Source organism: Urocitellus parryii, chromosome 4, assembly GCF_045843805.1.
Source record: "Urocitellus parryii isolate mUroPar1 chromosome 4, mUroPar1.hap1, whole genome shotgun sequence".
NCBI classification, from domain to species: domain Eukaryota; kingdom Metazoa; phylum Chordata; class Mammalia; order Rodentia; family Sciuridae; genus Urocitellus; species Urocitellus parryii.
The window spans coordinates 68,194,117-68,329,880 of NC_135534.1; the positions used below are offsets into that span (position 1 = coordinate 68,194,117).

At 38.3% G+C, this 135,764-nt stretch overlaps 2 protein-coding genes across 3 annotated transcripts; both read right to left on the reverse strand.

The window, feature by feature from the left end:
• Nucleotides 1-571: 571 nt before the first annotated feature.
• Nucleotides 572-112,800, reverse strand: Ints4 (integrator complex subunit 4). Of its 2 annotated transcripts, XM_026387279.2 has the most exons (24): nucleotides 112,551-112,800; nucleotides 107,885-108,079; nucleotides 104,963-105,080; nucleotides 97,010-97,116; nucleotides 82,074-82,259; nucleotides 81,599-81,649; nucleotides 79,700-79,788; nucleotides 78,642-78,762; nucleotides 63,915-63,986; nucleotides 60,809-60,983; nucleotides 52,503-52,708; nucleotides 47,172-47,314; nucleotides 42,741-42,856; nucleotides 39,251-39,384; nucleotides 37,538-37,695; nucleotides 25,641-25,734; nucleotides 22,168-22,248; nucleotides 19,395-19,525; nucleotides 16,907-16,936; nucleotides 14,187-14,246; nucleotides 12,592-12,751; nucleotides 12,242-12,385; nucleotides 8,409-8,529; nucleotides 572-904 (listed from the first exon to the last, which is right to left on the reverse strand). In XM_026387279.2, exons 1-24 carry the CDS (start codon nucleotides 112,602-112,604, stop codon nucleotides 726-728), a joined length of 2,925 nt encoding a protein of 974 aa, XP_026243064.1. In that variant the 5' UTR covers nucleotides 112,605-112,800; the 3' UTR covers nucleotides 572-725. The 2 variants fall into 2 exon arrangements, with proteins under 2 accessions (XP_026243064.1, XP_026243065.1); XM_026387280.2 differs by lacking the exon at nucleotides 16,907-16,936.
• A 5,315-nt stretch (nucleotides 112,801-118,115) lies between these two features.
• On the reverse strand, nucleotides 118,116-125,737 carry Kctd14 (potassium channel tetramerization domain containing 14). Its single transcript, XM_026387305.2, has 2 exons — nucleotides 125,690-125,737; nucleotides 118,116-118,787 (listed from the first exon to the last, which is right to left on the reverse strand). The coding sequence occupies exons 1-2, from the start codon at nucleotides 125,735-125,737 to the stop codon at nucleotides 118,116-118,118; spliced, it is 720 nt and encodes a 239-aa protein (XP_026243090.1).
• Nucleotides 125,738-135,764: the final 10,027 nt, after the last annotated feature.

Below are 135,764 nucleotides of genomic sequence, written 5' to 3' on the forward strand. Positions count from 1 at the left end.
TGACTGTGTAATCCCATCTTAACTGCACCTATTAATCACAGACAGCTTCAACTTATCACAGTTGTGGCAGGAAATGACTTTATTTCTTATGCTGGGTCCCTCTTTCCCACAATACTGATTTCTTTTCTAAAATATGGTTCTTCTATATTATTTTATTAAAGGAAGAGGTTCTAAGGATAATGTCAAGCAAGATCAAGAATTTCCCTTAGGATGAAATGATTCATTCTCCAGCTATTCGGTTGTTGGCCCAGCTACTGAGTTAGGGAGGAGGCCTCTCAGTAAGATAATGGATGTCTAAGGTTCTTCAGGAACTTTCAGTGGTAAAAAAGTACAGCTGTTAAAGCAGCTTTGGAATTGGTCCTGGCAAACAGATTATCATTTTAAGAAATAAGATTATGGCTTAAATAAATAGTTCTTTGGAAGTGGCTGGAAAATTGGTTGTCTGTGTTTCACACCTCAGAATCAAGCTCATCAGCATGTGGTATAAATATTGAAGCTACGACCAAACTAGAAAGTTTGGTGTTTTCTCAATTTATTAAAGTGGAAAATAAAGGTAAACTGGAAGGTTTTCAGTTATTTTAATGAAAAAATAATAATTTATTCTGTGTGACACCAAGTAAGTCTGTAACGGTCACATGCCCACAAGCCAATTCCAGGTGGAGTTCTCCAGGCTTCTGGCTTTAAGAAGGACCTTCTGGACCATGGCTGTGAAGACCTCTTGTGAATCAGCGCCGTGCAGGTTTGGGCATGATGTAGACTTTCACAGGTTTGCTGAAAGGGATGGTGCCCTCGATGCTTGTCTCCACCTGTGGTGATACCTCACTACCCTCCATCCAGGGGGATTTTGGAATTCGAGCACTGGAGTTGTAGGCCAGCAGCAGTCTTACTTCCACCTGGCATGGTTCTGGAAAAAAGAAAAAAGAAATCCTCTATGACTGGGCAACTGCTAGGGATTGGAATGAAATAGCATGAAAAAGCAACATCAAAAATTGAAACAACAGGGTTTCAAAAACATTTCTTCATCAGTCTGCAACCTTCAACTGCCCCCTGGGCGGGGGTTGGGGGGGAGACCACTTTCTCAGCTGGGCATGGTGGCACATGTCTGTAATCCCAGCTACCTAGGAGGATGAGGCAGGAGGATCACAAGTCTGAGGTCATCCCAGCAATTTCGTGAGATCCTGTCTCAAAAAAATAAGAAGTGGCTCAGTGGTAGACCACCTGTGGGTTCAATCCCTAATACCAGAGGGAGTAAAAAATTAAGCTGGGGGGAAAAAAAAGTTCCCAGTCTGAATCCTGTGCAGCTAATCCCCAAGTCTACAGATGTGATGCTCCACTGCCATGTTCTCCTTGGGTCTTGTGGGCTCCCTGCAGCTCACAGCCATAGCGAAGGAGATGACCTGAGAGCAATCCAAGGGCAAGCTGAACAACTTCTATAGAGGCCAGCATCAGAACAGAAGCCACAAAGTATCTGGGGCCTATTCTTATACCTAGGTAAACAGTTCAATTTTAAGATTTTGGGCTGTATGCACCAAGGATTCTGTTTTCTTATTGGAGAAGGCTTTAAATGGGAAGCAGTTTTGCCAAAATTTTTTCACCAGTGAAAAAAACATGTTTTGTGGGGACTTAAAATAGTGTCAGAAAATCTTTTTTTCTCCATATTATAATTACAATGCTGACCTAGTGACTGTACATGGCGGGCCCCAGAGAGAATAAATAAGAGGTCCCTGCAAGTTGCTAGCTGTTTGGTTGAGGAGACAGAGATGGCTGCCATGGAGTGCAGTCTGCTCTCATCAAGGGTTTGCGTACTGAGAAGGGAGTGCAAGAAGGCTCTGTAATACAACACCTGATCTGTGCCAAGCACACACCCCAGGAATTCTTACCCTGCCACATCATGAAAGAAAGATTGTCACAATCTTGAAAAAAAATTCTGCAGCTCAGAGAGGTTCTAAGTGGCTGCCCAAATCCACACCTGTGACAGAATTTGAGCCCAGTATACAAAGTGAGGCAATTAATCTTTCTATTAACCACATGGCTTCCTTACTGAAAAAGGAGAAAAAGATTTCAGAAAAAGCTAAAGGCAAGTGGAAAGGCCAGGAACAGATTCAACTTGGGATATCCTCCTTTCTTTGGCACAAATTGTGAAAAAGGTATAAGAGTTAAAGACAAGCCTCAAGCTAAGAAGTTCAAAGAACAGGAGTGACTTGGGTTGATCTAAATGAACAAGGGAGAGGCTTCAGGACTTCTCAATGACTCCTCAGCCTATTTCTGTCATTTCCAGACTTCTCTCTAGAAGTCAGAACAGAGACTAGATTGCTATCCTCAGTAATGGAAAGATTTACAGGCAGCCAAGGCAGAGCAAACATGTCAACCTGAGAGTTCAGCATCAGACCTGAGAGCAGACTCTACCGCCATTTACCAATCCTATAGTATGCACATACCCACATCATATGGGGGCTTTATGCCATGGACCAGTGGGTACGTAATGACACCAGCATTACTCTCTAGTTCCAGACTCCAGCAGAATCTTCCACACAGGGTGGAGCCAGGGCAGGTACCAGCATCAGCTGTCCCACCACACTCTCCTACTCTATCTCACACAGCCAACCACAACCACAGATGTGGCCCTCACAGCATTTCCAAGGAGCCATATCATGGTAAAGTCAGAAGGAGTGTATATAGAACTTACCCCACAGGGGCATTTTTGCCTTCACTTATCAGAATTTCATAAGAATGGCGATTCAATGCCACAGGAAAAACGGAGAGAAAAGAGACAATAAAAGAGTGTGAGAGACAAATGATCTCTGGGATAAATCATATAATTCAACATGCCTGGAAGAATATCTTATACATTCTAATTTCCATTTTAAATATAAGAAAAATGAAAGATTTTTCTTCAGGCTCACATAGCAAGGGAGGCAGACTTTGAAAGTTGGCTGATGGGACTCAGTTTCCTGCATGGCAGCATCCTTTCTCCCAGAGAAGCAGCCCCAGTGGAGAGCTGCAGAGGGACTAAAGGAGTTCCCTACAAATTCCAGGCAAAAATCTCTCCTGGATAAGGACAAAGGAGATGTAAGCACATTTAGAATGAGAACACGTTTCTCTTTCCAGTCCCAGGGAAGAAGGGAGCATGGTAGAGTGAAGGAGCAAGGGATTGGGAGCTAGGACATCTGCGTGCCAGCTTTGGCACCATTGCTAAGCAGCCATATGGCTCTGTTTATATACCCATGAAATGAAGAAAACACTAATTCCCACCACAGAGTTGGTCTAAGAATTGAATGAATTTTAACTGCCAATTAAAATCATGCATTCCATGGGTGACTTTAACACACCTCTCTCACTACTGGACAGATCTTCTAAACAAAAACTAAATAAGGAAACTATAGAGGGGCTGGGGTTGTGGCTCAGACATAAGAGTGTTCGCCTAGCACATGTGAGGCCCCAGGTTCCATCCTCAGCACCACATAAAAATAAATAAAGGTATTGTGTCCAACTACAACTAAAAATTATTTAAAAAAAGAAACTATATTGGGGCTGGGGTTGTGGCTCAGCGGTAGTGCACTCACCTAGCATGTGCGAGGCCCTGGGTTCAATCCTCAGCACCACATAAAAATAAATAAACAAAATGAAGTATTGTATACAACTAAAAAATAAGTATTAAAAAAATAAACTATAGAACTAAATAATACAATCAAAAATTTAGACTTAACAGACATATATGGAAATATTTCATCCATCGACGAACAAATCTACTTTCTTCTCAACAGCACATGGCTCCTTCTCTGAAATAGACATATAGTATGCCACAAAGCAACTCTTAGTTAAAAAAAAAAAAAAGAGAGATAATACCCTGCATTCTATCAGACCACAATGGAATGAAATTAAAAACCAACAATAAAATAAAAGATAGAAGCTACTATAACAAATGGAGACTAAATAATACATAATTAAAGATGAATGGATTGTAGAAGAAATCAAGGATGAAATAAAAAAAATTCTTAGAGGTAAATGAAAACACTGATACAACATATCAAAATCACTGGGACACTATAAAGGCAGTACTAAGAGGAAAGTTTATTACATTGAGTGCATTCATTAAAAGAATAAAAAGTCAACAAATAAATGACCTAACACTAGGTCTCAAAGACCTACAAAAAGAAGAACAAATAAACAACAAAAGCAGAAGACAGGAAATAATTAAAATCTGAGCTGAAATTAATGAAACTGAAACAAAAGAAACAATTAAAAAAATGGACAACACAAAAAGTTGGTTCTTTGAAAAAATAAATAAAACAGATAAACCCCTGGCCAAGCTAACAAAGAGAAAAAGAGAGAAAACTCAAATTACTAAAATATAAGATGAAGAAGGAAATATCACAACAGACATGTTTAAAATACAGAAGATAATAAGAAACTATTTTGAAAATTAATACTGTAATAAAATAGAAAATATCAAAGACATTTTTCTAGACAAATTTCTAGAGACATGTGACCTACCAAAACTGAATAAGAAGGTCATACAAGATTTAAACAGATCAATTTCAAGTGATGAAATAGAAAACTCCATCAAAAGCCTATGAACCAAGAAAAGCCCAGATGGATTCTCAGCTGAGTTCTACAAGACTTTCAAAGAAAAATTAACACCAATACTCCTCAAAGTATTTCATGAATAGAAAAGGAGGGAACCCTTACAAACTCATTCTATGACCAAACAAAGACACATGAAGGAAAGAAAACTCCAGACCAATATCCCTGATGAACATAGATGCAAAAATTCTCAATAAAACTCTGGCAAATCACGTACATATTAATCTTTACCATGTTGGCCTACATATTAAAAAGATAGTGCACCACAATCAAGTGGGATTCATCCCAGGGATGCAGGGCTGTTGATTCAACATATGCAAATCAATAAAAGTAATTTATCATATTAATAGACTTAAAAATAAGAATTATATGATTATCTCAACAGATGCAGAAAAAGCATCTGACAAAATATAGCACGCCTTCATGTTCAAAACATTAGAAAAACTACGGATAGTAGGAACATGCCTCAACATTGTAAAATACTATATATGCTAAACCCAAGGCCAGCATCATTCTAAATGGAGAAACATTGAGAGCATTCCTGCTAAAAACTGGAACAAGACAATGATGACCTCTTTCACCACTTCTATTCAACATCATCCTTGAAACTCTAGCCAGAGCAAGTAGACAAAAGAAAGAAATTAAAGGGATACAAATAGGTAAAGAAGAATTCAAACTATCACCGTTTGCTGATGACATAATTCTATATCTAGAAGATCCAAAAAAATTCCACCAGAAAACTAATAAATGAATTCAGCAAAGTAGCAGGATATAAAATCAACACCCATAAATCAAATGCATTCCTATAAATCAGGGATGAATCTACTGAAACAGAAATTAGGAAAACTACTCTATTCACAATAGACTCAAAAATAAATAAATAAATAAATAAAATGGGAATCAGTCTAACAGAAGAGGTAAAAGACCTCTACAATGAAAACTATAGAATACTTAAGAAAGAAATTGAAGAAAACCTCAGAAGATGGAAAGATCTCTCATGTTCCTGGTTGGGCAGAATTAATATTGTCAAAATGGCCATACTACCAAAAGAGTGATACAGATTTAATGCAATTCCTATTAAAATCCCAAGGACATTCTTCACAGAAATAGAAAATGCAATCATGGAATTTATTTGGAAAAATAAGAGACCCAGAATAGCTAAAGCACTCCTTCCCAACAAAACTGAAACAGGAGGCATCACTATATCAGACCTTAAACTACACTACAGAGCTATAATAATAAAAACATCATGGTATTGGCACCAAAACAGACTTGTAGACCACTGGTACAGAATAGAGTACACAGAGACAAACCCATATAAATATGGTTATGTCATACTAGACAAAGGTGCCAAAAAAAAAAAAATTCACTGGAGCAAAAGATAGCCTATTCAACAAATGGTGCTGGCAAAACTGGAAATCCATATGTAGCAAAACGAAATTAAACCTCTCTCTCTCTCACCCTGTACAAAAATCAACTCAAAGTAGATCAAAGATTTAGGCACTAGACCAGAGACCCTGTGCCTAATAGAAGAAAAAATAAGTCCAAATCTTCACCACGTTGACCTAGGATCTGACTTCCTTAACAAAACTCCTAAAAGAGCAAGAAGTAAAATCAAGAATAACTAAATGGGATTGATTCAAATGAAAAAGTTTCTTCTCAGCAAAGGAAACAATTAATAAAGTGAAGAGAGAGCATACAGATTGGGAGAAAATCTTTCCTACATGCACCTCTGATAAAGCATTAATCTCTAGGATATGTAAAGAACTCAAAAAATTTAACACCAAAAAACAAATAACCGAATCAATAAATATGCTAAGGAACTCAACAGACACCTTACAGAAGAAGAAATACAATTGATAAATGAATGTATGAAAAAGTGTTCAACACCTCTAGCAATTAGAGAAATGCAAATCAAAACTACTCTAAGATTGCATCCCACTCCAGTCAGAATGGCAATTATCAAGAATACAGGCAACAGGTCTGGGGTGTGGCTCAGTGGTAAAGCACTTGCCTCACATGTGCAAGACCCTGGGTTTAATCCTCAGCACCATATAAAAATAAATAAGTGAAATAAAGGTACTGTGTCCAACTACAACTAAAAAATAATTAAAAAAAAAAAGAATACCGGCAACAATAAATGTTGGCAAGGATGTGGTGAAAAAGGTACACTCATACATTGCTGGTGGGACTGCAAACTGGTGCAACCACTACAGAAAGCAGTATGGAGATTCCTCTGAAAATTGGGAATGGAACCACTATTTGACCCAAGTATTCCACTCCTTGGTTTATACCCAAAGGACTTATATTCAGCATTCTATAGTGATGCAGCCACATGAATGTTTATAGCAGCTCAATTCACAATAGCTAGTCTATGGAACCAACCTAGGTGTCCCTCAATAGATGAATGGATAAAGAAAATGTGGTATATATACTCAATGAAATATTACTCAGCTTTCAAGAAGAGTAAAATTATGGCATTTGCCAGTAAATGGTTGGAGTTGGAGAATATCATGCTAAGCGAAATAAGCCAATCCCACAAAACCAAAGACCAAATGTTTTCTCTAATATGCAGATGCTAATTCACAATAAGGTGGGGGCACTAGGGAAGAATAGCGTTACCTTAGATTACGTAGAGGGAAGTGATGGGAGGGGAGGGGAGGGGATATGGGGATAGAAAAGATAGTCTACTGTAATGTATAACTAATTAAAATAAATTTAAAAAATTTTTTAAAATCATGCATTCTGTTTTCACTATTTGTTGAGGGCCTACTGCATGTCACGAACTAAGGACATAGGACGTATAGGCACCAGGGATACAGAATTACAGATGAGCAAGTTTCCTGCTGCATTGGAGGCTACATTCTAATGGGAGAGAATCTCAAACAAGTAATTTTAAATAAGAAAACATCTGATGTGGCTGGGCACAGTGGTGCACACCTGTAATCTCAGTGGCTCGGGAGGCTAAGACAGGAGGATCAAGGGTTCAAAGCCAGCCTCAGCAATGGCAAGGTATTAAGCAACTCAGTGAGACCCTGTCTCATCTTCAATGATTCAGGAAATATCACCAAGGTCAATTCAGCCCCATGTTTTAGGTTTTGCAGTCTGAGTCTCTTTTTAAGTTTTCCAAAGCAAACTTATAGGTTTGAATAAAATGTCTTTTGCATTTGATTTCTCCCAGATTAAAGGGGAAAAAAAGAATAAAAAAATAAACTTGTATGACATCTCTGTCCTTTCACCAACTGTGCATATTCCATTCAGTTACTGTATTAACAGATCCCCTTGCTCTGCATCACTCTATAGACCATCCATGTGTGGGAGGGATGGGAAGTTATGTGTCATTTTACTTGTTTCAGGGGAATTAATTGAACTGTTCATAGACAAAGAGACAGTGGTTTTAAATTTTTCATAAGGAAATGAAACTGTAATTTCCAGAGGGAGTAATCCTCACAATTAATTTATTGGTTGAGAATCACCACCTTTTTTTAAGCGGAGGAAAGAAACAGACTCAGACTTGCCCGAGGTCATGCAGCAAACTGGTGGCAAAGTCAGAACAACATGCATTCTCCTGGTGTCCAGCCAAGGCTCTTTCCATGAAACTCCATTCCACTATAACCTCTTCTACAAGAATCTCACTGCTTGTGCAATCAGTATAGCAAATTAGTTCAAATGTACCCAGTTTGATGTTATGAACTCCCTAAAGAATCACATTCAATCCTCAGTACATGATTCAAACATGTATTTTTTCCCTCAAACTAAAAAACAAATGCTAAAGGTTGAGTGTAATCTCTAGGAGCATAATCCCCAGGTCCCTGACTCCTTACCTGTCCAAGCGGTATGGGAGAGGTACACTTGAGTGATGAGACGGTGACGCCCTGGGCCAGGATTTCGGAAGTCTGCTGGTTTGGGGTGGATCATCTGAGCTTGACCATCTGGATATAAGACCTAAGAGATACCAAAAATGAAAAGAAAAACAAAAGGCAGAAGAAAGAACAATTAAGAAAACTTGATGGTGGCAGTGAACCATAAAACATGAGAAGAAAAATGACACCAGCCTTTATAAAGCAAAGCTCCTTGAGGCAAGAGCAACACTATAGACATCTCTGTAGCTGCTGCCCCAGCACAAAGCAATGTCCAGTAAACATCTCTTGAATTTCTGAAAACCCTCCCAAGTACCACAAGGCAGAATGATCTTCCCTCCTTGGCTGTGAATCCCATGAGGGACCAGCATCCACCACAATCAGCATGTATGCAGAAATTTTTGTCAACTGTATTTTCTGCACTAGATTTCAAGCAGCAAAGAAGGCATTTATCTGTCTCTTTCTAAAGAGAAAGGACTTCAAGAAGGGTCTGAACCAATCACTGGCCAGATCTTCACATCTCACATGGACAGAGTTCTTTCCTCTACATCCTGGGGCCTCCCAGAAACCCATGTAGAAGACCTATTCCATGGCATGGCATACAAATGAATATAGGAACATATAAAAATGATCCTAGTGCCACATAGGACCTGCTCCATATAAATATACTGATAAGGGCACAGTGGAGAACTGCACAGTTCTTTCAATTTTGGATTTTGGGAAGCCTATCTCTGACCATTTACCATAAACCTTTTATCTCCTCTCAGGCCTCCCTGATTCTACCCTTCTTTCTTTCTTTTTTTAACTTAAGGGATCGGGTCTCACCATGTCACACAGGCTGCAGTGCAGTGGCTGTTCATAAGCACAATCCCATTACTGATTCTTAGTACAAACAACTGATAGGCAGAGCACAATACAGCCCCAATTTCCTGGGCTCAAATGATTCTGTCTCAGCCTCCTGAGAATCTGGGACTGCAGACATGCACCATTGCATCCAGTTACCCTTCTTTCTTTAAGCTGCTTCTCCTCAATCTACTTCCAGGCTCTGTGCCTCAAACCTATGACAGCAGAAAAGTCCAATATCCCAGCTTCCTGATCCTTGTTATCTTTAGAGATAAGTAGGTGGGCTTTAATTTTTAAAAAGAGGGGTGGAGGAGGGCTGACACAGGGATGAGCAAGAGAAGGAAAATAACAAAGGTAGAAGAACCTCCCAGCATTCTCAACAAAACTGCTCTTGGTGAAAGGCTTCAATTCCTCTGTGAGAAAGCTGATGGAAGCTTTCCTTCACTTCTCTACTATGCCCAAGAGGGCAGCTGAGAAAGCTGTGGCTCATGGAGGTCAGGAGAAGAAAACAGACAGTATGATTTATATTCTGAATTTCGGAACAACTAAAAACTACATCTCCTATCAGCATTAGGTAAAATATAGTAACCTGCACTAGGCTACAAAATGTTATTAAATGGAGTTCCTAGAAAGCCTACTTTAAAAAACAAACATACTTTTAATAAAGAATGTAATTTCTTGGGGTTGGGGATGTGGCTCAAGTGGTAGTGCGCTCACCTGGCTTGTGTGGGGAAGGGTTCGATCCTCAGAACCACATAAAAATAAAATATATTGTGTCTATCTAAAAAAAACCTAAAAAGTAAATATTTTAAAAAAAGAATGTAATCTCCATATATTTTCTGAGGGATATTTACTGCTATATGTCTTATACTTAAAATAGTACCTAGATAGAACAAAGGAGATGGCAGGGTATGGTAGTTATACTCTACAGCACTTTCAAACCACTGAAGCTGTTGCATGACAGGGCAGTAAGAGTCCCAGCTCCCACCAGCAGAGGCATCAGTTTGCCCACGCCTGCAGGGGAGGTGCTACAAAGGGGAGTTTTCAGGAGATAGATTATTTAAGGGTCATCTGCTAGACTATCTACAACCTCATTTATGCTTAGTTGGTCTAGAAACTTTTTTTCAGGGAATTGTGAAACAGTGCTTCTCATTAGAATTGCTGACTGCCCAAAAGAATTACCTATAAACTCTTGAAAAATATCACTTATGAGCTCAGAGGATTCTGATTTAATTGTTGCAGATTATTCATCAGTATTCTCTAATGCTGAGATTCTAAAGAACAGCTGGGATGAACACTAAGGGGTGGCAGGGGCGGGGGGCAATGCAGAACAACTTCAGAGCTAGCACAGAATTAATTCTCTGTAGGTCTCATGATTTGTAAAATTCCTGCTGGGAAGTCAGAGTCATGTTCTCCTATTGTCACCATAGCCAAAAAATACCATCTTCAAGGCCTGATGCATCCTTACCTCCTTCAAGAAGGCTTCCCTGCATGCTCCAGACTATTTTTCTGCCCTCTGATTGTACTTACTGCCAGTGCCCATACCCGTTTGCACTCACACCTTCTGTCTAGAACACCTCCTTTGGCCCTTCTTTGTTGTTATCATCCTTTTAAATCCCACCATACGCCAGCATCTCCACAAAGCAGTTCCTTTTATTAGCCTCCATCACAGTAATCATATTAACTTCTCTGGTGTTAATTTATCTAATCACTGAACTTTTGTTTCATAATTGCCCATGCATTTGTCTGTCTCCTAATGCAACTGGGAGCATCCTAAGAGCAAGAACTGTGACTTCTTTGGGGGTCAGAGGATAGTATTGAGGATTGAACTCAGGGGCACTTTTTACTAAGCTATATTCTCATTCATTCATTCATTCATTCATCCATTTATTTATTTATTGGTACTAAGGAGTGAACTGAGCCACATCCCCAGTTCTTTTTAATATTTTATTTAGAGACAGGGTCTCACTGAATTATTTATGGCCCCGATAAGTTGCTGAGGCTGGCCTTGAACTTGTAATCTTCCTTCCTCAGCCTCCTGCTGGGATTGTAGGCAGAACTATGAGATATTTACTTGGCAACCACAGCGCTTAGCATGTGTGATAGAATAAGCACTAATGCACGAACGGATGGAAGGATGGATGGGTGCAAAATGTGAATTGATTAGCAGATCTACTATAACATTCATGTGTTTCTAATATATCTAACTTGGGAAAAAATATTTCCTAGTGATTGCTTTTTCCCACCCATACATTCTGTTTGCCAGTTGACCTACCTATATACCTAAAGCCTGAAAAAGACTTGTCATTTACAAATTGCTGTAATAAAATATCAAGTCTTTTTTTTTCCTTTTTACTTTTTGAGATGTTACGAAGGCTGGCCTTGAACTCCTGTACTCAAACAATGCTCCCTTCCTAGTCTCCTGAGTAAAGGTGAGTACCTCTGTGCCCAGGCTTTTTTGGGGGGAATAGGAAGAGTGGGGTTGGTATTAAAAAGGATCACGTCTTAACCTCATGTTATAGAATAGAAAGGGCCAGATCATTCATTAAACGTTTGCTGGGTACTGGGGACCTAATATACGTCATTCCATTTCAATGTCAACTATTTCTATTTGTCAGTTGTATAAGGCTTAAGAGTTTTTTGTAATTTTTAAATTATTTATTTATTTTTATGTTGTGCTAAGGATCAAACCCAGGACTTTGAATATGCTGGGCAAGTGCTCTACTGGTGAGCCACAACCCCAGCCCATAAGGCTTAGAGTTTAATCTAACTTGCTCTACCAAGTAAGAGTTGCTCAGCAGCACAGTTTCAAGCCCAGGCTCTTTTCCACAAGGGTTCATTTCCATCTCTTCTCCTTTCCCGGTTTCAACCTCTTGGATAAAGAGGGATACTAAAATTAAATGCTTCAATATAAGGTCACTCTAAAGTTCCATATGAACCAAAACCTAACAGACCTGGACCTTCACAGTGTTCTGAGGATCCTGCACGTGTTCCAGGGTTGCATCAACATCCAAGGCCACCACCAACCCAGATGTAAACCGCAAAGGATTATCTGATTCTCCTGCTGGCTCAATGATGGTAGCAGAGGCTTTATGGATCTATAAGCAACAAGAAAATATGATGACTCAAATGCCAGGTCAAGCTCGGGTAACAAAACAGTCTTAGTATCTAATAGGTGGGTATGCAGGAGCCAATTACAGGAAGGGGCTTAGCAGCTGCTCCACTAATAAAAGAAGCTCACCACAGTAGATAGTTTTCATATCTGGACAGATTTGGTCTGAAGGGGCAGGATGTAGACCCTGACCTGCTCTGGAAGCGGGAGGTGCAAGAAAGTACTCTGACGCAGCATGGTCTGTAGAATTTTGACCACTTCAGCAGGTTTGGATGTCATGAGTCGGGGCATAAGGTCAAGAAGTTTATCCACAAAGCTATCCTGCAAATGGGGCAAATCAGCGATGAAACACCTGGAGGAACAAAGAGAAGCAACTGACTATGCATTCATTCATCACAGGCTGAGCCTCAGACACCTGCCAACCCCTGAAGTAGGTCGAGTGTTAAAGTGGGAGGAGCTCAAAGTTCACAACTATAACAGACAGGTATTCAGATAATTATGCCCTAATGTTATGCTCATCATAAGAAACTGCCATTGAATAACACTGTATGTCAAATATACACTTAAATGTTTTATATGACCGTATTTAAACCTTCCAGCAAACCTGTGGACTGTTAAAATTATTTTTTCTTACAGATCCTTTAATTAATTTAACAAATATGTTTTTAGAACCTATCAAGTGCTAAGTACTATTCTAGGTACTGGAAATATAATAGCAAGTGAAGGAGAAGAAATGAACTGTTTTAATGGAGCTTATATTCAAGCAATAGGAACACTGAGATTCAGAGAGGATGATGTTACATTGAGACTCAGAAATATTAAGTAACTTATTCCCAGCTCATATTGATTCCATAGTACTCTACCTCTTGGAAGGGGATAGTTAAAAAAAATTCACTCAAGGGATGATACCTGCAGAGGACCTCTGAGGTTGAATTAAGAAATATGCAGCTCTAGTTAACAACAGGTGAAGAACTTAGGCAACTTAAAGCTTCCCCCAAACCTCTTTAACCCAAGTATGCAAAAATAAACTCTGAAGTATCTAAAACCAAAAGTAAGACATGAATTTAAATTTCATATTTGAATCCAGAGGTCTAACACAGAGCCAAGCTAATCTGTACCTTTTACTAACGAGCAACACCTGCTGGTGAATGGTGGTAATGCAACCCAGTCCTACAGGAAGCTATCATCAAATGAAAAAAGAATAAGTGTAGGGTCATAAAAACCTCAGTTCAAGAGGGCAGGAACAGCAGACAGAAGAAATAACTATTAGACTTAATCAATTCCTTTAAAAGCATATACTGCCAGCACCACAAGTTTGGTCGTTTCCTAAACTCTCACTTTCTTCACCAAGCCTTCCCACTCATCTATTGAATCTGTTAATTCACTTCAAACAGAACAGAAAAATATCTACCCTACAGAATAAAACTTACCTACAGAATTATAGAACAATTCTTTGTAGATTATAAATAAATATGAAAGTGTGATCTTTCAACCAGTTTATGAGTTTTCTTTATAATACTGGTATTTTTATGGCCCAGCTGAGAGCTGAATCCAAACAATTCCCAATGTTTTAATTATCTGGTTGTACATTTAATTTTGAAGCTTTATCTTCAAAGAAGTTTATACACAATTAAAGAAAATATCAAATAACGGCGCACTACCATAGATAATAGCTTGCCTGCAAGGGCTAAACCAAGTAACCTGGTTTGTGATCACTCTTGGTGCCTGTTAAATTATTCTCTGCATAACCAAAATTTAATAAGCCAGAGGAGTTATGAAATACTCACCTCTGAAAAAAGTCCACTTCCTGTAAAAATTTTTCACACATCCCATATAAAGGGTCAACTCTGCAGAAAAGAAATGCAAAGTAAATAAGCAACTTGCATGTGAGATCTGTAAACTAAAGAGTGTGATCCAGAAGTCCCAGAAACCTAAGCATTCATGAAAGGAGAAAGAGTATATTACATTATAAAATGATCTCTCAGAGTAACAGGACTCCTAATGGATCTCGGGGAAAAATAACTGTCAGGACTCTGGAGGCCCAATTAAATGACTTCAATGTTCATTAGGTTAAAGACAGACTCAAAATCAAAGACTATCATAGGCCACACTTGGCACTGGACTCTAAGGCTAACTGACAAGAGCATAACCCCTAACACTGTAGAATCAAGTCCCATTTGTGCAGGAGTCCTTGAGTCCACACAAGAGTCCTGGAGTTTTGATTCTGTAGCTGACAGCTTGGGTTCAAAGAGAAGAGATCTACATAAGGCAGATAAGGAGAAGATCCTAGCTTAAAAGTCTTATGCTCCATAGGTGCTAATGTAGGTGTAGCTTCCTTGTATCAGCTATGTCCAGATAAAAGAATCACTGCATTCTGTGAAGCCCAGAGTGATGATATCTATATCACGAAACTTAGTTCATTTATACTTCTAGTCAGATAATTTACTAAGAGATCAATTTTTCTACACCAGTATGGCCTACTAATATAGTTGGCACTATCAGAATTCCAGAGAACAGATGAAAAGTTAATCAAAGGTAAATTCTCACGCAGAAGGGGAACAAATTTTCTTACTTCTTTACCCCCAGACACAGACTATCTTTCTTCCTCTATCTTGGCTTCTTTTTATTATTATTATTATTATTATTATTATTATTATTATTATTATTATTTTAGTTGTAGTTGGGCACAATACCTTTATTCCACTCATTTATTTATTTATTTTTTAAAAAATGTTTTTATTGGATTTCTTTGATACAGAGAGAGAGAGAGAGAGAGAATTTTAATATTTATTTTTTTTAGTTTTCGGCAAATACAACATCTTTGTATGTGGTGCTGAGGATCCAACCCAGGCTGCACACATGCCAGGCGAGGGCGCTACCGCTTGAGCCACATCCCCAGCCCCCATTCACTTATTTTTATGTGGTGCTGAGGATCAAACCCAGGGCCCCATGCATGCTAGGCCAAGGCTCTACCGCTGAGCCACAATCCCAGCCCTATCTTGGCTTCTTTAGCCTCGTAGAGTATTTCATTTCAGTAAAAACCCATTGTATACCTAATGTAATCCAGGCAACATGCTAGACCAATAAAATTCATCATAACTTTGTGTATTTTCTTTATCTTTCTTGTATGTAATTAATACATGAACTTCCCATTTATATTCATTTACTGATTATTCACTGGAGAAGCAAGTTCCAATCAAGAAAAAACAAAAACTCTTTCTTTAATAAAATATATTAGAGAATGGTATCAAGGTTCTTAAACTGGTTTAGACTTTCTACTAAAATGTAAGCTCCATGACAATAGGGACTTTGTGTTCCTCATTGTATACTTCCTGGCAAAGCAGCAGTCACTAAATATTTGCTGAATGAATAAATGGGAAATGGCAAATGGAAACCTATTCTATAAGCAACATTTATGTAAATTCTTTCCCAAGAAAGGTAGTACTTAAATTTTTTTTGGGGGGGGGAGGGAGTGCTGGGAATTGAACCCAGGGACTTACACACATGCCACATACAAGTGTTCTATCTCTGAGCCATATTCCCAGGTGTACTACCTGAAACTTTCTTAAGTGATACAGCCTAAGAAACGGAACTGAAATTTAATAGTAAGATTAACTCACCAAAGTTGGCAAGGAGCGAGGAGGCTGAAGGGGAGAATTCCAGCCATGCTTGGGCACATAGGAAAGAAATTTGGCCAAGAAGTAACATTTTTTGACCTGCTTATAAAGCCTTAGCTTAGAATGATTCTGAGCAGCAAAATACAAACATATTTGGGAACTCTCCCCCAATCCCAAAACAGCAGGTTGCTTCACCTACATGCTATATGAAGTAGGTCTCTACCATTAAGAATGCCCACTTTTTCCTTGAGGTGAGGAAGGAAAGCAGTGAATAAAGCTCACTAGGGGAAATTAAACACTGACCTACAGCTGTTGGGGAGCTATGCCAATTACTTATTTAAATTAGTTTAGACTTTCATTTCTAAGTATGCAAATAATATGAAAAAAATACTGAGTTATAAAGAAAAATCAGGAGCTGTAAAGAAATCCAAGTAGATTTCAATAAGATAAAGTCAAAGCTGGCACAGAAAACTTTTTTTTTTTAAATAATTCTAATAAGTAACCTCAGTGAGAGCTAAAAGATTTGAAAGAATATTGCATTGCAAGAGGAAATAGCTATAAAACAGTGGAGAGAAGAAAGTACACTTAGAAATAAAAAATAATAAAATCAAACTGAACAGTGAATGAAAAATGAAAATGAACAATGATGAAAACTAAAGTGATAAAATATTAGAAAAAACAAAGAAATTGAAATTACAAAAGAAAAAACACAGAGCAAATGGCTCCAAAGGACACAAAATCCATTATGAGAAACTAGAGTGGACAGAAGAAGTAGCAAAAGAAGTAGTAATAATAATAATGAAATAATGGTAGGAAAAAAATGGTAGCTAAAAATAAAGTTGAAACTTCAAAGTCCCACAAGAATCAGCAACAATATTGAAAGAACATACCTAGACATATCCTGGTGAAATTTCTGAATTCTGAAGAGAAAAAGAAAAATTTACAGCTTTGAGCCAAGAAAAGTTAGCTATCTAAAAAGGAAAGAGAAGCAGATTGGCATCAGACATCTTAACTGTACTATTAAACACTAAAAGGCAACTCAATAATATTTTCAGTGTTCCAAAAGAATTCCACTTATGTATGAGATCTAAAGAAAGGCAGTTTCAGAAATGGAAAGTTGAATTGAGTATACTTACTAGAGTACATTTTTAGTCAAATTAAAAAAAAATTAGAATAAGAGATTTTTAAATGGCAATTATGATATGAAAAGAATAGTGGTGGGCAAATTGGAGCTAAGCTTATAAAGTTATATAGAACTCATATAGTCTTATAAATTTATGATGATTAATGAATATTTTAAGAAAGCATTCTTAAAATAAGATATACTATAAAACATAAGAAGCCAAAGTGAAATTCCAAGTTATTTAAACAATATAAGACAAATAAGTAAAACTTTCACCTTAAAGATAGAGAGGTGATCAGAACAATGCACTTATTAAAAATGTTAGAATACTCTAATCCAATGACTTGGAAGGTTTAGGCAGGAAGAACATAAATTCAAGTCCAGCCTCAGCAACTAAGTGAGACCCTGTCTCAAAAAAATAATAAAAAGGTCTGGGGATGTAGCTCAGTGGTAAAATGACTCAGGGTTCAATATCCAGTACTGGGGGAGCGGGGTGGGAAGAGTAATAATAGTATCACTAAAACTAATATCAGGTAACATAAAATTAATATTAGCCAAGTGTTTACAATGAATGTGATGGGCAGTATTTTAAGGGCTTTACATAAAATGACTCTAATCCTGCCAGGCATGGTGGCACACACCTGTAATCCCAGTGTTTTGGGAGGTTGAGGCAGGAGGACTGCAAATTCAAAACCAGCCTCAGGAAATTGGAAAAGCCCTAGGCAACACAGCAAGACCCTGTCTCAAAATAAAAAATAAAAAGGGCTGTGGATGTGGCTCAGTGATTTAAGCACCCCTCTGTTCAACCCCCAGTACCCCTAGCAAAAAAAAAGATTCAATAATTCTTACAATAACCATGAGAGGTAGGTACTAGTAATTAATTGGTTATCCCTATTTAATTTATGGGAACAAATGAATGAAGTGTTAAATAACTTGTCCAAGGTCACTAAGTTTGCAAAGTGTAAAGGTAAGATCTGAAGGCAAGCAACATGGCACCATAGTTTTAACAGTAATGCACTACTGCCTCTCACCTGACTAGGTGAGAATCAGGGTATAGATAAACCCCTGGTGGGTGAAAAAAAACAAAGGAATCAATCATTGGGGGGGGGACAAGAAGTGACAAAATAAGCAAGAACGTATAAAAATAGAAATTATAAAATAATATAGCATAAGTAAAGATCAAAGACATTATCTTTAGTGACATGGAAAGATAGGTACAACATATTGTAGTGTGAAACTAACAGGAGGTAGAACAGTAAAGTATACTATAAGTCAATTAACGTTAATACACACACATTTATAATCTACATCTGTTAATATGGCTTGGGAAAAGTCTGGAAATATACACATGAAATTACAGCTGTTTTATAGGGGTGTATAGCCAGGGAAACTTCACATATTCTGCAATGTTTTAATTTTTTACAACAATTATATTTAACTGCATACATCTGTTTTATCTAAAAAATAAAAAATACAGATACTATCACATGTACCTCTCTTTTCTCAGTTATAAGTGGAACACAGTGGGATTAAACTTTTTAGAAATGAGTATGTGGATATCTTAAAGATTAAATCAAATTACCAGATTTCAGAGAAATTATAATAAGAAAATGTATGCATCTTAGAATGGATAAATTATGGCAATTCCCATTATCAGAAAGTCTTATAGCTACTATCATATTGAGCTCTTATTATGCATCATGCTAAATGTTTTTACATGTATTTTTCCATTTATGCTTCACAGAATTCCCATGAAATAGATGCTGCCATTTTGCAGTCAGGGAAATAAGGCACAGAGATCTGTCCTTAATCAAATAACTAGTAAGTAAAGAAGTCTGGATTTGAAAAAGGTAATCTGACTTCACATTACATCCTTCTTACTCATCTTTACTGCTGGAGAGAAAGCTTACTAGTCCCTTCCAAAAAGAAAAAGTGGTTTCTGGCACTAAATTCTTAAAGACATCTAATTGTGCAGAAACATACAGAATGTCCTTTGTTGCCATATGAAGTCCTGTGTTATGCTGTAGGTAATGGACAGTCAGTGGAGGGTTTTTAGCAAGAGAGACATGACTGGATTTCCAAGGATCTATTCTAACTCATGAATAGCACTTGAAATATCTCGGGAAAGAAATGAATAGATTTTATGTCCCATAGCTAATCTTTCCTAAATCTCAGTTTACTGATTATTAACCATGATGAGATCTCTGAGTACATTTGGAAGTATCTCTGAAAGGAAAATGTCACCCCAGTCTTACCCTCGAGTTGTTCGTGCAGTTACTATAAGCTGCAAAGCTTTGGCCTGAAGTCTCATGTGATGTATAATCACTATTTGCTTATTCTCTACACCACTGTACATGAACTCCATTTTGTAGGTTTCTTCCATGATCTATGAGGAAAAGGAAATTAATAATCAGTAAAAATATCAGTCTGAGAGTAGTACAGACTTCTTCAGACAAACCATTTTCTTAGGTGAAATTCTGAAGTGAAATTTTTGAAAAATGTCTATGCTTTAATTCTGAACTAAGGTTTTAAAGTACAAAGTAAAATCAGTATAGTGTATCTTGTGAAAAGAAAATAAATTATTTTGTCAATTGAAGAAAAAGACTTTCATCTAGTAATAAAAGCATCTTAATTGATATGAAGATATGAAAGTTTACCTATTGATGAAATTGCAAACCACTTCATTACCCTACACCAAATTCTCTGTGCTATGAGAACAAATAAATACCAGATGTTCTTTGACTGATGATGGGGTTATGTCCCAATTAGCCCAGGGTAAATTGAAAATATCATAAGTTAAGGCCAGGTGCAGTGGAACATGCCTATAATCTGAATAGCCTGGGAGGCTGAGGCAGGAGGACTATGAGTTCAAAGCCAGCCTCAGCAATTTAGTAAGGCCCTAAGCAACTTAATGACCCTATCTCTAAATAAAATATAAAAAAGTGCTGGGAATGTAGCTCAGTGGTTAAACGCCCCTTTGTTGAATTCCTGGCAACCCTCCCACCAAAAATAGAAAATATCATAAGTCAAAAATGCATTTAACACACCTAATCTACCAAATATCCCAGTTTAGTAACACCTACACAGTATGGTAGGGTATTGTCTGTTTACCCTCCTGATCATGTCTGACTATAGACTGCTACTACCAGTATTACAAAAGAGTATCATCCTGCATGTTATTAGCTCAGGAAAATATAAAAATTCAAAATCCAAAGTAAGGTTTCTCCTGAACACATATTGTTGCAGTATCATAAAGTCAAAAATTATAGGTGCAACATTTGTAAATCAGGGACTAACTGTATGTACTATGTACAGAAACCCATTCCCCAAGATAAGCCTTCCAAGAATGAAACATTAGGAACCATTAACAGCATGTCAGTCATCCAGACAACCTGTGCTGTCGGCATTGTCTCTCTGAGGGAGATGGGACAGGGAATAACTGTAGAAAACAATGACTATTGCCGTGTGCAGTGGCACATGCATGTAATCCCAGGAGCTTGGAAGGCTGAGGCAGGAAGATACTAAATTCAAAGCCAGCCTCAGCAAAAGTGAGGCACTAAGCAATTCAGTGAGACCCTATCTCTAAATAAAATACAAAATAGGGCTGGGGATGTGGCTCAATGGTTGAGTTGCCCCTCAGTTCAATCCCCAGTATCCCCCCTCAAAAGAAACAAAACAAAAAGTGACTATGAGCACAGATCAAGCCCAGTGTATTTAAGTTCTTGCTCAATTCTATCCAAATCAGTTATTTCTCTCCAAATGATGCTTCTCTGTACCCTCTGTGCTTGCCTTCCTCAGAAGGCTTTGGGGTCAGAGAAATGATTCTAGGCCCTCCTACAACTGAGAGTAAAACCAGTTACTTAATTACATGTTGCCTAAGTTTCCCTATGTAAAAACAAGAAATAGATAACACCAACATGGGAAAACTTCCAGTATCAAATGGGACTTGGAAAGTATTTAGCACAGGATCTGGTATACAGCAATGGATCTCTTCCTTCCGAACTATTGCTCCCTGGTCTCTACCTTCCCAACATGGCCCAGTATTGCTTCTTGTCATTAAATTCCATTTCCCTTCAAAACACCAAATATCAGATTTGAGAGGGAGTCTGGATCAGACTTGAGATTTGAAAGATCAGGTAATAAGGGAGAAAGAAAACAGATTTGGGGTATCAGCAGATTTGGGATGAATATCAAGTCCTAACTCTACTAGCTAGAGTTCTACCTTGCTAAGCCCTAACTGCCTCATCTGTAAAATGGACTAGATCCTTATTCCAATCTAATGGCATTACTATAAGGGTTAATTAAGAGAACAGGATTGAACTCATTTAGTGAACTATAATGTGATAATTAGTCACATCATTAGCTTTCTAATGGATCAATAGTTACTGGATCATAAATAGACTCACAATCTGGAAAGAAAGACCCATAGGGGTTCTCTAAGTTCCAAAACTTATGAATGAGTGGAACTGCTCAAAGCTTGAAAGACATAAACTTGAGGTAAATAAAATTAAATGCCACTTAATGCTCTCAACTCCCCTCCCTCTTCTTTTTTTTTTAAACCAGGGATTGAACTCAGGGAATCTTAACCACTAAGCCACATCTCTGGTGCATTTTTTAAACATTATTATTATTATTTTTTATTTATTTATTTTTTTAGGTAGTGCTGAGGATCGAACCCAGTGCCTCATGCATGCTAGGCGAGATCTACCTCTGAGCCACAACCCCAGCTCTCCCCAGAGCTTTTTATATTTTATTTAGAGACAGGATTTCACTAAGTTGCTTAGGGCCTCGATAAGTTGCTATGGCTGGCTTTGAACTTGAAATACTTCTGCCTTAGCCTCCCGAGCTACTGAGATTACAGGTGTGTGCCACCATGCCCGACTGTGCGGCTTTTCTTATCGCTATCTTCTATCTATCACAGCCTGAAATTAGGGAGGCTACAGTAGAGACATGGAACCATAGGAAAGCTTCTGGCTCTTCCTTGGACTAGATAATTCTTATGAGAGAAGAAGGTCTCAATAAACTTACCTGTTTTGCTGCTGCTGAGGCCAAATCACTCTGCTTTAGATACAAAGGGGCAGCCACATTCCACAGCTTTTCCTGCAAGGCCTGTCCAGATAAATAAGAACAGAACACAGAGATCAAAAGAATGACAAGCCAGGTGGTGGTACATTCCTGTAATCCCAATGACTTCGGAGGCTGAGGCAAGAGGATCATAAGTTCAAAGCCAGCCTCACAACTGTGAGGAACTAAGCAACTCAGTGAGACTCTAAATAAAATACAAAATAGGGCTGGGGATGTGGCTCAGTGGTTGAGTACCCCCGAGTTCAATCCCCGGTACCAAAAACAAAAAAATGACAAATCATTTGATTTGTACTTTTGCTTTGAAAATCCACCATCAGAAAGGACTTTCCATTAATTTTATTATTTAAAGTCAATAAGTTCTATTTAAAATGGAGAAAAAGGAGACCAACAGTTTGTGCTAGAGGAACTGCTTATTCGATCCAATTCCTGGCCCAAAGGCCCTGTGTTTCAGATCCATGCTTGGAATCAGAGTATAGGAGCCATGAAAGCCTCACCAGAATGTACAAACAAGCCAGCTTCCTCAGCTTTGGGCCCTCCTGTTCCCACCAAGTTAGTCACTGGATTAAACTGAGCCACCTAGACCCTTCTCCCATGACTGTGGTTCTTTTTTCTTTGTTCCTTCCTCATTAGCCTTTGAAAAGCCTATACCTTATCAATATACCCAAACTAAAATCAAGCCACTTTCCTGAATTCTTCATTTTCTCAATCTTTCTACATTCAACATCACTAAGATCAACAAATTTTACCTTCCATCTTTCTACTCACCTATAATCTCCACATGACACCAACTCTCATTTGACCTTTACTGTAGACTCTTATTGCTAAGAATCATCTTAATTACAAATGTGCAATTAATTACAGATGTGCAACACTACAGAAAACTCAGACTAAGCTTGTCCAACAGAAATACAACGTGAGCCATATATGAATTTTAAATTTTTAGTAGCCATATTTTAAAAAGTGGAATATGTGAAATTAATTTTAAAAACAGTTTATTTAACTCAGCATATCAAAGATATTATTATTTCACCATGTAATTCTTTTAAAAATGAATTGTGATGGGATGGGTTGTGGCTCAGTGGTACAGCACTCGCCTAGCACATGTGAAGCTCTGGATTTGATCCTCAGCACCATGTAATAAATAAATAAAATAAAGGTATAAAAAAATGATTTGTGAGCCAGGCCTGGTGGTGCACACAAGAGCTTGGGAGGCTGAGGCAGGAGGATCACAAGTTTAAGACCAGCCTCAGCAACTTAGCAAGACCCTGTCTCAAAATAAAATATGAAAAGAGCTAGAAATGCAGCCCAGTGGTTAAGCACCCCTGGGTTCAATCCCTGGTACCAAAAAACTAATTTGTGAGATTTGTAAGAGAGTTTATGGGATTTGTTTTTTCACAGTAAGTCTAAGAAATGCAACAAGTATTTTGCACTTATATCACATCTCAATTTGAACTAACATTTCAAGTGTTCAATACTCACATATATCTGGTAGAATCATATTGGACAGTGGTAGATAGATCTAGATTACAGACTAAAGAAATTTCTTAAATATTTACTGTAATAATTTATCATATGCATATTTTGATACAGTCATAGCCAGAGTATAATTTTGTATACTTTTATAAGTATATATTATTATATAATAAGTATTATGTAAAGTCATAGTATAATTCTTCATAAAGATCCTCAATGGCTATAGAAATCATTTTTTAATTTTTAATATTTATTATTTTTAATTTTTAATATTTATTTTTCAGTTTTCAGTGGACACAACATCTTTGTATGTGGTGCTGAGGATAGAACCCGGGCCGCATGCATGCCAGGCGAGCGCGCTACCGCTTGAGCCACATCCCCAGCCAGAAATATTTTTTTTTAAAAAATATTTATTTTTTTGTTTTAGGTGGACACAATATCTTTATTTATTTTTATGTGGTGCTGAGGATTGAACCCAGTGCCTCACACATGTTAGGCCAGCGCACTACCACTTGAACCACATCCCCAGCCCTTTCCCTATTATTAAACACATTCTGATCTCAGGTTCTAGGTCTAGGCCCCTTCTCTATCCTGCCATCCCTATATACCAAGTAATCAACATAGGTTTGTGGTCCTTTTAGGGACAATATCTTCTCTTTTCCTCCCTACCTTTTGCTACTATAGAGATCTTTTTCTCCTTGTGGTTTCTGTGGGGAAGAGAACAAATTAAGGAAAACTACCACATTTCCAAGACCCTGACTAAACACCAAGGGCTTTCATACACACTGCTTCTTAACACTATCCTTAGGGTAGATCTGTTACTGGTCCTATTTTAGGGTGTCTTTTTTTCTTTTGCAGTACAGGGGATTGAACTGAGGTACTTTACCACCGAGCTACTTCCCTAGCCCTCCTTATTTTTGCAACAGAATCTTGCTAAATTGCAGGGACTGATCTTAAAACTTGTGATCTTCCTGTCTCAATCCCCTGAGTTGCAGGGATTACAGGTGTGTATTGCCCCACCAGGCTGACAGTGTTTTTGAAAAGTCAAATGACTATGCATAAGAGGATGAAGGAACTTTTTCAGATGATGGAAAAAGTTCTTGCCTATGGTAGTGTTTACGTAAGTACATATACTTGGAAGAATATGTCTAGCTTAATAAGGGCTGTTTAAATCCCAATCTTCCTCAGCATATGTGCCCAACTTCACATGATTAGACACACCTTTAACAACTCTAAGTACAACAGCACAAACTTACACATGTTACAGTAGAAAATATTTTCTGATTCCCCCATTTATTCTGACTTTGGTCCAATATAATTAATTATTTTGAAGACTAAGAACATTTACAACTAAAACCAAAACAAAATTTTATTAAGTGAGAAGGACTCCTATGAATAATAAGCCTAAATTTATAGAAAAATTCTGCTATAAAAGCTAAAAGCTACTGAACTAGTTTAACTGCTTTTTAATTCAGCAAACCTAAACAGCTTCTTGGGTATCAATTTTGTGTAATGTTATGTTTTCTGACTACTTAACATGAAATCCAGCAAGTTGGATCTTTAAAGGAAATGAAATTAACCTTTTAGTTCTGACAAAGTGGATCAACAGTCAAGAAAACAGTATTAAATTTTATGTAAATTCTGTACTGATCACACTATATAAAATATTTAAAATTATTTGGATTCTAATTAAAATGATTGTGCAATCTAATTATATAATGAAAGAATTTTCCTAAAATTTAAAAATTCAAATACCTCTATGAGTTAACATTTCTTTAATAAGAGACAAATAGAATTACACTGCAGAATACATAATTTCTCCAATGCTAAATGGTTGCATAGGACTGTAAGTTTTTCACCTATTGCCTCAAACTCTGCAAGATCACTTAAAGTGCATTCTTAGCATCACAATAAAAACAAATAAATAGTGAATCCAAACCAACCTTGATGAGAAGTAGTTGACACCGAAGATAGGCAGCAGAGAAGTCAGCTACTCCTGCCAACTCAGACTGAAGTTCTCCAAGTCTTTGCAGATCCCTATAGTACATAAAAATCCAAGCCAAACAAAAGGTAAGAATAATGCCATACATAAAGACCAAGTCAAAAACATTTTATCATTTTACATCTAGTTATTAGTTTATTGTCATTTTTCCTGGTTCTAGAGATTGAACCCAGGACCTTGCATAATGCTAGGCCAACACTCTACCACTAAGCTACTCCCCCGATCCCCTCCCCACCTTTTTTTGTTTTGTTTGAGTATCACTAAGTTGCCTAGGCTGGCTTCTAACTTAAGCTCCTCCTATTATCAGCTAAATAAGAAACAGAGATTATAGGCCTGGGCTGTCCACATGCAACTGACTGATCATAAATATTTTTGTTTTAATATCTATCTATTTATTTATTTATTTATAATTTTAAAAGAGAGGGGGGATTTTTTAATATTTATTTTTTAGTTTTCAGCAGATACAACATCTTTATTTGTATGTGGTGCTGTGGATCGAACCTAGCGCTGCGTGCATGCCAGGCAAGCGCACTACCGCTTGAGCCACATCCCCAGCCCTAATATTTATTTTTTAATTGTAGTTGGGCACAATACCTTTATTTCACTTATTTATTTTTATGTGATGCTGAGGATTGAACCCAGAGTCTTGCACGTAGGAGGTGAGCGCTCTACTGCTGAGCCACAATCCCAGCCCTGATCATAAGTTTTTAAATGACAACACCAAATACAGGAATGGTTATAATGAAATCAATTCACTCACACTTCTATAGCAGTTTAAGGTAATAACATGCCTACTGGAAACCAAAATTGTTTGTAAAGCCACATATATGGTAAAATATTTTTATTAGAAGCTTTGTGTTGAGAAAAGATCATAAGGGTAATATCAACAGAAATATTCTGCTTTATGCCCCATAATATTCATTTTGTATGGAGTATTAACAGTAAAAACTCAGTTAACTACTTAATGATACAATAGCGGCAGAACTGTTAAATAAATTAAGGTACATCTAGTCAATGAAATATTCTACAGGCATTAAAATACAAAATGATAATAAGGTGTATGATCTCAACTATGTAAAAACATACACAGAAGAAAAACACAGTAAAGCAGTTTCCTGGATAGTGGTATTAGGGTGCTTTTTAGTGCCTTCTCCCAACTATACTCTATTTCCAAGGTTTTATACCAAGAACAAACATTTTTCCCTATCAGAAAAAAAAATATTTTTAAAAAGGTATTTTAAAAGGTATTGTGGTGAAATGACTAACTGTTGGTTGTTACCCAGCTAGTCATTCTTCATTTCTTCATTACTAAATGAACCCCGATTTTATTCACAGGAACATGTCCCCAATCCTAATTCCAGGTAGAGTCTAATTCAACTAAACTAGTGAGTACAAGTCACCCCTCTGATTATGTGACCTAAGTTGCCCTCATTGGTCCAAATGAAAGGTCCAAATTCATGCTTGGAGCAAGGTGTCTCTCAGTGGACTAAGCAAGAATGCTTGTAGATCTGATTGCCATTGGCACTCATACAAAAACTCCACAGGGGAGGGGGGCAGGGGAAGCCTTAGGATAAAGCCAATGCTGGGGACAAGAAAAACACAGAGACAGAAACAGAATGGGTCCTTAATGGTATCAATAAGCTACTTGAACATACCATACCTGCAATTTCTGGTTATATGAGGCAAAGTCTTAGTCCATTGGGGCTGCTAAATCAAAACACCATAAGCTGGCTTATAAACAACAACAACAACAAAAATTATTTCTTACAGTTCTAGAGGATAAGGAGTCTAAGATCAAGGTGCCTGCAGACTTTCTGTCTGGTGAAGGCATCCTTCCTCATAGAAAACATCAATAAGCTTCCTTTGGCCTCTTTTACAAGAGCCCTAATCTCATGATCTAATTACCTCCCAAAGACCTTGCCTCCTCAAATCATCACCTTAGGAGGCAGGATTTTAACATGTGAATTTTAGAGGGACATAAATATTCAGATCATAGCAAAGCATAAATAAGCACTGCAAGCTTATCTGAGATGAAGTTTTTTCTGATATTTGGAATTTAGAACATCCTAACTGGTATGTAAGTATAGACATATAGACAGAAACCATTTAAAAACATATCTGTGCCAGGTGTGATGGCATGCACCTACAGTTCCAGATACTCAGAAGGCTAAGTCAGGAGGATCACTTGAGCCTAGGAGTTTGGAACAACCTGGGTTGTTTTTGAGACCCCCCCCCCATCTCAAAAATAAACAAGATGGGCTGGGGATGTGGCTCAAGCGGTAGCATGCTTGCCTGGCATGCGTGCGGCCCGGGTTCGATACTCAGCACCACATACAAAGATATTGTGTCCGCCAAAAACTAAAAATAAATAAATATTAAAATTCTCTCTCCCTCTCTCTAAAAATAAAATAAAATAAACACAGTTCACACATAAAATGTTTATGCGGGGAGCTGGAATTATTGAGGATTTAAAACATTGGGTTTTTTGAATAGGTAATAAGTTATAAAATTATACCTGTAAGGTACAGAATACAAAAGATCCTACAGGATATATAATTAATTTAGTCCCCCTTCCTATACCTGTGTCATGTTGCCCTACTATACTATACACATTCTTAGTGACAAACACCATAACCAGTTTCTTTTTAATTATTCTAGATACACTGTATATCTACAAAAAGTATGTTTCTGTTCTTCTTTTTTGGTGGGAGGGGAATAAACATGTGGGTACATGTATATGTACATGTGTTAACTAACAATCCATCTCAGCATTCATAGAAATCTGTCTTATTATTTCTTGTTTGTTTTTGGTATGAGGATTAAACCCAGGTGCACTTTACTACTGAGATACATCCCTGGCCTTTTTAGTTTTTGAGACGGGGTCTCACTAAGTTGCTGAAGGTCTCACTAAGTTGCCAAGGGTGGCCTTGAGCTTGCAATCCTCCTGCCTCAGCCTCCCAAGTTGCCTCATTATTTTTTAATGGCATCATCAAAATTCTGCATAAAAACAGTAACTGTGGGAAATCTGAAGATTCGAGTCACTATAATTCAGGCATAAGATATCAGATTTCTTAGCAGCCTGAACAAAACTGTCTATAGTGAACTAAGTACCTTTATCTAATTTCATGCTCACTGGGCAACATTAATGATAATTAATGTTGCCTCCCACAGACTTTGATACCAGGAAGGAGATGCACTACAAGAGGCATAGAATGAACTATCTCTACAGTGACTGGAGAAATTGCTGTCTATGGTATATATAACCTTTTGTGAGTTTAAGTGGTTTGAATTGGTCCTGAAGAACCTGCTCACAGATGGGAACCCAGCCCAATGAAGGGCAAGATGCTGGATGAGCTAACACCTGTGAACTGCAATTTTGGTGGCCAGCTCTTTTCTCCCTTTCATTTTTTTATGATGTCTCTCTTATAAGAGAAAGCCTGGAACAATTCCACTTCTGAAGAATTACCTCCCCAAGAAGAGTCTGCTTTCTGTTACAATTAAAGAGAACTCTGACCAGCTGATAATGTGTTAATTGACTGCCTCTAGGTGTTGGGTTACTCTTCTGTCCCTGGATTATAGCAATGGTTCTCCATCACATAGAACAAGATGCAACCTAACCCAATTAGCCTTGGGAAATCTGAACTACTGTACAAAATGAAAACTTGTTAGCCCTGGGTGAAATCCTCTGTCCCAGTGTTTCCTCTCTGCACCTCTTCATGTCCATCCTCAGAAAGCCACAGTCTAGATACCCATTAGAAGACTACGAACTCTTTTATGAGAAAGGAACAAAGAGCACCTTTTGTGTGCACTGTCCTGTGCTAGGTGTTTCCTTACTTGGGCTCATTTAATCCTCACAACATGAACTGTAATTAATCCCATTTTCAATAAGCATGAAACTAAAGACAATCATTTAAGCAGTTTGCATGAGGTCCCAGAATTAATAAGGGGCAAAAGCAGGACACAAACCCAGGTTGTCTATAAAGTCCAAAAGCTTTGTTGTTGTTGTTGTTGTTGTTAACTATATCACATTACACCTTATGTATTTATTTATGGGTGTAAGAATCCAAAGCTATTAAACTTTTGATTTTTTTTATGAACTATATCAAATACAGAGGAGACAAAACAGACTTAAAACCAGATACACTGAATCATTTTTCTATAGATATTATCTGGTAGAACAAAAGAGCCACTCCCAGGAATATTCACTTTAGCAATTCTTAGTCCATAATGCCAATAAACAGAATTTTTAAAATATTAAAATAAAAAAAGTTACATGAACTGTGATTTTTTAAAGTTTACACAATAGGCTGAACTAGTCAATTTTTATTTATTTTATTTTATTTTTAAAGAGAGAGTGATGGAAAGAGAGAGAGAGAGAGAGAATTTTTTTTAATATTTATTTTTTAGTTTTCGGCGGACACAACATCGTTGTTTGTATGTGGTGCTGAGGATCGAACCCGGGCCGCACACACGCCAGACAAGCGTGCTACCGCTTGAGCCACATCCCCAGCCCCTGAACTAGTCAATTTTTAAAACCACTCATAGTCAAAAAGACCCTAGATGTGCAAATCAAATGTTGTCTATGGTTATACATTTCCTTCAAACTCTGTTGATCTCTAACCATTAAATTTACAACGTTGTCCTTTGTTGCTTGGTATAACAGCAAAGAATGTTAGAAAATACAAAGTAAGTCCTTCCTTCATCCTTCCACCTAGATGGTTACATATTACAAACATTTATTTCCCACCTCTTTAATTAGAGGACTAGGTCCCAGACCACAAAACAGGTGCTATTCCTTACACATTAACAGTTGCACAATAATAGGAAGATTTTAAAGGATGAAACCATGAACTCCATATTCTTTAGGGTTATTTGTAAAAGAATTCCCATAATAAAATAAGTATATTTCTATTGATTACAGATATATGAAGACCCATCTGTTTCAAATTAAAATGAAATGTTTTATTCCAAAAATCCAACTCTATTATGGAACACTAAAATGATATGATTCCTGAAACAATAATTTTTTTTCCAGTAACAGCTATTTTGTGGACTTACACAAAAATCCAAACTGAGAAATCAGAGATCATTACACATCCTGAGAAACAACAGATAAATAACTGCAGAATTCCTTAAAAGACAATTCACCCTTACTCTCAGAGAACTTAAATATGATTATAGTTATAAAATTTAGATTGGATTTACTTGCAAAATAGCAAGAGCATGTCCAGTGTGTCAAATGAGCCACTGTTAATTTAAATTTTCAAGCAAAATGTCAGACTGTCCAAGAGCATCTATACGACTACTCTTCTCAAAACACTTTCACACATATCATGACAACAAACTTCAGAACATAGTAGCTATGTAGTACCCTTAAATTTACAGATGAGGGAGATGATGTCCCAAAACATTTTGAATTTCAAATTCCACACTACATGCTTTACTTCATACAAACTGTTAACTAGATGGAAGGCTAGAAAGACCTATGGTCTAGTCCAGGCCTTTGCTTACCTAGTCCTTGGTACATTCTGCTCTCTTCTTCACTTGGCTAAGTTCTATTCATTCTTCAGGTCATTACCTTAGACCATCCAAGGAGAATTAGGGGTCCCCTCCCATTCTTCTAGAGAACACTAGGTTTCCTCTACCATAGCATGTAAAGTGCAATTCTGCATTTCCTATTTACCTAACTATCTCCCTCATCAGGCTAAAGGACCCTCACAGCAGGGACTGTCTTATTTACTATTACAATCTTTCTGCCTAGCACAGTACCTGGCATATAGTAGATGCTCAAAAAACACAGAGAGGATAAATAAACCCCAGCTCCTTCACCAGAAGTGTTACCTCACTCATTGTAAAAACAGGGTAATTCTCATGAAATTAATTTCAAATACAATGAAATGTTAACTTAAAAGCACTTAGAAAAGAGAATATATAGTGGACACTTGAAAGACAGCAAATTTATATCTGGAGATGAAGTACAGCCAGAAGAAAATGCCATCTTGGGCTGGGGATGTGGCTCAAGCGGTTGCGCGCTCGCCTGGCACACGTGCGGCCCGGGTTCAATCCTCAGCACCACATACAAATGAAATAAAGATATTGTGTCCACCGAAAGCTAAAAAATAAGTAAATATTAAAAAAAAAAAAAAGAAAATGCCATCTATAAAATTCTTAGGAGTTCATTCCTGGTTAAGCCATCATAACTATAGTTTTCAACAAATATTTACTGATCCCCTATCAAAAGAAGAGTCTGCTTTCTGTTACAATTAAAGAGAACTCTGACCAGCTTTTTGTACAGTAGTTCAGATTTCCCAGGGCTAATTGGGTTAGGTTGCATCTTGTTCTATGTGATGGAGAACCATTGTTATAATCCAGGGACAGAAGAGTAACCCAACACCTGGAGGCAGTATTTGTGAAGGAAAAGTAGTTATGTCAAGTCCCAGAAAAAACAAAAAACAAAAAAAATTGTTTCTCAGAGCTGTCACTGAACAACAGCAGACTTTCTACAGGATATATCAGTTTGGTTAAACAGATAGTTGCTTGGATAACAGAGTCATAAGTATGATGGTGAAGTTTGCTTCACACTAAAATCAACAACTATATGGCCCCATTCCTCATCAGAGAACATTCTGTATGAAACTAACAGTTTACTTTTCAACAACTATAGAAATAGTAATTTGTGGCCAGACATGGTGGCATACACCAGTAATCCCAGTAACTTGGGAGACTGAGGCAGGAGGATGGTTTGTTTGAGGCCAGCCTCAGCAATTTAGCAAGGCCCTAGGCAATTTTTGCAAGAAAAATAAAATAATAATTTATTAACAACAATAAATTAATTTGTTAGTAATAAATATTAATAATTATTAATAAATTAATAATAATGGTTTTGTCACAAAAACAAAATAAAACCAAAACCAAACTAAACAAAAAAGGACTGGGAATGTAGCTTAGTGGTAAAGCATCTCTTGGTTCAATCACCAGTTACCCACCCCCCTCCCCCGCCAAAAAAAAAAAAGGAGGAAAATGAAGAAATAATAATTTGTGAAGTACTCCAGATATCTGATCTAATCTCATCCTCATGGAGGAATCCTCTTCTTTGCTGCACATCACCAAAAGTTAGACTCAAATCCTGCTTGTGCCACTTTCTAACAAATTACTTTGTGTTTGTAATAACATCTATAAAGCACAGTAGTTCCCCAGTGCTACAGCTCCACTGGTTTTCCATTCTAGTTCTACTACAATTCAGAGTAGCCTCCTGAGAATACACTCAAATTATAATGCCACAACACCAAAACATCAGTCTTGCCAGCCCCAAATCCCAGTATACCTATCACTTTGTAAAACTTAGATAATGAAAGTAACTCCAATCAATAGGTGCTTACTGAGCACCTACTAACAACCAATGATGCAGTTTTTGTGCATTTTGCACATGCTTTAGTGCCAATAGGATAAATCTGTCAAAGACAAACCTCAATGATTAATTAGGTAAGGGGAAATCAGTAAATACAGCCTATTTTCCTGGGCTCAGGGCCAACAACCTCCATTTAGTAGCCTCCAAAATTAAGCACTATGGTGAAGGGGAAGGGAGAAAAAAAAAAAACTATGATTGAGGCATTACTTCACAAAAGACATAGAGAAAATCTGTATCATGATTTCCAGAGCCATGGACTGCCCATATCTTTTTTTTTTTAGTTGTAGATGGACACAATACCTCCATTTTATTTGTTTATTTTTATGTGGTGCCAGGGAACAAACCCAGTGCCTCACACGTGCTAGGCAAGTGTTCTACCACTGAACCACAACCCTGACCTCGCCCACATCTTATAATAGAGTCAATAAACATAATCTGCAAAAGGTCAGGTAGCAAGTATTTTAGGATTCACAGGCTCTATGATCTCTGTGGCAACTATTCAGCTCTGCTATTGTAGCATGAAAGCAGTCAGAAACGAGAACTAAACAAATGAGTGTGGCTATGTTTTGGTGCCAAGGAGTGAACCCAGGCCTTGCACATGCTAGGCAAGCACTCTGTAACTGAATTATGTTCCCAGCCCTTAACTAAATCTTATCATTTCTGGTGGGACCACCACTATCAATTTGCAATACCAGGTTCACAGCAGGTTTTCTTGTTAACCTGTGAGACTGTGTTAAGTTGCCTTGTTTGGGGCCCAGAGCTACCGGATGTAGTAGCTAGGGAGACCATAGATATTAAAAAACCTTTGAGCCTCTACAAGGCTTCCCCAGAGCATGGTATACTATGTGCTCCCAGCATGCTACATGCTTTCTCATGCCCTTGTTCATGCCCACACTCTCACCCACACCCACAGCGGAAGGATTCTGCCCCCAAACCCGCCTATACCACTGCACTCCCAGAAGATGAGGGATGCCAGGTTTTTACAGGGTTACTAGCAGTTTGGTAGCTGGGGAACAGACTGTGGCTTTGGCTCACTCACACAGATTCCAATCATCTAATGCACTTTTCCTAGACTACACAGGCTACAAAGGTAAAACTGCATTTCCCAGAGTCTCTTGAGCAAGGTTCCAGATATGATTCTTATTGGTCAATCAAATATACTCTTATGAATATTACATAGGGAACAAAGCTGGGTGAGGAAAAGGGCAGAGTGCAGGACATGGTTCTGGAGCCAGTAGCTTTATCAGTGACATTCTTGACTGAACAGGCAGCTTTCTGATCCTGGAAAGAACACGCAGCTCCCTTGGTGGCCTCTGGAAATCATTGTAGCTCTGGAAATAATTCCTGGAAATTCAATCCAGTGTGTTTCTTTAGTCTTCCCAACAATTCTGTGAATCATGTAATATCCTGTAATAATAAGTTTCTTTCTTTTTAAATTAGTTAATAGCCTATTTTGTTTTTTATAAACAAACTCTAAACAACAAACTTTCTTAGATCAAACAAGTATCAGGTGATGGAGCTCAGACTTAAACCCAAATCAATCTACCATGGAAGCCTCATTTGCTCAGTCACTATTCTATACCACTGAAGTTCTGGGAAGATGCCATTTTCCTTTATGTCTCCTGGCTCTTCAGATGTTTGCTGTAGCTGAATTTTCTTCTATGCTGGACTATCAAACTGACAGGCTCAGTCATCATTCCACACTAGCTAAAGGGTCTTCTTTTCATTGTTTTGGCACCAGGGATTGAACTCAACCACTAAGCCACATCCCCAGCCCTATTTTGTATTTTATTTAGAGACATGGTCTCACTGAGTTGCTTGGCACCTTGCTTTTGCTGAGGCTGGCTTTGAACTTGTGATCCTCCTGCCTCATACTCCCTAGCTGCTGAGAATATAGGAATGCACCATGGTGTCTGGCTAAATGATCTTTTAAAAACATTCCTGATCAATACCACACTAATAAGCCAGGGAGTTTCATCCACTATTCTACAGCACCTATGCTTTTCTCCACTGTAGTATTCACTAGTCAATTATTTCTCATCTGGGTCCTGTAATAAATAGTAAGTACCTTGAGAACAAAGGCCATTTCATATTTCTCTCTATCCTCAGCCTCTAGAAGAAAGCCATAGTTAATGCTGCTAAGTGAATACAAGAGTGAATAATACAACATGACCTGAAACAAAAGGGTCAATAACTTGAAGAATGGTTCAGTTGGACTGTTTCAAAACATGTGAAGGTACAATGATGTACAGGAGAGCATTAGTAAAACATAAATCACTGTTTTCTACCATCATAATTCTTTGTCTATGTCCACCTTGCTTACATGAGCTCCCTGCCATAGGACAGGATCCTATCTAGCTGATCAGCATCTAGCATAGAGCTTACTTCTCTATGTATTAATAATTATAACTGAATATTCTACAGGAAAGATCAAAAGAGATCTCCACCAAGCTACAAATGATATCACATTTTTCCTTCTTTCTTTTTGGTATTGGAGATTGAACCCAGGGATGCTTGAACACTGAGCTTCTTTTTTTTTAGTTGTAGATGGACAGAATGCCTTTATTTTATTTGTTTATTTTTATGTGGTCCTGAGGATAGAACCCAATGCCTCATGCATGCTGGGCAAGCTCTCTACCACTGAGCTACAGCCCCAGCCCTCACCATTCCTTTTTAATTTCTTTCTAAAATAACTTTTATCTATCTATTTATTTATTTATTTTTATGTGGTACTAAGGATCGAACCCAGGGCCTTATACATGTGAGGCAAGCACTTTACCACTGAGCCATAACCCCAGCCCCTCCTTTTAAATGTCTTATTTTGAGAAAGAGCCTTACTAAGCTACAGAGGCTGGACTTGAATTTACAATCCTCCTGCCTCAAGATTGTGAGTAGCTGAGATTACAGGTGTACACCACTGTACCAGTTTGTTTTTCTATCTTTTAAAGAGAAAACAATACTACTTTATTAAAAGCAAATGGCTTCAATTATTTTCAAATTATTCAGGCCATTTTAATATGATCTGTCAGAGCCTGTTGGTTGTTCTCAAATATGTTCCCTTCCCTCCTTCCTCAGTAATAGAATCATCAAATGATAACCAGATACCAGTAATCCAGAATAAAGATTATCTTCTTGATCCTAGATATGGCCATGGGACTTATGATTTAGTCAACAGGAAGCGCAAGACTAGAATGTGCAAAGTTTTGGGACATGCCTTTAAAAGCAGGTGGAGGATTCACACACTTGTAATCTCAGAGACTCTGGAGGTTGAGGCAGAAGGATCACAAGTTGGAGGCAGTCTTAGCAACTTAACAAGCCCTAAGCAATTTAGCAAGATCCTGCTTCAATAAATAAATAAAAGGGGCTAGGGATGTGTCTCAGTGCTTAAGCACCCACAGGTTCAGTTCCTAGTGCCCCCCAAAAATAAAAAAAAAGGGTGGGGTGGAAATGATGTTGTTCTCTTGCCCTTTCCATTTCCCTATGAGCTAGAATATAGAGGGGATAGTTAAATTTTGAAGTGTTAGGCAGAGACTACTTGATGCAGAAGATGGGAACACAATGGGCCTGGACCCATGATGCTTATCTTAGCCTGTTCAGCCTAAAAGACAGAATTAAACTGTCATCGTATTAAACCACTATTATCTGGCATTTGTCACCCTCCCCAACTAATATATAAGAAATAAAAATTTAAAATAGATTCTTTGTAACTATTTCTATTTTATTCTAATCATCAATTGAGTCATTAATACAAATAGCATTATGTTAATTATGTCACTGTGACCAAAATACCTGACAAGAACAATTTGGAGAAGGGAAAGTTTATTTTGGCTCATGGTTTCAGAGACTTAGTTTATGCTCAGCTGACTCCATTGCTCTGGGCCAAAGGTGACGCAGAATTTCATGAAGGAAGAGTGTGGTGGAGGGACGTTGCTCTGCTCATGGTAGCCAAGAAGTAGAGAGAGGGAAAGGAACCTCAAGGAAGGTGAACCCTTCTAGGTATGGCAGGCCCCAAGTGACCTACCTCCTCTAGCTATGCCTCACCTGCCTCTACTTACCAACTAGTTAGTCCATTTAAACTAGGATGAACTGATTAGGCTGTGCTCTAATTACTTCACCTCTGAAAATTCCTGTATTAACAGAAAAGCTTTGGTACCTCCTGTTCTCCAAGCCATAATATATCCCCTCCACCCTGCAGTCTAGGGATTAAATCCAGTCCCTTGCACACCCCACTGGACTGCATCTCCAGTTCCACAAACAGCATTTTTAAAAAACAAGCTCAAACCACAGTCTGACACAAATCAAGAAAACCAAGTGAGAGAATGGGCCAACAGAATCAGAAAACGAAGCCTAATAACCAACAACAGAGTTCAGATCAGTCAAGCTGAGAACAACAATGTTGATGTAGTCCAAGGAAGCAGAAACTAACTTACCTGATGGTGAACTCTAGCAGCTCCTGGGCTCCCTGAGGGTCCAGATGCTGGAGACTATACACTCTTTCAAGGCTTTGCTGCAGGAACTGCTGGGAAGGATCCTCATGGGGTGTAATGTTGGGAGAGACCGCTGGTGACACTAGTTTTCTACCTGGCAACTAAGCAAACATAGTGGGACAACAACTCCAACAAGTTCTTTGACTCAGTTTGTGGTAACAAAAGAAACAACAACAAAATGTGAGCCAAACAAAGCAAAAAAAAAAAAAAAAAAAAAAACACCAGGAGGTTCTGTAAATAACGTTTTCCCCTTCTACATCTATAGTGAGGAGCAGGTTTCAGGGATAAAAGAGAAAGGCAGAGAGAATATGAGAATGCAAATATGGTCTATCCAATACAGTCATAACTGCCAGAAGAAAAGGCAGCTATGGTATAATACTATTTTTTGGTGTGAATGGGACTAAAAATTAATCATTGTTACATTTGTCTTTAAACTTCATTCTTCATTTCATGCAAGAGTGATGACTTATTCCCAAATGTTTATATCATATGCTATAAAAATATTTTATATGAGTATAATGGTAACTTTTGTTCATACTGTTAAGAGATTGCCTTTCAAGAAAGGGCTGGGAGGCCTGAAGTTGTGGCTCCATGGTAGACTACTTGCCTAACAAGTGTGAGGCACTGGGTTCAATTCTCAGCACCACATATAAATAAATGAAGAAATTAAAGGTCCATCAACAACTAAAAAAAAGAAAGAAAGAAAGGGGGGCTGGGATTGTGGCTCAATGGTAGAACGCTCCCCTAGCATGTGGGAGGCCCTGGGTTCAATCCTCAGCACCACATAAAAATAAATAAAATAAAGATATTGTGTCCAATTACAACCAAAAAATAAATAATAAAATTTTTTTTTAAAAAAAGAAAGGGATGGGGAGGGGAAATTAAAGAGGATTTCACTTTTGATTTTGTATCTTCTATAATTTAAATTTGCTAACCACAGACATATATTGTTCTAAATAAAATCATTTGGCATTACCCAAACTGCAATGAGTTAATACAAATAGACAGCTTTTAAGCTGTTCAGCACACAGCATTTACTAAATATGTGCTATTATTATCATTATAATCCATTTCAAAACATTTCATCTCTAGATTAAAAAAAATGTTTTATTATTAAAAAGAAAACACTTGTTCAAATATAACAAGTTTATCTTTAGTCTAAAATATTAACCTCTTGTCCCCGATTCTTTTTTTCTTGCCTAACATTATATAACTGGAAACCCAAGAATAGGGACTGGGGGTAAAGCTAGCATACCCTGGTTTGATCCCCAGCACTGCCCAAAAAAACAAACAACAACAGGGAAAAAACAAAAAAAAGGATATAGAAGCAAAAAAAAAAAAAAAAAAAAAAAAGGATCACTTTGGTTAGTAAAACTTTTAGGTGTTTAAATATGAAGTTCCTTCTTTTCATAACTTTGGCTTTTCTTTCTACAGATTTTATAATGGGAGAAAAATTAGAAATTAAAAGATAAATATGCCTTAAAGCCTCCATGTTTCCCTATGGCAGAGACTAAAATGTGCTTACCTAAAAAAAGGATATAAAAGCAAAAAAGAGAATAAATGAATGAGTTTCCAGAGAATATGAAGTCAATTCTCTGCTGTTTAATAACCACAAAGCACCAAAAACTCAAAAGCAAGGAGATGTTTTCAACATACCCTCAAGGCAGGAACAAGATGAGAAAGACTATCTCGGAGGTAGGCATAGTGTCTGAAGGTGTGATCTGAGAATAATGCTGGCATTGTTGGACAGGTTTTAGCAGCATTGAAAATAAGCACCAAAACTGCAATGTCTGATGGTTAAGTGGGTTAAGGAAGCTTACAAGTATAAAAAGTTGAGCTTGGCCAAAATCTGGCATCCCCACTTCCCAGTACCCAAATTCCCACTAGGAGACTATGATTTTCTGATAATTAAAGAAAAGCAAATTCAAACAAGGAGATACATTCCCAGACTCCACCCATACCCCAATTCCCAAAGTTTTTTTTTTTTTTTAAATGCCCAATGCTACTGAGTGTATAAAAAGATATAAAGTCTAGGTATACTGCCTATTAAAATATATCCTGGCACAACCCCTTTGGATAATAGTTTGGTACTAGGCATTGCAAGTATTATGAATGCTTCCAGATATGTTGGTGCAGGCCTATAATCCCAGCAGCTCAGGAGGCTGAGGCAGGCAGATCACAAGTTCAAAGCCAGCCTCAGCAACTTAGTGAGACCCTAACTAAGCAACAAGACCCTATTCTCAAAAAATAAACACACACACACACACACACACACACACACACACACAGTGTTTATAAAGAATTTACAATTTTGTATATTTTTCATTATACGTTTTTAAAAAAGCAGGCTGTTTTTAAAAAAGAGGACAAATATTTTTCATTATACATTTTTAAAAAAGAGGACATGGCAGTGGCTAACTATTTTCAAATATTTGTTGATGAAATAAACCGTGTTAAAATAACAAGAGCAAATTTACAACCCCAAACTTTACAAAAAGAAAAAAAAAAGAAAGAAATTCATCAAAATAATAATATATTATTTTGCCCTGGGTGCTGTAGCATGTGCATGCAGACCCAGCAACTCAGGAGGTAAAGTGGGAGGATCACTTGAACCAAGAGTTTAAGACCAGCCTAGACAACATGGCAAGGCACCATCTCAAAAAAAAAAAAAAAGAAAGAAAGAAAAAAGGATCACTTTGGTTAGTAGAACTTTAGGTGTTTAAATATGAAGTTCCTTCTTTTCATAACTTTGGCTTTTCTTTCTACAAATTTTATAATGGGAGAAAAATTAGAAATCAAAAGATAAATATGCCTTAAAGCCTCCATGTTTCCCTATGGCAGAGACTAAAATGTGCTTACCTAATATTTACCCTTCCTTTTTCCTAACTAATAGAATTTTATTCCAGTTAGCCTCTAACTTCTTGCCTAGAACCTGGACCTGATAAATAAGTGTTGTAAGCACAATCTTGGACAACTAAAAGTGGCAGAACAGAAGGTGTCTGGATCACCAAGAATAATATGGAAGCTGCTATAATATGGAACAGGACTGAACAGTTTTAGTTTTACCTCCAGATTTTTCTTGCATTGGAGAAAAATGAACATATTAATTTGTTTAAGCTACATTTGGGGGCAATCTCTTGTTATTTACAGTCAAATTTAATTCATAAGCAATATTATCTTCCAACCACAAAGAATCTTCCCAAAATAGGCTTCAAAAAATTTTTTTTAAATTAGGGCATTATAGTTATACATCACAGTAGGGTTCATTCTGACAAAGTCATACATGCGTGGAAGTTGATTTACTCCATTTCAGTCTCCATTCCCCACCTTTTCCCTTCCCTCCTCTCTCCCCTATTCTTCCTCTACTGTTTATTTAAAAAAAAATGTAGTTTATTTGGACAGAATGCCCTTATTTTATTTGTTTTATTTTTATGCAGTGCTAAGCATTGAACTCAGTGCCATACACATGCTAGTCAAATGCTCTGCCACTGAACTACAGCCAGCCCTCATTTACTTATTTATTTTTAAAATACCTTTATTTTGTTTATTTGGTTTTAAAAAATATTTATTTATGTATCTTTAGTTTTATGTGGATACATTATTTTGTTTTTATGTGGTGCTGAGGATGGAACCCAGGGCCTCACACACGCTAGGCGAGCGCTCTATCACTGAGCCACAACCCCAGCCCCGTTTATTTATTTTTGATTGGTGCTTTTTACATATACATAAAGGTGGAATTCCCCAAGGAGTGTGTAGGAGAGTGTGTGTGTGCGCATGTGTATTTTTTTTTTTTAATATGAAAGGGCCTTAGATTTCAGAGCACTTCAAAATGTCTTCTGAGATTAGTGATAAGATTTAGCCTACAAGTCCTCTCTGAAGAATTTTCAAATTAATACACCTTCGTAAGTTCTTTCTTAGATGAAACACACAGTTAGGCATTATTTAATATATCAATTATATAAAGCTTTAAAAAATATTCTCAAGGGCTGGGGATGTGGCTGGGCTGGGGATGTGGCTCAAGCAGTAGCGCGCTCGCCTGGCATGCGTGCGGCCCGGGTTCGATCCTCAGCACCACATACCAACAAAGATGTTGTGTCCGCCGAGAACTAAAAAATAAATAAATATTTTAAAAAAAAATATTCTCAAACTCACTGTGAAAGGAAACAAAAGGAATTAAGGGGAAAACAACAGATACCTTCATTTAACAGCCAGGAATCTGGCTGATCCATGTGTTTCAACAAATATCCCTAAACCTCATGGATCTGCTCATAGACCAAAAGGAACCCTAGGAGAGAATGGATATGCTAATGTGAATGTATTCCCATTACCAGAAACAATCCAGTCCCATGGTATTTTGCAGGAGGCTATCACAAACCAGTTGAGTCTAACTGATATCTTGGGTGGAGTTCTGAAAATTAATTCAGACCTGGTCTGAAACTGTGTAGCCTTGGACTGGTAGTTCTGTTGTCTAGAAGATGGGATTTAAAAAATTCCTCATAGGAGCTGGGGTTGTGGCTCAGTGGTAGAGCACTTGCTTAGCATGTGTGAGGCACTGTGTTTAATTATGTATTAGAAACAGAGTAATCATGCAGACTAGCTTAGGGCATTGTCTCCCTTATTGCAGATCAAATTAAACACAGTGTAAAACACAGAGGAAAGTGCACAGGCTTTAACATTAGATTTCTGGCTTTAAATCTCAGATCTGCTTCTTAAGAGTCATTTAAACTCTATACACCTGTTTCCTCATCTATAAACTATTTTCCTCCTTGCATCGTTGTTTAGAAGACCAGTGATAAAGTGTATAAAACATTTAATGAGTATGTAGACTGTAGTAGATGCTAAATTAATGGCAAAAAAATTACTGTGAAACTAAAAATGAAAGCTGAGACTAATAACCACCAGGCTTTCTCAGACATAACTCTTTTTATCTAAAGGAACTAGAAAAATCAAAACCCAGACCACTAGGGCTGGGGATATAGCTCAGTTGGTAGAGTGCGTGCCTCAAATGCACAAGGCCCTGGGTTCGATCCCCCCCCCACACACACACACACACAAAAAAAACACCAAGATCACTACAGCTACACTGTAAACAGATTCCAAAGTGGCCAGTCAAGTCAGTGGGACCCATCATAAGCACAGAGGATACAGGCTGGATCATCCATATCCGGTTCAGCTGTGTCAAAAAATGGGTGGGTGCTCAATAGCTCTGGCACCAAAGGAAGCACCAGGGTTGGATGCCGACTTCCCAGGAACTTCAAGCACCTGAAACAAACAAATAAAAACCCACTTCAATAAATTAATAAGTGACTTTAGAAAGTACCAGGAATTAGAATCAGAAAATGTGATTTGGAATTAGAAATTCTCAAGTCATCCAATTATTCTGGAACTCGGTTAATTCATTTATTTTTAAAAAAAGGTTATTATGAAGACAAAAGAGCTGGTATAGCAGATATTACTAGTTATTTAAACCATTTAACCAACAGCCATTTCCCTCACTTTCCTTGCCAAGAGATCCTGATTTTCTTCAGGTAACAGGAAGACTGCAAATTGGTCAGAGAAGGTAAACACAGCCCAAGGGTTTGGTCTAAAAACACAGTGGCAATCCCCCTTCTCATTTTCTAGTGATTGTCTGCTGAGAGGCAAGTAACCCATTTCTAGTCAAGGGAACAAGAGGGGAAGTCTGCTGGGGGACATCTCAAGAATGTTTTTCTAACCAAATAAAAAGGGAAATGCATGAAACGAAATGTTCCTTCCTTTCTGTACTTAGAATTGTCTTATGAAGCAGCCATCTTGCAACTATGAGGTAAAAGCAAGAACTATAGAGAAATCAACCAGGTGTTAATCCTGTTAAGCTGTCCAATGATCATTCCTAAAGTCAACCTTCTTGTTATGTAAAAAATGAGACTTTATTGTTCAAGATGTCTCATATCAGATTTTTTTTTTCACTTGCAGTCAAAAGATATGAGTCTAACTGATATCTTGGGTGGAGTTCTGAAAAATTAAAGACCTGGTTTGAAACTGTGTAGCCTTGGACTGGTAGTTCTGTTGTCTAGAAGAGGGGATTTAAAAAATTCCTCATAGGGGCTGGGGTTGTAGCTCAGTGGTAGAGTACTTGCTTAGCATGTGTGAGGCACTGGGTTTGATTCTCAGCACCACATATAAATAAATAAATAATAAAGTCCATCAACAACTAAAAAATATTTTTTAAAAAAATTCTTTATAGAGCTGTTATGAAGATTAAGAGAAAAAATATGTAAAGTATTTAACAAGGTATTTGTCATATGGTAAGAACTAAATGTTAGTCATTACCACATGAGAACCCTTTACAAGCTATACAGAATTATACAAGTGAGGTAACTGTGTATTTTATTATATTTATTTGTTAAATTATGGTTTAAAAGCTGTACTGAATTGACAAGAACTACAAATCTCAACAATGAAGACAGAAGTCCTCATTGAGTTTATAATCTGCAGTAAAGATGATCATTATTGTAACTGGGAAAAGTCCAAATAAACCTTCTAGCTTCACTTGCTCTTAATTAACTTAAAAATCACCAATTATGGAGGTCATGCAGGGAGGCATGCTTATTAGTTTCCCAGTAGCTTTGCTGTAGATAATGCCTTTGACATGAAAATGGCTACCTAGGTTATTCTTCAGGAGCCTGAAGGTCACCTTTTTCTAAAATATTTTTTTAGTTGTTGACAGACCTTTATTTTATTTATGTGCAGTAGAGCCCAGTGGTGCTTCACACGTGCTAGGCAAGTGCTCTGTCACTGAGCTACAACCCCAGCCCTGAAGGTCACTTTTGCTAAAAACACTAACTTCACTTGGGCTCAAAGATGTCCAGTGAGTAACTGGAACAAGAAGAAAAGTTGAGCATCTCTGTCTTCATATTGTGTCTGTCTCTTTTGTTGCCTTACCTTTGGGTGAGATTCTACTCAGCTCTGCATGTAAACATATTGATCGTTTGATAACTGTTTTGTCGAAAACCATAACATAGGGTTAACTTGACCCAGACGTGCTTAGTCTTATCCTTCAAGGCTAAGACAACCTACCGGCCACCATGTCTGGACATACTAAACTGTGAAAGGACTGAACAAAGGTGACACATGAACTCCTGGAAGATCTCCCCAGAAAAGAATGGAATATTTCTCCACTTTATTAGCCTACCCCCCTTCCTCATTATTCCTATCCTATATCTGTCCCATCTCAACCCTCTGGAGCTGAGAAGCTGACCTGTAAGAAAGCTCCCTCTTCTTCATTCTTTGGCCGCTGAATAGTCTTTCTTTTCAACACTGGTCTCTCAGACATTGATTTTTCCTGGGATGTGCTTCTGAACATAGATTCAGAAATAGCACTACAAAGGTAATGAACTATCAAATGAAAGACACTCTACTTTCTACCTGGAAAAGGTAGAAGAGATTATTAAAATCAGAGAAAACATCACATAGCAGATGATACTTCACCAGGGACTGGAGAGTAGGTAGATCAGCAAAAGAGATAAAATGAATACCATGAATAAATTTATGACTACCTGAGGTATGAAAGGCATCTTCAACCAAAGCACTGAATCTTGCTAGGAAGAATACTCTTCTTAACCTGATGTTTTACTTCTATGTAAAAAGAAATCAACTCTTTAATATTCTGGCTACTCTAAATCCTTTTACTCACTGTGCTTTAGGACACAATGTAAAGGTTGCAGTTTGGCTCCAGGTGTCATTCCTTTATTTTCTCCCCAGTTCTATTCAGAACTCAAGTGGGAAACACGAATGCTATTATTGGATCCCTGTAGCTACCCATATTTAATTCTGGCTTGTTAATAAGTTAATTTTTACTGTCTCATCCACCTTCCTATCTATATATTTCTTATTTCTCTCTCTTTCTGCTATTTGAGGACTGGGTCTCCAGTTTTAAAATCTCCATAGTACCTACCATAGTTATTGGGTTACAAGTCTTCAGTAAGCATTTGTGGATTAGAGAGACAAACAAAACAAACTACCTCCTTCAAAACTTTTCTTTATGCATCTATCTTTAGCACACCACTCTTGATTGTTCTTTTACTCCCTTATCATATTCTCTTTTAATATTTCTAAACAAAGCCATCATTCATGGGAAGAGATAAAAACTAAATGATAATTAGAACAGGTAACTAAAATATTTTGGAACACTACATCGTTAAACTATTTGACCTACAATCACCCAATAAAGACAATCTTATGTATATATTATAGGTGGCCAAATATCCACAAATCTTATTTTATTACTAGAAAAATGCCTTTCATCAAGCAGAACTAATCATTCCTTCTGTGTCTCTGCAGAACTACAATTACTGACAGAGATGTGTATCCCCACTACATCTGCCTCACCTCAAATGACTGAGTGCTACCTGAAGACAATTAATAAACGTATACTTAATTGAGCTGTAGGAGACTGTACAAACATGAACAAATGGCAAAAAAAGAAAACCAGATATCAAAAATGCTGCCTAGAGCAAGACTCAAACTCCCATGATATTTTTAGTTTTTAATATATTTTCTTTTAATATATCTTCTAGAGAAATGGGAATGTAGCTCTGTGGTGGAACTATTGTCAAATGTGCACAAGGCCCTAGGTTTTATCCCCAATATCTATCTAACACTCTCTCTCTCTCTCTCTCTCTCACACACACACACACAATCTCTTAAGATAGATACATACATATATACATACATATAGATATATATCTTCCAAATACCTGGTTTAAACCAAAATTTTTCTACTTTAAGTAACAATTTTTTTTGAAAATCAATAAACTGTACGCTGTTGGAGTTATTTCATCCAAAAAGCTCATTTAAATATGTGAAACACCCATAACACACATTTTATATTACATGTATGTAAGCAGTTCTTCAAATAGAAGTTTATGACTAGTACTAACAATCTGATAACAGTCAGCAAAACAATAATGAGGAAAATGATTGTCATTCCCTGTCTGTAGATCAAGTGTCAGCCTGCCTCTAATCTTGATAATGATGGTTATAATACTGTGCAAAATACAAAACAGACAAAGCATTTATTAACTATATAGGAGAAAAAGGAAATCTAATAAGACTCTTCTCTGTAACTATAAAATCTACCATGGAACCTGGCATAGTCAGCACGCAGCAAGCACATAATATTTGCTAGGCAGATGAAAGAACAAAATAATAAATAACTTAAAATTGATATTCATTTTAGGAATCAGACTCCTGAGAGTTTGGTTATGTAGAAAGAGGTTTCTAAACTTATTTTTTATTTTTGCTTTTTGCTGGATCTAGGGATTAAATCCAGGGACACACATTAAGCTACATCCCAGGCCTAATTTGGGACAGGGTCTCACTAAGTTGCCCAGACTAGTCTCAAATGTACTATCCTCCTGCCTCAAACCCCAAGTTGCTAGGATTTTAGGCATGTACCACTGTGTTCTGCTGAGATTTCTAAATTAAAGGCAAAATTGAGTGCTATATCCTCAATCAATAATGATCCTTCAAATAATGTCAACACTGTACGTTTATCACATTTTGGAATTCAGTAAGTAAATGAGGGAAAAGTCCTTACTTCCATATGGAGTCCCTATCCGTAGGGTACTTGGTTAAATTTTTCAGCAGCTCTACCAGCGCAAGATGAATGCCTTCTTTGGTTGAAACATTAGTACAGCATAAAAGTTCATGAAGAGCCTCTCTAATATCTCTGGATGAATCCTTTAAAAAAAAAAAAAAAAGGAAAAAAAAAGTAATTTTAAATGTAGTCACTTAATAAACCCCAGGCTCCATCTACCATACCCTACTGCCAAGCTATCTTCCAAGGGTGACCATGTGACAAAGTATTCAGAAATTTACTGGCTGAAATTCCTTAAAAAACAAACAAACAAAAAACCCTCTCATTTTATTATTTTAAAAAGGGTCAGCTATAGGCTGGGGTTGTGGCTCAGTGGCAGAGTGCTTGCCTACTATGTGTGAGACAATGAGTTCAATTCTCAGCACCACATATAAATAAATAAAATAAAGGTCCATCAACAACTAAAAAAATATTTTATAAAAGGAGGGGGGCCAGCTACAGTAACCCTGCCCCCTTTTACTCTTCGTCCTTTCTTTTTCTTCCTGTCTGGAACTCAATCATGATGCCAACAGTATAAGAGCCTCATTGCAACTATGAAAAACAACAAGCTAAGAAGGGAAAGAGAGCTAGGGTGTGTGGGATGTTCTATACAGAATAATCAAAAGAACAGCAAGCATGAAGGCCATTAAGTGGAAGCATGTGTGAAAATAGCATGGAAGCCACCATGGCCAAAGCAAACAATGAGTAAACAGTAGGAGGTGACTTTTAAGACTCTTCATAAAGTTGGCCTCACTTCCCCCTCCAGCCTATCCTCACCACATCTGTACTAGTTCTTTATTCTAGGGGAACAACCCTCTTTTGGTCTCCAACTGGGCCATTTTCCTACCACCACAGATCTTCTACATTTGCTGCTCCTCCCAGAATATTCTTCCACCTCACACTTTCAACTCTTCCTGCCAAGTTAGTGCCCAAGTCCTTCTTTTTTGAGCTCATCTTTAGAATCCTTTCCTGATTGCTGTACTCCTTTAAAGGACCAAGTTCCTCTGATATACTCCCATAGAACCTAATTTCTACCATAATCTTAGCTTATTACTGAAGCTTTTTTTGTGTGTCACTATCTTCCTAGTGTCTACATTATAAAGTCCATGAGAATAGAGCCCATCACTTATGCTCATAATTGTATCCTCTCCTAGAGTCCTGCCTGGAACATACCAAGTGGTCAAGAAATATCAAAGAAACAAAAGGAAAAAGGAAGGAGCAAAGATAGGGACTAATAAGTTGACTCAGATCTGCTCAGCTCTAAATGCTGTGAACATAACCACAGGACACAATGCTTCCCAAATGAACAAATCTCCACTGCCAAGAGTAGACAGCTAGCTATACTGATGTACTGGAAAAACAGTTTTAAAGTGATTAAAAAAAAAAAAACTGACTTGTGTTCTTTTTTTTATATATTCTTTTTTTAAAAGATGTTGATGAACCTTTATTTTATTCATTTATTTATATGTGGTGCTGAATTGAACCCAGTGCCTCGCACAAGCTAGGCAAGCGGTCTGCCACTGAGCCCCAGCCCCAGCCCCTGACTTGTGTTCCTCTTTATTTATTTTTTTACTTTTTACATACATGACAATAGTGGAATGCATTACACTCATTATTACTCATTTATAGTACATTTTTTGTAACTCTGTATATAAAGTATGTTCACGCCAAATTCTGCCATTATACATGTACTCTTTTTTTTTTGCATTACAATTCTTAATACACATATATACCATAATTTATCATAACTCTGTTTGTATATAAGGTATGTTGATACCAAATTCAAATCTTCATACATGTATTTTATATAATGATGACCATCACTTTCCATTATCCTTACTATTCCCTTTCTCCCTCCCTTTCCCTCCCACCGCTCTTCCCTATCTAGAAATAATCTTCCTCCCATGCTCTTCCTCCCTACCCCACTTTGAGTCATCCCCCTTAAATCAGAAAAAACATTCAGCATTTGTTTTTTTGGGATTGGCTAACTTGACTTAGCATAATCTTCTCTAATGCCATCCATTTACCTGCAAATGCCATCTTGTTCTTTTTTGGTGCTGAGTAATATTCCATTGTGTATAAATGCCACATTTTTTAATCCATTCATCCACTGAAGGACATCTAGGCTGGCTCCAAAGTTTAGCTATTCTGACTTGTGTTCTTAAGAACAGTCTAATTCCCAATTATATAATCAAGTTGTGTAGATTTATTTAAAAAATATTTACTAGCATTCACTACACATAAGTAACCACTTATGGGATAGAGTAAAAAAAATAGAGTAAAAGGTACCATATTGTCACTATTGGACCTTTATTTACAGAGCTAATAATTTTATCAGGGAGATAAAACAAATACACAAAACCTGCCATACATGACAAAATATGAGAAATAAAATAATACACATGGGCCTGGTACTCAATAAATATGTACTAAGTGACTGAATGAGGTAAAGAGTCAACCTATATGAATTTCAAGAATATTTCAAGAAAGAGAAATGTTGGGCCATGCATGGTGGTTGGCGCATGCCTGTAATCCCAGTTACTTAGGAAGCTTAGGTGAGAGGATGGCAAGTTCAAGGAGGGCCTGGGTAATTTAGTAAGAGCTTGTCTCAAAATTAAAAAATAAAATCAAAGGGACTGGGAACGTAGCTCAGTGGTAAAACTGGGTTCAATTCCCAGTATCCCCCCAAAAGGTGGGGAAGACAAATTGACTTGTCAAGTCAATCCTCTTCACAAACTTCTCCAAGGGTTCCCCATAACACTTAGAATAAAATCCAAACATCTTATAATGGCCTACAAAGCTTTAGACTTGTCTTCTCCTTATCTACTCCCAGACCTCATGTCATACTACATTTCCATCTTTTTCTGTATATGCAAACCATACTGGCTTTCTTACTCTCCATTATGGAAACATACCAGACCTCAGGTGTCCCCAGGAATCTTTCCATTAGCTATTGCCTTTTCCTGTAGTTTCTTCCCTCAGTCTTCAAGTTACTGGCTGCTCTTTGTCATTCAAGAATCAATTCAAACATCATATCCTCAGAAAATCTTTACCAACCACTTTATTTACAGTGAAATTTCCCCCTCTTCTATCATATTGTTTATCTTCTGCACAAGGTTTATCCTTATTTAAAACCATTTTGCTTTTTCACTGTACCTTTCTTTGGCATAGAAGTTCCAAAGCAGGACCCCTGTCTGTTCTTGACACCACTATAATTCCAGTACACAGTGTTTGTTGGATAATTCTTCAAGTCAGGATAGTATCTCAGCATAGTAAAAACAAAAATCAAACAACATCCCCCCAAAACCAAAAAACAAAACAAAACAAAAAACCACCAACAAAAAGACCCCAGCAAATTCCAGGTGGAAGGGTGAGCTAATAACTAAGGTTCAAAGCAATGATGTACTGGGGCTGGGGATATAGCTCAGTGGTAGAGTGCTTGACTACAAGGTGCAAGGTTTTGGGTTTGTTATTAACCACCACAAAAAGGAAAGGGGAAAAAAAAAGCAACGAAGTATAATAACACAGTAAATGTCGAGGAGCAAGCAGTCAGTAGCAGAGTAGAAAAATATTTTAGAAACAGCAAATTTAAGCCAGGTGTGGTGGTACACACCTGTAATACCAGTTACTCTGGAGGCTGAAGCAGGAGGATCACAAGTTCTAGGCCAGCCTGGACAACTCAGCAGGAGCCTCTCTCAAAATTAAAAGGGCTGAGGATGTAGTTCAGTGGTAAAGTGCTTACCTAGCATGTGTGAGGCCCTGGGTTCAATCCCAGAAGCACACACACACACAAAAGAAACAGTAAGTTTATATATGTTTAAATTCTTAAATAGAATTCCAACTCAAAGAGTTTATATCTATACATATTATTGCTAGTTAGCAATTATTTACTAAGCACTTCATTTATTCAGACGCTGTAAGGCACTGGGAATAAAAAAAAAAAAAAAAAAAGAAGATAGGACCCTGCCCCCTCCAGCAGCTCACAATCTTGTGTAATACAGAATTCCTAACAAATGCTAGAGGGGTCTAAACGAGATATCACAGAGGAGTAGCATTTAGCCCTCCCAAGAATGAGACTCATGGGTAGGGAAGGCTTCCTGGATCTGTTGCCTAATATAGACTGTGGGAAGAAGCAAAGTCAGCTAGTGGAAAGGGCAATTTTGCAAGTAGAAAAGGAGAATTACACTAAAGGCAAAAATGATGAGGGAAAGAATGTGTAGAGAAGTAACTACAGACTACAGTTGAGAAATGGTGGGAAAGAATGCTAAAAAGGAAAAGAGGAGTTACATTATACAAACCACCCATGAGAAACAATACATGGAATATAAACACCCTCTTAGGGAAAAATACATGAAAAGTACAAATAAGGATGTATAATTTTGGAAAAAAAAATCTCACAGAAGACCTAAGCAACTGGGAGAATTATAGGGACCTCAAAAATCAAAGCATTCAATCTATTTTCTGGGGTACACAGCAGAAATCTGAAACAAGTTTGCTAATAACTAAGTACTCAATTACTATTGCTTTTGTATGTGGGAAGACCTAAGTCAAATCTCACTTATTAATACTTAAAAACTAAAATCAGTACTTGCAAATAAAATCTACACTCTTTAATAAATAACCCAAGAACTACATACAATTGTATAGTCTGGAAAGTAATCCTATGTGCATAACCTGGCACAGCCTCTTAATGGCTATAAGACCTTAGATTACTTTATTCTCTATGAAACTATAGGGTTGAACTAATCCCTAAGACATCTTCCTGCTGCAACAGCCTATGATTCACTAGAAGAATAAAATAAAATAAAAAGCTCTTCTATTTCTTCAACTATGCAACCACTATAATGAACTCCTTTTAATTCCTAGAATACATCATACACTCCCTTAAAACTGGATATAGAGGCATTGCTCCCTTCCACTCCAATACCAATATCACTCCTTCCTTGTAAGAAATACCTCCTATTCTTTCTTCCTTCAAGTATCCACTGCAGCACTTTGTTTCTTTTCTTTATCTCCAACCTCAAGTCAGCTGATTCAGTTTAGATAACATTTATATTCTCAGGGCACCCTGTCCTTTCCTGATCATAGCAATATCAAGTTTATGTCAAATTCCTGTTTAATTGTCAGTTTCCTCCATCTTGGGAGTGGGACATGTTGAGAGGGCAGAACTGTGCTGCCAGATATATAGATATACTTACCAATACCTAGTAAAATACCTGGTTTTAAAAGGAGGGGAGTGGGGGTCAGTAGAAATTTGATGGAAGAAATGACTAACAAACTGGAAGTGCTCACCTCTAACACAGCCAGAACAGTGTCAAGTTGATCTTCTCGGAGGGTAATGTTATTAGAGATTTTTCTCATGGTATGTATGGACTGTAGACGCACCTCCTCAATTTCATCGTTAAACATGTCCACCAGGAAATCAAGGCACTTCTCAGCAAAAGAGGGTGAAGACTGGGCCAGCATGCAGAGAGCCTCTACAGCAGCAATGCGAACCTCTATAGAAAAAAGAAAAAATAAAAGATGACAAATGAAACTACACATCAACTTAAGAACATGGAGAAAATCCAAGATGGATCCCTTTGCATTTAAGCTGTCTTTCACTCTCTACAAACTCTCTCTACAAATGCTCCCTGTGGAATCTCCTCAATGCTACCTTCATGTTTAAAGGTATGGACTTTGGAGTCACAAGAACTATGGTTTAAATCTGACTCCATATGTATGTCATTAAGTCACACATTTGACAAAATTAACTGAATTTCTTTAAAACTAAGTTGTCCTATCACAGTATTCCAACCACAGGGAAGTATGTTTTGAAAAGTTGGGTATTAAGCAATCGGATCATCATTATTAAGATTAAAATAGGCTAGCCAGATGTAGTGACACATATTTGTAATCCTCACTACTCAGGAAATTGATGCAGAAGGACTGAAAATTCAAGGTCCACCTTGGCACTTAGCAAGACTCTGACTCAAAATAAAATTTTTAAAAAGGCCGGGGTGGGGCTGGGGTTGTGACTCAGTGCTTGCCTAGCATGTGTAAAGCACTGGGTTCAATCCTCAGCACCACATAAAAAAATAAATAAACAAAATAAAGGTATCGTGTCTATCTACAACTAAAAAAGAAATTCTTTTAAAAAGAGGGGGCGCAGGGGGTGTAACTCAGTAATAGAACACCCCTATGCTCAATCCCCAGAACTGGGGGGGGATTAAAAAAAAAAAGTAAAATAGACTAGATACAATTATTCTCTTTTTATAGATAAGATTTAGCAGAATAAATTAACTGGCCTCAAAGTGAGTGAAAAAAGAGATAAGAGTAGTACTGGGTCTGTTAATTTTTTTTAATGTTTAATTTTTTTTAAGTTGTAGTTGGACCCAATAATTTTATTTATTTTTATGTGGTTCTGAGGATCAAACCCAGGGCCTCCAACGTGCTAGGTGAGCGCTCCACTGCTGAGCCACAACCCCAGTCCAGGGGTCTATTAATTTTACACTAGCATTTTGCATGGTTAAGAGTACATGGTCATGGGCTGGGGCTGGGGATCAGCAGTAGCGCGCTTGCCTAACATGCGTGAGGCACTGGGTTTGATTCTCAGCACCACATACAAATAAATAAAAATAAAAGTCCATCAACAACTAAAAAATATTTTAAAAAAATAAAAAAGAGTACATGGTCCTAGCTAGGCGCAGTGGTGCACGCCTGTAATCCCAGTGGCTCAGGAGGCTGAGGAAGGAGAATCCCAAGTTTAAAGCCTGCCTCAGCAAAAGTGAGGCACGAAGCAACTCAATGAGACCCTGTCTCTAAATAATATAAAAAATAGGGCTGGGATGTAGGGATGTGGCTCAGTGGTCAAGTGCCCCTGAGTTCAGTCCCCAGTACCCATCCCCCCAAAAGTATATGCTCTAGATGACAGAGGTTCCAAAGCAAATTATGGAAAGTGATCCCCCCACCAATTAGGAAGATGATCTTGAACTTAACTTTCTGGCACCTCCACTTTCTAACCTGTTAAATGTAGATAATACCCGCTCCCTAATACAGTTGCAAGGACTAAATGAGATAAAGCAGGTAACGCATATAGCACACTGCCTGGCATATAAAGCATAGGTATGGATTTTGAAAACAGAGACTCATTTTCTTCTATCTCTTTGCAGGCTCAGAAAATGTGACAGTAAAGCCAGTGAATCCAGGAATATTAGAATCTAAGCCAATGAAAGGAGGCACCATTTCATTCCCAGCAATGTTCCCCTAAAACAGTAAGTTATCTAGAATTTTACAAATATGATAAAATTAGAAAGCTGCCATGTCTGATGCCAGGTTGTGATCTAATGTTCACTCACTAATAAACATTTCCAGTACATTCTACTTTAGGCCCTGTACTAAATGTTAGGAGACAGAGGTGAGTAAGATATGCAAATGCTCACAAGATTTTTTTTTTTTTTTTTAAGAGAGAGTGAGAGAGGAGAGAGAGAGAGAATTTTTTTTAAAAATATTTATTTATTTTTTTTAGTTCTCGGTGGACACAACATCTTTGTTGGTATGTGGTGCTGAGGATCGAACCCGGGCCGCACGCATGCCAGGAGAGCGCGCTACGGCTTGAGCCACATCCCCAGCCCCTCACAAGATTTTTATACATGGTTGTTTTATGCTAGTGATTCTCAAATGGCTCTGCAACAAAATATATAGTTTAAAAAGATAACCAACTGAAGTTATGGTTAAAACTCAAAAATATCATTTGTTCTTTGTAAAAGAGGCTTTATAGACAAGTTAAAAGTAGAGTTACAATAAGGGGAGATGATTCAGATTTTTCTAGGTAATTATGAATTACTCCTTTTCCTCAGAAGGAAACAATTTTCTTCACAATAATATGATTTAAACACAAAATTACCAATAATTATAAAAGCAAGTCAGAGATAAACATAAGTATGTTAACTGCTGGCTCTTCTTCCTGGGGTTTTATCCATTACGCCACACTGACTCATGTGTAACCTTTACAAATCCATCAAGGGAATCACAGAGGAACTTCTGATCTACACGAGATAATTATTGTGACCTGAGCTGATGCAATTCAAACAGAAGCAAAGAAACATGGTGTCTGTTTCTGCCTGTGCAAACTGGCAATTATATATAATAAGTTATATTTTTATCATATTTTCTAATGAACTTTCTGGAATGTTGGACACATATCATATACCCCTTAAAAGACCAGTTTAGAGAAAGGAAATCTGCTATCCTAAGAGAGAAAAAAAATCTAAAACTATCCTGGCTTCGCTACATGCTAGCTATGTGTTTAACCCTGAAGATATAACAAGTCTGTTTCCCAACATTTACAAATGAAGAACTAATGGTATTATAGAGAGATGAGTATTTACAATGGAAAAGCATGGAGGACAAAAGAAAATGCAGAAAAGGGTACATAGCCCAGTCAATGGATCCAGAGGCAGCTTTCTAGAACAAATGACCCTTAAAACCATCCCTCAGGAGTTGCTAGTCCATAAGAAACAAAAATGATTTTTTTTTCTAGGTACTCTTTGTACTGCATGTACAATATCCCAAAAGGGAAGGCAAGTGCTGAAGAATTCAAAGACTAAAAATATATGAGATATTATACTAGAATCTAAGCCAATGAAAGGAGGCACCATTTCATTCCCAGCAATGTTCCCTAAACCCCTAAGTTACCTAGAATTTTACAAATATGATAAAATTAGAAAGCTGCCATGTCTGATGCCAGGTTGTGATCTACTTACTTGTCAAATTTAAGTTACTTTAACTAAATCTTAGTAATAGGGGTAGAGAGTAAATAAAGCTCAGTGGTAGAGCCTGGGCTTGGCATGCTAATGTCCTGGATTTAATCCCCAGAATGCAGAAACAAACAAACAAGCAACAACAACAAAAAAAAATCTTAGTGACAAACTGGAAACTATATTATAAACTAAATCACATAAACATTAATAATGGAGAAATTCAACTGTAGAAACTAAACAAAGCAAAAAAATGCTAACAGAAACAAAATATAATACATCTTAGAGTAGGACAGAACTTAATAATTAATAATATTTAAATTATAAGTCATGTTTCAAGTTCATAGGAAATAAAAAATCAGCTTTAATTTTTATATGCAGTTGGCCCTTCACATCCATGGGTGCCAAATCTGTGTACTGAACCGAACTGGGTCAAAAATATTTGAAAAGAATTTTTCATCAATACCGAACACATATAGTCCTTTTTTTCTTATTACTATTCCCCAAAAAATAGAGGATAACAATTATTTGCATAGCATTTACATTGTATTAGGTATTATAAATAATCTAGACATGATTTAAAGTAAACAGAAGGACGACTATAGTCTACCTTTTTTTTGTAAATATTATGCTTTTTCATATAAGTGATAAGCACTTGCAGATTTGGTTATCCTTGGGGGTTCTGGAACCAATCATCCTTGATTATGGAGGGATGACTATACATGAAATATCTTAAAGCAAATTGGATAGTGCCAACCAATTTTTTTTTACATTTACTAGTAAGAAAAACTCAAAAAACAATATTCTTGCCCTTTTAAGTTCTATTCTGAGGATAGCTTTTTTTTTTTTTTTTTTTTTTTGGTAGATGGACACAATACCATCATTTTATATATTTATTTATTTTTATGTGATGCTTAGCATCTAGCCCAGTATCTCACACATGCCCACCGAGTGCACTACCACTGAGACATGACCCTAGCCCCTGAGGTAAATTCTTTTATAGGCATTGTTAAGACATGGGTTCTAGCCCCGTCTTCAACACAAATTTATTCTCAAACATGGACAATCAACATTACTTCCCCAAGCCTGCTATCTTCAGTGAAAACTAGGAGGCTGGAGTCAATCACCACAAAGTACTGATATTCTATGATCTATGTGAGCTAGACATGTTGTATGGCTTCATATTATGGAAGTCTCAAGAACTTTATTGAATTTCTACTAGCACCCAAATTGAGTAATGAAGACTAGATTTATCCTCCCAGGAAAATATAAAAATAAAACATAGTTATGTGTCACTTAATAACAAGGATATGTTCTGAGAAATGCATCATAATAACATCTCATCATTCTGAGAATATCGCCGATGTTACACAAATCCAGATGGTATTGCTCACTCATTCAACGGGGCCTTTTGATGCAATCAACAGGCACAGTTAACATGAGGTATACAAGGGTGTTACTGGCCTGTTTTAAGCTTTTTTAAAATAAGGAGTATACTCTAAAATAATGATAAAAAGAAGAGTATAGTGGCCAATCTGGAAACCAAGATTCCAACATATGAATTTTTGGGGGAGCTATTCATGCTGTATTCAAATCACAGCAGATGTCCCAAGATATAAAAAGAAAAATAGGAATTATAGAGCCCAATGGAAAAACCATTTTAAGAATAATGAAGTATTGTGCCTTGCTTGGTGGTGCATGCTTATAATCCCAGCAACTTGGGAAGATGAAGCAGGAGGATCTCAAGTCAAGGCCAGCCTCAGCAACTTAGCAAGGCCCTAAGCAATTTAGCAAGACCCTGTCTCAAAATAAAAAATAAAAAGGACTGGGGTAAAGTACCCCTGGGGGTCAATCACCAGTACCAAAAACAAACAAACATTATGGTAAATACATATGCATTATCAAGTATTATTAAGTATATGCACCCTACTTTTATATGACTGGCAGTTTATTTACCATAAATATGTGAGTGATGCTTTGTGTTATGATCAGGACATCCTGAACTTCCTGGGAGATAGAAATTTTTCAACTCCTTTATAATCTTAATAACAATGAAGTCTACTGTTGACCAAAACATTGTTGTATGGCACCTGACTATATGAAGCAACTGTATTCCAGACACTGGACATCAGGCAATGAAGGACAGTGATTCTTGAGGTATAGGAAGTAAATGAGGTGAGCTCTGTGGTTATAGCAGTTAAGTGTGTAGAGAGTTCCAGACTGCATTATCTCCCTGAGAAGACCAAGCTAGGAGTCTAGGGAAGCCAATCACACTAGAAGTCACACATTAAAGTACCAAAAGGAGAAAACTCCACAAAGAAATGGAGAATTTGGGAGATTTGCAAAAGGACCCCCTCAAGTCTTCAGCCAAGTTCTGATTTGTGGGGAAACTAAGACCTAGAAAAGAGAAAAAATGAGTCAGAACTAACATATGACTAATGTTGGTTCAGAAGAGTTTTGCTTCAATAGTGCACAAAATAAACCCCAGACTCAACTGCTCTGGTCTTGCCTAACAAAGCTTAAAATTAGGACAAGCAAAACGTACCCGAAAACAAAACTCAAGAAGATGTGTAGGGGGCTGAGGTTGTGGCTCAGCAGTGGAGCTCTCACCTAGCCCACGGGAGGCACTAGGTTTGATCCTCAGCATCACATATAAATAAAATAAAGGTATTTAAAAAAAAAAAAAGATGTATAGGAATGTTCAGTATCTAATAAAAAGTAAATAAAATTCAAAATGCCTAGCATCCAATTAAAAATTACCAAACATGAAAATAATCAGAATGATATAATCTCTAATAAGGGAAAAAATCAAAACCAATCAGAAAGCACACAAACAAAAGGCTCTTGGACAATTATATACAAATATTTTCCCCAAATTCTAATTAAAAGTCTAAAAGCTGGGTATAGCAGCACATACCTATGATCATAGCAACTCAGAAGACTGAGGTAGTACAATTACAAAGTCAAGGCAAGCCTCAGCAATTTAGCAAGGCCCTAAGGAACTCAGCGAGATCCTGTCTCTAAATAAAATACAAAATAGGGCTGGGGATGTGGCTCAGTGGTTGAGTGCCCCTGAGTTGAATCTCTGGTAACCCCCCAAAAAAAGAGCTGGAGATATAGCTCAGTAGTAATGTGCCCCTGGGTTCAATCCATAGTACGGGGGGAAAAAAAAATCGAAAGAGGACATCTATATCTAAGATGAAAAATATACTTGTAGGAGATTAGTATCAGATTACATATTTCATAACAAAAATTAATGAACTGAAAGATGAAATCAATAGATAATACTCAAAAAAAGACACAGGGTAAAAAGAGAAACAAAAACAATAACAAAAAAAAAAAAAAATCAGTGAGCTGCAGGAAAACTTCAGGAACCTAATACTTATGTAATTAGAGTCCCTAAAAAGCTTTGGGACCAGAATATTCTTAAAAGCTTTTTAAGAAAAATAAATAAATAAAATAAAGATATTGTGTCCAACTACAACTAAAAAATAAATATTTTTAAAACTACTAGCTAAAATTTTTCTAAATAAAATGAAAACTACATTTGATTCAAGAAGTTCAACAAAAGAATAAAAAAAAATAAGAAAACTACATCAAGGCATTCATAATCAAATTGCTTAAAACCAATGATAAAGAGAAATCTTAATAGCAAGTTGAGGAAAAACAGACTTCTTACATACAGAGAGGAACAAAGACAAAAAGGACAGCACACTTTAAACATGAAGCAACATCTTTAGAAGATGGGGGTGGAAAGGTTCTGTTAATCTAGCATTTTATTCCCAAGAAAAAATCTTTCAGGCTGCAGATATAGCTCAGCTGGTAGAGTGCTTGCCTCCCATGTACAAGGCCCCCGAGTTCAATCCCCAGCACCACACACACAAAAAAAATCTTTAAAATTAAAGGTGAAAAGTCTTTACCTTGTGCATGTATATGTAATCTCAGCTACTAGGGAGGCTTAAGCAGGAGGACTGCAAGTTTAAAGCCAGCTTAGGCAACTTAATGAGACCATGTCCAAAAATAAAAATTCGAGGGGCTGGGGTTATAGCTCAGTAGCAGAGCAGTTGCCAAGCCCAAGTGAGGCACTGGGTTCGATCCTTAACAGCACATAACAAATAAAATAAAGGCATTCTATCATCGACAACTACAAAAAACTTTTTTAAAAAATTGGATAAGATCTGGTACTCTGTTTCACATATCCTGCTTTCAATTTCAATCGCCAGTACCTCAAAAAGAAAAAAAAAAAAAAAGGCTTTAACAGTCTAATTAAAAGTTTTCTGGGGGGCTGGGGATGTGGCTCAAGCGGTAGCGCGCTCGCCTGGCATGCGTGCGGCCCGGGTTCGATCCTCAGCACCACATACCAACAAAGATGTTGTGTCCGCCGAGAACTAAAAAATAAATATTAAAAATTCTCTCTCTCTCTCTCTCTGTCCTCTCTCACTCTCTCTTAAAAAAAAAAAAAAAAGTTTTCTGGTTGGACACCTGGATTTAAATTGTTTCTATGACTTTCTAGCTGGCTGACCATCAATTTTTTATTATCAAGTGCTTACTATAAATAAATCATTTATTAAGCCAAACACTTTACATATACTGAACCTTACTTAATTCTCACAACTCAGAAGGACTTCCATTTTATAGAAATGCTGAAATTTGAATATGCACTGACTAAACCTAAAGCCATGTTCTTAATCACTATATCATACTACACATCGCGAACCAGCCTCTTCTATTTCATAACAGGTATTTCACAGACTAACAAAAAATAAATAAAAGAATGCATGTTTATCACTCTATTCAATGCCTGACAAACAGCAGTCACTCAATGAATGGGTACTATTATTACTGTGCAATCATACGTACCATACATCTCATCTTCCAACCCATGAACAAAGGCTCCACAAGCTCCTGATTCGATCAAGTTCACAGCCCCTGTATCTATTTCTTCCTTAGGAGCATCATCTCCCCACTTTCTGCCACTGGAAAACTCCCCTGAACTATAAAGTTCCTTGGCACGCTCATGTGCAGTACGCTTCCTCTGCAGAAGATAACAACAATTACCACTTGCAGGAGACTCTGGAGGGAACATTAAGGAGCACCTTGGGAACATGAGAAGGTAGGAAATTAAAATGTTCTCTAAAAGTTACACTTTAAAAAACTACTCAATAATTCAGAGCAGGGAAATGTAAACTCAACTTAAAATGAGATAAAAATAGGCTGGAGATATAGCTCTGTTGGTAGAGTACTTGTCTTGCATGCACAAGGCCCTGGGTTCAATCCCCAACATCACACACACACATACACACACAAAAAAAACAACAAAAAACAAAACAAAACAAAACAAAAACATGATGAGACAAAAGGATCACAAGTTTGTAAAAACTTTTTCAGTTACCTTATTAAAGAGGGTGAAGATAGGTAAAGAATGTGCTGAGCAGACAGAAGTTTATGTTTACCATAACAACAATATAGGAAAGGGAAAGTCGGAAAGGCAAACAATGCAAGTGACCATGCAAAAGCTTCCATGGGTACACAATATACAGACTCTAGAAAACAAGTTTTTCAATTTCATTAGAAATGAGTCACTAGGACTGGGATTGTGGCTCAGTGGTACAGTGTCTGTCGAGCATGTGTGAGGCACTGGGTTCAAATATTAGCACCACATAAAAATAAATAAATAAAATATTGTGTTCATCTACAACTAAATATATATATATAAAAGGAAAGGAAAGAAAAAGAAATGAGTCTCCAGTTGGGCATAGTGGTACACACCTGTAAAATCAGCAACTCAGGAGACGAGGCAGGAGGATCATGAGTTTAAAGCCAGCCTCAGCAACTTAGAGAGGCCCCAAGCAACTTAGCAAGAAGACCCTATCTCAAAAAATTTAAAGGGCAGGGGATGTGGCTTGGTAGTTAAGTGTTCCTGGGCTAAACTGCTGATACCAAAAAAAAAAAAAAAAAAAAAAAAAAGAAGACGACGAAAGAAAGAGTCTCAAGTAGGATGTGGTGAAACATGCCTGAAATACTAGTTACTAGGGAGGCTGAGGCAGGGGAATCACAAGTTTGAGGGCAGCCTGGGCAGTTTAATAAAACTGTCTCAAAATAAAAAGGTCTGCAGATATAGCTCAAAGCTTGCCTAGCAGATGCAAGGCCCTGGATTCAATACAGAGTGCCACCCAAAACAAAAAAGAGAAGAAGGAGGAGGAGGAGGAGGAGAAGAGAAGGGGAAGGGGGAGGTGAAGGGGAGGGGGAGGAAAAAGACAACAATGAAGACAAAGGAAGGAAGAAAAATGGGGAATAAAAGCAGAATAAGTCTCTATATGTTAATACTGGGCTCAATCTGAGCAACATTGGGCTTCACCAAATGACTTTCTTGTAAGTTCACTTTCCACACAGGTTACCTAAGAGGGAATACCCTGGTGAGCAAAAGTAAACATATAGTACACCTGGCAATTATGGTTCTCATCATAAATAAATGAACTGGTACTCTGTTTCACATATCCACCTCTATGAATCTTCTCAGTGTGGATCCATAACTCATGGTTGATCATCTCAGAGGCACTAAGGAGATAGGTACTTGAACCTAAAAGGATGTGGGTCACATTTAACAATAGAAAGCTTATACCTCATGGTGTATCTTAGAAACCTATGTGTTACCCATTCTTCCCCATTTGCTGTAAAAATTTCCTTCCTTACACTGCCAACATACCATACCAAAATCAAACAAAAACCACTTAGGTAAACTCTCAAATCAAGGCAATGGGTCAGGCATAGTGGCATATGCCTTTAAACCCAGCAACTCGGGAGGCTGAGGCAGGAGAATCACAAGTTTGAGGCCAGTATGGGGAATTTAGGAAGACCCTGTCTTAAAATAAAAAATAAAAAGGACTACAAAAGTAGCTCAGTAGAAGAACACACCTGGGTTCAACCTCCAGTACTGCTGCCCCTCCCCCCGCCCCAAGAAAACAATCACGCCCTTCAAGAAAACCATATGGAAGCAGGGCATCATGATGCGTGACTGTAATCCCAGTGACTCAGAAGGCTAAGGCAGGATGATAGAGAGTTCAAAGCCAGCCTCAGTAAAAGCAAGGTACTAAGCAAAGAATGAGACCCTGTCTCCAAATAAAATACAAAACAGGGCTGGAGATGTGGCTCAGTGGTTGAATGCACCCGAGTTCAATCCCAGTACCCAAAAGAAACAAAACAAACAAAACTATATTGGGGAAAAAAATGGAAAAAAAAGAACTTGTCTTGTGCATGCAAGATAAGTACTCTACCAACTCTACCAACAAAGCACAAATATCAACTATATAATCATTTTAATTTATCTTTTTAAATTTATCTAATTTATCTTTTTTTTTTTTTGGTGATGCTGGGGATTGAACCCAGGGTGCATGTGAGGCACTCTACCAACTAAGCTACACTGCCAGCTCTTTAAAGAATTTATCTTACAGAGGGCTGGGGTTGTGGCTCAGTGGTAGAGCGCTCACCTTGCACGTGAGAGACCCTGGGTTCGATCCTCAGCACCACATAAAAATAAACAAACAAAATATATTGTGTCAATGTATAACTAAAAAAATATTTTTTAAAAAAAGTTATTTAAAAAAAAACACAATCAGCATATAGTATTTCCTAATTATGATAAAAAATTAATGAAGTAGCTTGTAATTTGGTTCAAATTGCTCAGATTTTAAATTAAAATGTAATCTAATAACCCTACTACATTAAAAAAATTTTTTTTTCTTAGTTGTTGACAGATCTTTATTTTATTTATTTATATGTGGTGCTGAGAATCAAACCCAGTGCCTCACACATGCCAGGCAAGCACGCCACCACTAAGACAGTCCCAGCCCAACCCTACTACATTTTAACAACTGCATGGGTTGCTAAATTAAAGCAACACAACTCTGCATATTGCTACATTGATATCATTCACAGATATTCAGAAACAATAAACAATTCAAGTTACCCTGAGATCTGACATCAGTTTCTTGTCAAGGGTCTGCTCCAAGAAATGAGAACTGACTTGCTCCATAGAGCCCTGTAAAAGGAAAGAATCCAGAGCATATTAAACAACTTTTATTATTTGAACATTAGCTTAATATTCAAAATTTGCAATCAACTTAAATGTATAAAGATAGTAAAGATGCCTATGGGCTCTAAATCATCTGGAAGACAATAAAAGTAATAGTGATAGTATCAACTGCTGCAGCTCACATATGCACAGAGCTTACTATATGTCTCAAAGTTTTATTCATATCTTAACTCATTTAATCCTATTACAATCCTGTGAAGTAAATACTATTATTAGTCCTCTTTTATATATGGAGGGGGAAAAAAGCACCAAAAACATTAAGTAATACATTCTCTGTCACAAAGAGAGTAAATACCTGAGCTGATATATGAACTCAGACTGTACAACTCTTTGCCTTACCTACTACTGTTTCCTGTTTCTTCATTCCTTTTATTCCATTCTTTCCATTCATTTGTTCATTCATTCATTTACTCAATCAATAAAACAAACATTTATTTAGCAATGATTCAATTATATACCTATAGCTACCAGGACCAGGAATACAAAAATAAAAGACACTAACACTATAAACAGTGAGCTGGCAAACAATGAAGGAAACTGACAAGCAAAAAGATAACTGCCTTACGGTATGAAATCCTACAATATACATTTATAAAGGATGCTATGGGAATTGAGACAACAAGCAGTAGGGAGTGGAGGCAAGAAGAGAGATGTTTGGGAAATCAGATATCACAGTACAAATGCATGATGTATGTACAAGGGAATGCCATGTGGGAAACATTCAATGGTTTTATGAATGGGACAGGACAGATAGGTAGAGATCAGATTATAAAGTCTTGTTTGCTAGGAGGAAGGAGTTACCTTACATGAAAAATAATTATAATCTCCACTAAACAGTTAATGAAGTCAACCATATGCAAAATATTTTACTTATATTTTTAAAATTTATCCCTCCTAATAAGCCCATGAAAATGTACCTTTATTACCCTACTTTTTTTTTTTTTTGGTACCAGGGATTAAACCCAGGGATGCTCAACCACTGAGTCACATCCCCAGCCCTTTTTTATATTTTAGAGACAGGGTCTTGCTGAGTTGCTTAGAGTCTCACTAACTTCCTGAGACTGGCTTTGAACTCAAGATCCTCTTGCCTCAGCCTCCCAAGCTGCTGGGATTTCAGGTGTGTGCCACCACTCCCAGATATTATCCCCATTTAAAGGTGAGAAATTGAGGCTGAGAAATAAGATAATTGCTTCTTTAGAGTAAGGGAGAGCATGGATTTATACTTCATAAAGTGCATCTTGCAGCAATGTGGCTAATGGATCAGAAGGAATGAAAATGGAAGCAGAGAGATCAGTTCAAGAAGCTATAAACCAGGCACAGTGGCACATGCCTGCAATCCCAGAGGTTCAGGAATCTGAGGCAGGACAAGCACAAGTTTGAGGCCAGCCTGGGCAATTCAATGAGACCCCACCTTAAAATTTTTGAAAAAGGGTTAGAGGTGTAGCTCAGCACTTACTTGCCTAGTAATATAAGGAGTCCTGAGTTCAATTCTCAGTACTGCCCCCCACCCCAAAGGCTATATAAAGCAGGTCACAGACATCTCCTAAGGCATATATCTGAGACATTTTCCAATTTCCATGTATAAAAACATGAAAATGCTTACACAGGCATAGATCTTTTCTCCAACCACATTTTCACAGAAAATTACATGTTCTTTATGAATATCAAACAGACCCTTTCCTCTGACTCTATAAGAACAATTTTACTATTTTTGACTAAAGAAGTTTCAGATTAACTTTTTTTTTTAATTTAACCTTGATTTTTTATTTATTTGTTTTTTATGTGGTGCTAAGGATCGAACCCAGTGCCTCACCCATGCTAGGCTAGCACTCTACCACTGAGCCACAACCCCAGCTCCCCTAACTTTCTCTTTATTATCCTACCATTATCAGTAGTTGGCTTTTCAAGAAGTATTTCTTCCTCACAAAGAACAAAGGACTGAATGATGATGCAGTAAGTTAGTCCATCCATAGTTTCCAATGACTCTTTGACTGCCTCAGCTGAGCTCTCTCCCAACAATACAGAAGACATCAAAAAATTATATATCACTTGAAGTTAATTTTCAGTGTCACAAAGCTTTCCATCTGAATCCACAAATGCCAAGAGCCATATACATAGGAATCCACTTAAAAAATAGTGACACCTAAATTAGCATGGGCCAAGCAGAAATGGAGAATGGACGGATTCAGGTGATGTCCAGGAGGCAGAACTGATATGAGCTGATGACTCAATGGATAAAGAACAAAGAAAAAGAACTCACAAATTTCTCTATTCCAGATCTTAGTAGAAGATACCATCCTTCAAGAAAATACAAGAGGTGCAGGTTTGGGTCAAAAAGATAATAAATTCATCAAAACATGCACCAATTAGAAAAGCATCCATATTCTTGTCTATTTTATCCAAAACAAAAAGAATCAGGTAAGATGCATAACTAATATGCTAAACAAATTAAAATTGCAACACTATCCAAGTATAATCTATATAATCTCAGCAAATCGGGAGGCTGAGGCAGGAGGATCTCAAGGTCAAGGCTAGCTATAGCAACCTAGAGAGACCCCATCTCAAAATAAAAATTCTTATTTTTTTTTATTTTGAGACTAAAGAAAATGAACCGGGAATGTAACTCAGGGGTAAAGCTTCCCTGGGATCAATCTCCAGTATTAATTAGTTAATTAGATAGTTTTTTTTAATATTATTTTTTAGTTTTACATGGACTTTATTTTACTTTTTTATATGCAGTGCTGAAAAGCAAACCCAGTGCCCCACACAAGCTAGGCAAGCACTCTACCTAGCTTGCCTTAGATAATTTAATTAAATAATTTAAAATGCTAAGAAAATAATTCACTGGACAACTTAATAAACTGTCTCTGAAACGAGATATTTAATAAACCAGTATCAAACAGGTTTTCAGAATAAAACTTATACTTTATTAGTTTAAAAAACATAAATCCATGTATGCACCCTTTCTTTATTCTAGTTTTAAAATGTTATGGTTTGGATCTGGTATGTCCCCTAATGTGTCATGTATTGATGACATGGCCATCAATGAAGCAATGTTCGGAGATGGGGCTTTTAAGAAATTATTAGGAGGCCAGGGTTGTCACTCAGTGATAGAGCACTTGCCTAGCATGCATGAAGCACTAGATTCGATCCCTGGCACCACATAAAAAAATAAAAACAAATAAAATAAAGGTATTGTGTCCATCTACAACTTAAAAAAAAAAAAGAAATCATTAGATCACGAGGACTCTTATCTCACTGGTGGACCAATTCATTTGATGGATTAATAATTTGAATGGATTGTTGGGATGTGTTGGAAACTGTAGGAGGTGGGTCCTAGTTGTAGAAAGTATGTCACTAGGGCTGTGCCCTAGAAGTACGTGTACACCTTCATCCCCCACTCCACCCCACCCCTCATCTCCTCCCTGCTTCCCAGCTGTCATGAGACAGCTTTCATCTACAATGTCCTTCTGCCATAATGTTCTGCTTCACCTCATCCAAAGCAATGGAGCCAGTCAACCATGGACTAAAATCTCTGAAACCATGAGCCAAAAAATCTTTCCTCCTTTACATTTCACATCAGGTATTTTAGTCACTACTACAAAAAGCTGACTACCACATAAAGCTTCTAGCTTCTATCTAATTAGTTAATTAAAAAAGAAACTGAAAAACAACTGAGACAGATTAGTGCATCAGTCATTAAGCTGCCATTAAGCAGAATATCTGCATTTGCCTCAGGAAAGGCCAGTCCTTGGCAGACTCTCAGGCATAAAATCCAACAAATCACAATCTTAAAATGTTATAACATTTTAAGATCCAAAAGTTCAAAGACTTTTGGGAGTTTACAAATACCAATTAATCCTTTTGACTAAGAGAAATTCAACATCATAAGAAATCATTAAACTGAAGACCACATCCTAGATAGAATGTCAATACTAGGCTTAATTTCAAAGTAGTGACTATACTCTAAATAGTTCCATAGATCTGCTTATTTAGAAATTAAGTTTTTTTTTTGTCCCCTTCAGGCAGTTATAAAAAACAAACAAACCAACAAACAAAAAACTAAAAGCCATTCTCTTTCACATAGTTCACATGGTTTTGAATTTCCCTTCCTTTTTTTGGTACTGGGGATTAAACCCAGGAGTGCTCTAGCACTGAGCTACATCCCTAGTTTTCTTTCTTTTCTTTTCTTTCTTTCTTTTTTTCTTTTTGAGATAGCATCTCTCTAAATTGTTGAGGGTTTCACAAAGTTGCTGAGACTGGCTTCAAACCTCCTGTGTTAGTCTCCCAAATCGTTTTAATTATAGGCATATGTCACCACACCTGGATAAATCTTAGTCTCATTATCTATAAAATGAATAACATAATATCAACTTCAAAGAATTTAAAAGGATTAAAAAATTACTTACAAAGAGTATGTATATGAGGTTATGTATACACGCATATACGTATGTGTGCTTCCATATAAGTGTGTGTGTGTATGTGTATACGTATGATTTAAAGAGTCTAGTAGGCTAGAAACGCTATAATATTATTAGAAATATTAAGTTATTGATTAATGTTACTAGGAATCAAACTCAGAGGAAGCACTCTACCACTGAGCTATTCCCCAGCCCTATTAATTACTTCTGAATACAAACATAATTACTTATGTAATATGAAACTTTTCATATTTAAAATCATTAAACATAAAGCACCTGACTCAAGTTTAAGAATCATCCAAATAGAAATCCTTTCAATATACCATTCATTATTCATACATCTTTATAGAAATAGATTTTAAATTCTTTGCAGGTACAGAACAACATTGTCAATGATCCTGCTTTAATAATTGTTTTTCAAAACTACCTACTCAAGATATATCATTAAATTATTCCTCTAAAACATATTCCCAGATCCAACATGGCAGTGGGCGCGGAGACATCAAGTCTCTGACCTCTTCAGCTGCGCGGGCATAGGGAGTCGTAAACCATCTAAATGCTGTTTGATCAGGATCACTAGGCAATGCTGAGCTGACGTGGATCTGGGGCCAACAGTCTGGGCCTCTCAGAACACACAACGAGCCCAGATCGGCTGAATTCAAGCCTGCTTCTCGCAGACAAACTGCTGTGACTCAGCACTAAACGATCCCGCTGAAACAACTAGTCGGCTCTTCTGATCCTACGGAGGTTAATGCCAACCGAGCCTTCATAGGCAGTGGCCACAGGATTGAAATGGGGCTTGGGAGAGACAGTCAGGACCCATGCGTTGCATTGGTCACCCGGCAAGGGGAAACGAACTGTCGCCATTTGCATGGGATTCCACCATGGCAGAGGACTGACGTCACCAGAATGCGGGGGAGGAGATAACTTCATTGAAACCAGCGGCTACAGGTGAGTAATCCCCTAGCCTTCCCTCTCCACACATCGGGGAAACCTTAAGGGCCCCTCCCAGCTCTCCCATGAGCGCGATAGCCAGACGGAGGGAATCAGGAGTGGCACGGGACCCGTGGCCCGGAACTCCCGGCTACCGCTCCCACCAGTGCTGACAACTGAGGTCTCTTGCACCAGCTACCGGGAGCGTGGCTACCGGAGGGTAAGCAAAATTCGCTGAGGATTCTCAGCCCCAAGCTCTACAAACTTAGGGTCTGAGGGAATGGCAAACAGGGAGAGTGTGCCCAGGCATTCATGAAAACAGGGCTCCCGGGAGCAGCAGACCTGGCGTGTAGCCAGTATTGTGGTGAGCGGCACCGGTGAGCGGGGCCTGGCTTGAGGAAAAGTGGGGAAGCAACTAGACACAAGAGAAGGCCCTAGGCACTGAGGATTGGAGACCCACTCAGTCTGGGAGGAACAGCTGCTGCACAGTGATTAGTTCCTGCATATTGAGAGGAGAAGCTTGGCCTGGTGGGCACAGTGCCACCTACTGGAAGAGAAATTAATCAAACTCTAAGACTGCATTTATTAATTTTTTTTTAAAATTTGGGTTCTTTTTTTCAATTTTCATTGTTTTTGTTGTTGTTTTTTAAATTTTTTTAAATTTTTTTTCTTTTTTTTAATTTTAATTTTAATTTTTATTATTATTTTTTTTATTTTTTTATTTTCTATTTTTTTCTTTTGTCTTTTCATTTCTTTTCAATTTTCTTATTCCCCCTTCCTTGAATTCTACCTGCTTACTCTCATTCTCTTTAGTGACTTCTTCCCTTCCCTTTTAATACCCTTCCTACCCAGCATCAAATAAATTTATAGGAGTAAACAGTAACTCAGCAGTCAAACAGAACAAGAAGTAACATGAGCAGCATGAAAAAGCAAGGAAGAAAATGAGTACAAACAATGCAGGAAAGCCTAAATATTCAGGAGGACCTAGAGTCATCAGGAAAATGGTCATATAAAGAACTCAAGGAATACCTTAGACAGATGGAATGGAACCTTAAAGAGGATATGAGACAGCAAATTCAAACAGTGAAAGAACACATTGAAAATGAATTACATAAACAGATAAAAGAAGTTGTTAAGCATCTTTATCAGGAGATAGAGATTATAAAAAAAATCAAACAATAATTCTTGAAATAAAGGAAACGATAAACCAAATTAAAAACTCAATTGAGAGTATCACTAACAGAGTGGAACAAGTAGAAGCCAGAACGTCAGATAATGAAGACAAAATATATCATCTTGAAAAGAGTCTAGCCAACTCAGAAAGGCTGGTAAAAAATCACGAGAAAAACATCCAAGAGATATGGGATAACATAAAAAAACGAAACTTAAGAGTCATCGGGATAGAGGAAGGTATAGAGATTCAAACCAAGGGAACGACTAACCTACTGAATGAAATAATTACAGAAAACTTTCCAGAAATGAAAAAGGAAACGGATATACAAATTGTAGATGCATACAGGATACCGAGCATACAAAAATCATAGTACACCAATGCCAAGACACATTGTTATGAAGATATCCAATATACAGAACAAAGAGAAAATATTAAAAGCTACAAGAGAAAGGAGGCAGATTACATTCAGGGGTAAACCAATAAGGTTAACAACGGATTTTTCATCACAGACGCTGAAAGCGAGAAGATCCTGGAACAATGTATTTCAAACACTGAAAGACAATGGATGCCAACCAAGAATTCTGTATCCAGCAAAATTAAGCTTCAGGTACGACAACGAAATAAAAATCTTTCATGATAAACAAAAGCTAAAAGAATTTGCAGCCAGAAAACCAGCATTGCAAAGCGTCTTGAGAAAAACACTACACGAGGAAGAAATGAAAAACAACAACCAAAACCATCAATGGGAAGTCCCTTGGTAATGACAGAGGGCGGGGGGGGGAAAGCTAATCATGGAGAAACAAACTAAATTAAAAAAAAAAAGATAAATAATCAAACATGGCTGGCAGTACAAACCATATATCAATAGTAACTCTAAACGTTAATGGCTTAAACTCTCCAATAAAGCGACATAGGCTGGTAACATGGATTAAAAAAACAAATCCAACAATATGTTGCCTCCAGGAGACACATCTGATTGGAAAAGACATACACAGGCTGAAGGTGAAAGGTTGGGAAAAAATATACCACGCACACGGTCCTCGTAAGCAAGCAGGGGTGGCCATACTCATATCGAATAAAATCGACTTCAAGACTAAGTTAATCAAAAGGGATAAGGAAGGACATTATATACTGTTAAAAGGAACCATTTGCCAACAAGACATAACAATTATCAATATTTATGCACCAAATAATGGTGCTGCGACGTTCATAAAACAAATTCTCCTCAAGTTCAAGAATCAAATAGACCACAACAAAATAATTATGGGTGACTTCAACACACCTCTCTCACCATTGGACAGATCCTCCAAACAAAAGTTGAATAAAGAAACTATAGAACTCAATATCACAATCAATAACCTAGACCTAACTGACATATATAGAATATATCAACGATCACCAAGTGGATATACTTTTTTCTCAGCAGCACATGGATCCTTCTCAAAAATAGACCATATATTATCCCATAGGGCAACCCTCAGTAAATATAAGGGGGTGGAGATAATACCATGCATTTTATCTGATCATAATGGAATGAAACTGGAAATCAATGATAAAAAAAGGAAGGAAAAATCCTACATCACATGGAAAATGAACAATATGTTACTGAATGATCAATGAGTTACAGAAGACATAAAGGAGGAAATCAAAAAATTCTTAGAGATAAGTGAAAATACAGACACAACATAGAGGAATCTATGGGACACAATGAAAGCAGTTTTAAGAGGGAAATTCATCGCCTGGAGGTCATTCCTCAAAAAAAGGAAAAACCAACAAATAAATGAGCTCACACTTCATCTCAAAGCCCTAGAAAAGGAAGAGCAAAACAACAGCAAATGTAGTAGAAGGCAAGAAATAATTAAAATCAGAGCGGAAATCAACAAAATTGAAACAAAAGAAACTATTGAAAAAATTAACAAAACTAAAAGTTGGTTCTTTGAAAAAATAAATAAGATCGACAGACCCTTAGCCATGCTAACAAAGAGAAGAAGAGAGAGAACTCAAATTACTAACATACGGGATGAAAAAGACAATATCACAACAGATGCTACAGAAATACAGAAGACAATTAGAAATTATTTTGAAAAACCTATATTCCAATAAAATAGAAGATAGTGAAGACATCGATAGATTTTTTAAGTCATATGATTTGCCCAGACTGAGTCAGGAGGAAACACACAATTTAAACAGACCAATATCAATGGATGAAATAGAAGAAGCAATCAAAAGACTACCAACCAAGAAAAGCCCAGGACCAGATGGGTATACAGCGGAGTTTTACAAAACCTTTAAAGAAGAATTAATACCAATACTTTCCAAGTTATTTCAGGAAATAGAAAAAGAGGGAGCTCTTCGAAATTCATTCTATGAGGCCAACATCACCCTGATTCTGAAACCAGACAAAGACACCTCAAAGAAAGAAAACTACAGACCAATATCTCTAATGAACCTAGATGCAAAAATCCTCAATAAAATTCTGGAAAATCAGATACAAAAACACATCAAAAAAATTGTGCACCATGATCAAGTAGGATTCATCCCTGGGATGCAAGGATGGTTCAATATACAGAAATCAATAAATGTTATTCACCACATCAATAGACTTAAAGATAAGAACCATATGATCATCTCAATAGACGCAGAAAAAGCATTCGACAAAGTACAGCATCCCTTTATGTTCAAAACATTAGAAAAATTAGGGATAACAGGAACTTACCCCGACATTGTAAAAGCTATCTATGCTAAGCCTCAGGCTAGCATCATTCTGAATGGAGAAAAATTGAAGGCATTCCCTCTAAAATCTAGAACAAAACAGGGATGCCCTCTATCACCACTTCTGTTCAATATAGTTCTCGAAACACTGGCCAGAGCAATTAGACATACGAAAGAAATTAAAGGCATAAAAATAGGAAAAGAAGAACTTAAATTATCACTATTTGCTGTTGACATGATTCTATACCTAGAAGACCCAAAAGTGTCTACAAAAAAACTACTAGAACTAATAAATGAATTCAGCAAAGTGGCAGGATATAAAATCAACACGCATAAATCAAAGGCATTTCTGTATATCAGCGACAAAACTTCTGAAACGGAAATGAGGAAAAACACTCCATTCACAATATCCTCAAAAAAAAAAAAAATACTTGGGAATCAAACTAACAAAAGAGGTGAAAGATTTATACAATGAAAACTACAGAACCCTAAAAAGAGAAGTAGAAGAAGATCTTAGAAGATGGAAAGATATACCCTGTTCATTGATAGTCAGAACTAACATCATCAAAATGGCGATATTACCAAAAGTTCTCTATAGGTTTAATGCAATGCCAATCAAAATCCAAAGGGCATTTCTTGTAGAAATAGATAAAGCAATCATGAAATTCATATGGAAAAATTCATCTGGAAAAAGACCCAGAATAGCAAAAACAATTCTTAGGAGGAAGTGTGAATCAGGCGGTATAGCGATACCAGATTTCAAACTATATTACAGGGCAATAGTAACAAAAACAGCATGGTACTGGTACCAAAACAGGCGGGTGGACCAATGGTACAGAATAGAGGACACAGAGACTAATCCACAAAGTTACAACTATCTTATATTTGATAAAGGGGCTAAAAGCATGCAATGGAGGAAGGATAGCATCTTCAACAAATGGTGCTGGGAAAATTGGAAATCCATATGCAACTAAATGAAACTGAATCCCCTTCTCTCGCCATGCACAAAAGTTAACTCAAAATGGATCAAGGAGCTTGATATCAAATCAGAGACTCTGCGTCTGATAGAAGAAAAAGTTGGCTACGATCTACATATTGTGGGGTCGGGCTCCAAATTCCTTAATAGGACACCCATAGCACAAGAGTTAATAACAAGAATCAACAAATGGGACTTACTTAAACTAAAAAGGTTTTTCTCAGCAAGAGAAACAATAAGAGAGGTAAATAGGGAGCCTACATCATGGGAACAAATTTTTACTCCTCACACTTCAGATAGAGCCCTAATATCCAGAGTATACAAAGAACTCAAAAAATTAGACAATAAGACAACAAATAACCCAGTCAACAAATGGGTCAAGGACCTGAACAGACACTTCGCAGAGGAGGACATACAATCAATCAACAAGTACATGAAAAAATGCTCACCATCTCTAGCAGTCAGAGAAATGCAAATCAAAACCACCCTAAGATACCATCTCACTCCAGTAAGATTGGCAGCCATTATGAAGTCAAACAACAACAAGTGCTGGCGAGGATGTGGGGAAAAGGGTACTCTTGTACATTGCTGGTGGGACTGCAAACTGGTGCGGCCAATTTGGAAAGCAGTATGGAGATTCCTGGGAAAGCTGGGAATGGAACCACCATTTGACCCAGCTATTGCCCTTCTTGGACTATTCCCTGAGGACCTTAAAAGAGCGTACTACAGGGATACTGCCACATCGATGTTCATAGCAGCACAATTCACAATTGCTAGACTGTGGAACCAACCCAGATGCCCTTCAATAGATGAATGGATAAAAAAAATGTGGCATTTATACACCATGGAGTATTACGCAGCACTAAAAAATGACAAAATCATGGAATTTGCAGGGAAATGGATGGCACTAGAGCAGATTATGCTTAGTGAAGCTAGCCAATCCCTAAAAAACAAATACCAAATGTCTTCTTTGATATAATGAGAGTAACTAAGAACAGAGCAGGGACGAAGAGCAGGAAGAGGTGGGAGGGAAAGGGAGAGAAAAGGGAAATTGCATGGAAATGGAGGGAGACCCTCATTGTTATACAAAATTACATATAAGAGGTTGTGAGGGGAATGGGAAAATAAACAAGGAGAGAAATGAATTACAGTAGATGGGGTAGAGAGAGAAGATGGGAGGGGAGGGGAGGGAGGATAGTAGAGGATAGGAAAGGTAGCAGAATACAACAGTTACTAATAGGGCATTATGTAAAAATGTGGATGTGTAACCGATGTGATTCTGCAATCTGTATTTGGGGTAAAAATGGGAGTTCATAACCCACTTGAATCTAATGTATGAAATATGATATGTCAAGAGCTTTGTAATGTTTTGAACAACCAATAAAAAACAAACAAACAAACAAAAAAACAAAAGGGAAATCTACTCAGAAAGCAGCATTAAACTAGAGAAAAAAAAAAAAAAACATATTCCCCCCATCATGGGGGCAAGGTGGTGCATGCCTGTCATCCCAGTGACCCAGAAGACTGAGGCAGAAGGATAACAAATTCAAGGCCAGGGTCGGAAATTCAGTGAGACCCTCAGCAAATCAGCAAGACCCTACTTCAAAACAAATAATAAAAAGGACTGGGGGCTGGGGCTGTAGCTCTGCAGCAGAGTGGTTGCCTAGCATGAGTGAGGCACTGGGTTTCATCTTCAGCACCACATAAAAATAAATAAAATAAAGCAATTCTGTCCATCTACAACTACAAAAAATATTAAAAAAAAAAAAAAAAAGGACTGGGACTTAGTAGTTCATTGGTAAAGTGTGCCTGGGTTCAATCTCCAGTACCTAAATAAATAAATATTCCCTCCGCTCAAAGACAAGTTCATTGTAGATGATGATGATCAGTAATTGTTGAATAAAAGGACTTGATGAATGATTGGACTATTTCATAATTTTAAAACATGAACTGGGGTTGTGGCTCAGCAGTAGAGCGCCTGCCTAGCATGTGTGGGGCCTTAGGTTCAATCCTCAGCACCTCATATAAATAAATAAAATAAAGGTATGTGTCCAACTACAACTAAAAAATAAATATTTTTTTAAAAATCATGCCAGGGATATAATTAAGTAGTAGATTACAAGTCTGATATGCACAAGACTCTGGGTTCAATCCCTAGTTCCAAAATAGAAAATAAAATAAAAACACTCACAAACCAAAACCAAATTTGAATCCAAAACAGAATCACTTTAGCTTAACTCCATTTAATTATAAACAAGTAATATAATCTATTGGCAGGAATTTCTGAAATTAGCCATATTTATTCTTTATTATTCCATGAAAATGCTTCACATAAGTTTCAGTACTTACTCCAATAAATACTGACCACAATACTATAGCAATCACTGGATCTGTGCCTAGGGTAGTCAGATCCAAATAATTCAGCCAACAATCTCATCAATTGTGGCAATGCTAGTAGCCCTCAAAGGAGAAGTGTATAAAAAGAACCTCAGATTTTCTTGCTATGACATACAAATTCTTATATATACTCAAATATATGTATATACTACAATCCCTACTCAGTTCACATAGTACTTTACAATTTACAAACCTTGTCTTAGAAAGTATCCCATTTGAGCCAGGCACAGTGGTGCACGCCTATAATCCCAGTGGCTCAGGAGGCTGAGGCAGGATGATCATGAATTCAAAGCCAGCCTCAGCAAAAATGAGGTGCTAAGCAACCCAGTGAGACCCTGTCTCTAAATAAAATACAAAATAGGGCTGAGGATGTGGCTCAGTGGTTGAGTGCCCCTGGGTTCAATCCCTGATACCCCCCCAAAAAAGAAAGTATCTCATTTGAGCATTGTGACAACCTGTGAGGCAAAAATGAGAGATATTAAAGCCCCATTTTACAGTGTAAATACTGAGACTAAAATCAAGGGACATATCCAATGTAACAAAGATAAGCTAATTATCAGGCTAATACTCTAAAGATAGTTCTATCCTAGTACCAAAAAAAAAAAAAAAAGGATATCTCTACCCTAGAAAGTTTTGTTGTTGTTATTGTTTTTAAACAAATGTGCTATGGCTAGGCACAGTGGCACATGCCTATTATCCCAGTGACCCAGTGACTCAGGAGACTGAGGCAAGAGTATCTCAAATTAGACACCAGCCTTGGCAACTTAGTGAGATTCTGTCTCAAAATAAAAATAAACAGGGGGTCTCAGAGTTCAGTGGTAAAGCATCCCTGAGTTAAATCCCCAGAACCACAAAAATAAAAACAAACAAACAAATGAAAATGTGCTATGAATAGGAAAGAGCCAAGCTAAAAGAACATTAGGATCTGAATCCCACTATATAATTTTCTATTTGTATAAACTGGATGATTTACTTAACTTCTCAGTGGGTCAGTTTTCCCATCTGAGAAAAAGGAATAATAATATCTATCTTGCAGGGTTGCTATGAAGAGTAAATGAGGAAAGAAATGTAAAGGGCAGCCTTGAAAATATTTAGGCCATAACAGGTGCTTAATAAACAGAGGCAACTATTTTTATTAATTTCCTCTGTCTCTAGGCCTTGGCTATCTTGTATGCTAACAAGGTTAAATAGTATTATCTGTGAGATCTTTCTAATTCTAAAGAAGACTGCTTATCTATAAGAAAGTAAGCTATGTATTTCTATAATAAGAAATTCTGAGGTTTCTAAAAATGACCCACACCTGTCCCTATCTATAGTTTGTGAAAATGTTTATGAAAACTTAGTAGAAGCTGGGCATGGTGGGACACGCCTATAAATCTCAGCTACTTGGAGGCTTAGGCAAAGGGATAGCAAGTTGTAGGCCAGCTTAAACAATTTAGCAAAATACCCTGTCTCAAAATAAAGAATAAAAATGGCCAGGAATGTAACTCAGTGGTAGAGCACCCCAGTGTTCAATCTCCAGTACCATACATACATACATATTAAAAAAGACTTAAGGTGCTGGGGAAGTGGCTCAAGCGGTAGCGCGCTCGCCTGGCATGCTTGCGGCCAGGGTTCGATCCTCAGGACCACATACAAAAAAAAAAACAAAGATGTTGTGTCCGCCAAAAAAAAAACTAAAAAATAAATATTAAAAATTCTCTCTCTCTCTCTCTCTCTCTCTCTCTCTCTCAAGAAAAAAAAAAGACTTAATAGGCAATGTGTTTTCTAAAGAAAGTGTATTTTAATCAAGCAGAGTTAAGTAGTACATGCCTATAATTTCAACTACTCTGGAGACTAAGGCGGAGGATCTCAATTTCAAGGCCAGTCTGGGCAACTTTGGGAAACCTTCTCCCTAAAGAAAATAATAAAAGCACTGAGGATATATCTCAGCTGATAAAGTATCCATGGATTCAATCCCAAACAAGGGGGAAAAAAGTGAAGCTTACCAATAGCTTTGCAGCTTGAACACGAACCACCCAGGAGCCATCACTGACCATGTGACAAATTTTTCCAAATGCATCATCAACTAAACGAATTTCTTCGTTAGAAGAAGGGATTGGGACAATGCTAGATTAAAAGAAAAGTAGAAAAAACACATGAACATGAGCCCAAGACTGCAAGTTCAATAAACTAAGAATGACCAATGAAAACTGATACACAGGGAATGATAATTGAGCAATACAGTTCAAATCCTAGAATGATGAAACACATTTCAACTTAAACAAGTCTAATTGGAAGTATAAACCAACCCTCCTACTGCACTGCAAATTTTCAGTGTCATAAATAAAAGTGTGTAACCTACCAAAGGTTCAAAGATTCATGAAGAAACCAAGAACTTGGGGTTGGTAGTATAGCTCAGTTGTAGAACACATGCCCAGCATGGTAAGGTTTTGTGTTCAATCCCCAGAACCATCACCCCTACCCCCAAGACACACACACAGAGAAAAAAGAAAGAAGAAATGAAAAAAACTACAGAGTATTTTGTAGCCATTTATTATCTCCTATAATGGTACTACTACAATACAATACACCAAAGAGTAAATCAACAATTTAAGCTCTGTGAAAATACTTTTAACCAAGAAAACACCAAACTAGGGATCATTATTCTCAACACAGACCTGGTACCTTAGTTGGCATTTGGCCCAAACAAAAACTAAATTAAATGGATCTCAAACAATATTAGTGATTAACACCCCCCCACACACACTGCTGCCCCACAAAAAGCTAAGACACTTGAGAGTTCAGTCTCTTCAATTACAGTTAAGAAGATTGATTGGGACTCAAAAAGGTCAAGTATCTTTCCCAAGAAACACAGAAAGTTTACGGCAGAGATTGAAACACAGGACCAAGCATCTTGATTTGCAGGGCCTGTGCTTGATCCCTTCCACACTGCCTTCCAGAATTCTAACCAACATTCTTTCCTGGAGGTAGCTTTATGCTTGGTGAAAGGAGAGAAAATGGCTTAGCAATAAATAAACAGAAGTCAGCTCACACCCACACTGACCTTTCAGGATAGAGCTGACTGATAACCCAGATAAGCTGGACTGCAGCACTGCGTACTTGTTCATAGTCATCAGAGAGCAATTTACAGGCCTGAAAAGAAAGATTCCAAAAGTCTATCAGTTCTATGTCCTCCTAGGTGATGTTCAAACTATTTTAAAATGAAGATATGGTGACTGGGTAAGGATGTCAATCAAAAATGGATGGTTTTAACTTCTTGAACATTTACCCACCCATGAATTCTGAGCCTCTGTCAGCTGCTCTAGTTATATTTGGACTGTGGGTCCTGCCACTTTATATCAGAAAGCAGAACAACAGACTGACAGATACCTAGAATTGTATCAAACCTAGCAGAATCTGCTGGAAGCCCACTATACTTCTTTCACAGGCTCACACACCAAAGATGGACACCCCCCCGCCACCATCTGTAAAATCAAAGCACACATTTCTGTTTATTTTGGTACAACATCACTGGCCTCTGTTTCAACCTACTAACATTTCCTGTATATCCCCATGTACCCAAGATATGGTGATGGCTCCAAGTATCTACCACCAGCTCAAATTTCTCCTGACCCAAATGTTCTTAACTGTCTATGACCTGGAACTTTCTTCATGGATATCCCACTTTCAACCTTAACACAACCAAAACCGAATTCATTCTGGAACCAAACTCTATATTTCAAATCCTCCACCAGCACTCCATCTTCATTCCCTTGAGGTCCTCATCATTGATGGCCTACATTACTGACACAGTCTATGCCATTAACATCTCAATCAGTTGACTATCTTTTTTCTGTGTCCTTACTCTCCAAGTTTTCTTTAGTTATTTGACTTCCCACAATTTTCCTATAGGGGGAAAAGAGATGGTTACATAAGCATTCTGGACCCACTCCACTTTGTCTTCTTTGTCTTGTAAAAGAACAAATATGGTATACCCATCAGTCTCAGAGGCTTGGCTTGGTAATTATAATTTTCTCCAAGAGATAAAAGCATTCTTGGTAAGCAAAAAAAATCTGACCATTGACTGTGGATTTAGATTGTATATCACTAGATTTATTCCCTTATTCTGCAAGGGAAATACCGCCTGCTAAGGTCCTTTATATAGGCTGTCAGTTAGCTTTTCCACAACTTCATCATACCATTCTTTACCAATACTACATTCAGGAAAGGTCTTTTTATGGGATCTCATGGTTTTGGTCACCCTCTTCCAGAAATATTCTAGTTCATCAAGTGCTGTGTCCAGAATTGATTTCATATACAGCCCCCTCAAAGAGAGATCAGCAAGACTACCACTTTCCTTATTCTAAACATTATACTTTACTTCATGAACTCTGGTATTCATATTGAACTTCCTAGATCCTCCTAAAAGTCCTTTTCATGTATTAGTGCTATTCAATTATATATTCCAATTTAAAAATCAAAAGGGGCTGGAATGTAGCTCAGTGATAAAGCACCCTGGGTTCAATTCCCAGTACCAAAATAAACAAACTAATAAAAAATAAAATAAAAGTTGCAGGGGCTGGGGATGTGACTCAAGCGGTAGCACGCTCGCCTGGCATGCGTTCGGCCCATGTTCGATCCTCAGTACCACATACAAACAAAGATGTTGTGACCACGGAAAAAACTAAAAAATAAATATTAAAAAAATAAAAAATAAAAAAAAGTTGCATCTGAGTTATATTTTATTTGCTATCAAATTTTAATAAGACAAAAAATGTCTAAATTTTTTAAACTCTTCTTGAAAAGTATGTTTTGGATATGACTGCACATTTATCCCAATTAGCATGGCCACAATTAGCCAGCTGAAGTTTTTATGTTTTCAAACTCTGAGAACCAGAGTGCTACCCTCCCAGCTTCATGACCCTCTCACCCTTTCAGACAGAAATCATTTAAGGTAAAATACCTGATTATAAATTGTTTGGTGTAATTTCAATCCTCTTTCATGAAGCTGCAACTGGATAAAAAAAGACAGTTTAAGTATTTGTATTTAAGTATTTAAGTATTTTTTAAGTATTTGTGGAAAGATCAATATTTCCAATGTCTCCACACAATCTCATATATTTTCCCACATTATATAAGAGTAATATAGTTCTTTCTAGGCAAAATCAGTCTTATATAAATAAGATAGTCCAAGATTTTATTTAAATAAATAGTCCCAAGTTTTTTTAGCATAAGCACTCGTGCATTTAAAAAAATTAACCCATGGAGTATCCCAAGGAAGTACTAGGAAACTGAAATAATGACAAAAAAGCTAAGGAAGAGGTAAGAGGTGTAGCTCAGAGGTAGAGTGCTTGCCTAACATTCACAAAGCCGTGGGCAAAAACTAAAACCAAACATAATAAAAACCATCCCCCGATTAGTTTCAATAATAAGTTTACCATGGCTTTTATTGCTGCTGTTCTGACACGTGGATCTTGGTCATTGAAATAATCCCCTATAATCTTTTGGACATCTCTGGCAGTTAGGCCTTCTGCATCTTTTGTGATACTTTTTTCCAAAGAGCCAAGATTGCCAAGTAATTGCAAACACTTATTTCTTACACCATGAGAGGTATCTGTTAGGTGCTATAAAAAGAGAGGACAAAAGGACATGATTAATATCTTTAAAAATAAACACATAAGGACTGGGTGTGTAGCTCAATGGTAAGGTGCTTGCCTAGCATGCATGAAGCCCTGGGTCCAATCCCCCCTCCACACACACGCACCACAAATTTAAAAAAAAAAAAAGAAAAAGAAAAGAGAAAGAAAAAAAAGCATTGCATCAATTTCAGGAATTGATTTCGATCAATATATTTGCACCAATCTGTCTAGCATCATGTTACTTGAATATTCCTCTAACACATGAAACTTTAGAAAACAAGAATCCCATTTTTTATTTTTTAACTTTTATATCCCCAATTGCCAGCATTTTGACTTGTATATATAGAGTACATACTTTAATCTCAGTGACTTGGGAGGCTGAGGCAGAAGAATAAAAAATTCAAAGCCAGTCTGAGCAACTTAGTGAGAACCTAAGTAACTTATCAAGATCCTGTCTCAAAATTTAAAATTGCAAAGGGGCTGGAATGTAGCTCAGAGGCAAAACACCCTGGGTTCAATTCCCAGTACCCAAATAAACAAACTAATAAAAAATAAAATAAAAGTTGTATCTAAGTTATATTTTATTTGCTATCAAATTTTAATAAGACAAAAAATGTCTAAATTTTTTAAACTCTTAATATCCATAAAGCAATATACAAAACTCTTTAAGTGAAGAGTTCAATGGGTTTTCACCAAGAGAATACACACATAACAAGAATACACATTGGGGCTGGGGTTGTGGCTCAGCGGTAGAGCACTTGCCTAGCATGTGTGAGGCCCTGGGTTCAATCCTCAGTACCACATAAAAATAAATATATAAAATAAAGGTATTGTGCCCAACTACAACTAAAAGGTTAAAAATAAAAATATAAATAAATAAATAAATAAAAAGAAAGGAATGGGGGCTGGAGATGTGGCTCAAGCGGTAGCGCACTCGCCTGGCATGCGTGCGGCCCGGGTTCGATCCTCAGCACCACATACAAACAAAGATGTTGTGTCCACCAAAAACTGAAAAATAAATATTAAAAAATTCTCTCTCTCTCTCTCTCTCTCTGTCTCTCTGTCTCTCTTTCTTTAAAAAAGGAAAAGAAAAAAGAAAAAAAGAAAGGAATGGAACACAGCAAGGCATGGTGGCACATGCCTGGAATCTTAGCTATTCTTCGAGCTGAGACAGGAAGACCCCCAAAGTTCAAGGCCAACCTTGGCAATTCAGTGAGGTCCTATCTCAAAATAAAATTAAAAAGGGGTTGGAAATGTAGCTTGGTCATAGAGCACCTCTGTGTTCAATCTCTAGTACCAAAGGCCGAGGATGTGGGGATGGGTATGGAATGTGAGGCGCTGGGTTCGATCCTCAGCACCGCATAAATGTAAAATAAAGATACTGTGTCCACCTAAAACTGAAAAATAAATATTGAAAAAAAAAAGATCAAATCAATAGTATCTGGCTTCTTTTGCTTAACTTATGTTTGTGAGATATATCCATGGTACAGCACCTAAAATGATTCATTCATTCTCATTACTATGTACTATTTTATTTACAAATACACCAAAATCTATTATTCCTTTCTGTTGATGGGTATTTGAGCTATTTAGAGTTTTTGGTATTAAACTAATGCTACTGTAATTATTCTTATATGTGGTGTTTAGTGCATATGGCCACATTTCTGTTAGTTATACACTTAAAAGTGGAATTGCTGAGCCAAAGGAAATGCACAAAGTCAGCTTAAGAAGATACTGCCAAACAATTTTCCAGTGTGGTTAACTAATTTTAATTTACACTTCCACCAGTGGTGCATAAGTCCTCCATATGTGCCATATCCTTGTCAACACTTGGTACTGTCAATATTTTTCATTCTAGCTCCTCCTCACCAACATTTTAAATAAATTATCAGTTACTTCTCTCATACCTAGTTCAGTGCTAGTAAAATAAGCTGTAAGGCAGTAACAGGAACAAAATATTATTTGAAGAAATGAAGTTGTATACCAGACTTTCAAATTTTTTCTGACTGGGACCCAAAGCTAGAAATACACATTATATTAAAACATAATACATAAAAATACACAAACAAGAAGCTAAACAAAACAATATTCACCCCCACATCTTGTGATAAACCCTGATATTTGTATTCTATTTTGTTTTTCAAAATATACCAACTGTCCCATAAAATTGACTGCATTACCTACTACTTTCTTTATCATTATCCTCAGAATGAAAGGCATTTATATGGAGAAGAGAATGGAACTTGAAATTTTAAAACTTGGGTTTAAGCTGGGCGCAGTGGTGCACACCTGTAATCCCAGTGGCTGGGGAGGCTGAGACAGGAGGATAACAAGTTCAAAGCCAGCCTCCACAAAAGTGAGACGATAAGAGACTCAGTGAGACCCTGTCTCTAAATAAAATACAAAATAGGGCTGAGGATGTGGCTCAGTGGTTCAGTGCCCCTGAGTTCAATCCCTGATACAAAAAAAAAAAAAAGAAAGAAAACACCCTGGGTTTACAGAGTTCCTTAGAGAAATAGCTAGTTTTGAGACTAGGGCAAAAAATAAGTAAGAAGAACACAGGACACCTTATGCCTGAAAGCAAGGAAGATGTCTAAGACTAATGGAGTTCTGACCAAAAGGACTGAGAAACCAATCTAAGGGGTTTCTGCTGTCAACACTTTCATGACATCAAAAGGAATTCAGAATGTAAACTATTCCACAAGACAAATGACCCAGTTTCTTCAATGTACCCATAGCATTTAAAGAAAACACAAAAGAAGCCAGGCATGGTGGCGCATGCCTAGAATCCCAGCGGCTCAGGAGGCTGAGGCAGGAGGATCATGATTTCAAAGCCAACCTCAGCAACCATGAGGTGCTAAGCAACTCAGTGAGACCATGGCTGTAAATAAAATAGAAAAAAGGGCTGGGGATGTGACTCAGTGGTTAAGCTCCCCTGGGCTCAATCCCTGGTAACAACAACAAAAAAGGGCTTTGAATTTGGCTCAGTGGCCAAGTGCACCAAAGTTCGATCCCTGGTTCCAAAAACACAAAAGGAAGAACTATTATAAATTAAAAGAAATTTAAGAGACTGAGTTTAATCCCTGGTACCAAAAACAAAAAAAAGAAGTACTATTATAAATTAAAAGAAATTTAAGAGACTGTCTAAAACCAATATGTGGATCTTTTTGGATCCTAATCTAAATCAAACCAACCATAACAAGGGCATATTTAATGAAATTTTAAAATTTTAATATAAATTGGTATGAGATGATATTAAGGAGTTACTGTTAATAATTATAATAATTAAAAAAATACTACCATTAGAGACACACAATTAAGTATTTGCCATTTAAATAACATGATGATGTTAGGGATTTACTTTAAATCACTCTGACAACAACAAAAAGTGAAAGGGGAGAAGAGATGAAAAATATTGCAAATTGTGGAATTTATATTCAAAACTTGAAAGAATAATAAATTGAAATTTTCCATAATATTAAGGTTTTTTTGTTGTTGTTGTTAAAAAAAAAAAAAAAAAAAAGGCCTGGATTCAAGTTGCAGCTATGACTCACTAACTATATAATATTTAGTCAAGTCACTGAACCTCTCAGAATCTTACTATTCTCTCATTTGCCTTACTTAATATACACGTTTATTAAGAGGCTCAAATAAGGAACATAAATGTGAAAAACTTTATTATAAACCATGATATGACTATTAGCTATTGTTACTATAACCTAAAATAAGGAAAGTAGAAAGTCATATATAAAGCATATATAGTTTTGCAAGGTGATAGCTACATGTACAGCTGCAAAAACAAGTATTTTTAGATAGTTCCTTTCACAAAGAACTATCCACAAATAAAATCACTAATTTGAAATATAATTAATAAATATAAATATAATTAATTTCTCTATCTTTCTTCTTGCCCTACCATCCGTCACCCTCCCTTCCTAGTAATGGAACATACAGTCTCTAGAAGTACTCTGAGTAATCACCTATCCCTCTCCTTAATTCCATAACCACAATTTCTCAGGTAAAGAATGACAGAGTTAGGTGGCTGGGGTTGTGGCTCAGTGGCAGAGCGCTTGTCTCACACATGTGAGGCACTGGGTTCAATCCTCAGCACCACATAAAAATAAATAAACAAAATAAAGATTAAAAAAAAAAAAAAAAAGAATGATGGAGTTAGGGGTAGGGTTAGGGGACTAGCTCAGTGGTAGAGTCCTCGCCTAGCACGCACAAGACCATGGATTTGATCCCCAGAACTGCAGAAAAAGAAACAAAGAATGATAGGGTTAAGTGATAATGCCTAATAATGCATAAATACATGGGCTACTTACTGGAAGAGCTAATTCAGGAATCAAAATTTCCTTATACTCACTCAATCCAATTCTCACTTCTCATACAGCTGCATTATTTCCTTCCTTCCTTCCTTCCTTCCTTCCTTCCTTCCTTCCTTCCTTCCCTTCCTTCCTCCCTCTCTTCCTTCCTTCCCTTCCTTCCTCCCTCCCTCCCTCCCTTCCTTCCTTCCTTCCTTTTTTCCAGTTATTGGAGACTGATCCAGGGGTGTTTTACCACTGAGCTTTATCTCAGTACTTTTTCTTCTGGGGGTAGTGTGGTACTGGGGATTGAACTCAGGGGCATTCGATCACTGAGCCACATCCCTAGCCCTATTTTGTATTTTATTTAGAGACAGGGTCTCACCAAGTTGCTGAGGCTGACCTCATACTTGAGATTCTCCTGCCTCAGCCCCCTGAGTCACTGGGATTACAGACACATGCCACTGCAACCAGCTAATAAATAAACAATTTCATGATTTTGGAAACTTTGCTCACTATGTTCAAAGGTGAGCATTTGAAACCCAAGTACTTAAAAAGTTCTGCAATACCTGTTTTCTTTATATCTATTATACTCTTACTTACAATACAAATATTCTCTACCCATGAAAAGTTCCTCAGGTTTCTAATAGTACCAGATAAATTCAGTGATACTACTCAATAAGTAATTCTTATGATTACCTTTCTGGGCTGCCAACACCTTTTGCAAGTAATACACCCCCATAAACAAATACACAATTCTGAATAAACAGGAAGACGTATCAAACAGGTAAACATATCAAGAATAATACTATCTAGGGGTTGGGGTTGTAGCTCAAAGGTAGAGCACCCGCCTAGCAAGTGTGAGGCCCTGAGTTTGATCCTCAGCATCACACAAAAATAAATAAACAAAAAATAAATAAATAAATAAATAAATAAATGTGTCCAACTACAACTGAAAAATATATATTTAAAAAAAGAATAATAGTATCTGGGAAGGAAGATACAAATTTAGAGAAAGAAAAAAAAAATCACAAACTGTGGAGTTAGGTTTGAGTTACAAGTAGAAATTATAACTGACAATTGTTATTATATAGAAACACAGAAATAAGTAGATATAATAATATATATGTAACATAAATATGTATCCTCTAACTCTATACACTGAAAGTACACAAAAGCAATACCCCAATAGCAATGAGCACACCAAGCATCCAGCTCTTGGTTTCTAAGTGTGATTCTCCACTAAAAGGAATCAAGTCTTCTAGATGAAAAGTGAGGTAGAGCAGAGAAAACAAAAAATTACCCTAAAAGGGCTGGGGATGTAATTTAGTGGTAAAATATTACCCAGTATATTCCCAGCACCACAGGGAGAAAAACAAAAGACAATCCTAATTAGAATAAGTCATACTTCATGTTTAAGTCTACTATCATATATAACTAAAAAGAATAAATTTAAAAACAGAAGAGATGAGTCTAGAAATCTTATTGTAACAGAAAGAAAAAAAATATTCAAAAAAGAGAGAAGAGTCAAAAGGACACATACACAGCTTGAAGAGGCACCCAACTAGCCAAATTAAGAAATTTAAAAACCAAGATCAAAGACAGTAATAGGTGACAAACCATTGAATAAGAAAACCAAAGTCCATAACTAACATAAATTGAAAGTTCAATGATAAAATATTTATACAGTTTAAAAGTACCTCCCCACAAAATATTTATTAATTTCAAAGGGAAAAAGTAATTTACAGTGAAGAAGCCTGACAAATACCACATTAACCAACAATCAAATAAAAACATTATCATGGGCTGGGGTGGTAGCTCAGTGATAGAGTGTTTGCCTAGCATTTGTGAGGCACTGGGTTCAATTCTCAGCACCACATACAAAAAAAAAAAAAAAGGTCCATTGATATACCACCTAATAGAATAAAATGATAACTACCTCATATCTGTGATATTTTGCCTAATATGGAAAATTTAAATCTAATCATGAGAAAAGATTAGACAAACAAATTCAAGGTGGCTCCACAAAATAACTGTCCCATAATTTTCAAAGTGTCAAGGTCACAAAACCAAGGAAAGACTCAGGCATTATTCCAAATCAAAGGAAACTAATGAGATATGACAACTAAAATACAACATGTAATTATTAATTGGATCATTTTCTATAGAACATTATGAAGGAACAAATGGTGACATCTGAATAGGGTCTGAGGATTAGACAGCGGTAATGTGTCATTATTAATGTCCTGATTTTGATGGTTGCATTGAGGTAGGGTAAAAATCTGTCTTTGTTTATAGGAAACATGTACTAAAGCATTCAAGAATAATGGGGCCCCGAGTTGACAACTTACTTTCAAACAAAAAATTCACAGAAATAGTAATTTTGATACAAATTTGAGATTTTTTTAAAAAATAAAAAATTAAATTTTATAAACAAGCAATAAAGAATTTAAAAAGCATAGTTGCATAAACATTACAAAAGCATTGCAGTGCCCATAAGAAAAAGTGTAATTTAAAACAATAAAAGGAAAGGGGCAGCCATGGTAGAACTTCACCCACACATACCTTCAGGAAGAATATAGGAAGCTTTGCAGAGAAAGTGATTTCATAAATTATTCCACATTTCAGCTAAGAGGCAAAGTGACACAGTAGAATGAGCATATACTGGAATCAGACAGATCTAGGTTTGATTACTGGCCCTGCTACTTAGGACCTATGTGATCTTAACCAAGCCCCTTAAGCTTAATTTGTAAAAATAGGAATAATATTCCGTACTACAAAATTTTATAGCAAATGGACTAAATTAATTCACTTAATAATTGTTTTATGTAAAATTAGCTAATAGCATCTGGGACATAGTAGACATTCAGTAAGAGCAAGCATCTAAATTGAACCTGGCACTTGGAATCTTCGAATGCACTTAAAAAAATTTTTTTAAACCTACTTAAGATGGGCAGGAAAACAATTATAAGAAAGATAAGTAGATAATAGCAAAGAAAAGAAAATGAAAATGAAAGCAAAAAAAGGGGACCAACTACATGAATAAATCTGCAGATCTGGGACACACACACACACACACACACACGAACTTTCAGCAACAGCTGTCTAACAGCAGGACAATCATTAGAGGCAGTAAGCACTTATTAATATTCATATCAGAGATGCTTCAGTGGAATATTCATGAATTAAGTGGGGACACCTACACTTTCAGTAGAAGCCATATCCTATGTGAAGGTGGGGTGGGCACACAGGGGAAGGGAACAAGGAAAATCTTATGGGAAAGCTCCTATGTAAAAGAAGGGGTTCTCAGAGTGGTAATTTATTATAAAAATGGCACAATCAAGCACTTTAGCTCAGTTAATTCTTTGCCTCAGAATTATTCAAACTACAAAAATGTGAAACATACACCATTATGTCCCCCAAAAGACTTACATACAGTAAGGGCTCAAAATAATCCATCAAAATAAGATACTAAAACTGAAAAATGAATGAAAACTTCCAGATATCACGTGGACAATGAATGTCTTTGTCACTGTTAATAAATTAGGGTGTTTTTTTTTTAAGATTTACATGCTTTCTTTCCTTTTTTTAAAAATCTTTATTTTTATGTGGTGCTGAGGATCAAACTCAGTGCCTTGCAAATATGAGGCAAGCGCCCTACTGCTGAGCTACAACCCCCAGCCCCTGGGACACACACACATATGAACTTTCTAGCAACAGCTGTCTTTTTTTTTTAATTGCTTGTTTACATTTAGTATAGAAGTATCATTTCTCAAAACTAAAAGGCTGACTGAATCATCTGCTCCTGAAGGTTGCTACCACTGTTACAAATTCTATATTTGATATTCAAACAAATTAAAACCTTCTAGCTCTACTAAGGTAACCAGGCAACAATGACGCATAATCAACCTATTACCAAACACTAAATCTTATCCCAAAAGAGAGTCTAAATCATACCCTCATGGCAACAATTACAATCTTATTGTATCCTTCCTCTACAGGTCATTTCTTACATCACAGCCACCATCATTAAGAACTTCCAAGTGTCTGCAGATGCCATTTCCGTGTTTACACTTTACTGAGCTACTGAAGTGCTATAATTTTTCATATTAATGGGGTGAGTAAGCAAACCATTTCCAGTAGTAAAGCCAAATTTTGTCAAAAAGAAATAAAATACACAGTTAAAACTTTTCTACAGAAAAAAAAATCAATGGTTAAGTATATAAAGAAGAGAATGGTATCATGACAAAAATAACTGATTTATTTAGTTTCGACATTTTTAAGCACAAATAACAATTCAGTATACTCTGTATGCAAATTATTCTAATGGATAACCTAACAAACCACATATAATAAATTGGGTAGAATTTTAAAAATGGTTTATTAGCCAACCACAGTGGTGCACGTGCCTGTGATCCCAGCAACAGGCTAAAGCAGGAGGATCACAAGTTCAATGCCAGCATGGGCCACTTAGTCAGATCCTGTCTCAAAACAAAATAAAAAGGACTAGGGATATAACTCAGTGGTAAAGCACCCCTGGGTTTAATCCCCAGTACCTCAAAAAAGAAAAATGAAAAATGGTGAGGGGGAGGGGTGAGGGGGAAATGGTGGGGACTGATATCAACCAAATTATATTGTTAAAGTGTGTGCATATACGAATACATAACAATAAATCCCATCATTATGTACAATTACAATCCACCAATAAAAAATGTGGGGGAAAATAGACTAGGGGTGCAGCTCAACGGTAGAGTGGCCCTCCATTCAGTTACCACAAGAATCAGGGGAGGTGGTATGATTCTACCAAGCTGCAGTCTCAGGAGTTTAAGGTACTTTTGCTATATTATTAAAGGAACAGAAAAGAAATAGAGACTGGGAGAAAAGGAGAAATGGAGACAATTAAGCTAAAAGGAAGTCTTATGAAGAAAGATAGATCTTTGTTCTCTCAGAAAAATCTTCACAAAGAAAGCAGAAGACACTCCCAATTTCCGTTATGAGATACTACACAAGAAAAGAATGATTTCCTGAACAAAACTGAATTATGTGCAATACTCAAAGACTGTATGTTCCCTCCAACAGTGTACAAGGGTTCTCTTTTCTCTCCATCTTTACAAACATTATTTTTTATCTTCTTTGATGAAAGCCATTCTAACAGATGTGAAGTAATATCTCATTATGGTTTTAATTTGCATTTCCCTGATAATTAATGGTGAGGAACATTTTTTTCATGAACATGTTGGCCACTAGTAGGTCCCCTTTTGAGAAGTTCTGTTCAGGTCCTTTGCCCATATCTTAACTGGGTTATATTTGTTTTTTATTATTGAGTTGAGTTCCTCACATATTTTGGAGATTAAATCTTTTATCAGTTGTATGGTTTGCAAATATGTTTCTCTATATATGTTGTCTATTTCGTTTGTTGTGCAGAAGCTTTTTTAGTTTGATATAACCACATTTGTGCATTTTTGTTATTACTTGTGCCTTCAGATATCAAAATAATAATTGTCCAGACTAATATCAAGGAGCTCTTCCCTCTGTTTTCTTCCAATAGTCTTAAAGTCTCAGATCTTATGTTTTAAGTCTTTAATCCATTTGAGTTGATATTTGTGGCAATCTAACCAATATCCCCAGCAATCATTAATGAATACACACACTGTCCTTTCCCCACTGTGTGGCATACAATGTGTTGGAAATCAATTGATCATAAATGTGAGGGTTTATTTTTAGGCTTTCTATTCTATTCCATTGGTTAATGTATTCATTTTAATGCCAGTTCCATGTTGGGGTTGTTTTTGTTTTGTTTTCTGGTACTGGAGAGCAAAATCAGGACCTTGCATATGCTAGACAAGCACACTGCCACTGGGCTATGGCCCCAACCCTGCCATGTTGATTACAATTGCTTTATTAAATAGACTGAAATCAGGGGAATGTGATGCCTCCAGCTTTGTACTTTTTTCCCCTTGTGATACTGGGAATTGGACATACACTGGCTTTGTGCATGGTAGGCAAGTGCTCTACTACTGAGTCATACCCCCATCCCCTCACCTCTTATTTTTGACACAGGGTGTGGCTAAGTTGTCCAGGCTGGTCTCAAACCTGCCATCCTCAGCCTCCTAAGTAGTTGGAATTACAGGCATTTGCCACTACATCTGATCTACCATGGTAAACTTTTTAATAACTTTATCAACATATAAATTACATACAATGCAATTCATAAAATAAAGATATGTAATTAAATGGGTTTTTAGTATATTCACAAATGTACATGACCATCACCATAGTCACTTTTCAAACATTTCCAACATTTCAAAGAGACAACCCCTTAATAAAAAGACACTCTAGGTCGTGGCTCAGTGGTAGAGCTCATGTGTGGAGCACTGAAAAAGCTCATGTGTGGAGCACTGGGTTCCATCCTCAGCACCACATAAAAATAAATAAAAGTATCGTGTCCATCTACAACTAAAAAAATAAACAAATAAAATTATTTTTTAAAAAAAGACATCAATTGAACCATTCTGCTATCAACCTCCTATCTTTCTATCCATTAGAGCCCAAAGCAACCACTAACATATTTTATTTACCTACTGTTGAAATTCAGTGTAAACAGAATCATATAATCAAGTTGTACCATGTTTTGGATATTTTAAATGGCCAAATAATATTCTACTGTATTTTATTTTTATCAGTTTATCACTTGATGATCATTTTTTTGAATTTGTTAGTTGTTAATGGACCTTTTTTTATTCATTTATTTATATGCGGTGCTCAGAATCGAACCCAGTGCCTCACACATGTTAGGCAAGCACTCTACCACTGTGCCATGATTCCAGCCCCAGTTGTTTAATTTTTGATTATTATGAATAATGCTATTCACACATCAAGTTTCGTGTAAACATGTTACAGTTTACTGGTAAGTACCTAATGACTGACAGTTTTGAGCACCTTTCTTAAATTTTTTCTTAATATTTTTTAGTTGTAGTTGGACACAATACCTTTATTTTATTTATTTATTTTTATGTGGTGCTGAGGATCAAACCCAGAACCCCACACGAGCCAGGCAAGCACTCTACCACTGAGCTACAACCCCAGCCCCAGTTTTGAGCATCTTTACAGGCTTATACATCATTTTTACATCTTCCTTGGAGAAATACCTATTTAGATATTCTGTCCACATTTTAATTGGGTTATTTATATTTTTATTATTGAGTTGTAAGAGTTTAGTGCCTTGTTTTAGATATAAATATATATGAGTTACAAATATTTTTTAACATTTGGTGGACTGTCCTTTCACTTTCTTAATTGTGCCCTTCAGCACAAGTTTAAACACTAAAATTCAATTTATTTTGTTTCCTATTCTTACTTGTGTTTTTGTCATATCTAACAATCCATTCCAAATCCAAGGTCCTGAAAATTTCCTGATATATTTTGTTCCCAAATGGTTTATAATTTTGTTTTATTTAGGTCTTTGATTCATATTGAGTTAATTTTTATATATGGTGGTAGAATAGTTACCAACTTCATTCATTTGCATATGAATAGCTAGCTGACCTCACAAAATGTGTGCAAAAGACTCTTCTTTCTCCATTAAATATTACTGGTACCCTTGTTGAAAATGAATTGACCAAATATACATGGGTTTAGTTCTTCACTATCGATTCTATTCCACTGAATTTTAGGCAGATACTACACTGTCTTGATTACTGGTGCTCTGTAGTTAAGTTTTGAAATTGGCAAACATAAATTATCTTATTTTTTTCTTCTTTTTCAGTTATTTTTAGATTCCTTTAAAGAAAGCTTCAGGGCTGGGGTTGTGGCTCAGTGGTAGAGTGCTTGCCTGGCATGTGTGAGGTAGTGGATTCAATCCTCAGCACCACATAAAAATAAATAAATAAAATAAAGGTCATCTATAACTAGAAATATTAAAAAAAAAGAAAAAGAAAAGACGAAGAAGAAGAAGAAGAAGAAGAAGCAGCAGCAGCAGCAGTAGCAGCAGCCGCCGCCGCCGCCAGGCACAGTTGCTCACACCGAAGAAGAAGAAGAAGAAGAAGAAGAAGAAGAAGCAGCAGCAGCAGCAGCAGCAGCAGCAGCAGAAGCAGCAGCAGAAGCAGCAGCAGCAGCAGCAGCAGCAGCAGCAGCAGCAGCCAGGCACAGTTGCTCACACCTGTAATCCCAGCAGCCTGGAACACTAAGACAGGAGGATCGTGAGTTCAAAGCCAGCCTCAGCAACTTACCAAGGCACTAAGCAACTCAGTGAGACCCTGTCTCTAAATAATATACAAAATAGGGATAGGGATGTGGCTCAGTGGTGGAATGCTCCTGAATTCAATCCCTGGTATGAAAAAAAAAAAAAGGAATAAAAAAAGAAAGAAAGAAAAAGAAAAAGAAAGCTCCATATAGCTTGCAGAATATAAGTTTTATAACTTTTTTTTTTTTTTTTGTAGAGGTGGGTTATTGGGAATTGAATTCAGGGGGCACTCAACCACAGAGCCAAATCCCCAGCCCTTTTCTATATTTTATTTAGAGATGGTGCCTCGCTATTGCTGAGGTTAGCTCTGAACTCACAATCCTCCTGCCTCAGCCTCCTGAGCCACTGGGATTACAGGCATACACCAATGTGCCCAGCAAGTTTTATACTTTTTATTCTTTATTTGTTTTAATTTTTATTTAATTTTGGGGTACCAGGGATTGAACTCAGGGGCACATGACCACTGAGCCACATCCCCAGCCCTATTTTGTATTTTATTTAGAGACAGGGTCTCCCTGAGTTCTTAACGCCTCACTTTTGCTGAGGCTGGTTTTGAACTTGTGATCTTCTTGCCTTAGCCTCCCAAGCCGCTAGGATTACAGGCATGCGCCACCGCGCCCAACTACTTTTTATTTTTTAATTGCAGTACTGTAGATCGAACCCAAGGCCTCAGGTATTAACCTACATCCCTAGTGCCTTTTACTGTTTTTTTGGGACAGGGTCCTGCTAGATTGCTAAGGCTGACCTTGAACTTGCAATCCTCCTTTCTCAGTTTCCTGTGTGGCTGGGATTACAGGCATGTGATATAGTACCCAGTTTAGATTTCCTAAATTTATTACTAAATAAAGTCATGTGTCGCTTAAGGATGGAAATCTGAGAAATACATGGTTAGGCAATTTCAACACTGTGCAAACATCATAGTTTACTTACACAAACCTAGATAGTATAGCCTACTATTCACCTTGGATAAGGGAATATAAAACCTATTACTTCTAGGCTACAAATGTTTATAGCATTTTACTGTATTGAATACTGTACAGCTCCAACCACCTGACCATATAAAGACAGGTGCAGTGGTACACACCCATAATCTCAGTGACTCAGGAGGCTGAACAGAAGGAATCTCAAGTTCTAATCCTGCATGGGCAATTCAGCAAGACTCTTGTCTCAAAAAGAAAAATAACAAGGATGGGAGATGTAGTTCAATTCCTAGTACTACAAAAAATATTGAAGGCAACTGTAACACAATGATAATATTTCTGTACTAAACATTAAAAAGGCATAGTAAAAATATGACATAAAAGATAAAAATGAAAAAGATCTTTATAGAAAATAAAAGAAATAATGTCTGGTTAAAAAAAAAGAAGATAAAAATGGGTGTTGGAGTGATTTTAGCATATGTAATACCTTGGATTCAATCCACAGCACTGCCCAAAAAAAGATTTAAAAAAAAAATGACATACTATGAGCTGGTCATGATAGTACACGCCTATAATCCCAATATTTCAGAAGGTTAAGGAAGGAGAATCACAAGTTGAAGGCCATTACTGTCAACTTAGTTAGACCTTGTCTCAAAATAAATAAAATAAAAAGGGCTGGGGATGTTGCCTAGTGGGAGAGTCCTGCTGAAGTCAATCCCCAATACCAAAAAAAAATTTTTTTCCCCAAACAGTTGCTTTTGTCTAGTTGTCCTATTCATTGAAACAATAGACATAATAAAAAGAATGTGAACTTTGGAGTCAGAGAAACCAGAGTCTACATGGCTGGTTTACAAATTCCTACTAGTAAAAACTTGGAAAAGTTAGATCCTTTAAAAGTCTCAGTTTCTACCTCTGTAAAACAGGGATCTCAAGAAGTTAACTTAAGGATCATGAGAGCCAAATGAAAAATTGAATACAAAGCACCATAATAAGAAAAGTGAATTATAAACACAATATACATAGTAGCTATATTCTGAAATTATTTTCATTTCTTTGGGCAGGAGGAAGCAGCTCATTTTATAATAAGTTACTTCGCTTTTTTCCTAACTCAATACCAAGGACAAAAATAGACGGCTCTTAAAACCATTAAGAGACCTTGGCAACCCTCAGTTACAGGTTTAGAAGATGGATAAAAGCACACTTTTCAGCTCCAACCACCTGACCATATAATGCAAAAATGTTGAAGAGAAAAAACCAATATACTCTTACCTTGCAGGCCACATCAACTAATCGTGTCTGAATAGCTTGATTCTCTGGCAATTTAGTGCCAATTGCAAGCAAAGTGTCCAGGAGTTGAGCTAGGACTTGATGAGACTCTAGAAAAGAAGAAGAAAAGTTGGATTTCAGAATCTCAAAAGGAGATCAAACAGAAACTAATTTACTTTGTTAAAGAATTCAGATTTAGCTGGGTGAGGGGATCCACACATATAATTCCAGCTATTTGGGAGGCTAAGGGAGGTGGATTAAAAGTTTAAGACCAGCTTAGCCAACTTACATGAGACTTTCCCTCAAAAATTTTTTTTGAATTTAAAAAAAAAAATGTTGGGTATGCAGCTCAGTGGCACAGTGGGTTCTATCCCCAGTACTGCAAAAATAAATGAGTAAATAGAGCAAAAAGCACTAGGGTGTAGCTCAGTGGTAGAGAGGTTGCCTAGCATGGACAAGGCCTGGGTTTAATACCCAAAAATAAATAAACAAAGAGCCAAATCCAAGTTTATTATGCAGATTATCTTCTTTGTCTAATTGTTCTTTCATGTTCCAAAATATGGGTCTTATGATTTATAAGAGGATTTTAGGTAGCAGTCAGGTGATCAGTTTTATATAAATAATTATTTTATGTAAATAATTTAGTTTACAGAAAAATTGCAGTTACAATTGACATATGCCACTGTTTTATGTTACTAGTGTCAAAATTCTCTTTAAATTTAGTTTGTGAAACAATTAATTCATTTAACAAAAATGTAAAATCATAATATAGATTTCATGAAGCAAATATTGTCCACAATGGCATGCATGATATATAAATTATTAAGTCTTGGGACACACTGATTAAATCACTTCTTAGTAAAAATTCCAGTAATAGTACATTGAATACATCTGTTTATCTCTACTCTTTCCTAAAACTAACATAAGAGTAACATATTATTACTAACATAAGAGAAAAGAAAGTAAAAGGGGAGAAACCTGAAAGACTAATGAAAACAGAAGAAAAAAGGTAAACAGGTGAGGAAAGTCCACAAAATTTTCAGAAGGAGAAATTGAAAACTAATAGAAATAGAAAACTAATAGTAAATATCTGAGATAGGTATCACTACAAAGCAAATAAATTCTAGTTATATCACCCCAAAAAGGCTCATTTAAAAAAAGGTGTGGTGGTACACACCTGTAATTCCAGCAATTTGGAGGCTGAGGAAGGAGGATTGCAAGTTCGCAGCCAATCTCAGCAACTTAACAAGCCCTAAACAACTTAGCAAGACTCTGTCTCAAAATAAAAAAAAACAAAAAGGTCTGGGAATATAGCTCAGTGGTAAATCATCCCTGGGTTAAACCAGTACCAAAAAAAAATAAACAAAAAACGATAGGATGAGGAAGGGATTTGCCTGACATCTCTGTAGGAAACAGTTCAATCCCTGGTCCTTACCTGTCTTACACAGAAGTGATGACTGAAACATTTATTCTTTTTTTTTTTTTTTTATATTTATTTATTTATTTATTTATTTATTTATTTTTAGTTTTCGGCGGACACAACATCTTTGTTGGTATGTGGTGCTGAGGATCGAACCTGGGCCGCACACATGCCAGGCGAGCTCGCTACCGCTTGAGCCACATCCCCAACCCCTGAAACATTTATTCTGTACAGAAAATGAACCAGAAAGAATGCAACTTGGGGGAATACCTTCTGAGGACAAGGAAGAGACAGAGGGAAGAATAGAAGATTAAGAGAGAGTAGACATACCAAATCATAAAATGCTCCCTCCCACCTTCCCCCAAACCTCCCTTCAACTGCTTTGGCTCCAAGAACACAGGCTTCTTCCTAGGAGATTCACAAACATCTAATTGCAAAAACTCACAGACCCAGGAAAAAAACACCAACAAAAAACTAACACTTAACAGTCCTCCAAAGACATGCAGAAAGATCCTATAGTAGAAGTTACAGTTGAAAAGTCTTATTCTTGTATATAAGACTACCCATCAGGTTTTCTTTATTTTTAATATTTATTATTTTTTAGTTTTTTAGGTGGACACAATATCTTTACTTTATATTTATGTGGCGCTGAGGATCGAACCAGTGCCTCATGCATGCAAGGCAAGCACTCCACCACTAAGCCACAATCCCAGCCCCTACCCATCAGGTTTTCATGCCTCATCTTAAATTTAAAAGCAACATCAAAGATAACCAAGAAAAACCACAGGGTGCAGTGGCACACCCCTGGAGTCCCAGTGGCTCAGGAGGCTGAGGCAGGAGGGTCCTGCCTGAATTCAAAGTCAGCCTCAGCAACAGTAAGGTATTAAGCACCTCAATGAGACCCTATCTCTAAATAAAATATAAAATAGGGCTGGGGATGTGGCTCAGTGGTTGAGTGCCTGAGTTCAATCCCAGGGAGGGAGGGAGGGAGGGAAGGAAGGAAGGAAGGAAGGAAGGAAGGAAGGAAGGAAGGAAGGAAGGAAGGAAGGAAGGAAAGAAAACCCACAATTCCCTCTGAGGGAGGGAGGGAAGAAGGGAGGGAGGAAGGACAGCATCATGCAGTGGTGTACACCTATAGTCCCAGCAACTGGGAGGCTGAGGCACAAGAATCACAAGTACAAGACCAACCTCTATAGCAAGACTCTGTCTCAAAATGAAAAAGGGGAGGTGTGGGGACACAGCTCAGTGGAACAATCTCCTGGGTTCAATCCCCAGTACCAACCAACCAACCAAAAAATACTAAAAACAAACAAACAAAAAAGCCCTCAATATAAAAGAAGGCACAAAGAAAAAGATAGGAAATGAAGAAATCTCTAACACCACCTTTTAATTTATTTCTTCAGAATTAACTTCCATGAAATGTTAGCAAAGGGAACTGAAGGTCTAACTCAGTAGTAGAGTGCTTGCCTAGCATACACAAGGCCTGAGTTCAATTCCTAGCATGGAAAAAAAGCGGGGTAGGGGAGAAAAGCTAGTTAAAGCTTTTGAAGCCTCTGACTTACCTCGGACAAATCAGAAATCTAATTTAAATCTTTAGTCTCTCTCCTGAATTTCTGATCTGCATAAATTGTCCATATCCACATGGACAATAAATGATACCTCAATATCACCAAACCTAATTGCTCAGAATTGCCAAATTCTTTCTAAAATTAGACTTGATAATTTTATGCCGTTGCTCAAAAAACTTTACATGGTTCCACTGCCTACAAAATAACATTCAAATTCCTCAGCACTCAAGACCACCTTTTGGCTTCAAAACAGTTTACCATTCATTCTCTGGTGATCTTATATAAAACTATTCAGTTCTTAGCCAGACCCCGTGACACATGCCTGTAATCCCAGCAACTTGGGAGGCTGAGGCAAGAGGATCCAATATTTGAAGCCAGGCTCAGCAACTTTGTAAGGCCCTAAGCAACTTAGCAAGACCCTGTTTCAAAATAAAAAAGTAAAGAACCAGGCTGGGGTTGCAGCTCAGTGTAAGAGTGCTTGCCTAGCATGTGAGAGGCACTGGGTTTGATTCTCAGCACCACATACAAATAAATAAAATAAAGGTCTATCAACAACTAAAAAGTAAAAATAAATAAATAAAAAGTAAATAACCCCTGGGTTTAATCCCCAGTACCCAAAAAACAAAACAAAACAAAAACTTATTTAGTTATTTAAATATCTCTTGTATTTTCCCAACTCTCTGCCTAGTAGTGTCATAATGTTGTCTTTCCTTGTCATAACTTTCCCATCTGACTTTTAAACCCACCTCGTCTCTCAGCCTTTCTAGAATCATATCAGTTAGCATTGATCTCACCCTCTGCTCTGCTCCCACAATACTAATTATACTTCCTCTAAAACATAACTTTGTGTGGTTTTAATAGGCAACAGAAAGGTAGATATATACAATACTTTCAAAGTACCTACTCTAGTGTTTGCCAAGAAGTCAAAGGCCTCATATATGTACTAAAATGAAATAGAAAAACCTTTGGTCCACAATGTGCATCATGGGCTGGGGGTATAGCTAAGTGGTAGAGTGCTTGCCTAGCATGCACAAAACCCTGGTTCAATCCCAGCACTACTCCAAAAACAAAAGCAAACAAACAAAACAATGTGCATTACATTCTTGGAATTAAAAGTACATACTAGACTGAATAATCAGGAAACTCAATCCTAAATCTATGATTTTAGCAGTCACTTTATCTGTTTTTCACTTTTCTCATCTACAAAATAAAAAGCTTTAACTAGATCATCTCTATGGTCCCTGGGCTCTATCTTCTATGCATCTCAATATGCCAGGAACTTGAAACCCAGAAAAGACCTACATCAAGTCTCTTAGAGACAATTATGAAACAGAATTAGAAAGCTTAGCAAAAAATAAAATAGCCATTTGCCATGAATATCACATAATCTAAGTCCCTTTCTTTTAAAGATTAGAATGAGGTTTTCTTCAAAATATTTTTTCTCTCTCTCTGTGCTGAGCACAGTGTGCAGAGGATTACAAATTCAAAGCTAATCTTGGTTAGTGAGAGTGTCTCAAAATAAGATTTAAAAAGGGATTGGGGATGTAGCTCAATGGCAGACTACCCTGAATTCATTCCCCAGTGCCACAACCACAAAAAATAAATAAATAAAATAAAATAAAAAATAAACAAACAAACAAAAAACTGTCTCTCTCTTATGCTTCTATTTTGGAGGTAAAGCATTTTAGTTAAAGCCTGGTGTATATGAAAAATCACTGTATCAAGTTTTCAGTTCTACTACTACTCAGCTAAATAAACCAACTCATTTCCACCTCTATGGACGTAGTTTCAGTCATCCACAGGAATTAGACAAGATGATTTCTATAAGGTCATCATAGCTCAAAAACTCTATGGAATACTCACTCTTAAAATATGGAGTTCTTCCATGACCTGTACCATGAAGTTGCTTGGTTAACTTTTCTACCTAGAATGTTTTCCCCTACACCTGACTTGATCCTCAATCCCACCCACAGCAAGCACCTACTAACCCTTGAACTGTCATCTCCCATGCAGGTATTAGAGGAAATATTTATGGGAAAAAGAGAAAAGATACTTCTCTTTTGAGTCAATGTAATTGTTTCCATGCTTTTAAAAAATGTGCCCCTAGGAAACAAGACCATTCAGTTGTAAGTTGAAGCATAAACTGAATTAATTCATTTAAAAAGCAATACGGTAAAATATAGCAAGGGTCATTAATATTAGTATGTTTGAACTCTCTTGTTCAATAATTTCCTTCTTAGAAATTTATCCTAAGAGGGATGGGGTTGTGGCTCAGTGGTAGAGTGCTCACCTAGCATGTGTGAGGCACTGGGTTTGATCCTCAGCACCACATAAAAATGAAATAATGGAATTGTGTCCACCACCTAAAAAATTGTGTCTACCACCAGCTAAAAGATAAATATAAAAAAAAGAAAAAAATTTATCCTAAGAAACAACAGAAATTGACTCTATTTTTTTTGCAACTAGCTAATAACAACCAAAAAAATTATACACATGGTGTTTAATATATTATCAACACCACAAATATTATGATGGTATATAGAAACATGGAAAAAACTCTATATAATAAAATACAAAATTGTACATTCACTAAGTACAGTCACATAAATCAAAATTCAATACAAGTAAAATTTTAGTTTGAAATTTTTTCTTATAAAATTCTCAGCTTTGACCAATGACTTATCTTTATTACCATTAAACAGTTGTGCAATAAGTGTTAAGATCTTTATTATCATTAAACAGTTGTATAATAAATGAATCTAGATAGTCTAAATTAATCTCTTATATTTTCAGAATCTCTTTAGGATTCAAATATTTATACCCTAAAAGAAATAAAACTGAGGCTGGGATTGTAGCTCAGTGGCAGAGTGCTGGCCTCACATGCATGAGGTCCTGGGTTCGATCCTCAGCACCACATAAATAAATAAAAAAATAAAGATATTGTGTCCAGGGGCTGGGGATGTGGCTCAAGTGGTAGTGCGCTCGCCTGGCATGCGTGCGGCCCGGGTTCGATCCTCAGCACCACATACCAACAAAGATGTTGTGTCCACCGAGAACTAAAAAATAAATATTAAAAAATCCTCTCTTCCTCTCTCTCTCTCTCTCTCTCTCTCTCTCTCTCTCTCTCTCTCTTTCTCTCTTAAAAAAAAAAAAAAAAAGATATTGTGTCCATCTACAACCAAAAAATATATATATTAAAAAAAAAAAAAGAAAGGAAATACAACTATTCTTTGGCCAGGCAAGGTGTAGTGCCCGCCTGTAATCCCAGGCTGAGGCAGGAGAATTTCGAGTTCAAAGCCAGCCTCAGCAATTTAGCAAGGTGCTAAACAACTCAGTGAGACCCTGTCTCTAAATAAAATACAAACAGCGATGGGGGTGTGACACAGTTGTTAAGCGCCCTTGGGCTCACTCCTTGGTACCAAAAAAATAAAAATAAAAAGCAATAAAACTATGCCTGTAATCCCAGAGCTTTAGGAGACTGAGGAATGAGGATCACAAGCACAAGGCCAGTCTCAGCAACTTAGCAAGAATCTGTCTCAAAATAAAAGTAAAAAGAGCTGGAAATGTGCTTAGTTGTGAAGGACTCTGGGTTTAATTCCTATTATGGTTTAAAAAAAAAAAAAAAAAGAGAGAAAAAGGGAGACAAGACTGTATTTAATTCTCAGGTAAATATATGTACATGGTTTTATTAAATCATCCTCATATTCCTTTTGAAAAACAACCAACATAAACATTTATTCTTAAATTTTATACAAACTGGGCGCAGTAGTGCACACCGGTAATCCCAGCAGAGCCTGGGAGGCGGAGGCAACAGGATCATAAGTTCAAAGCCAGGCTCCACAACTTAGCAAGGCTCTAAGCAACTAGAAGACTCTATCTCTAAATAAAATATAAAAAGAAAGCTGGGGGGCTGGGGATGTGGCTCAAGCGGTAGCGCGCTCTCCTGGCATGCATGCAGCCCGGGTTCGATCCTCAGCACCACATACCAACAAAGATGTTGTGTCTGCCTAGAACTAAAAAATAAATATTAAAAATTCTCTCTCTCTCTCTCCTCTCTCACTCTCTCTTTAAAAAAAAGAAAAAAGAAAAGAAAAAGAAAGCTTGGGATGTGGATCAGTGGTTAAGTGCCTCTGGATTCAATCCTCAGTACCAAAAAAATTAAATTTTATTCAAAAGGGCCAGGTGTAGTGGTGCATGCCTGCAATCCTAGTGACTCAGGAGGCTGAGGCAAAAGGATCACAAGTTCCAGGCCAGCCTCAGCAACTAAGTGAGGCCCAGTATAACTTAACAACACCCTGTCTCAAAAAATAGATAAAAATGGGCTGGAGATGTGGCTCAAGCAGTAGCGCACTTGCCTGGCATGCGTGCAGCCCGGGTTCGATCCTCAGCACCACATATAAATAAAGATGTTATGTCTGCAGAAAACTAAAAAATAAATATTAAAAAATTCTCTCTCTCTCTCTCTCTCTCTAAAAAAAAAAAAAAAAGATAAAAATAAAATGAAAAGAAGCCAGGCACAGTGGTGCACGCCTGTAAATCCAGCAGCTCCAGAGGCCGAAATGGGAGGATCATGAGTTGAAAGCCAGTTTCAGCAATTCAGTGAGATGCTGTCTCTAAATAAAATACAAAATAGGACTGAGAATATGACTCAGTGGTTGAGTGCCCCTTAGTTTAATCCCCAGTATCCCATAAAAATTTAAAAAATAAAATGAAATGAAAAGGGTTGGGGGTATAACTCAGAGGTAAAGCACCCCTTAGTTCAATCCTAGTACCAACAGGAAAAAAAAAAAAAACTAAACATTTCTGTTCTGGCTATATAGTTTTTGTTTTATTTTGTGTGTGTGTGTGTGTGTGTGTGTGTGTGTGTGTGTGTGTTGCTGGGGATCAAACCCAGGCCTTTGCTATGCCAATACTCTACCATTAAGCTATACCCCCAGCTCCTTATACAGTTTTTAAATTTTAACTTACTTTCATTCTGTAGTATGTTAATGGCATCATCTATAATGCAATCTGGCGAAAATCCTGCAGTCTTTGATAATAAACCCAACAATGATGCAATTTTCAGTCTCACAGATGGATCATTTTCCTTGAATAAAAGAAACAACTGTCATCTTGATGCTTTACTCTTAGCTAACCAACAAACAGGAACAGAATATGGGAACATAATATGCCAAAAGAGATTCAGAGATCCAAGTATTCTAAGGCTTCATTTCTGAAAAATTAACCTGATACACTTCAGGAGAGAGTTTTTTTCAATCAGTTTTCCCCTCTTCCATTTGTTACACCCAAATACTGCAAAATGAATGGAAACTTCTATTTAATGCCTTCCTGATATCATTACCTTCTTACTAAAAATGTGCAGTTGGTACCTTAACTCCACCGTGTAGTCATGTCAGACTTAAGTCATAGCCACTTGTACCACCAATGTCAGGCCTAAGCACCCAATATTGTTGCAAGTACCAGGGTTCTGGAAGTCTCTGGAGAATCTTTTAATGTATCTATTTTTTCTTTTCTTTTTTCTATTTTTTTTTTCTTCCCAGCACTGGGGTACTTAAATCAGGGGCACTTTACCACTGAACTACATCCCTCAGCACCTTTACCACTCCCTTTTTTTCAGGGGAGTACTGGGGATTAAACTCAGGGACACTCAACCACTGAGCCATATCCCCAGGCCAATTTTGTTTTTTATTTAGAGACAGGGTCTATCTGGTGCTTCGATTTTGCTGAGACTGGCTTTGAACTTGCAATCTTCCTACAGCCTCCTGAGCTGCTGAGATTATAGGCAGCACTACCTCACCCACTTCCCTGCCTTTTTGAGACAGAATATCATCAAGTTGCTGAGGTTGGCTTTGAATTTACAATCCTCCTGCCTCAGTCTCCTGAATCACTGGAATTACAGGTGTATGCCACCACACCCAGCTTCTACCTACTTTTTCATTCAGATCATAAGATCCTAATTAGAAGACTGGGGCAGGCAAGTGTAACTGGCTGAGTATAGGTCACCTCCCTAAGCCCCAAGGTAGACTGAGATATAAGCAGACTGGCCATTTTAATTTTGATAATGAGAGATGATCTCTAAGAAGCACCAAGATTCCTGTGGTGAGAAATCTCTTCCCAAGACTAAAAGGAACATGTCCCTTTGTTCAAAATTATAATTAAGTGCATAAATAGCATAATAATCACCAATTAAAAACTGTTCAAAAATATATGTGAAATGTCAGTGCTGAGATTAGGTAATATTTCTATACTAAAGACAAAAATTATTTAAATGTATGCTCAAAGGATGAAGGTCTTGCAAATAAGACCAACTCTTAACCTCCCACCTATTGTTTCTCAGGAGAAAGCAGGTACAACAAAAAGACCTCAAGTGAAAGAAGGGACAATAGACACGTAGACAGCAGAATTAAAATCCTGGCATGCTATCCTACTGTACACAAACTTAGGAACATAATTCTTGTGGGAACTTAATCTTAAAGTATAAAATACAACAAAAACAGAAAGGGCTTTGCAATCAGCCAGACTTAGGTGTGACACTCAGTTCATTGTTCAACATCTATATATATATATATATATATATATATATATATATATATATATATGTCGTAAAGAGGTAATCAACCTCTCAAAACCTTACCTGTGAAATGGGGCTAATAATCTCAGAGGGCTACTGAGGGGAAATGACAAGCATAAAAATGAGCACACATTAGGCAGTCAGATAGTAGTACCCTAATATTATTTCCTTCAGCTAATGTTGGGTTTATTCTTTTTTCTGGTTAGATTCTTGATGAGATTAATTAATAAAATATATTAAACTCCTAAAACTCAAAAGAAAAAACAAACAAGCTTTCAGAAAAATGGGCAAAGAACTAGGCATTTCTCTAAAGAAGATATATAAATAGCTAAAAAGTAGACGAAAAGATGTTCAACATTAATACTCATTAGGGGAATACAAACCAAAACAACAAAGAGATACCACCTCACAACCATTAGGATGCTACCATCAAAACAACAAAAACAAGTGTTGCCAACTATATGGAAATATGGGTGTGGTGGTGCACAACTGTAATCCCAGAGACTCAGGTGGCTGAGGCAAAAGGATCTCAAGTTCAACACCAGCCTCAGCAACTTAGCAAGACTCTGTCTCAGAATAAAAACTAAAATAGGGCTAGGGATGTCCCTCAGTGGTAAAGCACCTCTGCTTTAATCCCCAGTACTACCCCACCCCACCCCGCCACATTTTAAGAGAGGTTAGGGGAAAGATGGGATATAGCTCAGTGATAGAGCATGTGGTTTAGCATGTGCAAGGTCTTCGGTTCTAATTCCAGCACAGCACAAAAAGAGAAATAAAGAATAAAGGCTACTTTGCTGAGAGAGAGAGATATATTGCAATTAGATATGAGGGCCTTAAATTAGGACAGGAATAGCAGAAGAGGAGAACATTTCATTCCAGAAATGAATCTGGTTACAGAGGGGTCATAATTGATGTTAACTCTTCCTTTGTGTTCCCACTGCTCTTTGTATATACTAAGCAAACAGTATTTTCTCCATGGGGTATACTGTAAGCTTCCAAGGATAGGATTTGCATCTTTTATTATCTTTGTATCCACAGTGCCTACAAATGGAAGATAATAAAAGCTTGCCACATGAACACCTTCTTATTTATTTACAATAGTAACACATTCTGCAGATATAATACCATTCTTACACATAATCCCATCGGGTCCTCAAAATCTTCTTTTTTTTTTTTTTTTTTTTAAAGAGAGAGTGAGAGAGGAGAGAGAGAGAGAGAGAGAATTTTTAATATTTATTTTTTAGTTCTCGGCGGACACAACATCTTTGTTGGTATGTGGTGCTGAGGATCGAACCCAGGCCGCCTCAAAATCTTCTTACCTTGTAATAATGTTCCAGAAGAATTCTGACCACTCCCTCTACACTTTCTGCCTCCACAGGCTTTCTGGCAAACTGGAGTAGGTACTGCAAAGCATCTGCTGGGGAAGTAGCTTTACACAAATCTATATGAAGTGCTGCAGATTTACTTGGTTTTGTCAGTCGAAGTTTCTTAGTAGCAATTTCCTCCTGTTGTTGCTAGAAGAGAGTAGAGAACATAAGACATTAAAACCTAATTGAAAACACAAAGTCTGCAAATTAAACTTTGCCTAATTTGATGGAAATAATTTTCCCTTATAGTAAATACTATATTTAGTTAATAGACCTAGTCTTACAAAAAACAGTATGTAAACTGGAAAAAGACACTGAATTGGTGACATGGCTGAGTCATAATTTTGCTTTCAACGACCTCTACAACTTTGGGCAAGTTACTGAATTTCTCTATGTCTCAGTTTCTTTCTCTAGAAAATGGGTATACTAATATTCTGTTCTAACCTATCTCCATGGACTATGGTAGCTTTAGAGTTAAGAGGCAACATAAATGATATACTCCATTCTTCTTCTTCCTAATCCATTCCTTATTAAATAAGATGTATCAAGAGCCAGCTGTGGTGGTACACACATCTATAGTCCCAGTACTTGGAAGGCTGACATAGGACAGTTTGAGCCTAGGAGTTTGAGATCATCCTGGGGACCACAATGAGATTAAGGAGGAGGAGGAAGAAAAAGGAGGAGGAAGAAAAAGGAGGAGGAGTTAGAAGAAGAAGGAGAAGGAGGAAGGAGAAAGAGAAGGAAGAAGAAGGAAGGAAGGAAGGAAGGAAGGAAGGAAGGAAGGAGAGAATATCAATTCTAAAAAAATATTGAGAATTTGCTAATGCTCAGCAAGCTCAGCTTCCCTTCTTAGAAAACTAGAACTGAATAGGACAATTTGACCACTGACAAAGAGAATAACTGTAGGATTCAAACACATCAAGTACATTTTAATTCATGAGTTCATATTGATATTAAGAAAGTCACTGTGATTTTTGGAACATCCTAGGGAACCAACTTAGCATCTTCAGAACTGGTAAATAAATGGAAAAAAAAAGGTTTTCATGCTAACTTTCCTACAACATTTATGCCTAGGGTAACTAATTTGTTGGTTCCATTTTTTTAATATTTATTTTTTTAGTTTTAGGTGGACACAATATCTTTATTTTTGCTAAGGATCAAACCCAGTGCCTTGTGCATGCTAGGCGAGCACTCTACTACTGACCCGACTCCAGCCCCAACCAGTTTTTTTTAACAAGATTACTCTAATAAAGAAAGATTGATATAATACTGTATAATCACTTTGGCAACCCTAAATGAATGCTTGAATCTACTAAGCAATGATCATTAATGGCTGATGATATCACACACAAAGAGAAACAAACAAAGATGAAATAGTCGTGAAGAGAAGAAGGAGAAGGAGGAGGAGGAGGAGGAGGAGGAGAAGGAGAAGGAGAAGAAAACAAAAATCTCCAAAACAGGGGCTGGGGATGTGACTCAAGTGGTAGCATGTTTGCCTAGCATGCATGAGGCACTGGGTTCGATTCTCAGCACCACATAAAAATAAAATAAAGATATTGTGTCCACCTAAAACTAAAAAATAAATATTAAAAAAAATCTCCAAAACAGACCTGACTTCAAGCTAACTTCCAAGATTAAATTTTTAAAAAAACAGGGAACCGAGGAACATGTTAAACAACACCACAAATATGAAATCAGCAAAATGTAGGAAACTTAGAGGGCAAAGAAATAGTTTCTTCAACCACAACAAAAATAAAATTATGAGAAAAAACTAGAAGTGGACATTAAAGCCACAGATTAATAAAACTAAAAACCACATCAACCAACTGCAATATGTGGGCTTTTGTAGCCTGATTCAAACTTGGAAAAACTGTAAGACAATCAGGGAAATGTATATACTGATAATTAATGACAATTAAAATGTCAATTTTGCTAGGGCATGGTGGTGCAGCACGGAAGGCTGAGGTAGAAGGATCATGAGGTCAAAGCCAGCTTTTGCAACTTAGCTAGACCCTAAACAACTTATGGAGACCCTATCTCTAAATAAAATACAAAAAGGGCTGGGGATGTGGCTCAGTGGTTAAGTCCCCTGGGTTCAATATCCAGTTCTCCACGCCAAAAGGTCAATTTCTTTAGATATAAAAATGGTATTGGGTTATTTTCATAAATTCTTAACTTTCAGAGATACATACTAAATTAGTTACAGATGAAATGATATAATGATCTGGATGTGTTTGAAAAAAAAGGTAGGGTAGGGAGACTAGCTGAGGTACAGATAACAACTGAAATTAAATGATGGCTACATTTAATAAAATATTTTTCTGTTTTTAGGGGAAAAAAGAGGAAATAAAACTAAAACTGAAGCCAGACATGGTGACACATGTCTGTAATCTCAGCTACCTAGGAAGCTAAGACAGGACTATCACAAGTTTAAAGCCAGCATGGGCAATTTAGTTGAGACCCTGTCTAAAAATTTAAATTTTTCCTTTTTTTTTTTTTTTTTTTTTTTGGTACCAGGGACCACTGAGCCACATCCCCAGCCCTATTTTGTACTTTTTTTCAGAGACAGGTCTCACTGAGTTGCTTAGCACCTCACTTTTGCTGAGGCTGGCTTTGAACTTGCAGTCCTCCTGCCTTAGCCTCCAGAGCTGCTGGGATTACATGTGTGCACCACTGCCCCTGGCTAAAATTTTAAATTTTTAAAAAGGACTGGGAATATAGTTCAGCAGTAGAGTGACCCTGGGTTCAATCTCCAGTAGGAGGGGAAGTATCAAGGTAAATCCCAAAATATTACAAGAAAAACCCAACTAAGCAAACTAACTTCTCTACAAGACTATGTATCCATACTACAAAGCCGTGCCCAAAAAATACAGGAAATGACAATTAAGCTGTAAATAAAAACTGTGAGACCACAAAGGGCTTGGGAATTTGGTTTTTGAAAAAAGAGGAGTTCCTAATGAGTATAGAAGACTTGAAGACTTGATTTGTAAATGCAATTATCTGTATTATAATCCTAGATACACTGTTCTGGCTCTCCTAAAAGGCAAGAACACAGATATGTGTTAGATTTTGTGGCCCAACACTTTTTATCATGCCTGGTACAAAGTAATTACTCATTCATAAACGCTTGTTTGTTTGAAATTTTTTTATTGTTTGTGTGTGTTTTGCTGAAGACTGAATCAGGGGTGCTTTACCACTGAGGTACATCCCTAATCTTTTTTTTTTTTTTTTTAAGTTACACATGGACACAATGTCTTTATTTCGTTTATTTACTTTTATGTGGTGCTGAGGATGGAACCCAGGTCTCACATGTGAGAGGCGCTGAGACACAACCCCAGCCCATCCCTAATCTTTTTTGAAACAGGGTCTCACTAAGTTGCCAAAGCTGGTCTGGAACTTGAGATCCTCCTACCCCAGCTTCCAGAGTTTCTGGGATTAAGGCGCATGCCACCCGCACCTGTAAAACATGTCAATCATTTGTTTATTCAACAAGAGTTTACTCGTCAAGCAGGTAATTTCAGCGGCTCGGGAAGGTGGGACAGTTAAATCGCGAGTTCAAAGCCAGCCTCAGCAACTTAGTGAGGCCCTAAGCAACTCAGTGAGACCCTGTCTCTTAAAAAAAATGCGGGGGGGGGGGGAGTGGGGCTGGGGATGTGTCTCAGTGATTAAGTGCCCCTAGGTTCAATACCAAAAAAAAAAAAAAAAAAAAAAAGAGTTTATTGTAGGGCGCTGTGTGGGACTGTTGCTCAATAGTAGGGCGCTTGCCTCACATGCCTGAGGCACTGAGTTTATGTGGCGCAAGACCACATAAAATAGGTAAATAAAAATAAATAGATAAAATAAAGGCATTATGTCCATCTACAACTTTAAAAAAAAAAGTAAAAATAAAGGGCTGTGGATGTGGTTCAGTAGTAGAGCACTCCTGAGTTCAATCCCCAGTAAGGCAAATAAAGCCTGGGAAGCAAAACACCAAATGATTTGGAATCAGCCTCTTTAGAAACACAGCAAGCACCTGACAGGGGCTTGGCCCACCTGTCTTTAAATAATACTACAATTTCGAGAGAGGAAAATATTTCCCTCCTTTTTAGGTGCGCTGTTCACCACTGAAGAGCTCTACCCCAAGCAACCTTGCCTTCGAGTGCTTTGACTGGACCTCGAGGCATTCCACTTGACCCCTCTCCTAATTCTCGAATAATCTGCATATGGCCCAACTTGTCTCTGGGAGTTTGGGGGACCGAGTTGGGAGAAGCTCTGCCACTACCTGGCAGAGATCTAGTATATCGCCGGAAGCCTCAATGTCAGTGTCCGTAAAACAAGGATGCAACCGTAAGTCGATCGAACATGGTTTTGCGAAAGAACAAAATGAGATAAAGGATTAAAAAAAAAACTCTGTAAATTGTAAAGCGCTATTTGTTTCTTCTAATAATTTTTAAAGGTCAGACCACACATATTCATAGCGGCTATAATCTAACACGCCCACTAACTTGCAGTCTCCGAGTACATATGTCAGAGTGTCGGCACCTAATACAGGCCGTGGCGCCTGCTCGGGCGGCCCCTAGGGACCAGATAAACTTTACCACCCAGGACCGGTCCCGGGACCTTCTCTGCAGGAACTTACCTGAACCACTTTAGTGAACTCCTCATAAACCCGCTTTTTAAGGTGCGCCGCCATGGCTTCCCCCGAGCCCTTTCGGCCTCCGTACACAACGACGGAGGCGGGATAAAGTTAGGCGGAAACCCTTCTCCCGGAAGGAACCCGCCGCGATCCCACAAGGCCGCGGGGTTTCAGGAAAGAGGACGCTTCTTGCCGCTCCGCTGCCGCCCGGCTCTGCTTGCAGATCAAGCTAGCTCCTTTGACTCTACCGAAGGAGGAATTAAAAGGAGAGCTCTGCATGGAGGAGGCGGAGCTTCCGGGGGAAGAAAGGAAAAGAAGGAGGTTAAAAGGAAGAGGCGGGACGAGCCTCAGCTAGAGAGAAAACCTGGAGCTGCTTCAGTGCCTTTCTCAGAATTAAGGAAAGATGCTGAGATGTTTGAACCTTGAGGGTCGCTTTAGTTCAAACTGTGCGCCACGCCTACCCTACCCTGAGGTGCCTTTTCCTGCTCCCTCCCTATTTTACTGCCAGTCTAGCCCAGGAACCTTCACTGGTTCCCAGAATGGCTGAATTCGACCGCCCGACCTCATAAGAAATAAGCAAATAATTTGAATTTTATGCAGTTTGATCAAACTAGGGATAAGCAGCTAAATTGATTATACCCCATCCTACAGAAACTGTTAAAATTTATAGAAACAAAAGTCAGTTTGTGCTAGACAGGATTTGTCCAGGGGCAGTTACTGTTCTCAGTTTCCTTGGGATCCCCGAGGCCAGGGGAATGGACAGACCTTCAGCCTTTACTCTCAGTGTGAGAAAATGGAGGATGCAGAAAAAGTTAAGGAAGTTGTCCTTAATGTCAATTTGTTTCAACTCCAGATATCCAAGTTACCTATCTTTTAAGGAATCAATACCTAGTCTGAGAGCTGGGGTACAGGATCAAGCAACAAAGTTTCAGAGTCAGGCACTGGCATTTGAACAAGTGGCCTCAACCATAAGTGTGTTTAAAATGCCTAAATTGAACTGGGCACAGTGGCCCATGCCTGTAATCCCAGGGGCTCAGGAGGCTGAGACAGGAGGATCACAAGTTCAAAGCCAGCCTCAGTAATTTAGTGAGGCCCTAAGCAACTTAGGAAGACTCTGTCTCAAAAAATAAAAAGGGAATGGGGATGTGGCTCAGTGGTTAAGCACCCTTGAGTTCAATTCCTGGTATGAAAAAAAAAAAAAGTTAATATAGTTTACTTGAATAAAAATGGGAGGCTGGAAGGTATAGAAGACTCCAAATGCATGAAAGATGTCTACCCTCAGAGTCCTCCAATCTAATTTGAAAAACAACAAAATTTATTGTTTCAAGATAACCTAAGTGTGTTGGATAAAAGACTGGTTCAGACCTAAGTTTCTTCAGGGTGTGTCAGAAGAGATTATTTTACAGCCAGTTTTGGTGATACACTTGATCTGTAGTCCCAACTACTGGAGGAGGCAGGAGGATTGCAAAGTCAAGGCCAATCTAGGCAATTTAGAATATGTCTCAAAAATAAAATGAAAAAGGTACTGGGGTGTAGCTTGGTGGTAGAGCACTGCCTAGCATGTGTGAGGTCCAGGGTTCAGTCTCCAGCATCATTTACAAATATAAATACACACCCCATATCTATTTCTCAGATCTGACTTTACTAGTCACCAATCGTCCACTCTTGAACTAGCTAGGTCTCTGGCAAACTAGGAATGGGCCTGGGTTTTTAGTCCCTAAGGATCACCTTGAAAAACACAAGCAGGGGGAAAAAAAAAGGCACAGCAGGAAATGGTAGAGAAGGATGGAGGAAATAAGTAGAAAATGTTTTAAAAGTAGGGAAGGGTATCCCAGAATAACAGTGTAAACCTGAAAATGTGATGTGATGCAGTCCTATGAACTAGGGTGTCTTATAAATATTGTTTTTTCTTTGGATTGTAACGGCAACTATGTTTCAAATTCAATTTTAAGTTTTCATCTTCTAATTTTCCTTGTTGTACAGAGGATTGAATCCAGGGGGTGCTACCACTGAGCCAGATCCCCAACACTTTTTTTTTTGGTAGGGGAGAGGGAGTACTGGGGATTGAATTTAGAGGCACTGTACCACTGAGCCACATCTCCAGCCCTATTTTGTATTTTGTTTAGAGACAGAGTCTCACTGAGTTGCTTAGTGCCTCACTAAATTGCTGAGGCTGGCTTTGAACTCGCCATCCTCCTGCCTCCTCCTCCCCAGCCGCTGGGATTACAGGCATGTGCCACCGCCCCTGACACTTTTTATTTTTTATTTTTAGTTAGGTCTATACACTGATCTGCGCCATACAGTAATTTCTACTCCTGGATCAAATTGGTGATTAGGACAAGGCCATGACTTTAAATTAGACGATTGATCCCTCAGTGTGGGGTAGATCAGTAAATTGTCCTTCATCTTAAATTAATGAAACTCTACAATAGTAGTTTTCAATCTGAACTGTACAATGGAATTATCTGAAGGAACTTTGAAACACATTCTTACCTGGGCCCTGCTTCTAGAAATTCTGATTTATTTCTAGGGTTCCCTGAGTATTGCCTGGACATTGGAGGATCTGAACTGTCCCCAGGTGATCCTGAAGGACAACCCAAATTGAGAACTGCTGCTCTAATTCTGAGCAATCATTAAGGGATTGGTAAACTTCTTAAGAAAAACAACTTATGAGGTCTTACCAGAGTTGGAAGAGACTTGTATTATCATTTAAGACTGAGAGAGCCAAGCAATAGGATGAGCCAAAAAAAGGGGTTCCCCTACCATGGAGACTGGACTTTTTTCCTCAAGAATAATACATTAAAAAATACCTGGACCCAGGTACAATGGTACATACCTACAGTCCAAGCCACTTGGGAAGCTGAAGCAGAGAATCCCTTGAGCTTAGGAGTTTTAGGCCAGTCTGGGCAACACAGAGAGATCCTGCTTCAAATACATGGACAATAACCATAAAAAAATAAAAAAGTGGGTATTTGACATGGACACTCCCATAATCCCAGCTACTCAGGAGGCCAAGGAAGGAAGATTGCAAGCCAACCTGGGAAACGTAGTTTTGTCATGGAGTGGAATGGAACAGAGGAGAATGGAATGGAGGGATGACATGTAAATCAGTGGTAGAGCTCTTGCATAGCATTTGGGATGCCCTGTGTCCAACCCCCAGTACCACAAGACAAAAAGAAAACTTGGGTCAGGTGTGGTGGCACACACCTATAATCCCAGAGGCTTGGGAGGCTGAGGAAGGAGGATAGCAAGTTCAAAGCCAGCCTCAGCAATTTAGTAAGGTGCCAAACAATTCGGTGAAAACGTGCCTCTAAATAAAATACAAAATAGGGCTGAGGATGTAGCTCAGTGCCTCTGAGTTAAACCCATGGTACAAAAAAAAAAAAAAAAAAGAAAAAGAAAAGAAAGAAAACTTGGTCACACAAGCAATCCAACAACCCCAAACCTGGAGTTTCCAAAGGAATGGGCTAAATCACCTTTGTAGGTTGTAAACATTAGAGAGAATTGCTCAGCCTTTTGAAGAATTGCAAGGTACAGAAAATTTTAAGTGTTCCCAAGAAGTCAGGCTCCAACCCTGACAGAAGCTTTTGGATTTGTTTGAAATATATGACAGACGTACTACAGCAGGTAAAGGTATCATGAAAGGAAGAAATAAAAATATTTTGGGGGCTGGGTATGTGGCTCAAGCGGTAGCGCACTCGCCTGGCATGTGTGCGGCCCAGGTTCGATCCTCAGCACCACATACAAACAAAGATGTTGTGTCTGCCAAAAACTAAAAAATAAATATTAAAATTCTCTCTCTCTCTCTTTAAAAAAATTAAAAAAGAAAATATTTTTGTGTAAGAGCTGGATATAGACATTTTTGGTCCCATAAGGGGGCAAAGCCAAATGTCTCTGGGCACATATAGTCTCTCTTGAGTGGACTCCTGGATCTGTCCCAACAGAACAACCATTCCAAAGGGAAAAAGAAACAAATTGAAGGTGAGCTGGGGAGGCAGTAGGGTGAAGAATTCATCTCAATTTGCTTGGGACCTTCTGATTTTGGGTTATGGAGTCCTGTGCCTCAGGAAACCTTTCAGTCCTGAAGAGTTTGCCAAATTACAAGTCAAGGGTGGGGGCCATCTGTCTCAGAATTGAACTTGAAAGATAAATGTCCAGATTACCTTCCTTAAAATTTAGTACTGTCTTAGGTTGAGGAGCAGAAGCGGAACATAAACTCTTATACAAGTGGTTTATTGAAGAATTGGTGCTCTTAGAAAGGGAGTAGGAGCAATGCAGACAAGCTAAACAAGAATGTGCTCCCAAGTAAGACTGACCCCAGCCTGATCTCACAAGAAACTCTGCAACAGAAACTTGAAGAAAATTGAAGCTCAGCACGGAAGCAATTTAGAAGGCTGAGGCAAGAGGATCACAAACTCAAGGTCAGCCTTGGCAACCCTATCTCAAAAAGGAATGATACAACTCAGTAGGGTAGGGTTCCCCCAGGTTCAATCCCCAGTACTGGGGAAATTTTTTTTCCTTATGTAAGTCAGGGGCCAGTCTTTTATACTTTTGTCTGAGAGGTGGCAATTGTTTTCTTTTTTTTGAAGTACTGGGAATTGAACCCAGGGTTGTTCTACCAAGCTACATCTCCAGCCTTTTATTTGTTTATTTTGAGACAGTTTTACTAAGGTACTAGGTGGGCCTCAAACTTACAATCCTCCTGCCTCAGCCTCCTGAATAGCTGGGATCATAGATGTGCACCACAGCACCCTGCTTCTTTACCAGAATATGTCTCAAAATTAAGAGTGATTAGAACCACTCAGAGGGAGCTGGGGATGTAGCTCAGTAGTAGATCACTTGCCTAGCACACCCAAGGTCCTGGACTCAATCCCTAGTACCACATATACAAATAGAATCATCCAGAGGGCCTGGTAAACTAGGATGCTAGGCTGATGCTCAGAGATTCTAACTCAGTATGTCTGAAGTGGAGCCTGAGAATGTATATTTCTAACAAGTTCCCAAAGAATGCAGATGTCATACCTTGAAAAATACTGTTCTAGAGAAGAGGACAGATATGGGGTTTCCACAAACACATACAGCTACTGGTGAAGGCAATCTGGGAAGTGTCTACTACAGGTACTAACGAGATTTTCCTCAGGAAGGCATGTTCCAGGATTGGATGAACTAGGGCATCACTTGAGGATGGGAAGATTACATCTTTAGGTCAAACTATCTAGATTCATGATATCCTGTATTTTCCTTTTGTCATCCTGCATCTCCCGGCAAAGCACTGTTGAAACATTCCTGTTTATCTTAGACTTGTTATTGTACATTAAGGGGCTGGCAAGTACATGAAGCTTTGAAGAGGGAACAGCTGGAATCTTCTAGGCAAGTGTACAAGGGTCAGGTGCAAGGAGTGAAAAGTTGAGAAAGGGTATGTATAAATATTTGGGGGCAAGGCCCTAAGCTAAACTTGGAAATTGTTTGATGATTATATGTTAAATAAAAGGAAGATGGCTTTTGATGACAACTTTTTAATTTCATGAGCCCCACCAGAGCCCATAACACAGTCCCAGACTCTGGGGATCACCACCAGGTGAAGGTGAATATATGGAAGCAATCGGTGACCTTGGCCCGGTGTGCATGATCCAGGTAGTAGTTCCCACAGGACACCTGGTAGCCCTGGGCCTTAATGTCCATCTCCACACAGTACAGAAGGTCCTTGATTTCTGGGCCTACCTTCCAGGGGCCAAACTTGACAACTGGCATCTTTCTGGCCTCCAGAGAATGGAGGGGCTGGGCACACCTTGTGGCTTCCTCCTCAGTGCGCATCACACACACCACCACACTTGACTGGCGTACTGCCACGGCCTCTGCCCTTGCCAGACGCAGCAGGAGTTCTAGATTCTCACTGTAGCCAGGCACTCGCAGCAAGAACTGCTTCCGCGCCACCTGCTCACCAAAAATCTGGGGCGTGTCCTCCAAGAGCTTGACCAAAGGCTGGATTTCATAGAATTGAGCCTCACGGTATACCTCAGGGATGTGCTGTGTAGGCACCTGCCCACTGCGTAGGTAGTCCAGAATGGCCCCAAAATAGGTGCCAGGACGATCGATGAAGAAGCGACCCTCTGCGTCAGTGCAGGCCTTGGTTGAGCTACAAAACATCTCTGTCAGCTTTGAGCCTGGGAGTTTTCTCAGAGTCCCCATGGTGGTGGTGTAGATCTGGCCCCCGATGTTCAACTCTACAACGGTGGATACCTGGGGGCAAAAGCGGCAGGGTGAACCAACAGCACCATCTCCAGAAAGCTCATGATTTCAATAACCTAATACAGAACATGGGGGAGCCTCAACCTTTGTCATTAGGTATTGGAAGTTACACTATACTGAAAGGAATTATATTTATACTGTGTAGCTCCAGAGGGTGGATATTTTAAGGAGAAAAAAGACTTCAGATACAAGAATGCCTATTCAAGCCTTTTATATATATATATATTATTTTTTTTAAGTACTGGGGATTAAACCCAGGGGCATTTTGCCCTGAGCTACATCCCCAGCTCTTTTTATTTTTTATTTAAGGAAGCATCTCATTAAGTTGCTCAGGGCCTTGCTAAATTGCTGAGGCTGGTGTCAGACTTGGATCCTCCTGCCTCATCTTCAGAGTCATTGAGATTACAGGCACATGCCTCCATATCCAGTTTCAAGTATTTTAACTTCTTTCGATCAGTGAAAACTGCTGTGGAAGTCCCAGTGATAATATTTCCAAAATATGTGGCCTTTGGCAAGCCTTTTCTCCTCCCTGGGTCTGTTTCCTTATCTATAAGACAAGAATATGCAATTTTTTGTGGTACTGTAATAGAACCCAGTGCCTGCCATGCATGCTAGGCAAGCACTCTACCACTGAGCTACATTCCTAGTCCTGAGAACATGCAGGTCAGGAGTTCCCAACCTGGAATGCTCAGATCTCTAAAACAATTTTAAATTAAAGAAAGTAAAGGGATGGACATGGTGATCCACACTTGTCATCCCAGCTACTCAAGAGGCTAGGTAGGAGGATCACAAATTTGAGGCCAACCTGAGCACCTCAATATAAAAAATAAAAAGGACTGGTGGTGTATCTCAGTGGTAGCATGCAGCTGAGTTCAATCCCTAGTGTTGAGGAAAAAATAAAAAAAAAAAGAAAGAAAGGAAAAGGTGGGAGTGGGTGATGATCCCCCATCTCATTCCACCATCTTTCCTGCCCTCATGCACCCTCACATTTCAGAAAATTTTAAAGAACTAGAATTCATTCAGAAGTACTTCATGGATACTTACTATGTACTCACATCCTGTTCTAGGAATTGAAGACAAAAATTATTTTTGAGTGTATATGTGTAGTTCTGGAGACTTAACCCAGGAGACCACTGAGCTACATCCCAAACCTTTTTATTTTTTATTTTAAGACAAGTTCTTGCTAAGTTGCCCAGGCTGGCCTTGAACTTATGGTACTCCTGCCTCCTAACCCACTGGAATTACAAATGCCACCATACACTGAAAGGACAAAAAATATTTTATCATCAGAAGTTCTGATTAGCAGTTGACAGATCTTTGGTTAATTTTAAAAATAGAATCTGTGGGCTGGAGATGTAAGTTGATGGTATAGCACTTGCCTAATGTGTGCAAAGCCCTGGGTTCCCTCCCTAATACTGGGGAAAAAAGAAAAAAGAAGAATTTGTTTGATGGATGTTTTTCAAAATATGAGCCTGTGGGGCTTAAATAGGACTGGTCAGCACTAGATACAGTGGATGTAAAACTGCTTCATAAATTATAAATGTGCAAGGGTAAATTACGTTAAGATGTCCAGTGGAATTTTTAAAAACCTCTCTGTACCAGACCCTGGGCTGAGCACGAAGGATGCAGGTGAGTCTTCTTGGAGATGCCCTCAGCTAGTAGGGAGAGGGACATGGAACCAGACTGGGAGTTGTGTTGCATTTGAGGAAACTTTGGGTGTTTCTAAGGGATTTCTAAAGGATGTGATGGCTTAAGGCCCAGGGTTTTATCCCTAGCACTGCAAACAAACAGAAAACTATATAATTGTTAGTACACATGAAGTGATACACCAGTTGTTACTTTTACAAACTAGCTTCCTAAACAACTTTTGTTATTTAAAATTCACTCATTCAATAAAATATGTATGTGACTATTTTGTACTTTGTGCCAGGTACCTGGGAACCAGTGATGAATAAGCAGGACATGGTCCCAGCCTTCACATTCTAGTAACTGCAATTTTATTGTTTTTGTTTTTGTGTTGTTGTTGTTGTTGTCGTTTAGGGGTTTTGGGCACTTAACTGCTAAACCACGTCCCCAACCCTTTTTATTCTTTATTTTGAGAAAGGGTCTCATTAAGTTGCTGAGGCTAGCCTCAAACTTGTGATATTCCTGCCTCAGCCTCCTGAGTCACTGGGATTACAGGAGTGCACAACCACACCCAGTTTGTACAGTGTTTTAAATGCATTGTCTAATTCAATCATAACCACACTGCTATTAGAATGTATTAAATCCCTATTTTACAGATGAAGAAACTAAAGCTGAAGGAGGTAAAGTAAGCTGTTAAAGATCAACCAACTACTAAGTGATGATTTGAACTTGGGTCTGCTGTACTCCAAACTCACCTCCATTCTTCATCCCCTACTGATTCATTGATTTGACAAAATATGTGGAAGACCTATTGTTTGCAAGCCTTGCGCTAGGCAGATGATTAAGACACAGCCCCTGCCCTCAAAGAGCTCGCAGGGGAGAGAGAGAAACAGATGGCTTACACATGTAGGTGCTGAGAGGAAGACTCAAAGGTAGGAGGAGTCAACTTTTTGTGTTGAAGGTTGATTTCCTAAGGGATGTGATGGCTGCTGCTGCCATCTGGGTAATGTTAAAGGGAAGGCTGGATTCCTGACCTGGAGACTTTACAACTCATTGCAGGGTCAGGGATGGAGAAGGGGCTCAGGATTGTCCTTCAGTCTGATTTAGGTGCTACCTCATTCTCAACTGGCCTGTAGATTCTACCTCTAAGATTAAAGTTGTATACTGAAATTAAGAGGGCCAAACACAATCAAACTGCTGGAAAGCACTGAGTTGCCATGGCAACAGCTCCTACCAGGGGACAGTTGTGCTACTAGATGGGAAAAGGCAGAGGAGAGAATGCATCTTGTCAGCAGCTGTCAATACAGCTGAGAGAAATAAGCCCAGGATCTGTGACTACTCCTTTCTCCCATAAACTTCAAGGGCCTTGGCAGGGCTGTTTGGTTAACCCTGAGGTCACCTCTGTGAAGCAGGCAGTTAAATGTGAATTCGCAGACTTTACCCCGTGAATGAACCAATGTGTTCTCATTATTCCTGTTATCACTGAAAGCTTGCGGGTCTTTTCTTTCTTTGAGTGTATATATGTTGTGCTGGGGACTGAACCCAGGGATGCTTTACCACTAGAGCTACATTCCCTAGTCGTTTATTTTGGGAGAGAGTCTCACTCAGTTGCTGAGGATCTCCCTGAGTTGCTTGCAATCCTCCTGCCTCAGCATCCTGAGTTGCTTAGATTATTGGTCTGCGCCATCACACCTGATTCACAGGTCTTCTTAAAGGTCCTCATATCACAGGCAAGGAAAAGTCAAAGATGAGTCTCATAATTAGGAAGTGACAAAGTAGAGCTGGTAAGGCCATGAGGATATAGGGATGAATTAGACCCAGCCCACACCCAGTTAAGCTACAGGGTCTCTACACATCTTACCTATTCTTTCAAACATTCATACATTTCGTTAGATCAGTCTCAGATGAATGAAAGAAGGGATATCTTCCCAAAATGTCCCCCAAGCCCTTCAAGATCTCTCACCAACCCACAACCCTGAACTTTCCCACTTCTCTACTCAGTTATCTGAGCCCTAGGTAATCTTGCATTCTGCTCCCACCCCTCAATTTCCCCACACACCTAATCAATCACCAGATCCTAGTAATTCTATTTGCCTGGTAAGTTCCATGACCCCCTGGATTCCCCCAAATCCATTCTCCATTCTGAAATCAGAGTCCCTTTTCTGAAGTGCAAAACTGATGCTGTCACTCTCTGCTCCCCACCCCCTGACCAGGGATTGAACCTGGGGGTACTTAACCACTGAGCCACATCCCCAGCTCTTTAAATTTTTTGTTTGTTTTGAGACAGGGTCTGCTAAATTGCCAAGACTGGCTTTGGAACCTGTGATCCTCCTGCCTCAGCCTTCCAAGCCACTGGAATTACAAACATGAGCCACCTCACCCAGACACTCCCTGCTTTAAACATTTGAGTGACTTGTAATCCCAGCAGCTCTAGAGGCTGAAGCAGCAGGATTGCAAGTTCAAAGCCAGCCTCGGCAATTTAGCAAGACCCTAAGCAACTTAACAAGAAAACATCTCAAAATAAAAAACATAAAGGATTGTGGCTATAGCTCAGTGGTAAAGTGACCCTAGGTTCAATTCCCAGTACCCACCCTCGTTCCAAAGGAAAAAAAAAAAAAAAAAAAAAAAACACTTGAGTGACTTTTCATTCTCTGCAGATAAACTCTTGGATTCCTTAACAATGCTTAAAAGTCTCTTGGGGCAGGAATGGGGGCGGGGCTGTGGCTCAGTGGTACAGCACTTGCCTAGCATGTGTGAGGCACTGGTGAGGTGCTGGGTTCAATCCCTGGCACCACATAAAAATAAAAAACAAATAAAATAAGGGTATTATGTCCATCTACAACTATAAGGAAAAAAAAATATTGTGTCTACACACAACTAAACAAATATATTTTTTAAATGACATTAAAAAAAAAACGTCTCTTTGCAACATGTCAACTGCTTGGCCTTTAGTAGTCCAAGAATAAAACCACCTGCTTGTTCTCTTTCAGGACTTCAATCACTTGCCTCTTCCCCTCCCCTCACTGTGTTCTTATCTTCCAGGAATCCTTCTAATAGGGTTGTCTCAGGATCCCACAGGACTGAGTACTTCCATTGTTACAGCAGTTCCCTTCTTGTAATACCCTGTTTATTCATCTGGATCCCCCATTACTCTGTGTCCCTAAGGAAGAGACTCCTAATTCATCAGTATGTCACATGCTACAAGGCTCAGCACACCAGGGATATTCGATAAATGTCTGTTGGATTGATTCACAGGAGCACCTGATATTCTGATAAAGGCTAAATCTTGCCCTACCTGGAATCATTCTCAGTGCTGGCTCCATAAATTGCCCCGCCTTTGCCCAGGAATTTGTTATTTATTGAGCACCTAGGGCAATGAGCACTGAGCACCCTGAGTACACAACATCTAGAGCACACAGATAATGAGCTAGTGGCTCTATCAACAGCTAACACCAACACTGTCATCACTCTATGGGAAAGACCCGTACTCTTCTCCACTGCTAATCCCCTTTCCTTTCCTGCAATATTCAGGATGGCACTTAAGCCAGGAGAAAATTAGAATTTTTTGCTTTTGTAGTGCACAGGGGCTTTTTAAAAAAAATAAAATACATACATATATATATATATATATATATATACACATACACACACACACACACACACACACACACACACACTTAGTTGTAGATGAACACAATATCTTTTATTATTTATTTTTTTATGTGGTGCTGAGGATTGAACCCAGTGCCTCACATGTGCTGGGCAAGGATTCTACCACTGAGCCACAACCCCAGCCCCACTGGGACTTTTTAGCAGGTCCCATAGTGTAATGGTTAGCACTCTGGACTTTGAATCCTACAGGGGCTTTTTTCTTTCTTTCTTTTCTTTTCTTTCTTCTCTCTCTCTCTCTCTCTCTCTCTCTCTCTCTCTCTCTCTCTTTCTTTCTTTCTTTCTTTCTAATACTCTTTCCAAACTCCCTCTCCCAATTCCTGGGGACAAATAAGCAAGCAGGGGTATAACAGTGATCCCTTGCCTTCTGAATAAAGCCCTAATTGCTCAAAGGCTTTTTTGTTTTTTAATGTTTTTTTCTCTCTTCTACCCTCTCCCCCTCCCTAACAAGATTAGGGAGACAGTGATATTCTAACTGGGAGATATCCCCTAGTTAATTACCCTTCAACACTCCCACTACTGGAAGGAGATACCTGCTGAGGATCTGGGAAGTGAATATTAGGGTACCCTGGGACCCCTATCAGAGCACACCTGGAATGTAACACTTGAAGTGTTTCTTTAAACACTCTCACCCCCCATACCTTCCCACCCTCACCCCCCCACACACACACACCCTGATCCAGAGAGTCACAGCCTTTGGGACAGGAGTCCCTGTGTTTCTCCTTTGCTAGCAAAGCACTAAACCTTCTTTTCCCTTTTTCTCAAAACGTGTCCTCATTATTAAATTGGCATTAATTGGCATTGGGGACAAGGACCAAGCTTTTCGTTATAGGGGGACTCAAGATCCAGGCAGAGGGCAGACAAAGGCAGGCTGGAAATGGCAGGGGAAGCCCTTGGGATTCCCTTGGGCTGGTTGAATAGACTCCCCCATCTGGGGCAGGGGAAAGGGAGAGACAGAATAAGAACAGAGTACTACACCAGAGCCAGGGGAATGGGGATGGGGGTCCCGGGGGACACGCCACACACAGAGTGGAACCAAAACAAAGGACACAAAAATCAAGTGGAGAGGGAGGGCGGCGAAGCGGGTGCAGTAGTGCACGCCAGTAATCCCAGCGCCTACAGAGGCCGAGGCCGCAGGATGGCAAGTTCCAGGACAGCCTCAGCAACTGAAGCGAGACCTTGTCTCAGAATAAAATATAAAGAGCTAGAGCTGGAGCTTAGGGGTAGAGTGCTTGCCCAGCATGTGCGAGGCCCTGGGTTCAATCTCCAGCGGAGGAAAAGAAAAGGAAGGAAGGAAAAGAAAAAGCGCAAAGAGGAGAATCTGCACAGAGCCAAATAGGAACCAAGGCGCGAAAGCAGAACGAGCAAAGCAGGAGGGACAGCCACCAAGGACAAAGGAGAGAGCCCAGCCAAAGGCAGAGGGAGACAACGCCACCAGAAACGGGAGACTCAGACAGGGGGAGCAACCGGCAGAGGAAAAAAAAAAAAAAAAAAAAAACAGCGAAGGAAAACCCAGGTGGCGGGAGAACCAGAGCCGAAAGGAGAGGGAATATAGCAGCCCCAGCCCACCCGTCCGCCCAGCAAAGCCACGCACTCACGGTGGGCGGGCTGGGCCGCATATTCTGGGGCGTCGAGGTCAAACTCATAAGGGCTTGGTAGACAGTGAGCACTAAGAACCCCAGCAGCATGCAAATAACTCTGGCGGGCGGAAATGCACCCAGCTACCTGCGGCTGGGCGGGCCTGGGCTGGGCGAGGCCGCGATGAGACCCTAGGCTAGGCACCGCCCCTTCCCGGGCCCGGAGTTTCCCAGCGAAAAGGAGATGGCCGAGGGAATTGATTCTGACAACCAGGGACTGACTGACTACTCCCTACCAAGATAACTGGTGAAAGATCATCAATTGCCATTTTACAGATGAGAAAAGTGAGGCTCTAGGATGTAGGGAGGGAGGTGTGGACTACTTTTCCACCTCCGAGCAGCTGCTAGGATTGCAAAGCATGACCAATTTTGAAAAGATCTAGGACCTATTATTTTCATTGTTGAATCATAACCTATAAGCAGGGGAGAGCATAACTCCCCTTCCTCATGTGTGGGCTGTGCATAGCAACTAATTGAAGAGTACAGTATGGGAAGGGTGAAAGAGAGGAAGCTTTGCTGTTGTGAAACTGACAACAAACTGAAGTATTACTACTTCAGCCAGGTTATCAAGGTCAACATCAACAGTTACCAATCTTGATCATGGTATGTACATTTGATATGAGATGAAAACGACCTTCCTCCAAGCAGGGCATGATGGTACATATCTGTCTAGGCAACATAGAAAGACCCTGTCAAAAGAGAAGAGAAAGAGAGGAGGAAGGAAGAAAAGAAAGAAAGAAAAAAATGATATCTACCTCCTAAAAACCTATAACCCCAGTCTAATAGTAAGAAAAACATCAGGTCAGGCATTGTGGTGTATGCCTGTAATCCCAGCTACTGAGAAGGCTGAAGCAGGAGTTTCTCAAATTCAAGGCCAATTTAATGAGACCCTGCCTCAAAATAAAAAAATTAAAAGGACTGGAATCTGGGGATGTAGCTTAGTGGTAGAGCACTCCTGGGTTCAATCCCTAATATTGGGGGAAAAAAAAAAAACAATGTCAGACAAATTCCAATAGAAAGGCATTCTAATATATAGCTAACCAGTACTCCTCAAAAAAAAAAAAAAAAGTATCAAGGACATCAAAAAACAGGGAGGAGGGCTGGGGTTGTGGCTCAGTGGTAGAGCACTTGCCTAGCATATGTGAGGCACTGGGTTTGATTCTCAGCACCACATATTAAAAAAAAAAAAAAAAAAAAAAGTCAAGTCCATTGACAACTAAAAAAATTTAAAAATTAAAAAAAAAAAAACCCAGGAAGGAAAATTTGAGAAGCCCTCACTCATAGCCAAGAGTGGCTTAAGGAGACACAAGACTAGATGGGATAATGAAAAACATAAAATAAAAAACAAAAAACTAAGGACATATAAATAAGTTATTGACTTCAGTTAATAACAGTATATCAAGGGACTGAGGTTGTGGCTTAGTGGTAGAGTACTTGTCTCGCACCATGAAACACTGGGTTCTATCCTCAGCACCACATAAAAATAAATAAATAAACAAAGATATTGTGTTCATTTACAACTAAAAATATTTAAAAAATAGTATATCAATGTTGATTCATGGATAAATGTAACAAATATACAATATTAAAATATAATATGTTAAGGAACAGAGAACTGGGCGTGTTGGCACAACTCTATAATCTCAGCAGTTTGGGAGATGGAGTCAGGACAATTGCAAGTTTAAGTCCAGCCAGAGCAACTTAGTGAATTTGTAAAATACTAGGTGAGAGGCTGCCGTGGTAAAACGCCCTGAGTTCAATCCCCAATGCCACAATAAATAAATAAATAGGAAAACTGAGTGTAGTATATGTGGAAACTTTCTGTACTATCATCTCAATTTCTTTGTAAATCTAAAACTGTTCAAAAATAAATAAATAAGGTCAGGCTGGGGATATAGGTCAGTTGGTAGAGTGCCTGCCTTGCATTTGCCCCTGGGTTCAGTCCCCAGCATCTCACACACACACACACACACACACACACACACACACACACGTAAGTTCTAAAAAATCAATTTAGTTAAAAAATAATAAAAATTTGACCAGTCTGGGAAATCATATAGAGTTTCCTTAAAACATCTAAAATAGAAGTATCATAAGATCCAGTAATTCCATTTCTGACTACTTCTCCAAAGAAGTAGAAAATAAAGTCTTGAAGAGACATTTGTTCGCTCATGGTCATAGCACCATTATCCACAATAGCCAAGAAGTGGAAGCAGCCCAAATGTCCATCAAGAGGTGAATGGAGGGCTGGAGTTGTAGCTCAGTGGTAGAGAACTTGCCTTGCAAGTTCAAAGCACTGGGTTCAATCCTAGCACCACATAAAAACAAATAAAGGCATTGAGTCCATACACAACTAAAAAAAAATTAAAGAGGTGAATGGGTAAACAAAGTGTAATATATAACACAATAGAATATCATTCAGCCTTAAAACAAATAACATTCTGACACATGCTCTAACATGAAGTTCTTTGAATGAACCTCAAAGACATTATGTTACAAGCTCCACTTGTGGCTCAGTGGTAGAGCACTTGCCTAGCGTGTGTGAGGCACTGGGTTCAATTCTCAGCACTGCATATAAATAAATAAATAAATAAATAAGTAAAACAAAGGTCCATTGACATAAGAATATTTTTAAAAAGACATTATGCTAAGTGAAATAAGTTCCACAAGAAGACCATACTTTATGATTCTTATGCAGAAACTAGAGTAAAATAAGAGAAAAAATGGAGGGGATCAGATGTCATAAAGATTTAGGGAAGATCAGTGGGGTATAAGAATATCAGAAGGGAGTGAGGAGGGACAGGTAAGATGAGGAAATGTAGAATGAGTTTAGCAAACTTATACTGCGTCCATGTACAAATATACCACAGTGAATTCTACCTTTATGTATGTGTGTAAAGCACTAATCAAAAATTTAAAAAAAAATAAGCAAGTGAAAGGAAGATCAGTAGAGGAAGTAGAATAGGGGGAAAGAGGAGGAGAAAGGGGAGGGCACAAGGAACTGAAATGGAATAAATAAAATTCCATGCACGTACAATTTTGAAAAAGTATAAATGAGAAAAAGAAAAGGCAACACCATAAGACTAGCATAAGATATTCCAAGAGGAAGTCAGTTTTTCATTTTGGGGAACCTGGCAAGGCTTCATGTAAGAGGGTCATCTTGAAGGAGGAAGAGGTTTGTACAAGAGAGGTCTGAATGGCATCCTTTCCAGCAGAGAGCTAAGTTGTGCAAGGTGAAGGAGGGAGGAAAAAGGAAACTAGTATGTGCTGAGTACTGACAGTGAACACAGATTCTCGTGCCAATCCTTCCAAATAGTTAGAATTGCTGCACAGATGAGGAAACTGAAGCTTGGGGAAGTTCAATGAGTGGCTCAAAAGTCATACTGCTGGTAACTTCAGGAGCCATGTTTGGACCCATGTCTTTTTCACTCAAAAGTTCTCTCCCTTTGCCCATGAAGAATCGTTGGGTTACAGAGTATATTAGTTCAGTTTCTGTTACTAAGACAAAATACCTGATGCTGTGTACTTTACATAGGAAAGAGATTTATTTAGCTCGCAGTTTAGGAGGCTGAAAGTCCAAGATCAGGAGGCCCATCAATTCAGCTCTTGGCTGGGTTATAACATGGCAGTTGGCATCATGGTGAGATTATGTGAGAGAGGGAGAGATCATATTTCAAGATCAGAAGCCTGAGAGACACTGAGGAGAAGCCAGTAATGACCTCTCACTAGGTCCCACCTCTTAAAGGTCCCACTACATGTTAACACACCATACTGGGTACCAAGCTTCTAACACATGAATCATCAGGAAACATTCTCAACCATAACACCAGGTGAAGTATGTTCCTTAATCATTATAACACTCCAAAAGTGTCCAAGCCATGGGGAGGGACCTGTGATCTCTTCAAGGCAGGCTTCTCTGCTCATTGTGCCTGGTTGGGGAACCTCCTATGAATGCCACACAGCACAAGTGCACACTGTCCTCTGCATAGTCTGACTCCTCTGAGGTTGATCAGCCACGTGGGTCCAGATGATTCCACAGGGAGGCAGAATTCTGAAGTGTATTCACCCCCATAAAGGAGGGCTGCCCATTCCAAGGGGCAGTGGGTGAGCACCAAGCAGCCTGGGCTTTCAGGTCCACTTCCTGCTTCATTGCCAGGACCAGCCCCCTTCTCATGCCTTCCTGCCTTTGTTATGTGTTTCCCCCTACTTGGAATTGCCCACCAGTCCATTCTTCTCTACCTGGAAAACTCCAGCACCACCTCAAGACCAAATTCAGATGGTCCTCCACTTCCTTTTGTATCTGTTATGGTTTGGAAATGAGATATCCCTCAAAAGCTCTTGTGTTAATGCAGGAATTCTCAGAGGCAAAATGATTCGACTATGAGAACTGTAACTGAATCTATCCATTCTAGTTTAAATAAAACGACTCTGTGGTTAACTATAGGCTTGTGCGGTGTGATTGGTGGAGGGGGCCCACTGTAAGCTTGCCCTGGAAGGGTTCATCTTCCCTGAGGCCCTTCCTATTCCCTCTCTCTCTCCTGGCTGTCATGAGTGGAGCAGCTTCCTTCCACTATACACTTCCGCCATAAAGTTCTGCCTCACCTTGGGCCCAGAGCAATGAAGTCAGTCAACCATGGAATAAACGTCTGGAACCAAGAGCCAAAATCAACTTTTCCTCTTCTTCCTCTAGGTTGTGTGTGTTTGTGTGTGTGTGTGTGTGTGTGTGTGTGTGTTTAGTACTGAGGCACTTTACCACTGAGCCTCATCCCTAGTCCTTTATTTTATTTTTATTTTGAGACAAGGTCTCTTGTAAGTTACTTAGAGCCCTGATAAATTGCTAAGGCTGACCTTGAACTTGCAATCCTTCTGCTTTAGCCTCCTGAGTTTCTGGGATTACAGCTATGGGCCACCACGCCTGGCACCACCTACATTTTATGTATGAGCACCCCTGGACTACCAAAGATGAAGTGTCTGTACCAGAGTCAGCAGCAACAGGCAAGAGACCCAGTGTGGGAAGCCATTTCTGACACGTGATTGGGTGGCTCCCGTTAAGGGTCTGAGGCGTTCTGGCTGTGTCGGAACTTTCCCGGCCCTTTCCTGATGAGAGAGCCCATCCGTGTGGGGGTGTGCCTGACCACTGACCCCGGGGGCCCAATCACTGCCCCTGACCTTGGAGTGCAGTCCCCCCTCAACCTTCATTGGATGGAATTCTCCCCTGAATCTCTTGTTCCCCAATAAAAAGCTACTCCCAGGAGTGTTCACTTTCTCTCTCTCCTGCTAGCCCTGAGTAATCCTTGCTGCCCTGCTGGGCGGTTAGAGGAGGGAACCAGAGAGGGGAGCCCTCTCGGACCTGGCAATAGAAAAAAGGTAACTGAGTCTGTGTGTTTTATTTCGATCTCTTCTAACTAACTTTTATGCCAAGAACCTCATTAATGAAACCATTGCGCTGGCCGCATGGTGGAACCCAGGTCCTACCTGGTTCAACCACCATTTACAGGATAACCTGGGGCCAGTCCCTCCCTCTCTCTAGGCCTCAGTTCTCTACCTATAACATGGTAGGAGTTGGGGAATTATCTGAGAGGGTCCCTGTTATTCGGTCTTGCTTGGTGCTATGGCAACCAAAGAATTCAAAGGGCCCCTTGGTGTTGTCTATGCTGGATCTTATTTCCCTTTGGCCTGATTCCAAGAGCAAGTGCTGTTTCCCTCTGCCCTCCTCCCACCCACCAGCTCTTTGTTCTTCCTGAGACAAAGCCTCCAGCCCTTCTGCTCCCCAGGCAGCTGGGCTTCTGGCCAGCCAGCCAAGTGGCAGCTGGGACTCAGATGAAAGGGCCCTCAGAAGGCTACCTGTGGCAGAGTGCCCAGCCCAGGCCTGGCAGCCCTGGGCCCAGCTGTCCCATGAGGCATTCTGCCCACCCCTCCCACACAAAGCTCCCTTTATGAGACCCAAAAAGGAGGACACCCATGTCAACCCACAAGAACCACCTTCCATTCCCTTCCCTCTGCCCTACAACAGCTTAAGAAATAACCAGGTCTTTAGGGAATGTTCCAGAACGGATCAGACTGGCCTGACTCCATGCCAGGCAGTTTGGAGAGTTTTATCCTGTTTAATCTCCAGAACAATGCTGGTTGCAAGTATTGCCATTCTCTTTTGAGAGAAGAGGAACATGCATATCTGAGTGCCTACTATGTGTCAATGACGATATGAGGCACTGGGAAGAGAGCAGTGAGCTAGGGGACAAGAGCTGGCCGTATAGACCTCACTTTCATCAGGAACACAGATTGTAATTGAATAACCACAAATACATATCTGGTTACACAGTGTGAGCAGTCTTGAGAGGAAAGAACTAGGAACTGTAATTATAGATAGATATGCTAAAGAGTGGATAAATAATGGTGGATTCATTAGAGGAGAGCCAGGGCAGGCAATGTCTCAAGGGTGAAGAGGAGTTCAGTGGTAGGAGGGTAGGGTACAGTGGGGCACACAGGACCCTGAGCTCTGAGGCAGGAAGCAGGTGCAGAGTTAGAGGAGGAATGGAAGAAGGAGGCCTGTGACAAGAGAGCAAGGAAGGACACCCCCTTTTGATCATCTTTGGCTGTAACATCCTGTTAGAAATGCTACATTATAAACCACAGGGCACAGTGGGCACACCTGTAATCCCAGTGACTGGGGAGGCTGAGGCAGGAGGATCACAAGTTCAAGGCCAGCTTCTTAGTGAGATCCAAAAGCAACTTAGACTCTGTCTCAAAAATAAAAAATTATAAAATCTGAGAAAAAATGAGTTTATTTGCAGTTTGACCAAATAGGGAAGATAGATAATCTGCCTTCCTGAACCTCCTGAAGAATTAGGATTAGGGAAAGAACAAAAGCAGAAATACGTATATGTATCAGGCTGTGTGGGGTTGTAAATCATTTTTCTTTCTTTTTTTTTTTTTTTTTCCCAATGCTAGGGATCAAACCCAGGGCCTTGTGCTTACTAGGCAAGCCCTCTACTACGGATCTAGGGATTGAACCAGGAACATCATACCTACCATTTTTCCTGTGCTATATCACCAGTCTTTTTTTTTTTTTTTTTTTTTTTTTTTAATTGGAATCTGGTTAACTTTCTAGGCTGGGCCTGGAACTTGTGATGCATTCCCTTCCACCTCTCAAATAGCTGGTATTACAGGACCTCTCAAATAGCTGGTATTACAGGAGTGTGCCACTGTGCCCTCCTGGCTGTAAATCTGGTTTTCAGGTCCTGTTGGCATTCGCCTGGTGCCAGAGGCTAGAATTTTGAGGGGTAGTTTTCATGTCAGCATGAGATGATTGAAACAGAAACATTTAGGGGCTTCCACTCTGAATTAAGGGCAACTTGCTCTGACGGAGAGTGAAAGCTGTCAGGCCACACCCCAACGCTGAGATCCTCAGGACACCAAGAAAGCTGAAAATGGACACTCCCTCAGCTCAGGTCCATCTAGCACTGGGCTGACTCATAGACATAGGGACATCTCCTGCCTTCTCCCTCACTGCGCTAACTCTTCTTTAAAAGCTCTATTCACCTTCAGGGATCTTGAAGCAATAAGTTTCTTCTATCTTCCTTCAGAGCTGGCTTTGGATAAAACCTATTTTCCTACTAATTTGACTCTCTATATTTCTGGAGCACAGTGTGGTAGCCTCGCCTCTTCCTCTCCAGGCTGGTGTTGGAGCAGCCAGGTAACGTGATTGATTGCCTGCGATACTGGAGACAGGAGTCTTTGACTCTGTGTGTGTAAGAATGGAGTTTGAATCAAGTGAGCATGAATACATAGGCAAAGCTTTAATCAGGACTGACTCATAGTGGGGTAGGGAGGGGTTGCATGGAAGGAATAGAGGAACTCTAGATAGGGCAGAGGGGTGGGAGGGGAAGGGAGGGAGCAGGGGGTTAGCAATGACAGTGGAATGTGATGGATATCATTATCCAAAGTACATGTATATGGGCTGGGGATGTGGCTCAAGCGGTAGCGCGCTCGCCTAGCATGCGTGCGGCCCAGGTTCGATCCTCAGTACCACATACAAACTAAGATGTTGTGTCTGCCAAATACTAAAAAATAAATATTAAAAATTCTCAAAAAAACAAAACAAAAACAAAGTACATGTATGAAGACATGAATTGGTGTGAATATACTTTATATACAGAGATATGAAAAATTGTGTTCTATATGTGTAATAAGAATTGTGATGCATTCTACTGTCATGCATTTAAAAAAAATAAAAGCAATTAAAAAAAAAAAAGCTTTAATCAGAAAGAGAAAAGGGGGAGGAAACTTCACCTCCTCCAGGAGAAAGAGGCAGCTCTGATAGAGAAAAGTCAGAACTGTCCATGAACAAATGAGTGGCCCAGGCCTTACCCTTTATTGAGTGGCTGGGGCAGGAATGGTAAAATATTTAAGGAGTTTCTTTTTTTATGTAATACTCTTGCAGATATCTTTTGGCATCACCTTGTACCTGGTGTTTATGGCTGATGTGGTTCCAAATAGGAGTATGAGCCCAGTGGGGTGGTGCATGCCTATAATCCCAGCAGCTCAGGAGACTGAGACAGAAGAATCGCAAGTTCAAAGCCAACTTCAGCAATGGCGAGGTGTAAGCAACTCAGTGAGGCCCTGACTCTAAATAAAGTGCAAAATAGGCTGGGGATGTGGCTCAGTGGTCGAATGCCCCTGAGTTCAATCCCTAGTTACCCCCCCCAAAAAAAAAGTAGAAGTATGAGAACCAGGTGGCACACACCTGTAATCACAGCAACACAAGAAACTGAGGAAAGAGGATTCCAAGTTTGAGGCCAGCCTCAGGGACTCAGCAAGGCTCTAAGCAACTTAATGAGACTCTGTCTCAAAATAAAAAATAAAAAATTACAAAGGGTTGGGGATATAGTTCAGTAGTAAAGCACCCCTGGGTTCCATTCCCAGTAAAAAAAAACAAACAAACAAACAAAAAAAACTTTAGTAGCAGATTATGAATTGAGAAAGTTCATTTCATTTGTCATTTTATCCCCTATTATCCTTGACTGTCTGTAGGAAGCTAAAATGGAGGGAAAAAAACCTAAGAGATTAGCTGATAATGACTGGGTCTTTAAGTTTTTCAAATTTATAGGAGTGGGGTTGGGGCTGGGGTTCAGTGGTAGAGCACTTGCCTGGCATGGGTGAGGCACTGGGTTCGATTCTCAGCACCACATATTAATAAATAAAATAAAGGTCTATCAACAACTAAAAAATATTTTTTTAAAAAATTTAAAGGAGTGTTTGTTGCACTGGTAACATAGCTGCTAAAGTATGGCTAAGCTTCCTTTTGAAGCCCTCTACTTGTTTGGGCCCCAGACCTAGGAAGCTCCTTTCTGGAGGGAACAGGCAACCTGAGTCCCTGAGTAAGGTTAGAACTTTCACTTTGAGGCTGGGAGTGTAGGTCAGCATTAGAGAGCTCTCCTAGCATGCACAAGGTCCTAGTTCAATCCCTGTTACTGTAAGAAAAAGAAGAAAAAGAGCTTGTTCAATTTAACCTTGACTAAAGGAAACAGAGACCAGGCCTAAAAGGTCAGTTCATAAACTTGTGGGCCTTTTTTTATTTATATTTTTAAAATTTTTAATTAATTAATGTATTTATTTAATTAGGCATATATGACAGCAGAATGCATTTTGATTCATTGTACACAATTGCAGCACAACTTTTCATTTCTCCAGTTGTATACAATGTAGTGCCGCACCATATGTGCAGTCATGCATGTACCTAGGGGAATGATGTCCATCTCATTCCACCATCTTTCCTGCTCCCATGCACCCTTCCTATCCTCTCTCTTCTTTGCCCAAAGTTCCTTCATTTTTCCCATGCCCCCTCCCCACACTTATCAGCAAGAACATTCGGCTTTTGTTTTTTGGGGGGATTGGCTTACTTCACTTAGCATGACATTCTCCAACTCCATCCAATTACCTGCAAATGCCACAGTTTCTTTAATTCATCTATTGAAGGGCATCTAGGTTGCTTCCACAGTTTAGCTATTGTGAATTGAGCTACTTATGAAATTGATGT

Excerpts from the sequence above, each read along its gene's own strand:
- Ints4 (XM_026387279.2), bottom strand. The coding sequence starts at position 112,604 with ATGGCGGCGCACCTTAAAAAGCGGGTTTATGAGGAGTTCACTAAAGTG. Across the intron at positions 78,763-79,699 it reads AGTCAGCTCTATCCTGAAAG|CATTGTCCCAATCCCTTCTT; the intron begins GTCAGTGTGGGT and ends CTTTTAATCTAG. Across the intron at positions 905-8,408 it reads CTCCCATACCGCTTGGACAG|AACCATGCCAGGTGGAAGTA; the intron begins GTAAGGAGTCAG and ends TCTTTTTTCCAG.
- Kctd14 (XM_026387305.2), bottom strand. The coding sequence starts at position 125,737 with ATGAGTTTGACCTCGACGCCCCAGAATATGCGGCCCAGCCCGCCCACC. Across the intron at positions 118,788-125,689 it reads TGCGGCCCAGCCCGCCCACC|GTATCCACCGTTGTAGAGTT; the intron begins GTGAGTGCGTGG and ends TTTTGCCCCCAG.